This window comes from Mustela erminea, chromosome 17 (assembly GCF_009829155.1).
Source record: "Mustela erminea isolate mMusErm1 chromosome 17, mMusErm1.Pri, whole genome shotgun sequence".
NCBI lineage: Eukaryota > Metazoa > Chordata > Mammalia > Carnivora > Mustelidae > Mustela > Mustela erminea.
The window spans coordinates 61,289,498-61,432,274 of NC_045630.1; the positions used below are offsets into that span (position 1 = coordinate 61,289,498).

The 142,777-nt window shown below is 51.3% G+C and overlaps 2 protein-coding genes across 2 annotated transcripts; both read left to right on the forward strand.

Annotated features, from left to right (window-relative positions):
* The first annotated feature begins 18,988 nt into the window (after window positions 1–18,988).
* Window positions 18,989–19,979, forward strand: LOC116575946 (proline-rich protein HaeIII subfamily 1-like). The gene is made up of 2 exons (XM_032317564.1): window positions 18,989–19,520; window positions 19,780–19,979. The coding sequence occupies exons 1-2, from the start codon at window positions 18,989–18,991 to the stop codon at window positions 19,977–19,979; spliced, it is 732 nt and encodes a 243-aa protein (XP_032173455.1).
* Window positions 19,980–20,031: 52 nt separating this feature from the next.
* On the forward strand, window positions 20,032–97,103 carry FAM78B (family with sequence similarity 78 member B). The gene is made up of 2 exons (XM_032317225.1): window positions 20,032–20,314; window positions 96,357–97,103. The coding sequence occupies exons 1-2, from the start codon at window positions 20,052–20,054 to the stop codon at window positions 96,877–96,879; spliced, it is 786 nt and encodes a 261-aa protein (XP_032173116.1). The 5' UTR covers window positions 20,032–20,051; the 3' UTR covers window positions 96,880–97,103.
* Window positions 97,104–142,777: the final 45,674 nt, after the last annotated feature.

Genomic DNA, 142,777 nt, shown 5'->3' on the forward strand with positions numbered 1-142,777 from the left:
GGGCCAGACTCTGTTAATATCGGCTGGGCACGCATGCGTCTGTCTTCAGCTGCAGAGTGGTGCTGCAGCTGGCAAGTCCGTCGTGGCTTGGGCAAAATGGCTTACCTCTCCTCCATGCAGTGTCTCTTCCTCCAGCAGGCTAACCTGAGCTCGACGAGGTGGTGGCAGCAGCCAAGGTCACAAGAGCAGCAAGAGGAGAAACCTCAGCACACAGGTATTTCCAGTCATATCAGGACACGTGGCTATGCCAACAGTGGCGTGGGAGGGCATTAGCTAATGCTTGGATACAGGAAGTGGGAGCTAATGTGGTCATCGTCACCACTGATCTACCCCAAGAGCCAAGGATCACTGTTTGGGGACCAGAGCACAAAACAACTGTGTCACCGACTCTCCAGCCCTGACCTCCAAACCTCCACCAATAGTAATACAATCTGGGTGAGGGGGTGGGGGCAGGCAACAACATCAGTTGGCTTTTTTTTTGGAGTTTACTGGAAACCAAGCTTGGGAGGAAATGACCAAGTCATTGTTCCTGTGGTTGGTTTGGCAGAATTCTGGAAGCAGAGAGTCGTCTCCATCTGACAGAAGGATGGTTCCACTGGGTGTGAGATATCTTCTTCCTGTAAAAAGTGAGTCATGATAAGAATAGAGTGCCAGACCTCCCTCGTACTCGTCAGCGTGGCAAAGGAGAATGTGACCAAATCCATGACGAGTGCGCTCCCTTTCCTGGGAGGCAAGGAATACAAGAACCTGGCAGGAGAAAGAAGTGCTCCTGGGGCGGCTGCCCCAATCTGCTCTCTGCTAGCGTTTCCTTTTGTCTTGATTTCTATGTTCCAAATCTTCTCCTTGTGCCTTGCTGTTGTTTCTCTAAAAATGTCTTTTACTTGGCAACATCCTAACCAAGAAAAGGAAAATATCTAACAAGAAAAAAACACAGCTTGCCTGTCATTTCAGGGACTTAGGGACAGAACAATAATTTGTTATTGAGTTATTACGGGTTGAATTGTGGCCCCTCAAAATTCACGTGTTCAAGTTCAAACTCCCAGGACCTCAGAATGTGACCAATTTGCAAATAGGGTCATTGCAAATGCCATTACTGAAGATGGGGTCATGCACACAGAAAGAACAGACTTGAGATGATGAAGCAGAGATCGTGGTGATGCAGCAGGAGCTAAGGACCCCAACGATTGCCAGGCCACCATCAGTAGTTAGAAGAGGGGCATGGAACAGCCTTCTGAAGAGCAAACTCCACCAATGCCTTGATCTCAGACTTCTGACCTCCAGAACCCAGACGATACATTTCTGTTGCCTAAGCCACTCAGTCTGTGCTAATTTTTGTTACAGTAGCCCTAGCAAAACAACACAGGTGTGAGTAACTACCTATGTCATGGGCCATTTCCACTCATTTTCTGTCCCACTTCCTTGCCCCCAAGACTGTTGGCTCCACTTCCAGATGAGAACACTGAGGCTGAGCCAGCATGGTCAAAAGCCAGGCTCAAGCCCGGGGGTCCTGACCCTGTCCATGCATTTTCTTTTACACAATGTTGCTGCCTACTGGTTGCTGGCAAAAGGCCGATGGCAAGCAATTCTAAAGGTAGCTAACACCCCCATTGTGCCATAGAATGGTTGCTGAAAAAATTAGTTCTTAATTGATTCTTCATAAACTTGATGATATTTTAAGTATTTCCAGGAGTTCCCTATTGAAAGGAGCCCTATGGGAGAACCTTTTGTATTGCAAAGGGTCCTTCTGGGTTGTGAATGATAACTTTGCTTCCCTCTTGATTCATTTGCTTTGCAAGTGTAATTCGTTCTCATAAGAGAGGTTTTTGAGAAAGCAAGACTGCCTTCAGTTTTGCACCTCTGCCTTGGCTGGCGGGGGCTCAGTACATGCTTGCATTTGCCATTGTGGTGATAGCAGTGACGGGCGTCCACCGGTGGCACTGCCTTTTAAATACAGGGCCTGTCTGCAGTGATTTCCTCCCATTTCAAGCCGTTTTCAGCATCCTCAACTTAAAATCATTGCTTGGGTAGAAAAAGGAAAAAACATCATTTTGCTAAATGCCAACATTTACCTATTAATTACTCCCTAACTATTAGTGAGCTTTGTGTTAATTACTATTCCAAATTCCTAGGTGCTGGTAAATTAGCAGGTGCTTCATTTCCTTTCCTGGGTCTGTCTTTAGGCTGCCAGGGCAGAAAGATTCCCCTCAGGAGATGCATATGGCCCATCGGAGAGGGGCTGGTGGTCGCTAGAGTGGCTACAATCCTCCTACTTTAATGACAACCTCTATTTGGGAAATATAGTTTGCCAATGTTTTAGATAACTTTCAAGGTTCTTTCCTGCAATCACTTTCATTATTAGTTAGTTAATTCACAAGCATCAAGGGAGTATCTACTAAGTGCCAGGCACTGTCCTTGGCTCTGAAGATGCAGAGTTGAGCAGAGGAACTCCAGCCCTGCTGCTCACTCCTCGCCATCTAGCAGGAAGCCACATGGGTAAGTCAGAACCACAGCAATGTGGTGAGTGCTCTGTCAGGAGGCTAGAGAGCACAGAAAAGAAGCGCTACACGTTGCTGGAAATGGCAAAAACCATTTCCCAAAGTTGGCGGCATCCTCACTAAATCCGAAGGCTCAGTAGGAGTATGCCCAACGCATAATGTGACAAAGGACATTTCAAGAAGAGAGAGGAGCGCGTGTCAGAGGCAGCTCTGAGCACCTGGTGTTTGGAGACTGGTGGGTGGCTAGACACAGGAGCTGATGAGGGAGGAGCAGGAAGTGAGTTTAAACCAGTTTCCCAGGGGGCAAGATCGCAAGGGAGCTTGGACGTTAGTCCACTAGTCATAAGGAGCCACCGAAGGGTTTTATCCTAGAAGGGGGGACTTGATTAAATTTGGTGGCATGGAAGGTGGTCTGCAAAGTGAAGGGGCTGGAGGCAGGGAACTGAATGGGGAGACAAATACAGTAGACAAAGGTCCAATCCAGGGGAGCAGCGGGACAGACGGAAAGAAGCGCCTTTGAAGGTCTAATTAGCCTTATTAAGCAATTCATCAACAGGGCAGCATCCCACCCAAAAGGCAGAGAGATACTCCAAGGAGTTGTATGAAATGGAAGGTGTTAATAGGCAGGAAGGTGGGGCAGGGAAGTTATTAGGGAAAAAAAAGACAAAACAAAATGAGAGAGAGAGAGAGAAAGGTTTGTTTCAGAACATGACATCTTCTTTTCAGGGAAGGAAACAGTTTCCTTTTTTTCTTTTTCTTTCTTTTTTTTTTTTTTTTTTTTTTTGCTATGGATAAAAATACAATTTTTAAAATATGTATTTTTTTATTGAAGTATAGTTGACACACAACAGTGGGAGTTCTCTATTTTTTTTTTTTTATGCAGGTTACCTCACGAGTGCTGATTGGGAAATTTCTGATCAACTTTTTTAAAAGGTCACAATTAAAACTGTAATTAAGTCTTAGTTTGCTACTATCGGGGCAAACAACACCATTCTGAGCTTGTTTCTTTTTCTTTCTTTCCATCCTTCATCCCTCTCTTCCTCTTTCTCTTTCTTTCTTTTCTTTCCATCATATGTACTCAGCTGCATTTTGTTTTTAACAGTATGTTTAGAGTGCAGATGTCACAAGGAAGCTTCCAGAAATGACATTTGTGCTCACTGCTTGCAGGGCGGGTTAGGGTCTGCTCACTCGTTCTGACCCAGCCACCGTGAGGAAGTCACACCTGAGTCACAGAACAAGTGAGTCCCGTTGGCGTTCGCATGAGCAGGAAACGCTGGCCCGAGGTTTTTCAGTCAGGTTTCCAGGTACACATCACGGAACCCCCTTGGGCCACCATAAGCAGGAAACGAATTTATTAAAGGATACTGGGTAACTCAGAAAATGTCCAGGAGGGCGGGAGGGTTAGGCCTGGGAGCCACAAGACTGGGGTGGGCCTAGGACCACACTCCGGATGGCTTCTGAGGAGACCCCATTGGGCGGAGGGGAGTGGGGGGGTGACAGCACACAGTTCACACTCCTGACCCTGGAAGCCCCAAATTCTCCTGCCTCCAGCAGCCCAGTGCTCCCTAGTTTCCCTCAGCAGAATGCAGTTTCCAGCGCCTGCTTCCTCAGTCCATTGTTTTCCTAATCGAAGTCTCCAGGCAGCATATCTGACCATCGGAACTTGGTTCTGTGAGTAAACCCCAGCTACAAGGAAGGCTGGAAGCCTTTCTCCTTGAGGAGGGGAGGCTTGTGTTGCAGAAAATACCCCAAACATAAGAGGGGTTTTAGAGCACGTGATTAGGAAACAGACAAATATTAGCTCCAGGAGGCAGCATGTGAAGAAGACGCTGGAATTAAGTGGTCTCTTCCTCCTGGGCTTCGTGAATCACTGCTTTTGTAGACATTGCAACTTTTTACTTTGTAGGATAGTTCTTTTCCCCAAACTGGGAAACTCCCCGTGGCAGGTGCGGTGTCATTTTCGGCTTTGTGTGCCACTTTGCTGATGCCGTATACCCAGGAGCAGCTCCTAAATGCGTGTCTCCAAGCCCACGACGACCACCGAGCCTCAGGGCTTGCTCATTCAGGGAGGCCCCGCCACGTACCTGCCGTGTCCTGACCTGTGTGGGGCACCGCAGCTGACTCAGCACCTGGACGGGGCACAGGTGGGCTCGCACCCTGCAGTCACCTTCTGAGCAAGTGCACAGGGATGGCACCCGGCATGGGTCATCACGGTGATCACCCGTCATCCTTATAGGAATAATGAGTTTGCCCTGGGAGAGCGGCCTTCCTTCATCATTCAGGGAGGTCAGAGACACCTTTGGCAGGCCACCCCAGCAGCCCTTACTTGGCACTAGTTTCCAAGGATGCTGTCTCAATAAAAAGAAACCCAGAGGAAGAAGTACTGAGTTCCAAGGCCATGTAAGGAAAGGACCTCGTAGGCCATCTTGTCTTTGAAATGAGGACTCTAGGCCTGGGGGAGAGGCTTAACCCACTGGTAACTCTGTTCCCATCTGTCTTTCTGAGAGGGAATGCTCAGGGATGCTCAGCGTCCATGCTACTGATTCTCCTGCAGCCCAGGGTGTTGCCCAACTCTTACTCCTCCTCCCAGCAGAGCTGCTGCCCCCGGGAGATTGGAGTCACTGCAGGGAAAGAAAGCCATTCATCACAACTCTGCCACAGACTTAATCATGATCCCAGAGGGGAGAAGTGAGGCCTTGGGCAGATGGCTTCACTTCTCAGTCTTGAGTTTTAGTGTTGAGGGTTAGGACTCCCCATGGGGTTCTGACCAGTTTCCCTGGAAACACAGGCAGAAAGAGTCTTCGAGGAAGCCAAGCAAATCTACTGTGACCAGGAGCCCATGCCCAACACCACCCGCAGACTTCAGCAACTTCCAGCGGATTGAGGTAAGTGGGTTCACTAGAATTCAGGGTGAGTCAATGCCCCAGATCCCAGTGATAATGGGGGCTTCTATGTCTTGCTTTAGTTAAGCTTTCAGAAGAGTACAGTGTGGACTTCTGATCTGCCTCGGTGTAGAACCGAAGACACGGATTTTAGGCATATTGAGATTAGTCTCTTGCTCCTTACCACACTCCCGGTGTCCGTGCTCTAGGTTTTCCTGATCATGGCCCCATTCTTTAGAATCTGAGGTTTCTTAAAAACCAAGCCTTTAAGCAATCTCATTTTAAGTTATTTTATGTCTACTTCCACCCAAACAAGATGAGGTCCACTTTACTGAAGTTACTCTCCCTCCTTAAGCAGCTGAAAAGCTGGACAAAAGGTATGGAACAATGGGTTTCAGACACTGGACAACAGGCAGTAAAGGACAAATTTCCCTGAGAAAGGAAGAACAGGGAAGCCCAGCGGTGTCCCAAAATGATGTCAGGGAAGAGTTTCTAGGGCACAGAACAGGGAGGAGGAGACCCAGGCAAAGTCTCCCAGAGTTGGGAGATGCCGTTGGAAGATTAAGGAACCCAAGGCAGCTCCAGTTCACAGAGCCAGATGTCAGTGAACACAGACCTGTGCAGAGAGAAAACTGCAGACGTCTTCAGAGGGTTCCCTTGGAATCTTTGGCCAAATACCGATTAGTGATTGCGTGTGAGGAAACTAGCTGAGACAAGAGAAAGACCCACCAGAAAAGAGCAGGAGAAACAACTTCCAAAGCCCACACAGAACTGGGTATCATTTGCAACAGTTAGAGTGGAGAAACCTGAAGTATGTAGGATATCAGAAAGACATCTGAAAGACTACTGTGGGATGAGATTATCTGGTATCACTCAACAAAGGTCAATAGCAAGCCTCAAAAGGGCCCCACTGTTTTTTTTCTTAACTGCATCCCAGGACAAAGCACAAAAGCATGTAAAGGAGTGCCAAACATTCAGCACCCAAAAACATAGAATGTAAAGTGCTTAGCATCCAATGAAAAATGGTCAGGCATACGAACAAGAAAATATGTATGATCTCTCATGAGGAGTCATACATATGTGTAATTGGTGGTCCTTGTGTAAGAAGAAGGAAATAATGCTAACAGTTGAAATCAATAAAATCTTAGAAAGAATAGCAGTAGAAAAAGGAAACCAAAAGCCAATTCTTTGAGAATGTTGATGAAATCTATAAACTACACATACTGATCATGAATAAAAAAGAGAGAACCCAAATGACCCACATCAGAATGAGAAAGTGGACATCACAATAGATCCTATAGAATTAAAAGGATAACAAGGGGTATGATAAACAACTTTATGACAGTAAGTTCAGTGATTTCGATGACATGGTACAAATTTCTTAAAAGGCATAATCTACAATGCTCTAACAAAAAGAAGTAGATAACCTGAATTGTCTTAAAGCTATGAAAGACATTTTTTTTTTTTTACTAAAAATTTTTGGATGAAGAAATTGCAGGCCCAGAAAACTTCTCTGGCAAGTTCTACCAAACATTTAAGGAAGAAATGATACCAAATCTACACAAACTCTCCCCACAAATTGAAGAAGAGTATGGTAGGCAGAATAGTGGTTTCTACAGATGTCCATGTCCTAATCCCTGAAACCAATGGATGAGTTGCCTCACATGCCAAAAGGGGCTTTATAGATGTGACCAAGCTATGGATCTTGAGATGGAGAGATTATCCTGCATTATCCTGGTGGGCCCAGGGTAAGCACAGGAGCACTTGCAAGTGAAAGACAGAGGCAGGAGAATTGAAATTAGAGATCAGATGATGCTACACTGTTAGCTTTGAAGAAGGAAGACAGGGCTGTGAGCCAAGGAATGCAACAGTCTCTGGAAGCCAGAAAAGGCAAGGAAATTGACTCTCCTAGAGCCCCACGAAGGAAGTCAGCCCTGCCAACACCTTGATTTTAGCCCAGTAAGATTCACTGTGGACTTCTGACCTCCAGGACTGTGAGATAATAAATTTTGTTGTTTCAAGCCACTAAATCTGTGTTCATTAGTTCAGCAGCAATAGAAAAATAATACAAACAGGGAACACTTCCAACTCTTCCTATGAAGCCTGCATTATCTTGATACCAAAACCAGACAATGGCATTACAATAAACCACAGAAGAACAACATTAGATGTCATCAGCAAATTTAAGCAAATCTACTCTACCAATATATAACAAAGATAATTCCTCATGCCCAGATAGGGTGTAACCCAGGAAAGCTATTATGATTCAATATTCCATCGCTTTTCCAACCTGCTCCAAATCCCTTTAATAGACCTGGCCTCCAGCAACCCACCCTATCCCATCTTCCACCTTTCCCCATTCCACTCTTCACTCAATTTATCTGCCTCAGCCTTCTCAGCATTTCCTAAATATATAACATATCTCTGTATGCTCATGCCTTTGCTCATGCTCTTCCCCCGCAAACAGTGTCCTCTCTAGCTTTCTCACTAGGGACACTTATTCACTCTTCATATCCTAGAACAGATCTCTTCTGGTGCTCTGAGAAGCCTTCTGCTTTTAGTCTCAGGCTCTTCCTCCCCATCTTCTGTCTCTCTCCACAGCACTCCAATGGGACCCATCTTATAGGACTTCACCTTCTGATACAATTCTTACTTTCTTCCCAGATTGTGAGTTCCATCAGGGCAAGAATGGGGTCGAATTCATCTCGGAATCCTCAATGCCTAGTACAGTGCCTGTCACGTGGGAGACTCTTCATAAATTACTGATCAATAGATACTGAACTAGAGAATAGTTGACAGTCACTTGAGATAGAGTCTAGTGTTCTGTGGCACAGAGGGAACTAATCCACAAGGAAGAAATGAGCCTCAGAGACTGGAAGGGTTCCAAAAAGAAACACATCATCTTTCCACTCAAAATTACATCATCTAATTGACACGTGTTTGAAGCCCCACCACGTTGAACCATTTATACATATGATATTTCTTTTGAGGGTAATAAGGAGGATGTAATTAATACCATTTTTTAAGGAGGAAACTGGAGCTGAGGAAGGATAAAGTGTTCACCCAAGATTGTGGAATGAGATAATGGCAGAGCAGTGATATCCACTCCCAGGTGGCTCACGGTACCCTCTGCTGCCTGTTCCTCTCAGCATATGCCACAACTTCCCACCTCGACCTGAAGGAAGTGAAAATCAGATGCAGGCATCCCCTTTGCAGTTCTGAACCACATGCCCTCTCGATGATTTTCACTGTAGGCTAAGGTACTGGAGGTCTCCCCAGCCTGGTAGAAACCCTGGCTGCCCTTTGACCGCTACATCTTCTGGCTAGCAGAAGGTCTTATCTCTAGCAAAGCACTTAGAACACTAATAAAAATGAAAAAGAGAACATGTTTGAATGGAAGACAAGTAGGTACAGCCAATAGCCCAGTGAGCCTTCCCATTTTACATCTTAGAAATCATGGAATCACCCAGACACAGTCAGCCATCTCCACAGCCATGGCATCTTCACCTTGGGGTGTTGGGGGTCACTGGCCAGTCTGACACACCTGAGATTGGTCCCTTTATTCTTGTTTGACAGGTATCTTCTCACACTAATCTCTCTAGTTGGTCTTTTGGTTTTTACCATGTCTGCTCATCTATCTTCAACTTCACCTATTCTGCTCAGTTGTGTCCCCATCCCTGTGAAACTTGGGTAACGTAGATAAAATCTCTTACTTTTGTCTCTACTCCTTCCTCACCTTGGGAATTTCTTTTCCATTCCCCCTTTTCAGATCCCATCACTCTTTATGTAGAAAAGGAGCTGAATTCTTTCCCCTTGATTATTTTTTTCATCTGTATAATGTAGTATTTTAATCTCTTCCTGTATGAGAAGAACATGCTTAGTCTCCTTTTACATCTCCAGAATTATTTCGTTTGCATTCATTTTATTTTTTTAAGATTTTATTTATTTATTTATTTATTTATTTATTTATGGGAGAGAGGGAGTGCAAATACAAGCATGAGCTGGGGGAGAAGGAAGAGAAGAAGAGAAGTAGATTCCCCACTGAGTTGGGAACCCAATGCAGGACTCAATCCCAGGACCTTAAGACCATGACCTGAGCCGAAGGCAGATGCTTAACCAACTGAGCCACCCAGGTGCCCCTGTTTTGCATTCATTTTAGCTACTACCATAGCATGCTTAGAAAGATGTTCTTCCTAAGGGGGTGGCTCTTGATCTTTGACAACCAAGAAGAACAGACAATAATCCTTGTGTAATGCTTTCCAGATTGAACACTGAGGTACAAAGTTTAGGGACACAAGCAGAGACAGATTTAGGTCCCTAAGACAGTAGTAGTGGTAACAATACCTGACATTGGTAAAGCTTTTCACCTGATGAAAAATGAAAAAGCATTTCCCTGATGACATTCCCCAACCCTTAACAACCATTTAAGGTGAGCAGGGCAGGGCAGTTTCCATGAGTAATAAAAACAGTTGCTTATTCCAGGGGTAAATACTCACAAAGACTTCTGCCCTTGTGTTGTGTTTTTGCATGTGACCTGGCTTTCTCAGGTCCTCCTTCTTGAGAAAGAAAGACTGGATTAGCTCAAATGCTTAACCCATACCCTCAGAAAGTTCATTTGCTTTTGCAAGATTTCTGCAGTTCCAAGAGGCTGATGTCCTCAAAGCATCCTCTAACTCTGACTTCATGCCACTTTTCAGCTCCTGCTCTCATCCAGCTGTCTTACGGAACTCAGCATTACTTTTTAATTTACATAGACACCACACACACACACACACAGAGAGAGAGAGAGAGAGAGAGAGTCTTCATAAATAAGAAAGACTCTGTTAAAGGTTTGGGGACAAGAAGAGTGAGTCTTTTACATGAAAAAAAATTAATACAAACCTTTTAAAACTGGACATCAGATTTCCCTGGTCTAATGGGTGGATCTCCCTACCCATCTTAGCAGGCCAGCCACTCTTTCCTTCCCTGTCTTCTCTTTCCATCCCTCAAATTCACGTTCATTTCGGGGGGAGAACCAAGAACCCACCAACATCTTTCTACCAGGTCTCAAGTTCCTTGTCATGGAATTCTCACCTTCTGCCCCAAACATTTTATCAAGGTGTTTCCCAGAGCAAATAGGAAATCTGGAGATATCCACGAAGATCATCTTTTTGAATTCCTAATATAAGCAAGGAAACTGAGTCTCAAAGGCTTTATGTGACCTGCCCATGGTCAGGGAGTTGGTATCACTTCTAATCTTCCATTAACTGCAGGACACAAAGCCTGAGACATAACTTTCCAATAAAACTCCCTGTGCAAGGCTGTGAGCTTATTTTAAGATACAGTCAATTGTACTTTGAACATTTTAAGTTAACAGTATGGTCCTCTTCTCCCAGCTCCATGGAGCAGGGGCGGGGGGCTGTGAAATGAAATTGTGATGTGTGGCCTGCTGGATGCTCGTCTCGTGTTGCTACAGTATTGTGGGTGTTGCCAACTGCCTCAGGAAGTGTAAACACTAATGTTACTTCTTCCACTGCCTGTGGTACTAACTGAGTGATACAGATAGAGTTAGTTTCTATTCCAGTAAACACAATGTCCAATTTAAAGAGATTCTCAGGTTTTCTCCTTCCTTTCTGTATTGTTTTCCTCCTATATTGCTCATTCCCTTTATTATAATGTGATCTGGATACTCGCTTCCATTCATAAATCAATATGTTCCAGCAGTAGTAAATGTAAGTACTCATTCCAGGGGTAAATGCTCTGAGAGATTTGTACCCTCGTGTGTGTGTGTGTTTATTTAGCCTGGACTGAGGCTCAGGCTGAATTTTCCGAGTAAAGACCACACACACTAGAGTTCCTTCCACAATCAGTCCCTGGGGACCCTCACACCAGCGCCTCACGTCCTCCTGCTTTATCTCAGACACATGCCCGCACCACAGATCGGATGCGGCAATCCAGGAAGGGTAGGACATGGAGCTTGACAGGAAAATCCCAAAGCAGGTACTGAGAGAAATGCGCCTGGTCCCCCAGGTACAGCATGGTGTCAGGAAAGCCAGACCTCGGCGCCAGAGCTGCTTCTGGAGTGACACATGCGTCCTGGCAGGGGAAAAAAAAGCCAGGGCAACTCCAGGAGCAGTGACGAGGTGGGCAGCAAGATGGAAGTCAGTGAACGAGGGTCGGATCCATTCTCTCTCCCACCGCGGGACTGAGGGACTGCTCAGGGGAGAGAGGGCAGAACTCTAGAAGGACGGGGAGAGTGGGCAGCTTAGCAAGATGAGACCCCCACTCACTCCACAGAGATCTGTGTACAAACATATATGTATGGGACATTGCTCTGACGCCTAGGGAAACAGCCATAAAAAAATTAAACATAGTTCCCACACTTGTGCAGCTTATTATGCAAAGGAAGAGAGATCATAATTCAATAATCACAGAAGTGGTTAAGTAATTCCTATGGTGATAAGGGCTGTGAGGAAGAGGTAGAGGGGCTGTGTAAATGCGCGCTAGTGAACCCGCGCTGGGCCCGGGTGGTCAAAAGCACTGCCAAGGGGGTTGAACAAGTAGGTGGAGCCCCAAGGGATGAGTTGCCTACATGAATGGCACCCATGAGAGAGAAAAGGTAAGTGCTGAGCACTTATGCATTCGATAAATATTTATTAGGTGCCTACTGTATACCGGGCACACGCAAAAGCATTTGGGATGCATTAGTGAACAAAAAGGCAAAGCTCCCCGCCCTCACGGAGCCGGCGTGCCTGTGGAATGAGAAGATGAAAAGCCAAAATTGTGCGGGCCTCAGTGTGGCTTCTGCGAGTGAGGGGGAGAGCCGGAGATGATGCTAGGCAGTAGGAAAGGGCCAGATGACAAAGTCGTCTTCATCGCCGGGAGGGGCATAAGATCCTGGTACTTTGTATCTCCCGCGTATATATGTGACCACCATGATATGGGAACATTCATTAATACCAGATACATCAAAATAGAAATTTGGGGGCACCTGGGTGGCTCACTGGTTTGAGCGTCCAACCTTTGACTTCAGCTCAGGTCTTGACCTCAGGGTCGTGAGATCGATCCCCACATCTGCTCTGCACCCAGAGCAGAGTCTGCTTGTCCCTTTCTCTCTGCTCCTCCCCCACTCATACTTTCTCTTTCTCAAATAAACGAATAAATAAGATCTTTTTGAAATATAGAAAGGGATCATCCCACTTGGGGATGCTATGAAGCCAATACACAGCCTATCCCCTCCAGTAATGACACCAAAACAGAAACTGGAGAGGCTATGGCCAGGAGCCCATCCACACCGATGACCCTTCCACTCTGGAAGCTCCCGCAGGCAGGGATCGAGATTTACCCTGTGCCCAGGTTGACGCTGGCATCCTCTAGAATGGGGCAAATGCTCACCAGCATTTACTGAATGCCTACCATGCCCTAGGCATTGCAGGAGGAGAGGTACATTTAATGAATGGTTGCGGCAGCCCCACAAAGTAGACGTCGTGTTCTTCCTATTCCTCTTTGATAGACAGAGAAAAGGAAGCTAAGGACCACCGAAATTACACAGCTCGTTCTTGTCTAAACTGAGATCAGAAGCCAGGTATGTCCGAATTCAACAGCGTTAATGTTTCACTCTGCCTCCCTCTGCCTCATGGAGACCCAGGGAGCTGCAGGCCCTGGTCCCAGCTCCTTGTTTTGGCTTCCTCAATCCCCACGCCTCCTTCCCCACATGCTATGTCCAGCCGCCTCCTACACACCAACCTCTCCACCAGGCATCGTGAACTTGGATCCAATGCTGAGGGTCCTCAGATCCCATTTTGAGGACAGATCTCACAAGGACTTAGAGACTCACCACAGAAGCAGAGTCTCAGGCCCACCCAGACCTACAGAATCAGAATCTGCATTATATCAAGCTCATCAGGGGTTCTATATGTATAATTTGAGGAGCACAGGTCTCAGCCCCAAATGCCCTTTCTCCTGCTCCTTACCAGGCTATGCTTGACTCAACATCACCTGAGTATTCACAGCACACAAGACTGTGCTTACAACTGAGGACACAAAGTTGAATTAAATATGAGACACAAACTCAAGATGATGATCATGTAGTCCTGAGAGAGACATGTAAATAAATAATATTTTTTAAAGTGTGAGTGCTAGGAACAAAGTAAGAACAGGAGAGAGTATTTCATACGCCTCACTGTCTCTAAGCAGCATCATAATACCAGGCACGAAGAAAAGGCTTGGTGATATTTCTGGAAGAAAGTGGAGAGAAGGTAATGCAGAGAAAGGGCAGGAGGGAGAAATGAGAGGAGGAAGGAATAGCACTAAGCTGTCGTTTCTAAAATGACAGCTCAAGCAAGATGGGTCCATCAGTGATTTCCCCAGTCAAACGCTTGGATGCCCTGATATCAAGGTCACTATAGTCCCTAACCCACCAGCCTCTCCCTTTCACCTCTGCTCATGTGATTTACTTGGAAAGAGGCCTTATCATTCTCAGCAATTAGTTTAAAATCTTAGATTTGTCTTTGAATCTTCCTTCTCCTTTGGTCTTTCTCAAAGCTATTATAAACTCTTCCTCTTCTGTTCATTCATGTGTGAGTTACTCAGCGTCCAGTGTGTGTTCTGTGCAAGAGTTCAGGGGTAAAAAAGATCATTTCTGGCTGAAATGCTCGCAGTTTCTATGAGTCAGAGGGTCACAGTGTGGGGGCAGACAGGGAACTGAATCTTGGCCCAGCCACTCACCAGTTTGACCTGGGGCAGTCCCTTCCTTGCTTCGCGCCGTTATCCATAACGGAGGAGAACTGTACCACCTCACGGACTCACGTAAAGACTCAGTGAGACACACACGGTCGCCATCATCATCATCGTCAGGGAGCAGGGTGGGCTTTGAACATGCAGCCGGGGACTGAGCTTACAGAAGGACAGAGAAGTGGAAAGGCTGGAGCCCTGTGGAGGGCATGGCGGGTCATCTGCTCAGGGTGAGGCCCAGGGTATGCCGGAAGCAGAGGCTAAGAAGGCTCAAAAGCCTGCTTGGGGCCCCGTCCTGGAGCACTGCAACAACCCATGAGCTCTGTGGCGAATCTGCGACAAGAAGACACTGCAAGTTTCTACAAAAAGAAGGATCGTGACCAAAACTTGTTTTCACTGGATGTGTTGGCTGACAGTGGCAAAGATGGGGAGGGAAGAGCCTCCGGCCAGAAGTGGGGTAGTCAGGAGGAGACACTGCCTTGCAGCGAGAGAGGTGTCAGTTCACTGACATGAATAAGATGGCAGGACCTCTGAATGGAAACATCTAGAAGGCAGGTGAACGTGCTAGCCTTGAACTGAGGAAATGTTTGGGCTGGAGGGACCAACTTGGAAGACATCCATGGAAAATAATAATTAAAACCAGTAGCACGGGGACATGCCCTGAAGGAGTTCAGGTAGGGAGGAGAGATCCTTGGGCACACTCTGCGGGAGACAGGGAAGCAAAAGGAGTCAGAGAAGCCAGGAGGAGAATCGTGATTTGCAGAATCATGGGTTTAAAAGAAGAGAATTAAACCCTATGGAGAAGGACCTAGAAAAGGACTCGAATATGGCAGAGACAGGCATGAGTGACCTTCAACAGGACAGCTGAGCAACTAGGGCATCCTTTTTCACAGTCTCTGCAGCCTAAGGTAATATGAGGCTGGTGGGAAAGGCTTGATACATACAGGCTACGTGAAGAAGCTGTCACATCTTGGGCCAAATGCCTTCTGCGAAGAGTCCATGGCCACGGTCCACTTCCTATTGAGCTTAGCCTGATTACTCTGACTTGACGTGGTGGGAGGGGAGTTCACACCAAAAAGTCAAGTTGTTTCTTTAACCCTGAACTCTTGGACCTTGAGGATTCATTTGCTCTCTTGCTTGTCTTCAGGACATCCAAGCGAGGTAGAAATCCATCTCCGTTTTTAACAGCTCCAGAGGCAAAAACTCATGGTAATCTGTTCTCCAGTTTCTGAATACCCTTGCCAAGGTTAACTAGAAAATAGGCCCTTGTAACCGAGAGTTTCTAAAAAGCACACTTGACAAATTGAGTAATGAGTCAACCAGTAGGAAAAATAAAGTCAGAGATCACCCTGCTTCTGGAAAGACTGAGCATGGGGTCATCGGAGGCTGAGGGAGTGGACTGTAAAGGAGATGCAAAGGCCAGAATCCCGGAGAGTGTGCTCTGGGGCTCTACTTGGGGAACTGAGGGTCTCTGTCATGCCCAAGACCATCAAAAGCACGACATACAAAGGAACATTTGTGCTGTGCCCTGAGAATAAACTCGAATGAGGTTATTCACAAGGAATGATTGTCATCAATGTCTCGTCATTGAAGTCTTTCCCTTTCTTGGTGCCTAGAGTGGATGACCCTTGAGATGGCATATGGTGCTCAGAGACAAAGGGCATCACTTACCATCAAGAAGGCATGTCGTGAGGGAAGAGTGGGAGGACAAAGAAGTACCGTGCAGAAAGAACTAGAATAAAAATATAGTCTTGCTGTAGGTAAGGAGACAAAGCTTCTAGTGAGATTATGGGAAATAATATTTTATCATATTAAAAAATAACTTTAATCATTTTAACATTTACTGAGCAGCTCCTAGGCGGGGAGCCCAGCTCAGGGCAACAAGACACGATGCCACATTCCCTGGAGGTGTGAACAGCTCACTGAAGGAGACCCGCGTGAGCATTCTACGGTGACACAGCACGAAAGGCGCTAAGAGAGGCGAGTAGGTGAGGCTCACGGGGCAGGGACACTTACTACTCCAAGAGAGAAAGAGGAGCTTATAGAAGAACAGCACAGAGAGATCGTGGCACGTCTGAGGACTTTCATGCGTGCTACATGGATTTAGCGGTCCACTGGCATTTGCAGACTGAATATTCATGGGTGAACACCGTCTCCATTGCATGATCTGAAAGGTCTCCGCCATGAGGTAATTGCTGAGACACAAATCTGAATGGCTTGCCAGGATGCCAGAGCGGACTCACCAGCTACTTAGCTGGTGAATGGACCACACCCGATGGCGGGCATTCATGTCCCCCCACGGCTCAGCTCTTCTCTTTGACATCTATGAAGTCACGCTCCTACTGTAGCTAAGATTTTTTTTTTATTTGATTTGCAGAGCCAGGGAAACATGGCGTTAATAAGGTACAGATGTCATGAAGTAAGGAGTTTATTTTAGTGGAAAAATTTATTTAAGTCACTTTAGAAATCACCTTGGTCCCCTCTTTATAGAACCATTAAGAGTTTAAAAGGATCCCTTACATTTTTCACACTTTACTGCTTTTTATAGTGGAAATGATATGTCATGGTGACATTCATGATTTTGGAGGCTCATGAAGGTCATGGATGAACCCTCTGAGAATGTCAAGGGTCCAGGTCTGTGAATAATGAGTTATATTTCATTGGTACTCTACTGGATATAACAAGGCCTCATTTTAAATTTGGAAAGTAGGTATATTCTCCTTTATAGGCTTTATCTACCACTTGGAGGAGGCTGCCATTGCTCTGCCCGGTTTACCAAGGCTTAATATGTGCTACCAGAAGCTCAAGGATGATATTTATCCCTGACACTGCAGCCTGACAACAATTAACTACATTCCGCCCATTGAGTGCTTTTCTCTCTGTCTACTTCCTGAAGCCTCATAACCGCTGGGACTCAAACTCTGGCCCCGCCCCCCAAATACCCTCCCCGTACTTCAAACTTAGCATGACAACCCACAATCTCAATCTGCTTCCAATTCTGTCTCTTTGTTTTGACTATTACTAAATCAAATGTATTTATTGCTGAAGCCAGGAAATTCAGAGTTGGCCAGACTCTTTCCCCAACATCTAATCAGTTACCAAGTAAATCGATTTTACCTCTTAAATGACTCTCAAATGCAGCCAGGCCTCTCCAGCTCCATGGCACTGCCCTAGCTTTGGGCCAAATCATCTATCATCACAATACCCTGACCCCCTGCATTGAAACCATTCTTGCTCTCTCCTCCAAAAGGATACTGGGTAATTTTTCTCAAACTGCAAACCTTGCACTCATTGGCTTCCAGTGAAGATCAAGATAGCGTCCTATCGATAACTGGTTCCTGGCCAGTGACTCAGATGCCCTCGGTCTGCATCCAACACTGAGGAGCACCTTGGCTGTGAGCTCTTTATCTCCCTGAGTACGCTGTATTCTTGCAGACCTCCATGCACTCTGCATTTGCCCAGCTCTTGTCCTACACTGCCTGAAAACTCTCGTGTTCTCCGAGAGCCTCTCACAGTACCTTCAGGATCCAATTCAAATGTCACTACTCCAAGAGAGCCACGGTTCTATCTCGTAGGGGCTGGCCCATCTGGCCCCCCACAGTACTGGACACACACCACTATTGTGTATGTGTCACAGCACACGCTAACATCTTGTTAACAGGTCTATCTCCAGTGATCCGTGAGCTCCCGTTCATCTCTGAATCCTAGCGTGTAGCACAATGCTCGGCCCCTGCCAGGAAGTCCGTGAGCATCTCCTGAATGAAAGGACTGAATGATTGAGATCTGGAGCAAGGCGGTAAAATGACCGAAGCGTGTTATCAAAAGGCAAAAACGGCTTTTTTGTTAACTACAAAGTGAATCAAGGTGCCAGAAAAGTTAAAACAAGGATGAAGAATGCTTTTATCTCAACCAACTTTTAAATTACTCATCACATCTGTCCTAGCTAAAGACTAACCGTAGTCAACCCCCTGCCGCCTGGGAGTCACTGTTTCACACTTGAGCACCACACTTGAGCACCAGATCCTGCAACATGTTCAACGATCAGAGAAGAAATACTTAAAGAAATGCTATTGGGCTTTTAAATGTAAAAAGATGCCCAGAAAGAGCCTTTGCTAAATATCATTTCCCATCTGGTACCTCGGACCACAATATCCCAGGCATGGCTTGGGTCATACTGCACACAACGTCCAACACCTACAGCGGCAGTTACCGTAGGGCCATGACAGTGAGGTTGCTCTTTCTTTAGTCCCTCATTCATTCACAGACGACAAGCGGGTCAGCCCCTACGTGCTGTGCTCTGGAGAAGCTAGGACAAGGGTGGGCCCCTGAGATTCCAGCCTTACTACAGACCCGTGTCCTGGGCTCCTATCATTAAGCCGTTGCTATTTAAATCCAGCCTGGTTCCAAAAATGTTCTCAAGTTCCCCTTGTTCTTAGCAGGTCACAGGCTACCCTGGGTAACCTCAAGAAGGCTGCTCAGCGTTCTAATCCAGCTAGATGGCCCTGCGGGGCACGACCCGGCTCCAGGACACAGGGCCGATCAAAACGCCGCCGTGTTTAGGGTGAGTCCACCGCTGTTCTAAAGCCCCAGTGTGGAGGGGTTTGTTGAAAGAGCATTTTCGGAGAAAGAAAAGATTTCGATGAAGGCAGGAGATGAGTAAAAGCTGAGCTCATGCTAGAACCCAAACTCTTGGCATTTGGGTGACGCGGTGTTAGGGCTCGGGGGTGGGGGAGGCGGATCCCTGGGTGCCCTCCCCACGTCTGGTGGCGGAGAGAAAAGCTTCCAGAGCAAATCCAGTCGGAGAAAGACGTAAACCCACCGCAGTCGGAGCCGCTCCCGGAGGCTTCCTCAAGGTAGGGTACTGGGGAGCTCAAGCCCAACTCCAACCTAACAAACCACATGACAATAACCCACCCGCCGAAGACGGCCGCTCCCCCAGCCCCCGCGGCCCCAGACGGGCTCCCACCGGACTCGGGAGCGCCGCGCCCACCGCGGCCCCACCCGGGCCCGGCCGGGGACCCCCCCCCAACCCGCACGCCCACCCCGGCACCACCTACCGCAGCCCCGCCCCGCGCCGGCCCCACGTGCAGGGCCCCACCCCGGCGCCCGCGGCCCTTTAAACACCCCCCCCCGTACACACCACCACCCCCCGCCTGCCACCCGGACGGCAGCCGGAGAGGGACAAAACTCATGGCGTACAGCCAGGCTCCTCCGCGGATCACGTCCCGGGCAGCCCGGCCCGAGGGGCCCTCCACCCCCGGCCGCAGCCCCCCGGCGCCCCCCAGCCCCCAGCGGCCGGGCAGGGGAGTGCGGGGCGGGGCCGGCGGCCGCGCGGGTCTCCGCCGCCGCCCTCGCCGCCGCCGCCTCCGCCTGCCGCTCGGGCCGCCCGCTCGCCCGCCGCTGGGTGCGCTGCACGCGGGGGGCAGCCGCGGTGCAGAGGTTCATGCAGCGGCGGCGGCGGCGGCGGCTGCTGCTGCTGCTGCTGCTGCCGCCGCGGAGGCAGACAGACCGGGCGCTGCCGCCGCCGCCGCCCATCCCCCGGCTCCATGCCGCCGCCGCCGCCGCCTCCTCCTCCTCCTCCTCCTCCTCCTCTCCGGCGAGGGGCGGGGGGCTCCGGCCCCGGGTGGGCACCGCTCCGCGCAGCGCCGCTCCCCCCTCTGCCCTCGGCGGGGGCGCCCGCCGCCTCCTAGGAGCGCACGCTCCGCGCGCCCTGCCGGAGAGAGGGGGCGGGCGTGGGCGGGGGCCGGCGGGCGGGCGTCGGGGCGGCGGGGACCCCGCGCGGCGGCCGGAGGAGGGGGCTTCCCCGGAGGATGCCCGGCGGCGGCTACCCGCTCCCGGGCGCGAGCTGAGCCGGACCCGGAGCGGGCGGCGCGTCGCCATGCCGGCGTGACGGGCGCCCCCGGCTGCCCGCGCGGGCCCCCGCGCTGCCCCACGCCGCGCCGCGCCGGCGCCGGGCGGCAGGATGGGCTGTATCCAAAGCATCACCTGCAAGGCGCGGATCCGGCGCGAGAACATCGTGGTGTACGATGTGTGCGCCACCATCGACCAGTGCCCCACGCGCATCGAGGAGACCTCGCCCATCGTCCTGCGCTACAAGACCCCCTACTTCAAAGCCTCGGCCCGCGTGGTCATGCCCCCCATCCCCCGCCACGAGACCTGGGTGGTGGGCTGGATCCAGGCGTGCAACCAGATGGAGTTCTTCAACACCTACAGCGACCTGGGCATGTAAGCGACCGGCGGCGCGGAGCCGGAGCGGGGTCCCTGGCCCCGTCTCTGCTCCCCACCCCGACCCTCCTCCTCAGCTCCTTCTTAACGCTCTCCCCATCCTCTTTCTAAACCTTCCTCCCGCCTCCTCTTCCACCTCCCTCCTCCCTGCGCTTTTGTTTCAGTGACAGGGCGGGTGTAGGGAGGCTCCTCGCGAAGGCATTTTCTCGTGGTTTGCTTCTGACTCCCCGTGAACGCCAGGAGGACGGTGCGGGGTGGCGAGAACGCGACAAGGAGGGTTCGAGAGACGGGCGTGGGGGTGGCTGGCCAGTGCCCTGGGAGTTTCGGGGCGCCGTCTCGGCTTGATGGGGCTTCCCGGGAAGAGTTTGGGGGGACCTGTGGAGAGAGGAGTGGCGTGGAGTGCCGGGGGCGCACGGGCTGTGCCGCGCGTCCTTTGGAAAAGCCCGAGAGGGCTTGGAGGAGAAGGTCCCGGGCGTCCGAACCGGACTCGCTGGTTGTGCCCTTGTTCCCTCGGCTGTTGAAGTCGAGCCCTTGTGGCCCAGGCCGGGAAGCCTGCAGGCGTCTCCCTTCGGAGCCGCAAACCCGGCAGAGCCGCCTGTCTGGCTCGGCGCCCTCAGGACGAGTTGTGCGGCGGTGGGGAGCGGGAAGGCACCTTGTGCGAGCAGCCTGGGGCTGGCGCGGCGCAGGGTTTTCCTTGGGCTCCGGAAAGTACACGTCTGCTGGCTGTCCAGGGTCCTTACTTGCTCCAGAACTTTGCTAATTGCGGCGCCGGGAAGGATTTCCCAGCGCCTACCGGCGAATCCAGTCGGCGAGCTGGGAGCTCTCCAACTTCGTTCAGCAGCGCCGCTCGGTGCGCGCCGAGGTGGGCGGCTGCGGGCAGACCCCGCACGGCGGCGACTCCGCGGCCGTCGCCGGGAGCCCGCAGCCTGCCCCAGAACCGCAGGCTGCGGGCTGTCGCATCCAGGACTTGTTAGTTACTCACTTGCTGAACTCCCTGCCGGTCTCTTTGCAGAAGCCGGCTCTGAGCAGTTGGCGACCACAGTGGCTAAAAGCTTTGGGGCCTGCATTGTACCTGTGTTAATGGTGTTGGTCTAGAGCACGCTAATTAGCCTGCAGCCTCTAGAGAAACCCTTTTCTGGAAACCCAGCCTCATTTCATGTATTAGCCGAAGACTCCGGAGCTCCCAAGGTTCATGCGTTGAATATATGTGGGGCAAGAGAGTTTCTATTTTGAAACACCAAACTATCTTTTGTAATGGTATTTTGCAGGCTTTGTACTGCACTCTGAGAGCCTGGAAGTTAACACTAGTCATAGGTGCTGAAAGAAATTTTGGCGGGTTGTTTTGTTCCCCCTGCCTTCCCCAAAAAGAGTTTGAACTTTTCTCTTTAAGCATAAAAACTCAGTGCTGGAGGAAGCTCATTCCCTGTGAAGATGGGCGAGAGCCTAGTTTCTTCCTATATGCCTCTGTTCACTCTGTTCTTATCTTTCTGGAAGACAGCCGGATGTAAGCAATGGGGGACATATTATTTTGGGTGATTCATGCCATTTAAAAACAGACACACCCTCCAAAGGATGATTATATCAAAACACAGGGGTCTCTTAAAGCTGTTCTTTTAGAAACCCATTATTTCCAGCCAAGCCAGGGAAAGGCCTTCCCTTTTGTCCTGGCCCTGATGGCAGTGTGCACCTTGCGGGGGCGGGGGGGGGGGGAGCAGTCAGTAATTGCAGTCTGGGGCCCCTGCAGAGAAGGCCAGGAAGGACTGAGCCAAAACAGCCTCACTTTTCCCCAGACGGCACAGCGAGGCCTCTCTGCTGCTTTGTATCTGTTGTGAATCAGTAAAGCAAAAGCAAACAAATAAATAATTTCTTTCCATAAAAGAAAATATATTCTACCTCAGGAAAAGCAAAGCTGAGTTATAAACACAGTAGTTGAACTTCTTGAATCTGGGGGAGCATGTGTCCACAGGGGAACCAGCTTTATCGGGGATGAACCGGTGTTAGGTCTGAGGGGCACTTACTCCCTGACCTTCCCTTGCTGAATTCTTGCCTCTGGGGCTAGGAAAAGAGCTTTGCTTTTAAACTGCCACTGCCAGTATTTTAAGAATCTTGGTGTTCATATCGATGGAAGCAAAACAAAACCCAAGAAATTGTGAAGCATATTATTGGAGATCCGGATCCAGAGCCCACCTATTTTCACACTTGCAATAATTGCTCTGCTTAAGCATACTTCGCAGGCCAAATTTGACTGAACCCACAAAATATTTATGCCCTGAAAACTTAGCCAGTGCAGACTCTTTCATGGGACCTCATACTGCAGGAAAGTCTGCACAGTCTGTTATTACACACTTTAGCCGGTATCTTGAGTGGGGGAAAAAAAAACACGAGAGGCTGAATTTTCACCCCATGCAATGCTCTTGTTACATGAAGCATGATATGATCAGAGGGTATAGGTTAGAAAGCTGCCTTTTCAACATTTTAAAAGGGATTGCCAGAGGAAATCCAAAATTTAAAATGGCAAGAAACTTCTGGGGACAGACTTAAAAGAAAACATGAGCTTTTGTGGTTTAAAGTTTCTGCATTTCCAAGAAAGAGTAGGTTTCTGAAGGAGCATTTGAAATAGTTGATGGTCATGATGCTGGAGCTTAATTTGAACTTGAACTCAAGTGATTTGGAACTTCCTCACATGATTGCATAGAAGCCAGGCAGGTGAATACTCACGTCCTTTTATCTAGCTCTCCTTTGGCCCTGGTGAACCCCGCAAGTGCAGCCCTGATCCAAGGCTTCATCTTTTGGGAAGGAAAGGCTCTGGTTTTTTGTCAGTCGTCCCATCAATAAACAAATATCCATCAGGCACCTCTCAGAAAGCAAAGGACCGAGGAGGCAGCTTCATAGTTCCTCATGCAGGAGGGAGGGAGGGGCACGTGCAGAACAAGGCTTTGCTCCCAAGTGCTGTAGCAGAAATGCTGGAAGAGGGGCAGGAGGCCAGGCAAGGTCTTCTAGAGGCAGAAGGACTGGAGCTGGATGTGCGCAATGGTTAAGATTCAGCTGGACAAGGAGGGGCTCGTTCTAGAAGGGAGGAACAGCAAATACATGGGGACAGGAAAGTCTCAGGTGTCTTAGGAGAGCATAAGGAGGCCAGGGTGGGGCTTTCGAGTAGGAGAGCAGTGGGAGGTGAGGTCCGGAGGCAGGCCAGGGTCTGCTGGGAAAGGCCAGGGTCTGCTGGGAAAGGCAGGCCAGGGTCTGCTGGGAATGACCTGGAAGAGAGAAGGCTGAGGTCCCGTCTTCTGAACCAGTGCAGAGAGGCTCTTCATACTTTCTTCCTACCTCCACAGCATGCAGGGACTTTCAACAGAGACGTAAAACCTTTGTGATGAAACAATTTAGAAAGCTAAAGTATGCCACCTAAGAGGTTTCCAGAGTGAGGTGTGGACAGAGAATGGGGTTCATGTGTCAAGGATGAATGAGGTGAATCTGAGGTCAAGGGGAGGACAGACAATGGCTAAAGGCGCTCCCCACTCTGAGCCCGTGTGCGTCGTCTTCTAGAGCGGTAAAGGAATTGTGGTCAGCCTGGGGCTGGGAGACCCTTGGCCTGGGTGAAACCTGCAGAGCTCGTAACTCACTCCTGCCCATCTCTACTCCTTCGCCAATGTTGATGAGACTTGGACTTGACCTGCCCATCTTTGCTGCCAAACCAGTCCAAACCAAGCTGGTTTCTATCCATTCCAGAATCGTTTGGGTGCAGTTTGTGATTTCTGTGTTACCAAGCCAGCAGGTGGTTTTGAGAGACTCACTTTTTCAGCAATATTCTGCATAGTTGACAGATCCCTCCATCTTGAATCACTGCCATCTGTTAGCTTTATGCTGTTCTTCTAGCATTTTCTCTGTCTTACCTCAGAGTACAACTCATGAGGATATTCCCCATCTGATCCTTTCCCAGGGGAATTGTATCCATCCCAATGGCGGTAGATGGCCTGTGTGATACGCGGTCACCTGCAGTACAGGTGTGTGTGTCCATGGACCTTTTCCACTTGTCTGTCTCCAAGGCATCTCAGGCTTCATGTATCCAAACCCGAACTCTTGATTGCCGCCATAGCTCCCTCCCCAGATCTGCCTCTCCACCGATCTACCCCCATCTTGGTATAAAGAACACCTCCAGCCCCTGAGCTGCTCAGGCTAAAACCTCTGTGTGTCATCCTAGAATATTTTCCCACACATCCAGTCCGTCATCAAAGCCCGCTGGTCCCGTCTGTGGCGTAGCTCTGTAATCCGGGCCACCGCTCAAATATCCTCACAGGGCAGGTCACCTGCTTCCGTAGACGATTTCTGGCCGAACTTCCCACCTTCATTCTTGCCCTCCCTCCAAGTGAGATTTTCAAAATGTAAATGTCATCACTTTCCTGCTTTAACTCATTTACTGACTTTCTTTTTTTTTTTTTTTAAAGATGTTATTTATTTATTTGTCAGAGAGAGATTACAAGTAGGCAGAGAGGCAGGCAGAGAGAGAGAGGAGGAAGCAGGCTCCCTGCTGAGCAGAGAGCCCGATGCGGGACTCGATCCCAGGACCCTGAGATCATGACCTGAGCCGAAGGCAGCGGCTTAACCCACTGAGCCACCCAGGCGCCCCTACTGACTTTCCATTGTAATCGGGAGGCTCTGTGAAGGCCTCTTCCCAGTCCCTGAATTTCTGTTCTTAAGCTATGTCAGCCTGCTTCCGTTTCCAAAATAAATCACTACTTCATCCCAATTCAGAACTTCTCCTTGTGTTGATCTCTGTCTGAAATGCTCTTCTTGCCCACCTTTTTCGAGCACATTCCTACTTCTCATTCAGGTCTGAAACCTGACCTCGTCAGAGGCCACCCAGATTTCACAGTTTAAATTAAGATTCTTCTGTTCTCTTGAATGAGACACTCTTCTTTTACTTGTTACAGTTTGTAAGAACGTAACTGTACGTTTACTTAACACCTGACCCTTCTGCTAGAATATAAGCCCCGTGAGAGCAAGTATCACATCCGTTTTATGCTCTCTGAATGGTGTTGAGCTCCTAGCAGATACTCCATAAACATTTGAAAAATAAATGAGCCATTTTTTCCCACCTCAAGTACTCTGTGTCATCTTCAACAAATTGTCTCTCTTTTCAAAATCAGTTTTTTTTTTAAGCCTTATTATTTTTTTTAATTAGAGAGAGCGAGAACACAGCAGGGAGGGGCGGGCCAGAGGGAGAACCCGGAGCAAACTCGGCGCTGAGCACAGAGCCCAACGCTGGGCTCGATCTCATGACCCTGAGATCACAACCTGAGCTGAAACCAAGAGTCAGATGCTTAACTGAGGCCCCTAGGCCCCCCTCAGAATCAGCTTTTCCGGTCACACCCAAGGCTAACCCAATCAAGCTCTTGAACTCTAGACACCCCAGCCGTGGCTTAGCGTACACACAGTTTCACGCCGCTCTGCTTTCGTGTCGTTGCGTTCTGCGTCGTCCCCAGCAGGTCCGCTGCTGCTCAGCATGGGCTTCCCTCTGTCACGTCCTCTGCCTCCATGCAGATCTGTGCACCAGGAGTGGGGGTCACCAAACACCGAAGCCTCACTTTCACGTCACCTGTGATCAAGTGGCATTCGGTGTCTGCCTGCAGAGACGTAACCTGGAGATGGTGTCATAGCACCGTTTGCCCGCGTCACTGCCTCGTGGCCGGAATCGCAGGACTGTGGGTGCTTTAGTACCTCACCCCTTCGGGTCATTTCCCTCAAAGCTAGCACTTCCCTTCTTGTCCGTGGCTGCACGCGGCCTGCGCGTGCGGTGTGGCTTTGAGTGTGGCCCGCGCCAGTCATAGAGATGGCTCCTTCAGGCATCTGATGAGCCCCCCAGGCCACTTGCACCAATACCCACCCTGTCCCATTCCTGTTGCATCTGCAGAGGGCAGGGCTCATGACCTGGAAGGGGCTAGAGCTGCTCTTCCCCAGAAATGTCGGGGACTCCCAGTCTAGAGCATCAGATGGGAAACAGGATCCCGTTCCCTTCTGAGAGTCCTGAGTGCCCTTGAAGGGGAGCTGGCCTCACCCTTTGCCTCTAATCTTCTCCATCTCGCAGAAGAGGAGCAGGGAGGATTAGCAGGTCTGATGAGGAAGCATTAAGCTCACTGGAGATAAAGCAGGACTCCGGGGCTGGAGGGGGTGGGAGGGACCGGAGGAGACATCGGACTTGGGTTAGGAGGGGAGGTGAAAATAAAATATGGCTGGTGTCACCCAGATGCTACAACGCAGCCAGGCACTGGGTGGGCAGGGACAGCAGGGCGTCGGTGATCTTCTGCCGGGCAGCAAAGGCAAGGGCTGTCTTTGGGGCCATGTCTGCAGATGCTCCATGCTCCAGGCGAAGAGAAAGGTGGGCGATACGATAGGGAACTGCAGATGCCGGTGTGGGGCACAAGATGCCAAATACCCCTTACCCCCCGATTTGTACAGTGCTCTGACCTTGGCTGCCCCTCCTGGAGCTCGATGCTGTCAGTGTGCCCATCTTTCTGAGGGGAAGACTGAGGCTCAGGGAGGTTGGAGGACTCAAGGGCACAAGCCTAGCAAGTGGCGGCACGGCAACTGACTTCTGACCCTGTACCCTGCCTATCTGTATGCTGCCATGCTTGGCCCGGCGAGGCGGGGACCAGCCAGCACCCCGTCCCCGTCAGCGCTAGGAAGCCTGGCGGTTACGGCTGCTAAGGCCTGGGGCCTCGCTCCTGCTTCATCGCTCCTCGAGGAGAGGCTCTGGTTTCCCAGAGGCCCCGGTTGGGTGATTCTGTAGTTCCCTTTTCATGCGGCCACTTGAGTCACGGATTCCAGAGGCGCCGCCGTTTCTGACGTGTTCACACTACCCAGGCCATGGGAAGTGGCCACCGTTTATGAATGGCTGTCCTGAGAAGAGCCAGAACAGGAAGTGAGCAGCAACAGGGCATTCTGGTGGCCACTCCCAGACAGGCAGGGCCCGCGTGGTGCCGGGGTCCCTGGGAGGGGTTGGGGCGCACACACCAGCCGCAGAGAAACCCCCACAAGGTATTGGGGGAGCTGCCTGCTATTCTCACTGGGTCTCCCAAATCAGCGAGATACCCTGGAGTTGTTGCAGTGGGTTTTAGAAAGAAGGGCGCGTGTGTCCAGGTGGCGGGAGACTCGTTTGCACCCAGGAAAGCCTCCCGAGAATGGGAGATGCACTACTGAAAGGCCACGAAGGGAGAGGGAGAAGCCACAGAAGGTCTCTGTGCTGAGCGCTTTCCATGCACGGCCCCCACCCGGGAAATCTCAGCAGCCAGGGGTCCCTCCTGTGGCAGCAAGGTTCAGTAGCTGATCCAAGCAGCCCTGCCAGGAGCCCAGGCCCCAGCCACCACCGGCCCCCCTCTCTTTCTAACTCACTGCCTTCACTGCTACGAAGGAGGCGCTCAGAGCTCGCTCTGCAAAATATCGTTGGCCTGCTACAGTTCCCTAGTCTCTTCCAAAAGCATCCTGCTGTAGTACATTTCTCTGAATTGTGGGTTTCCTCACCTTTGGAAAAGGAGAGAATTGTTCCGAGGTCAGGGGTGCGGACATCTCAGAGCTCCCGCTGAGGGGGGCAGTAGATATTAGGAGTGAGAGCCAGTGCTTTCTGGGGGTGCAGGGGGCACAGAAGGCAGCCCCTAGCTCTCAGGGACCCTAAGCCGGCTAGTCTGGGCTGCAGATTGTGGCTCTGGGCTGCCTTCTCAGGACCTTCCTTGACAGTCCCGTGTCAGCCCCGATGGGCAGCATGGCAGTCACCAGCCGACGACTGTCTCCCAGACCACTCAGTTCCTGGGCTTCAGAGTCTGCTTGTCCCCTAGACTCTCCAGATCATCGCTGTTTGGACAGATGATCAGGAAGAGAAAGAAGACCCCTTTCTAGTGGCAAAAGGACCCTTGGCTCACCGGACCGGCATCCCCCTGGCTCCTGGGAATTGTGGTACTACTGTTCCCCTCCCAAGGCCCCCTCAGGCTGCCATGTTAGCCCTGGGGTCCCTTCTCCCTCATTAGGTTCCAGGATGCTAGCCGGGGGGAACCAACAGCTCCCTGTACCCGCTGAGGATGGCGGCTCCCCAGTGCCAGGGTTCGGGTCAGAAGGCCTGAGTTCGAGTGCCCGTCACATGACCTATGGCAGATGCCTTAACAATTCAGTGTCTGCTCTGCACACGTGTCACTGGGCGATAAGATCTGCCCTGTCGCCGTCACTGGGGGGTAAAGACCATGAAAGAGCTCTCCAAACTGAAATGGGCTGTGCTTGCTTTACTGTTATCATTATGGAGCGTGACCCTTGTCACTAGAGGATGACTCTCAATCAGCCTCAAGGACCAGGGAGGTTGTGGCTGTGGCCCTTTGGCTTCCGGGCAGGAAAGCGTCCTGACTCTGAAGATGGGGGGGTCCCAGACAGCTCAGTGACTACTCCCGGGCCCCACTCAGAGCCGGGGATTGGGGGAGGCTGCTGGCTTTGCTGGCTCCCCCTCGTCCCACCCAGAAGTCACCCGCTCAGATCTACTCTGATCTGTGGGCTCTGGGCAACATCCAGGACCCTGAGCCCCTCCAGTTCCTGGACGGGTTGCCTGCAAGTCAGCCACATCCTGGTGGAGACTGCCCACCCCATCCCGGCCCTCCTGAGGTAACCGTGTCAGTCAGATGAGGAACCTAGGACTTGGGGACAATTCTAGAGTGTGTGAGCCATGCTGTTGCAGCTCTGGAACGAGCTGTCACTGCAGATGTCCTAGCCCAGGTGGGCAGGTAGGACCAACACCTGAAATGATTTGCATCCAAATTATTGTTAGTGTGTCTGCTGTCATTAATACACTTTATTCTCTCCATATAAAATGACTTTGTCTCTTTGTAAGAAGACCTCCCATAATTAACCTGATGATAAACACGAAACATATTTAGGGCAACCATAATTCCCATTTCACACGTGGAAGAGGAAGCCCAGAAATGACAGAGTGCACTCAAGGTCACCCTGGCAGACATTGGGTGGGGCAGGCCCGGGGCCCAGGCCTCTCAGCTCCAGCCCTAGTGCCTCCCGGTGCCAAGTGCACAGTCAGCCAACCCTGGACAGGAGCTGGGAACAAAAGAAGTCACCCTTAGAGCCATGCACATTGGGCACCTCTGGGCCAGTCTGCATTTGTGGCCTCTGAAGACAAGAGGGCAGAGAGAACACTTCAATGTATTCAACAGAAGGAAAGAGAAACGTGCGGGCTGTCAGATTAAAGTGAAATAAATTTAAGACCGTGGTGTCTGATGGCACCTTACTGGGGTTTCTGGGACAGGCCTGCCTCAGAAAGCCTCTGGCTGGTGCTCTCCTGGGGCCTGACCTTTCCAAGCTGGCTTTGGGCCTGTGTCAGGCGGGGGCACTCAGAAGCTGTCAGAGGCCCGGCGAATGGGAAGTAATAAACCAGCATCCGAGGTCAGCGTCTTGAAGGGCAGGTGGGCTGAGGAGGTCCGGGCTTCCAGGCATGAGTGGGGGCCTAGACAAACCTTGGCCAGTTAGGAATGGCCAGAAATAGGCCAATGAGATGTCGCTTTGCTCTAGCCATGGGTAGGGGACCGGGGTCGGGCGCTGGGGTATGTGGGGACCATGAGGCTGGAAGGGACTCAGGCTGGTCTGGGACAGGATGCTGCCTTACTTCCTCCTCCTAAGGGCCACCAGCCAGGCCTCCATTCCCAATGGCAGCCTTCACACCAGAGGCTGGGGGGACTCAATCCAAGACCAGATTTTTCTTTGTCTTTTTTTTTTTTACGGATTTTATTTATTTATTTGAGAGAGAGAGAGGGAGAAGCAGACCCCCCCACCGAGCAGACAGTCCAACGTGGGACTCGATCCCAGGACCCTCTGTCCACGACCCAAACCGAAGGCAGGCGCCCAATTGACTGAGCCACCCAGGAACCCCTCAAGACCAGATTTTTTTAAAGCAACTCAGATAATTGAGACTCTGTTTCAAACGTTCATAAATAACCTTCACATTTTTTTAAGTAATTTGTCAGAAAACTAAGCCCACACTCCCAAAATTTCTTCGTGGCCTTTAGAGCCAGGGAGCCTGTCTGGTGCTGGGCCACACGTGGACTTTAAGGAAGGAGCCGGCGTTTGCCTATTGTCCGTCTCCCCACGAGGCCATAAGCAGCTTACTCAACGACAGTCAGCCGCTTGTTGAAGACGTGTCTCTCACTCAGGGCACCACGTGCGCTTCTGTGAGTGAGGCTGTTACTTTCCCTGTATCAGAGATGAAGAAACTGAGGCCCAGAGAGGTTGACTAACTTGCCTGGCGTTGCGCAGCTAATCAGTGACAGCCGGCATTAGAAACCAGATTTCCAGAGACTCTGTGACAAGAGGCTGCCTCTATGAAGAACGAACTAATGAACGGATCGGGGGTGTTCCGGAGACTGCCTGAGTGCTTGCCTTGGTCCTTCCTGAGCAAACCTGGGGAACAAAGGGTTTCATCATATCGGAAATAGCCAGCCTCCTCGCCTCCCAGCTGGCCTGCTCAGCTGGTCAGGACATGACGTTAATGAGGCTGGGGTCTGGGGGTTGGACCCAAGGGACCCGCTCAGCACCTGAGTTCGCATTCTTTACCCTGCCAGCCACCTGGCAGGTGACAGCAACCTCCTACCAGTCAGAGCAGAGTCTAGATTCAAGGGAAACACCTCGAAGACTGCAGGTAGCAGGCCAGCAGAATCAGCCACGAGTCGGGAGTGTTAGGGCAACGTGGGGACTCCTCTCGCCCCCGGCTCATCTTCACAAATGGGGACCCTGAAGCCCAGAGACGGGTCGTGACACAGCCAGTGACCCGAGTCCTTCTGACCCTGGGCACCCCTAGTCCGTGAAGGAGGAACTGGGTCCCCACCCCCTATGATTTCATCCCTGCCCTCATCACCCCGCTCCCTGTTTGCTGAGGGTCCAAGTTTCTGGGCAGAGATCGCCAAGGGAGGAAGCAGCCCAGAGTTCAGGAAGGGCCTGGCCCTCGGCAGCCCAGGGAGGAACCCTCATCAGCCCAAGGGATGTGTGCACAGTTGCCGGAGTGGACAGACCAGCCGACTCCCACACTCCATAGACGGTCATTAGCAAGCAGGAAAGGAGAGGGTCTCCCCAGAGATGCCCATCACAGATGGCAGGAAGGAGGAGGGTCTGGCAGCCTGAGGGGGGAGGGGTGTGTGGAGCATGCGAGATTCTGCCTGGGCGCCCAGCGACTCAGAATCCCTTTCCCCAACCTCCCACCCCCTCGCGCCCAGGGGCCGATGCCGTACATGGGCCCCCCGGCCCGCTGCCCACACGCAGGCAAGGTAGCTTCATGGCCCCTGGCAGGTCCAGAAGAAACAAGATCCAAGTGGTGTCAAAGGTGACAGATTTGGGGGGGGGGGGGCTCTCCCCTGACATCAGGGCTCAGCTGGGAGGCTCCTGGGGGTCAGAACAGCTGGGGCAGATTTGAGAGGAAAATCCTAGCAGCCGGGAGACTCTGTTCCTGTTGTGGCTCTTAGCTGGGTTTCTCTCCCCCTTTTTTTCCTCTTATTTTTGATCACTTGAGGCCTTTTAGCACGGGGGCATGATCTAAGCATGCAGCCGCTTACTCTCAAGAAGGGAAGGGTGGAGGGGAACGGAAGCCAGCCGGTCAAGGTCAACACACCTTGCCCTTGGTGGGATCTAAGGGGGCATCTAGAGGAAGGCCGGCAGAGGGGGCCGCGGGTGCCTCCAAGCAGCCTACCCCCTCGGCCCGCCTGGTGGCTCCAAAGTTCTGTCTTCGTGCCACCGCAGCCTGGCCCTCATGATGCCTCGGGAAGGTCTGAGCCGCCATCACGCGGTCTGCCTCCCCCTGGCACGCTCCTGTCCAGCCTGGACTTCCCTCTCAAAACTTGCACGGGGACCTACTTCTGGCCCTCCCTGGAGGATGAGGCAACCTCAGATCTCCTGGCCTCGTTGGGCCCCTCACGGTGGTCCTGTTGGCCTGCATGGCCTTTTCAAGTCCCGGTCCCTGTCCACCTCGTGCACCGTCTCTGTGTCCACGTCAGCATCTCTCTGCCTGGTTTCTGGCCCTCTTCTCCTCTCGGGCCAGTCACCCTGTCAGCCGGGCCTTAGCCAGGTGCCTGCCCCGGACCCCTGTCCTCCTGGGCCCTCTCTGTCAGACTCCCTCTTTCTCTCTCTGAGGTAGGACAGCTCAGAGGAGCCATGCTGTCCTCTGCCCTGGGAAGCCGAGAGCCACCCTGTCCCCCTCCACGTGCCCTCTAAGCCTGTACTCTTCCTCTCTCGAGGATGGGTGTCAGGGTTTCAAAAGCCACGGAACAATCTTTATGAAGAAAATTGTTTGTGACCTACAGGGGCCAGGCCCCGCACAGAAATCTGCTGCAGAGGGAGGGGGTATGAAGGAAGTTGAAGAACATGGTTCACTGCCCTTGTCCTCTTAGTGGCCATCAGAAAGGCCTGGGTGTCAGGAGTAGACCCTAAGATGTGGGAAAGAGGACAACGGATGGGTGCGGACGGGGCCGAGGGCAGCCAGAGCCCGCCTGCTCCTGCCCAGTGAGGCCCAGCTCCTGACCTTTTGTCCGGCCCTGCCTTCCTGGGGGTGAACTTGGGAGACCCAGGCCAGGCTGCCACTGATCTCAACCCACCCCAAGGCCGAAGACCAGCCCCCCACACTCTTCTCTGCTGAAAGGCCCTAGGGTAACTGTCTCCGGTCAGGTAGCTGAGCCGACCCTCCCCGACTAAGGGGTGCGTGAGATGAATGGGAAGGTTGGGGCTGGGCACCCCGAGAGGCGCCTCCCTCCACAGCAAAGGTGCGTTCCTCCTGCACCGGCTGCCGTCTCTTTCAAATGACCCTAAGAGAGGACATCTTGTCAGAGCCCTGGTCCCCCAGAGCATCGCAACACCAGGGGACCCCCATGGGGTTGCAGAAGACTCAGAGAGGGAACTGTTGCATGGAGAAACCAAGGGTCAGACCTGAAGGTTGCCAAGAAGGGGTCACTGTGCAGATTTGGAGCTAAGGGCCCCTTTCTCCTGCAGGAGCCTCCAGGCCCTCAGCCTAGAATGGAAGGGGAGATGCGGCGTGGATCCATCGGATAAGGTTTTTGCAGAAGCCTTAGCTGTCAGCTTTTGACCTTGGGATTTGTGCAGACTGTTCCATTTAGCAGCCAGTTCTCTTTAGCCAAATGGTCGAAGGGTCGCACAGGCCCAGGACCTGAAGCCCGGACGCTTGGGCACAGCACCCTCGGGAATGGATGTGAGCACTTGGGACCTCAGATGGTTTTCTCTCCACTCACATCGCACCACTGTTTCTGTCGTGTGTGGTGGTGGCTTCAGACTCAGGATGGAGGAGTCCCAGGCCAGGGACCCCCACCCTGGAGAAACCACCACCCCTGAGCCGAGAAGACCAGGGATGCTTCTGGATCAGCGGACAGGTGTGCTTAGGTCTTCACAAGGGAAATCCATCCTCCCTTGGTTGCCGAGAGGGGTTATTCTAAGATTTACTCTCAGCATCTGGTGCTTCCTGAAACGTCTGGGCATCAGAATTAGGATCTAGAATGTCACCTTAGTGTTTATGACTTGCCACACACAAAAAAAGGAGAAGCATCTTGGAATGCTTTCATGCTATTCCAAAAGAACAAAGACATTGAAAAAATATTCTATTAGAAACATCTCTGATTAAATGGAAGCAGAGTGGCCGGAGAGACGGAAGTGGGTAGATGGTGAGGCTGTCTTCACTGAGACAGGTCAAGCACTAAGTAGAGCCAGAGTTCAAGAGCGCGGACCTGTTTACAGGGACTCATCGAACTCCTGAGCTGTTACGGCTCTCCCTGCAACCATTTCCAGTCTCAGTGGTTCGGTTTCTTCTGTCCTGCCATCCCTGATTGTCAACATTTTGATGTATGCATGACCCAGAACGGAACTGAGATGGAGCGTCCTGACCCTGAGCTCCTTGGCGAAAATCAGCTTCCAGACAAGCTCAGAACCTCGGCTCTGGGTCCCTCCAACTGGCTTCTGAATATGCACTGTTTATGCCCCTGACATCAGACTTGTTCGTTGTGTTGTGCAGATGTTCTGTGTTCCCGCCGAGTTTTATCTGCTCCCTCGGTTCGCTACCGAGAAGGTCCGTTGAAACTCCTCTCCAGGCGTGTTCACCCTGCGGGCTGCCCAAGTTTGCTTCATAAACTTCAAGGCTGAGCCTGCTTGTTTCTTTGCTTTTGCTTCCTCTTCGTGTTGGAGCTTCGGGGAATCAGTTTTGCAAGTTCAACCACAGATTCCATGAGAGATTTGCGATGGCGGGGTTTTCGAGATATTTACTTAACTACATTAGGACTTCCCCACTAGGCTCTTCTGTTCCTCAACTATAGGCAAAAGTAAGGCAAAAAAAAATACACTTTTAGAGGCTCCTTTTTCTGGTGGGAAGGAATATCTTTCGGAGCAAGCTGGTAGTCGAGGTGAGGCCCTTCAGTAAGAAGAGCTGAGGTTTCTCAGCTCCCCCAGCATTGGGAGCAGAGAAAGGAACCACAGCACGGTGAGGATCTTGGACTGAGGGAGTCTGGCAAGACCCGTACTGGGCACCGGCCTCAGCCGCCGGAGGCATACTGCTGCCTCAGTGACTCAGTTTCTCTGCGGTGCTGAGGTGACTCTGCTCAGTGGCTGTGGCATTGGTCCCCATCTGTACACACTTCAGGGTCCTAAGTCTACCTTGATGAGCCAGAATGTTCTTCTGGAGAGGAAGCTCTCAAGGCCCTGTCTGAGCACAGCCATCCCCAGGGTCCCTCCAGGGGATCAGAGACTCAGAGGGTTTGCTGCCGCTTTCTTTGCTCTTCTTCCCTGGGCCTGACCCCGAGGCTCATTGTGCTCTGGCATTCGGCCCTTGGCAGGTGGTGAGCTTGTGTGCCTCCTTCTCTTCCAGATGGCTCCGAGAAGGACCAGCAGGAGGAGGGAGGGGGTAGGGAGGCAACGCTCTCTGCTCTTTGGAAGGCGTAACCAGGGGACCCCGAGAAGGCACCCGTGTCTGGTGCAGCCCAGGCACTCCTCGGGCTGACTCGCCCGGACGTGGGGACAGAGGTGTGGACTCCTGCACCGAGCTGCTCTGGGGTTGGGGGATCCCAAGGCAGTTGGGGGTCACATAAAACTAGAATCTGGTGACGCAAGGCGAGGCTGGAACTTTAGCATCTACCGAAGTGCTTTTCTCTAGGTACTTCCGCTGAGGCTCAGACTTACTCTTCGAGCTTGTGCTGTCATTGTCTCCCTATAACAAGGGAGAACACCCAGGCTCAGGAAACCTGAGCGATCTGGCAGGTTCACGCGGTTAGGAAGGGGCCACACTTGCCACCTGATTCAAAATTGGTTGCTCCCTCTCAGTAGCTGATGGTAGAAAAAGAAAAGGCAATAGAACTTGAGAAGCTGGAAAGGAATCCCCAACCCGGAACTCCCCAACCTGACTGCCTTCTCTCGCAGGCCCAGCAACAGCACAGGTGCAAGAAGAGGTCAAGGCGATCATCCCAGGTTGTACAAACGGCTGAGCGGCAGATCGGCTGAGATCCTCCAAGGATGCAGTTTCTTGTAAAACATGTTGGTTTTTTTATAACAATTCAGTGAGTTTAATTTTTTTTAATATTTTATTTATTTATTTGACAGAGATCACAAGTAGGCAGAGGCAGGCAGAGAGAGAGGAGGAAGCAGGCTCCTTGCTGAGCAGAGAGCCTGATGTAGGACTCGATCCCAGGACCCTGAGATCACGACCTGAGCCAAAGACAGAGGCTTAACCCACTGAAGCACCCAAGTGCCCCGAGTTTAATTTTTTATGCGGGCCTTGACCCTCCTCTGAGAAACACACAACAGTCTGCAGGAATGACCTCGCCCGGGTGGGCGCTGCACCGGGAACGCAGGGATGGCGCCTCCCCTCTTAGCTGGGTCTCCCGGCAGCTCCAAGGGGCAGAATGAGTCACCTCCTCCCTCAGGTGCAGGTGGTGCCCGTCGGAGAGCTGAGCTGCACCTCCCCCATCTGACTGGCATGCTGGCATCCGTTCATCGCTGCCCGATAGACACCGGACGAACAGGGTATGCCAGAAGTTTCACCCAAATGTGTCTCATTAATACTAGCTGAATTTCACATTGCCTCCGTTACCCACACAAAGAAACCGAAGTTCTTCAAAGATCATCTGATTCGCCCAAACTTGTGGTGCCAGAGCCAGAATGCAGAGGACTCCAGGTTCGAAGGACTCGAAGCTGTGCCTTTGACCAGCAGGACCCGTACAGCATCTCCAGTGCTGCTGCCTCGCCCGGGACACGGCAAGCAACTCAAGATGACCAGCAGGGCTTGTGAAGGCTGGGCACAGCAAATGATGAGAACCCCCGAACACAGGACGATGCGAACGTTCCTACCAAACTGCACATGCGCGAGAGGGAGTTCGTGATTTTTCTGCAAGCCCATAGAGCAGTCTGTAAACAAAAATGATGGAAGATTCTGCTCTTCGTGTTAACGGCCCTTTGCACCTTGCATTCAGGTGGTGTTGGTGCGTGGTAGAGTGGGGTAGAGCCGGAAGTCGTTGTCACTGTTGTCACTGTGCAGGTGAAGCATTCACTGCTTGGGCAGAGGGTGCCCCAGGGGAGAAGGGCACAGGGTTCAGGGCCACCTGGCTCCTGAAACTCATGGCCCTTAACTCCCCTTTCACTGGAGGCCACAGAGCATGAAAGAGCATGGACTCGGAGCCCTCGTCCACGGGCTATGTGCGCAGCTCCATACGTAGCTGTTATTAGCTGTGTGACTTCAGGCAGTTCAGGGACCTCTCTGTGCCTCTGCTTTCCCATCCATAAAAGGGGGTACCTAATTCATAAAGTTGTTAGGGAAATGACACGAGTTAACATTTACAACATGCTTAGAACAGTGCCTGATGCATTGCAGGCGCCCTGTGTTTTGTTAAATGGTTTAAAAAATGGGTGAGGGGTGCCTGGGGGGCTCATTCAGTTAAGCGTCTGATTCTTGACTTCCGCTCAGGTCATGATCACAGGGTCAGGGGATGGAGCCCTGCATCAGTTTCCACACTCAGTAAGGAGTGTGCTCGAGATATTCTCTCTCTCTCTCTCAAAGGAAATAAGTAAATCTTTAAAAAAATAAATGAAAAATTGGTGAACAAATAACTAAATGGACAAGTACGCATTGAATACCCAGTATGTGCCAGAAGCTATGCTAGGAAATCTTTCATCCCGTGCAGAAAATCCTGTGGTTGTGTACAAGCCCTTCAGACAGCTAAATCAGCCAGCTGCTGTTCTTAAGCACCTGGGTGCTTGGCACTATGTGGGGTCCACTGTGGGCTTTGTAATCAGGGAGGCCTGCCTGGAGGAGGCAGAACCCGATAGACCGGTAGAGACCACTGAAAGACTGCCATAAGTTGCCTTTTCTCCAGGCAGAATTATACCAGTTCCTAAAGGGTCCTTACCAGGTTCTAACTTGCTCATCCTTGGGACTCTGTTCCCAGAGAAGGTCTTCACGAACGAGCAGCAGCCACAGGAGGACTTTCCATGTGGACCTTGTTATCCTGGCCTGTGCCTGCTTTGAGTCTCCAGAACCCCAGCATTCCAGTAAAAGAAGTTAGGTGTTACCTTCAATGGCCCCTAGGACTTTTCCGGCCATCCTCACTTCATACTAAGACCGTCTTCCCCATCCCGGCTGTCAGCAAATTTCCCTTACCTGTGTCCATTGCTGTACTGACTAGGCTGCACTCGGTTCTTTCCTGACCGCCTCTCCCAGGACTGATTTCCCTCTGCTCATCGCCTCCTGGATCTGCTCTCTCCTGAACCCCAGACCCAGAGTCCAAAGCCCCTGGATTTAATTATGAGCTCAGAATTTTTAGGAACCTTGATGGTTTTGTGCACGTGCTTGGCTGGGGACGAGACCCACAAAGACAGAGTCGAGGGTCCTTATCCAAAGTCATCAGCTGAGCCTGAGCACTGAATACAGAGGAAGGCAAAGGACCTACAGCTTCCAAGGGGAGGCTGAGGGTAACTGCAGGCCCTGTGAGCCAGAATGAAACACATGCTAACACTCACGAGCCTGTTTACCTGTGCCCAGGTAGACGGAGATGCCCCGAGCCTCATTCTCCATCATTTGTCCACTTTTCCATCCTCCTGGCTTTCTGGGTTCTGAACTAAAATATCAGTTTAATGTGCCACCCTGACCCAACAATCAGTAAGTTTAATTCAGACATAAAAAAGTGATTCAGACAGGATCCTAAATAAACATAATGCTCTGTGGCCCCAGATGTCATAAAACCCACAGTGGAGAAGGTAGACATTGGCCCTTGAGGCCTCTTTAACAAAGTGGCCGTTGCAGTAGCTGTGAAATATCCGTCCGTTGAGCTCAAGGCCCAGAGCACTCCCATGAATTGTCCTCAGGGAAGATTCTGGACCTTCCAGGCCGTGTTAATAATAACCATCCTTCATCTCGGTAACAGAAATTTACAAAGAGCTTTGGCTCGTAACATTACCGTAGCTGTGTGAGGAAGGCGGGGAGGTATCATCTCTTTTTTGCAAATGAAGAAACTAAGACTCAGCAGAGTTATGTGATATGTCCAAGGCCTGAAGGCAAGGGATACGACTAACAAGCTTCTTCTAACCCATGATGCAACCTTCGTCCACTCTGCACCCCCTTCCAGCCCTCAGGTTCTGCCTTTGCACGTCAGCTTGGTGGGCAGCCAACCAAGGAGAGCCAGTCACCTTTCATTTGGAACACTTGCAGAGATGGGCTCATTTTGGTGCCAGGAATGTGTCTGACTTGTGCTTGTCTTTGACAATATGCAGATCCATGGCGGGCATTTCGCTGACTTCTGCTAAGATAATGCTTTGTGGCCTCTCTGGAAGTCACAAAGCAGCTGAAAGGGAATTTGAGAAAACATCAGACTCATCCATCCCTCTCCCCCGGGAAACCCCGCAGCAGATGGGTGTCCGGTACAACATGGGCCCCTCTACACACACCCCACCACCACCCCCCTTTGCCCATTGAAAACCCTCCTTTCCCTTTGAAAACCTGAGCGAAGTGCTGATGGCGTGATGGCCTCTGGACCCGACCTGCAGAACGCCCTGGAAGGCAGAACGCCACACGCACTCGGGGACAGTTGTTTGCCGTTCAGACAGGTTAGTGAGACAGATGGAAACACATCCAAAATGTCAAGTCTCACCTCGGTTTAGTAGGAAGCGACCCCGATTTGGAAAAAAGAACGTGCTGGAAACAGTCTTGATCCAAAATTTGAGAGTCTGAGGCAGGAATGGCAATTGCTGTGGTCCTTGGCCTCCTGAGTCTGGGGCCGTCAGACAGGGGTCACCTGTCCCTTTGTCGCAGGGACCTCCAGGTGTCACCTCCTTTACCTCGATTAACAGATTTCCCCCCGGAGGGCCGCCTTCCACCGTCTTCTCTGGCATCACTTGAGAATTGAGGAGCCGAAGTCTGCCGGGGGCCTTGGAAATGACAGTCCAGTGTCGCAGGTGGTTTTGAGTCCCCCCACTGCTCTCCCCATGTCTGGCCTTTTCAAAGAAACTCAGAACTACTCCTTTTCATAGGTAGGGGGTTGGAAGAGAGGGTTGTTTTTTTGGCGGGGGGCAGATGAATGAGTCACAGAGCAGCCCCTGGTTGAGGCCCCGTGGGGGAGAACAGAGAGGAAGTTTCTTCCGTAAGGAAATGGCAGACCCCGCCTTCGCCTGTGGGCTCTCTATCGTTGATAGATACCTTCAAGGGGTCTCTCCCCTTGAAGCTGAAGATTCCGCCTGGAGGAAAGTTAGTTTACACCCTGTTACTGAAGAAAATAGCTGAGGTTTGAGAGATAAACCTTTGCCCACTCCTTGTCTGTCAAGAGCCTACACGATGGGGCGCCTGGGTGGCTCAGTGGGTTAAGCCTCTGCCTTAGGCTCAGGTCATGATTCCACGGTCCTGGGATTGAGCCCGGCATCAGGCTCTCTGCTCAGCAGGGAGCCTACTTCCCTCTCTCTCTCTGCCTGCCTCTCTGTCTACTTGTGATCTCTCTCTCTCTGTTAAATAAATAAATAAAATCAAAATTAAAAAAAAAAAAAAGAGCCTGCACGAGCTCCGAGGAACGGGAGACCTCTCTCTGCTCCCCTCTTCTTGCCACTTCTGCTTGGTGCTGAGGACAGCCAGCTTCCTCCTCCCCAGGCCTGCCTCCCCGCTCTGGGGAGGAGGAATATCTCCTTTAGGAGATATTTAATGTTCATAGGCCTCTCTTGCCTAGAAGCAGTTGAAGGGTTCTTGGGATCCCAAATTTAAATCCATCTCTTTCGTTTGCTACAAATTTATTGCCATCTGTTGATTTCATTCCTGTGACACCCACATCACGATCATTCATAAAGAGGAGCAGAACCATTCCTAGACCCTTTCCTTACTCAGCACATTCCCGCATCGAAATGCCTGAGCCTGCCTGGGTCCGTGAAAACACCTTCACGCCCCGCCTTGGTGTCTGGGTCGCTCTCTCCATGCACGCACACACGCACACACACACACAGCGTGCACACCACACATCTGAGGGACTGTCAGGCACTTCTGAGTTTTGGTATTCGTTCCCTGAGTAAGGAGAAGTTGGCACTCGCCTGTCCCTTTACCCCTCGGGAAGCCTGGTTGCCGGCCCCGCTAATTTGGGTTCAGGAGGTCTCTGCTGCCTTTTGCCAGCTGTTTTGCCTCGTCCTTACTCGTTCCTTCATAAAGGCCCTGACCGTCCTTACTCTCATCCAAGGTAAATTAGCAGATTGTGTCTTAGCTGTCCCGCAGCCCCTCCTCCCACCCACCGCACCCGTGGGAGGCTTGGAGGGTTTGGGGAGAGACGAATGAGGTGGCCCGAGCCCAGGGCTCAGCCCAGGGCCTGACTCCGGTTAAGGGCTCCCCACGAACTATCGTGGGTGTTGTTTTAGCGTCTGCCAGTCCTGTCCTTTAGCCTAAGCTCTGTCAGATCGGCTCCCCCTCTTCTCCCCCTCCTTGACCCCTCGGGCCACTACCACCCACCTCCTCTGCCCTGCACCGCTGCCTCCCATCTGGCCTGCCTGTGTTCTGTCCCCACGCCTTTCCCTCTGCCCCCATCCTTGCGCCCCGTCCGAGTGGGCCTTTCGGCACATACGTCTGATGGTGTCATCCTCCGACTTAAGCCTCCCGAGGTGCTCCATGCCCTCCAAAGCAAGGGTCAGACTCCTTACCAAGTAAGCCGACCGTCTGCAGGGGGTAGGGGTGGAGGGCATGTCACTCACTTCCTCTGCCGGCCCCAGCCGGGGTCCCCCTCCCTTCCGGAAGACACCTGTGCGTCTCCCCGGAGAGCTTCTCTGGCATCCCCCCCACCCCAAGTTGGGATGAGCTCCCCTCCCTCCCTCCCCCCGCCCCAGCCTCTACCACAGGCTCACAGCCCGATTCCTTTGAGTGACTGCTGTCCTCTGTCACAGCAGTCCCGTGAGCTGTTCTCATGGCAGCCACCTCTGCGTGAGGAGCTCAGGGTGGAGAGAAATGAGATGACTAGTTCAAGATCACACAACTTTAGCGTTAGGACTGGAACCCGGGATCCCGCTCGAGTCTGCATTCGTCTCGAGTCTGCCGCCAGGCTCTGGGGCCTCCTCTACTGTTGACCGAACCATGGACTTTTCTGGATTGAGGTCCTTGACCGAAGAAGCCGTGGGCTACACATGTCTGGTCCTGGAAGCGGCCACACTGCCCGGCGCCAGGCCAGAGCACCTCTCCTTCCCGTTAACCCTTCTGCCAGTCCATCCTCGTAGGCCTGTGGATTTAAAGACAAACCCTCCTGATGCGGCCGGTTGCCCGCCCATCGCTCCAGGGTAGGCCAGAATGCCTTCTAGGTGTTAGAACCATGGGGTCAGAGACTTAGGAGACAAAACCTCGCCATCGGAGAACTTGTAACTTGGTTGAGGAAATAAACAAGATCATACATAAACCTAGAGCCTTGATAACGAGTCCTCAAATCACAAACAAAGCCAGTTTCTTTGATTTATGGTCAGTCCTGACATAGAGTCTCCCTGTTGTCCAGCTGGACCGCAGACCCCCTGAAGAGAGGGACCAAGGGCCTCTCCGTGGGCTCAAGGCTTCTGCGGCCGCCCTGTGTCTTGGCCTCGGTTGCGCACTCTTCCCAGGTCTCGATGATAGTCTTCGCTCAAAGGAATCGGGCATCTGGGAGATCCCAGGGTGGAAGAGGTTCTCTGGAGGCAGAGCCCCAGACTGCAATAGACCCGAGTTGTTCAGGACTCTAGAACCTTCTTTAAGCATAGTATGACACCCCCTCCGGCAATTACTTTCCGTTGCCCCATGTCCCCTAGTGAGCTACCTTCCTAGAGATCTCTGCAAGGGCATGGTCCCTTTGATGCCAGGGCGCCTCGGGTCAGAGCAGAACAAGCTGCCACTGCACCCCTCACCCTCACAACCAGCCTGATCATGGAACTGTGCCCAGAGCAAGGAAGCCAGGACCTCTGACAGGACGCCCTGCTGGGGTGCAGAGTAGCGGAGTTTTGCACGACCAGCCCAGCCCCCGGAAGCCTGCCACTCCCCTGCAATGACCACGCTCTCCAGCCCAGAGCAGTCTCCCTCCAGAGTCCAGGACACGCGCAGACCGCGCTTGGCACATGCAGCTCTGTATCCAGCAGCACATGCAAGACACACGCAAGACAAGGCGAGCTGTCATGGCCATGAATCCCGTAGCTGCCCCGATCTGTGGCCACCCTTTGCCGGGTCCCACGTACATAGGTACCTCTCATCACCTCCAAGCAGGAGCACACTTGCCTCTTCTGTAAAATGGGGATAATCACGCTCACCGTGTAGAGTTTTTGTGAAGATTCTGCATCGACTCATCTAACCAGCGGCTCTTGAGGAGCTCTCCTGGGCCTAGCTCCCAACACCTAGTAAATATGCAGTTACAACAGCTGTCAGGAAATCTGTCTTAGGGAGTTTCAAAATGACGTCCAAAATGTCCAGGTAGAAATATTCCACTGTCTTCCCTTCAGCTGTTTCATGCTCTGAGGATGTTCAGAGAGAGGAATGTCGGGGCGCCTGGGTGGCTCAGTCCTTAAGTGTCTGCCTTCGGCTCAGGTCATGATCCCAGAGTCCTGGGATCGAGCCCCGCATCGGGCTCCCTGCTCGGCCCCATCTACCATTTGTCTGGCTAGGATGTAATTGCGTGTGGACTTATCTGTGTGGACACCTTGAGGGCAGAGACCCCGTCTCCATGCATCCCATGCGTCCCTGCCCCAGAAGACACCTGTTGGGCCACCACAGGTGAGCCCTTTATGAGCGCTCCGCCCACGCGCTGGCCCACCCTTGAAGAGGGTGTCCACTCTGGGAACCCTGTGCTCGTCTAACAGAGCTACTTTGCTTACAAGGCAGTGAGGTACTCTGGGCTTTTGTGTCCAGAGACCAGAGAGTAACAAAAGAGCCTGGACGAGCTGGGAAAATTTTGTTTGTCCTGCTTGCTTTGTGATTCTGGAGCACCTTCAGAGGACATCCCGAGGTGGCAAAGGGTCTGGATATTCTTTAGGTAGTGTTCAAGGGACTGTAAAAGTTCAGTCACAGGCAGAAGAGGGCACAGGTGTCTTGGATTATTTGAGGCACCATCCTACAGAAGGCAAAGTTGTAAACTCTTTTGAAAGACCTCAGAGGCTAGAAATAAAGCCAATTATTAATTCATTCAACAAGCATTTGTTGAGCACGGCCAGATAGCAAGAACTATTCTAGGCAAGGGGATGCAGTAATGAATAAAACAGACCAAAAATCCCCACCCTCACGGAGTTCATATTCTAGCAAGTGGAGACAATCGACAAATAAACGTGGTGGGTAGGTAGGAGCTTCTTGAAACCGCACAGCGGGCTGCCCGGAAGCCAGGAAGGCCTCTGCGTTCAGGGATACTTTCGGGACTTCTGTGGCTGCTGGTTAGACAAGACGACCTTGTGAGTTCCTTCCAGCCCTACAATCCTGTAAGTCTCAGGCTAGTTAAGATGAGTGGCCTCTCTCTATTCGGACACCTCCAGACCAAATGTGCCCTCCACCCTCCAGCAACTCCCACTCTATGAGCCATGTGGTAGACACAGTGACTGGTTTTACGAGTGGTACCGAAACCCACTGCTGAAACCTGTCGGGGGAGGGGCGGTGGTTGCCTTTCCTTGAGGTTGCTGTGCTATTGAGGCCGAAGAAAGAGGACCCCAGAGGGTGGGCGATGTGGTTGGACCATGAGGGTGTCGGGAGGAGGGAGAGACGGGACTGCGAGCAATAAAAGGAAGGATGGAGGCTTCGACGGGGAGCGAACAGAAGCAGGAGACAAAGGGGAGCTCCCAACTCAAAACACAGACCGTCCTCCCCCCCCCCCCAGCCTCCCTCTCTACAGCCCCTACGGCCATCATCCTCTTCTCCGAGCTGCAGCGTCCCAGGTTGCAGCGACACAGCTCATGTGTGATGACTAGGTCTGGGACAGCCACCCTGGAGAGCAGGATGCAAGGGTGGGAGGGATACGAGAGGACACGGCTTCTGCCCCCCCAGCCATGTGCTCTCTCCTGCCACAGCCCTGGAACAAGCTCCCCCTCCCCCCGCCGGGAAGGGCTGGGGCTGCCTCCGTTGCCAGCCTGGGTTGTCTTCCATTCTCATTCTTCCTGAGCTCCTGCACGTGGGCCTGAGCGAGAAAGCCGGCAGGTGCGGAGCGGATGCAAGTGAAGCAGAATCTTGGGCTTCAGATGCCTCGTTTCCGTTCCACTGCGCTGCGCTCTCTGTGTCTTCACGTCTGTTGATAGCATCACGGTGCAGCAGCAGGAACACCGGCCTGCGAGCTCCGAGTTCTAGGATTCTGACATTTCATTTGATTGCCAGTAATTCCTTGAGATAGAGAAAACAGGAATGAGCCCTTTTAACCTGCAAAGTGAAAAAACGGAATCCGGGTAGAACTCGTTCATCTGTGTTCGTGGAGCCATGACTGGTAGTAGGGCCAGGAGAGCATGACATAGTGAAAAAAGTCCTGGACTTGGGAGTTCAGAGTCCTGGATCCAAATTTCAGTTCTGCTATGGTCCGGCTGTGTCACATAGAATGAATTAATTTTCTAATAAACTTTATTAGCTACAAAATAAACAAGTACTATTATGCAAAATTAATAAGTTCTTGAAGAAGAAAATGTAGCCAATAGGTGACATCATGGTGACATCGTGGTCCCATTAGCCCTTTCTGTGCCTGGGGCAGACATAGCTAATCGATCATAGCACACTCTCCCACCGAGCAGCCCCAGGGACCTCCCGGCTCCTGGAGCCGGCAGCAGCTGCTGAAAATCGGAGCTGGCGCATAAAATGAAATTGTTTGCCATCCCTCCGCTAGATCTCCGCTAGGTTCTCTTCTCATCATCCTGGGCATAGAAATCTGTTCTCTTTTAGCCAGGTCAGCCTAGAACCTCCCTTTCCTGGACATACTAGAGTAACAGAATGAGAAGTTCCTGTTCCGGGGCCCTTCTCTTGCCCTTCGTCGCCTGTGTTGCTCTGGAGTGTAAGGGCCCCTCCCGTGTGCTGGTTGGGAGGAGTGAAGGGGAGAGAGTAAGCAAACACTTTTCTAAACCGTGGAATGCAGGACTAGTGCGTTCAAGGAGCTGACTCTCGGAGCATCTGCTCTGCGCCAGGCACTTCATTAACACGCAGGCGCGAGCCGTGTCTGTATTGGGGTAGGTAAGCATTGCGAGCCCTCCACCACCAGACGTCCAGGTTCTCTTCCCATGTGGAAGCCGAGGGGGGAGCCAGGCCTCCGGATCTGGGGCAGACGTACTGCCCCAATTATGGGCAGGGTAGCCTGGAGCCCGGGATAGATGCTCCCTGACCTCATTCTTTTCTTCTTTTCAGCAGATCTGCCAGTGGCCCCTTTCCTCGCTTATTTGCTCTTTGAGACTTTTATGTGGGATTATTGCTTATCAGTAAAGCTAGGCTGCTGGGAAGAGAGAGAAGGAAGGGTCACGGTTGGTAGTAACACTGGCAGGGAGAGTTGACAACAAGGGCGGCGGCAGCCAGAGCAGAAGGACGAGGCGCCTGGATGCAGCTGTCCTGTCCCCCGCACCAGGATCAGCACAGGGGGAGACGTCTGCCTCCTAGCCCCATGCCCGGCCCCACCTGGGCCTCGGCTTCCCACTCCTGGGCTCTGGCAGATTAACATGCCCTCTGGAAAGCACGTGGGGCTTCTAGGAAAAGGCCACGCTGTGAACTCCCAACAGTGGTAGAAGATTGAAGTTTCCTCATATCTCTGCCTCCTTCCGAGCCTTAGGATCCTCACAGCCTCGTTCTGTTACACCCTCCCTGTTCTTTGCTAGTTCCCAGTGGGTCCCGTAGACAAAAGCCCATCAGTGGCAGAGTTTGTCGAAGACACGGTACTTATCCTACCTAAAAATACTGGTGAATGGCATGTCTCCCTCGGAGGGGCTGTTTGAGAAGATTGAGTGCTGATGCTTGCCCTGTTGCTGCGTTTTTCCTGCTCCGTCTTGTGAATGCAGGAACCCCTGCAGATTTCCATGGTGTGGGGGAGATGACATCTCTCCCTAAAGTATCAAAACCAACTTTTAGAAAATGAGTTTCGTATGTATTGAGTCTAAAATACCCTGGATGACTAACCTTTGCATTACCTTTGCAGAAGGCACACAGAATGGGACCCTTCAGGGGAAAGAGAAACTCATTTAAGCACTGACCCCTCCCAGCCCCTAAGTGACAGCTGGCACGGCGTTAAGCGCCGTGTCAGGGCCTTGCTAGAGCTGATCCCAGAAGCCTGGGACCGTGATGGAAATTGTTCCCTGGCTTGGGTGCCTCTCCATCTCTCTCCTCGCCTGCCACAGGAGACTCCGTGCCATCCATCTGCCCTTTCTTTGAATCTTCAAGGAGAAAGGCCTCACCCAGCATGTCTCGTACGATTGGACTGAATAGGAAAGCAATGAAAGCTTATCCCTTATTGAGAGTGAAACAGACAAGGGCTGATGCAGGCTTTCATTATAAATGGGGATCCAGAAGGATTCAGATATTGTAACCCGAATCTCCATCAGGATGGTGTTTCCTGCTAGCCCATCTCCCAGCCTGAGCTGCTAGGGTCATTCCCAAGATACCCTTTGTTCAGAAAGGAATTGTCCTCAGAGTTTTGGACTTTGAGAACAAAAGAATGTATTTTGGAGATTTCATTGCTGTTACGCTGTCATTTAGAGATGATACATTCCTGCCCCACAAGGGACTTTTTTTGTGTGTTTCTTCTGGGGCAGCCCTCAATCGTGTCCACACGGGTGTCGAAAGAAAAATCCTACAACAAGTAGGTTCTACCTGGAAATCTTCTGGAAAGATAAGCCCCTGCACGTGGACTGAACTCCTCCTTCAGGGCACTTGTAGGAACCTCAAAATTGGCCTAATTAATGTTTTTGCATAGTAATATACCTGTTTTCATTGTAGACTTAATTAGCTTCTTTAAAAATAATTCTTCAGGTGAAAGATGTTAATGACTTCTCGTCCTGCCCTGCTGAGCCAAGCCGGAGAGCTTGATAGTTTTAGGCCAAATAAAAGGAAGTAGTACTTTGCGCTGTAGGTAGTAAATGTGCAAAAATCGTTACTCCGAGAAACAGTATGGGCTGAAATTATAAATAGATTCCAGGAATGAACTCTCAGAGAGTCGTGGATGACAGATATAAATGGGGTTATTAAATGGAAGTTAGGGGACATTTCCAAAATACTTAAAGTTAACATTCTAGATGCATCTCCCATATTCTCCCATGACCCTCTGGGATACCCCGGTCAGGGGTGCCTTGTAAGGTGGGGTGAATGCTGGTCTGACCTACTAAGGTGTTTTAAATTCTCAGTCTCCACTCTTGCTAAGCCCATTTCATCACTTTAATCTCTATTATTATGGTTATTTTTTTGATTTTCTGATCTCTTTCAATTGGCCGCTACTCTAGAACTCTCTGATATGATTTCGAAAACGTCGGGGGGGGGGGGGTCCTACAGCCCAACCCTAAGAGGGAAAACCCCTGAGCTCAGTTCCTGCCTCTACCAACTCAGTGCCCCACCCTGGGCTGTCCCTGAACGTCTCTTGCCTTGTTTTTTCGTATCACAAAGAGAGGGAGTTGGATGAAAGCTCCGCTGAGGTCCATGGGTGGGAAAATTCTGGGAACCTATAAATAAACACAATCTGCACACTCCTGTGGACAGCGCCTGGAGTGAAAGAATGGGAGGGGGCAGGGGACTGCTTTGTCTTGGTTTTTTTTTTTTCCACTTTTTACTTAAATTCAATTAATTAGCATATAATGTATTATTGGTTTCAGAGATGGAGGTACATTAATATAATGTAAAATAATACAGTATATTCTTATGTATTAATAATACATAATGTTTCAATGAATACATGATTACAATATATTGATTAGTATTATTAATATATTAATACATACTTATTATTATTAATACATAATAATATAATGTAGTATTGGTTTCAGTGATTCACCAGTCATATCACACCCGGTGCTGGTGCCCTCCCCAGTGTCCATCACCCACGTACCCCTTCCTCCATCTCCCTCTCCTCTAACAACCCTGTTTGTTTTCTGTCATTAAGTCTCTTATGGTTTTTCTCCCTTTCTGTATTCGTCTTGTTTTATTTTTTTCCTCTCTTCCCCTATGAACCTCTGTTTCATTTCTTAAATTCCGTAGGTCAATGAGATCATATAAATTGTCTTTCTCTGATGGACTTATTTTGCTCAGCATAATACCGTCTGGTTCCATCCAGGTCATTGCAAACGGCATGATTTCAGTTATTTGGTGTCTGAGTAATACTCCATTGTATATAAACACCACATTTTCTCTATCCAGTCATCTGTCGATGGACATCTGGGCTCTTTCCATAGTTTGGCTGTTGTGGACGTTGCTGCTATAAACACTGGGGTGCACGTGCCCCTTCGGATCACTACATTGGTATCTTTGGGGTAAACACCCAGTAGTGCGATTCCTGGGTCGTAGGGTAGCTCTATTTTCAACTTTCTGAGGAACCTCCATGCTGTTTTCCAGAGTGGGTGCACGAACTTGCACTCCCACCAACAGTGTAGGAGGGTTCCCCTTCCTCCGCATCCTCGCCAACATCTGTCGTTTCCTGACTTGTTAATTTTAGCCATTCTGACTGGTGTGAGGTGGATCTCGTTGCGGTTTTGATTTGTATTTCCCTGATGCCGAGTGACGCTGAGCACTTTTTCATGTGTCCATTGGCCATTTGTGTATCTTGTTTGGAGAAATGTCTGTTCAAGTCTTCTGCCCATTTCTTAATTGATATATGTGTTCTTTTGCTTTGCCTTATTTTTTCAGGAAGGATAAAGTAGAGGACTTCTCCCTTCAGACAGGAAATGAACATTGTAGGGACATGTCAGGAAAGAACTGTCAGCATCAGGGGAAACCCCGGTATCTTCCTTTTCTTCTAACCTGGTAAAGGCAGTGAGGGACATGCCGGGTAGAGCCCATGTGTAGGGGTCTGGCAAGTCTGGGTTTGGAGGTGGCTCTGTCACCAGCTGAGTCTGTCCCTCATTGGTAAGACAGGGATGATGACGCGGTGGCAGTGAGCGGCGGGAAGTTTTGTCTGGTTCCTGGTATAAAGTGAGTGCTCAGTACATCATAGTGTTCACAGGAGGGAGGCAGCGGTTCCAAACCAGCGTGATTACGGTGGCAAGTTTCTCCTCGCCAGTGGCCGGCAGAGAAAGAGCCACCTGCAGCTGTACAAAACCCACTCCAGCTAGATAGGCGTGAGGTTTGCATCGGGAACCATCTCTAACCAGTAAAAATCAGATTCGGTGTTCCTTGTTACACCCAGGGTTCTTTTTGTTTGTTTGTTTGTTTAAGATTTCTCAGTTTGGCAGATTCATATTGCTTTCAAGTTATATTCTACTAAATCTACGTTCTACTAAATCCGCGGAAATGGTCGCACACCTGCGGAGTTTGGGGAACAATCCAGCAGGAGGAGGAAGGCGTCTGGGTCACATGGCTGCCACCTGCTGTCAGAACACACAAATTGCAGGTTCTTTTGTTTCATTAACAAAGTTCCTCTAAGGTGCATCTTTGGGAAAGTTCAGAATTCTCTAAACCTAGAATTCCGAAATAACAGGCATTCTCTCCCTAGAGTTCTCATAACCTGCCCTTGTGGAAAACCAAAGGGGGCCTTATTAGGGGTTTCAGGCACTGTGTGCAGCTTCTGGATCAGCAGAACTCTGCCCTTGCTCCCCGTGCATGAAGCCAAGAGAAGAGCACAGGTGCAGCCTCTAGCAGCTATCTACTCCCAAAGAGAAGAAGAGGGCCACTTGGCCATCCCCAGAGTCAGCAAGGCCTCCTGTCCTGCCAAGATCCCACCAGTTTAGCAAACGAACCGTCTGTACCTTCCCTCCTTGTTGCAAGTGCAAGATCTCCAACAAATTCCTGGCAACGCTGGTGACCTGACCTGGCCCCAGAGATCGTTTCCATATCCCAGAAGGCTCAAGGAGTACTGTGGACACCCTACGAACTGCTCTTACAGCTTTCATCGTGGGTCGTGTTGGGAAGCCGGCAGATACCACGACGCACTGTTTGATCACACTAATGAGCTGGCGTTGTGACTCAGGCCACTGCTTATCTCATGACACTTCTGGGCAGTTAGCAACAAAGCTGACGTTACGGGGTCATGTCGTTGATGCAATACGTGTGTGTGTGTGTGTGTGTGTGTGTGTGTGTGTGTGTGTATGCACACATATGTGTATATATATAATATGGATAATATGTAATATGATATATATTGATATGTATATCTATATATTGATATACATATCAATATATATCAATATATATCCATATATTGGATGCTGATGTTACGGAGTCATGTCGTTGATGCACACGTGTGTGTGTGTGTGTATATATATAATATGTACAATAGGTAATATAATATATATTGATATGTATATCAATATGTATATCAATATTGATATGTATATCTATATATATTATATTACCTATTATTGATATGTATATCTATATATTGATATACATATCAATATATATCCATATATTATAGTGGTTCTTTTATGGAAAGCGACTGGAAGCAAGACCTTGATGCCTTGATCCTAACAGGAGAGTCTCTGCCTAATTAGGGAGAATGGTTTGGCAAGGGGGCACAACGGTTGGGTGCAGAACCAGGCATGGAGGGGTGGGGGAGCCTCCCTTGGCTGCACCTTATGCTGGTATGAGGGGAAAAGAGATGACATGGGGGAAAGCCCTTGTCATGAGGGCTGGCGTCCACCAGCCACTCACCGTGCACATTCCCTGTTCCGTGCGCATTACAGATACCTCATTTCATCCGCAACGATTACCCTGTGACGGTAAGTAGTGGTGGTGGTAGTACTAGTAGTAGTAGTAGTAGTAGTAGTAGTAGTTATCCCCATTTGACCAATAAGGGAGCCGCAATGTTCGATTTCAATGACTTGGCCAAGGTCACACTTCAGTGGCAGTGCAAGATTTTGAATGTCGGTCAATGCCGGTGTCCCTGTCCTCACCCTGTGAGTGTTGGGGGCAGAGGAGAGGTCTGGAATCCCCCCTCTAAGTAGCAAAGTGGGAACAGAAAAGCCAGGCCCTCCCCAGTTCGGTGTGTGAACTGCGCCCACCCCGCCATGTAACGTAGGAACCGTACCACCCAACGTACCATATTCGTTTTGTGAGTTTTGTTTCCTGGCGACCGCTACTCCGTGCCCCGTCTTCATGGCCTGTTGCTCTCGCTGTAGAGACATCTGCTAACAAATTTTTAAAAACTGGAGAAACCCATACTTAGAGGAGTTTTTTGGGCCTTCCTGACTTTCAGCCTCGGATCGAGCAGAAACCTTCTAAACTGCAGGCAACGGCTCTGATCCAAGCAAAAGCGATGCCTGTGTGTCCCTGTCTCTGTTGAGACGGAGGTCTTCTGCATCCCGCTGAGCATCTCTTGCTATGCAGGGCTGGGCTTTTTCAGGTCACGTCTCCCGCCCGGGGCAGCTGTGCTGCCGAGGCCCCGGGCTCAGAACCTACAGTTAACACCTAGCCGCCCCCCTGCGTTCTCCTTCAGCAAACATTCAGGATTTGGGGTGCATCCCGTTCGGAGCTCCCTCAACACGCCTGGAGACCACGCCGCTTACCCTGGGTCCCGGTGACTTGGAACTTTATGTTATTTTATACAGTTGTCCCTTTTCTTCCTCACAATGTGCCCAAATCTGCCAACTGTCGCCTTCTCCATGAATCTCAGTTCCACCCCAGAGCCTCCAAGAGCATCTTTTCGCGTGGCCGCCCCGTAGACACTAGCGGAAGTGCTCGCGCCCCCCCGAATGCCCTCTGCCCGTCCGTCTTCTTCAGGCTTTTTCTCTCCCACAGATGGCAGGTTCCAGGACATGGGCCCAGATACTCCAAAGTGGCCTCTGCGTCTCTCGGGCCCCTCCCCACTCTGTGCCAGCCAGCTGCCCTCCTGCTCTCTGGAGTCCAGGAATCCAGTAACCGAGGCGCCGTGTCGGGTTTCCCAGCGCAGCTCACCTTGGGCTGCTTCCCAGGCTGCTTCAGGGCACTTGGAACTGAGAAAACCAGCCTTGTGCTCTGGGGCCTCAGTAGAGCCACCATGTCCCCGAGGGCTTAGTTATCCATGGATGGGAGGGGGACGGGTTTTCCTTTCCCTGTCGCGCTTCCCAGCATGGCCCCGGGGCATTGCTGGACCCGCCAAAGGGGATGAGGGTTCCCTGGTTTTGCTTCCCACTGGCTTGTTTAATTTGGAGGGACTCTAGGAAAGCATCCCAGCTCAGGAGAGGGGCCGGAAGACCAAATTATTTTACCTTGGCCCACGCCCTTTTGGTCACGTGAACGTCCACCAGGCTTGTTAACAGCGATCTTGGCCGGTCTGCTGTTTTGAATTTCTGCCATGCTGGGCGTCGATACAGGTGGACAGGCACGCTAGGAGAAGGGACGCAGCTGGGAACCAGGGAACCTGGGGGTTGGCCTGTTCCTGCCACAGACGTAGCTGTGCTGTCTGGGGAGAGTCACCTGACTTGTCGGTGCCTTGGTTTTCTCTGACTCAGTCACAGGGTTAATTGTGCCGATTTTACAGTAATTCGGGGCTTCTCTGCAGGAGAATTATTGACACTTTGGCTTGAACAATTCTTTGTGGTGGGGGTTATCCTGTGAATTGTAAGACGATTAGCAGCACCCCAGGCCTCTACCCACTAAGAGCTAGCAGCACCTCCCCATCACAACTGAAAGTGTCTCCAAACATTGCCAAGTGTTCCCTGGGGGGCAAAATTGCCCCCCAGCTGGGAGCCACAGCATCAATCCCCAGGATGACAAGGAAACACAGGATTACCATGTGAGCCCCTGCAGGACACGCCGTGGGTGCCACCATCAGCATCCTTCAGCATTTTGGTCTTCTCCAGTCTGACCAGAATTATGCCGAAGCAGAAAGAAGAAACAGCATATTCTAAGCCAGAGCCCTCTGAGATACAGCAGGAACCGTGATATGTCTGTGCTTTCCTTTCGCGCCTTTCAAGTGTCTTTCTTCTAAGGTTTAATATCTACTATGTGTAAGGGAGAGCCAGAAAGATGAGTAGCAGTACCTGTTTTCATGGGTGATAACCTCTAGTGGGAGGAATTTTCCAGCACAGAAAGGACTGGAATGCAGAGCGTGCATGCCTGAGACTGCCAGGAGGTGGTCAGATGGCCGATGGCCAGGAGGAAACTTCCTGGAAGAGCAGATGTTGGGGAGGGGCTCTAGGGGTTGAGGAGAGTTTCGGCCACGGGAGCTAGACAGCAGGGCCTGCAGGAGGTCTGAGCAGAGGGAGCAGTGTGACGGCGGGCAGGGATACCCACAGCTTGAGAGGACAAGGTAGCCGGACATAAGACCCAATGGCCAGTCTCTGAAAGGCTGGGCCAGTCGTTCTCAAGGTTGGCAATGGGCAGCCATGGGAGGTGTGTGAGCTGTAGAGTGCGTGGTCAGAGCTGTGTTTAAAGGGTTGTTTGGTGGCAGTGTCTGGAGTGGACTGGAGTGAGGGACACAAGGTGTGTGGGCGCCTGAAGGAGAGTGGTGGCCGCGGGACCGGGGAGCACCGGGGAGCACAGGGCGAATGAAGGAAGAGGGGCCCAGAGGCAGCAGGACTGGTGAGGGGCGAGGGGGGCGGGGAGGAGGCAGAGGGACAAAAATGTGGAATCTGGATTCCTGAAAAAGACGCGGCCATTAATGGAACAGGAGGAGCCGAGGAGAGTCTGGGAATCAGAAACCCTGGGCCCTGGAGGGGGGCCCGGGAAAAGCATTAAACGTGCGGGTTTCCCAGAGGCGGCCGCGCCCATGCCTGGACAGGCCTCCCACACTTCCTGTGGGAAAAGCCACCCGCGTGTTTGCTCAATGCTTTGTTTTTCCAGAGCGGACGGGCTTCTCAGATCTATTTACAATTTTTTTTAGGCACGATGTATGTGACCCTCAAAAAATAACATTCAGTGAGAAAAGAGAGAAGCAGCTCAGTCTGGGGCCTTGGTCCCTGGGCAAAGCACTTTTTTATAAGCAGAGAGAATCCGAGTTTGGAATTAACTAAGTTAACAGCAGGAGCAGAACCGCACACGGCGCATAGGCCATATGCTATTTTTTCTGAATATTCTAACAATACACCAGGACGCTTTGAGTCTATGTACACTGGCGTGTATGCGCGGCGGGAGCTCTGAGCCTGCTCTGGTACCGCTGGGCTTCCTGCCATGGCTCACACCCCCAGCAGGAAAACAGAGCCGGGACGCTGGGAGAGGGAGCCGGTATCCCCTCCAAAGGCTTCTGCCCTCCCAGGGCCACCAGTCACATTGGCCTCGTGTCCTCTCAGCAGGCGACCCAGTGGCTTTCTTTTTCCTCCTTGGACCTTGCTTTACCTCCCCCCAGGCTTTTTATTCTTTCGCTCCAGCTCTCTGCAATTATCACGTTGAGATCCTTAAATGCATCCAAGAAGGGACAATGGAAGCAATGGCTCCCGGGACACCCATCCATCTTCCGTCCTACGTACATATTGAGTCATCAGTATTTATCTGCTAACCAGCCAGAGGGATGCTGCGTGCCTCTGTGGGGCCACCGCAGGACAAAGGAGGCGGTCCTGCCTCGGCCACTCTGGCTGACAGCCCCGTGCCTGGTTTGCTCCCGGTGGAACAGTGGGAGGAGAGGCCCAGGGACCAGGCCCCCCAGGCTCTGGCTTGTGGGTGTGGACAGTGAGATCCAGCTTGAAACCTTGTCCACTCTCTTCTCCAGCTGATGCCTGAAAATAGCGGCTTCCGGGTATAGAGCTTTTCACAAACGATCCGGCGTAGTAGCCCCGGCAGTGGCCATGACTGGAAACTACGTGTTTCTATAGAAGTAGGAAGTTTCCAGTAGGAATATTAAGCCCATATTACAGGGAAGATTGGGCTGCACAGCAGGGCATGACTTGTCCAATACATTCTTGGTGGCAGCAAATGCCATTGTACTGTTAGTCACAACAGGGCTAACCGTTTATCGAGCTTCTAACGTGTGTCTAATGCTTTAAGTGGGGCTCTGAGCCCCTCCAGTGGGGCCCCAGCCATTGAAAGAGGAACCGTAGAGCCTCAAGGTTGGGGATGCCCGGGGTACCAGATCCTGGCCCCCTGCGTGGAAAGTGGACTTGCCGTGTGTGGGGACAGATGAGGGAGTGATGCTCTACAGTCCCGGGAAAATCCCCAGTCTCCCCCAGATTGGTGGTGATCAGGGGCAACGTACTGATCCGCATCCGGTGCCCATCGCGGGGCAGGACTGAGCTCAGAGAGACTTGTCAGTGACTGTGGCTCCAAGAAGCTGGGGAAGGAGGCAGGACAGGAAAGAGGAACTGTCAGTACTCGTCGGGAATTTCTGAGTCTTGGGTCCCATCAGATCTAACTTGGTTGACATGGGCGGATATCAGGAAGCTTTGGTATGGAGCTCCTGGGGGGCTCAGTCGGTTAAGTGTCCGACTCTTGATTTCAGCTCAGTCATGATCTCAGGGTCGTCAGGCTGCTTGCTCAGGAAGGAGACAGCTGAGGATTCTCTCCCTCCGCCCCACCCCCCACTCAAGTGCCCACTCACGCACTCTCTTTCTCAAATAAATAAATCTTTAAAAAAAAAAAAAAAGAAAAAAAGGTGGCAGCTTTGGTTTGCGGTTTGTAGGGGGAGGGGCATCCAACCTCAGGATGTACACCTGGGCTCTGCTGTAGACCCCCTGGGCTCAGTCCCGGCTCTGATACTTCCTACCTGCAGGTCACGTCACCGTGGGTATCACCTTGCTCTGCCTCAGTTTCCTCTTCTGTAAAGTGATTTGTATCGTGACCTGCAAGGGCCTGTGAGATATTAGCCCCTCGCTGCCTCTCCCGCTCGTCTTCTCTGACCTCACACCTCCCCGCCTCTCGTGCCTCCTCACCGTTCCCCGAGCACCCCTGGCACGGTCCCACCTTGAGGCCGGTCCCACTGGCCATTCCCTCTGCCTAGAATGATCTTCTCCTGGATATCCCGAGGGCCAACTCCCTCATTTCTGACACATTTTTGCTCGAATAGCATCTTCTCGACGGGGCCCACCTAGACCATGCCCCCAGCGCTTGCAGCCACTCTCCCCTGCTCTACTGTTCGGTCCGTCTTGTCCCTAGCCTGCTCTGTAGTTAACCTCGTGGTGTGCTTGTGTGTTACGTCTTGCTGTCTGTAGACAAGTCAAAGATCTCTGTCTTTGACTCTATCCACTGCTGCGTCCCAGGGACCACTCCAGAAAGAGTCTGCCGTAAACAGGTGCTCGTCACATCGTCAAAAGGATTGGCACAGATTTATGAGGATTAAATTAGATAGGAGTTGTTAATAGTGTAGCTCAAAGGCTGACCCATAGGAAGGACTCAGTAAAAGGCTGTCTCATCGTATCTGAGTTTAACATTGATTAATTCGCTGCTGGGGTGTAATTTGGGTTCAGGTCCCTACTGGAAGGAAACGTGGGCCATGTTTAACTTGCCTTCCTTCTAGAAACAAGTAGTCCCTTCTGTTGAGCTCCGTGGCCCACTGAGGCCGGTTGTTGAAGTCAGCTTCAATACACAGCGAGAGAAATCAAGTCAGGGGACGTGTGATAGCTTCTTTAGGAAAGCCGCTGGGTCAGAGGCCTGCCCGTTGCTGGGCCAGCAGCCGAGGGAAAGCAAAGCTAGACCGAGGAATGCCACAACTCTAGGTGAAATGCGTCCCAGCGCTGCACACCCCAACGCTGGCTGTATCACGTTATGCTGACAAAAACTGCGTCTCAGCTCAGTGTAGAAGCCTCCTCTTGTGCCACGAGGCAAGACGTCGTTACCCACAGAGAAAGCCAAGTGCACTTCAAGGATACGGAGACAAGTTGCAGAAGAAAAAGTGTGGCTGAGTCAGCCAGAGGCATTTCGCAGAAAGGGCTGGTGGGCAGCAGAGCTCTGGCCGGCTCGTGTGGTCTGCCAGGGCCCCGGCAGCTCGGCCTCGGACCCACAGGTCTGCAAAGTCCAGCTCAAGGAGCCTTTTCTCCTGCCCTCTCCTCCTGCCGCCCCTGGAGAAAGTTCGATTCGATTCTGTCAGACAGTATTTGGTGAGTGTGGGCTCTGTCAGTGCCTGGAGTGTGAGGGTGACTGTCACTGTCCCCGCCATTGACGGCTCACAGCCCAGCAGGGCAGACTGCGGCCCTTCGAGCCGGCTCTAGACACAGGGGTTAGGACCACAGACTCAGAGCCGTGGGTGCAGGGTTTGAACGCGGCTCTGCTGATTGCTAGCTCTGGGGTCTGGTTTCTGTACCTCGGCTTCTTTGCTTCGTAAAATGGGGACTAGTAATACACCTACACTAGTAATACACCTGGTAATACACCTAGGGTCGGGGTGAGGGGCAAATGACTTCAGGTGGGGCTGCTGCCTAGAACAGTGCCTGGCACACGGTAAACGTTATATGTGTTTGTCTTCATTGCCGTCATTACGACTGGGGGGGGACGTCGTTCCTGGGAAGTACTGTAAAGATGCCCAGGCGGGCTGGGTGCCAGAAAGGGACATCCGATCTGATCCAAAGCTCTAGGAAGCGTTCCTGGAAGAGGGAACAAGAACTGAATCTAGCAGGATGGGCAGGCCTGACCCAAGCAACCAAGGTATAGACGTCCCCGGAAACGGGTATTGAAGACATGAGCAAGACAGAATGGCATGTGCTGGGAAGTGCAAGGGGACTGGGGCTCCTGGGAGGGAAGGTTCCAGGCAGGACACCGAGTAGTGAGGTGCTAAGTGGACTATGAAATCAGATCATGGGGGGCTTTTGTGTTTACCCTTCTGACTTTAACCCCAATCCCACTTGTCTCCCCACTTTGGTATGCCCCGGGGTGGAGCTCAAGGACCAGTCACCTCCCCCCGTTCCACGGGCCACAGAGTGAGCGAGGAGTGGGCATGTGACCCACGCCGGCCAATCACATGAGCCCTGGGATCCCCACTGAGCTGGGAGAAGCCAGCTCACCAACCCCCCCACCCCCCCACCCCCCCACCCTCCCCACCCGTGCTTTGTGTGGTTCCGGGAGCCTGAAGGACCCACCCTGTGGAGGGGTCCTCAGTCCTGGCCCGAGATCCCAGGAACTGCCCAGGTTACTGTAGTTCCTGCTTCTGCGTTGTGAACTTCCCAGGGTGCTGCCAGTAAGCCCTTAAAACAACAACAACAACAACAACAACAAGCTTTCTCAAGCTGGTCTGTGACATTTGCAAATGAAACAGGCCTAATAGGCCCTGCTAAAGAGCTGGGATTTCAGCGAGGGAGCCATTGGAGGTGTTAAAGTGGGGTCGGCTATGCATTTGAGACACACAGACACGCTGTGGAAGACAGCTTAGAGAGAGTAGAGAGAGGACACCCGTTAGGAGCCGCCAGAGTCCGGGAGAGAAGCCCGGGGCCTGGCTGGCTCAGTCAGAAGAGCACGTGGCTCTTGACCTTGGGGTCATGAGTTCGAGTCCCACACTGGACATAGAGATGTCTTGAAGTAGGAACAGAGAAGGCAGACTGATCCCAGAAACACTGAGGTGACCGAGAGCAGCCTGTCCATTGTGTCTCTGCACGGAGAGACAGAGGTCTCCTGGGGTCCCTGGACCAGCCTGGGTTATGTGAGAGGCCGGGCCTCGAATGTCAAGGCCTTAAAGTAGGAAGTGGGCAGCCAGCAGAGACAGTGAGAGGCCCTGTGTCCCGCCCCTCCCCCTCCCTGTGCAGCAGACCCTTTGGGCTGTGCTCGCTGTCCCCGTGGTGCTGGGCACCATCCCCGCGGCTCTGCGGTCATGGCCATGGAGGGATTTCTTTTCAGAGTGTCTGTCTGGTCTCCAACCTTCCTTTAGAGCGGCTCCTGTGGAAAGCAGACCCGGGCCTCTGCTACTTCTGTCTGTGCCCCAGAATCCTGCACGTAGCAGGGGACAGAGGCACCCAGGATGGCCTCAAGGGGGAAATGGCATTTTGCCCAAGTACCTTCTGTGTCCCAGAGGCCTTACCCGTCCGTGTTAGTTCACTGAGTTCTCGCAGCGATCCCGGAAAGTCCTTTGTCACCATTTTACAGAGGGGAGAATGCCAGGGTTCAGGCAGACGACACACACGACAGCACATAGCCACTAAGGGAGAGAAGGAGGATTTGAGCCCAGATCCGTGATGATTCTCTCTTCTGGACTGATATTTTGACCATCCGTCAGTGGGTCCCAGCTGTGTCTGTTCTGCTGTCCGTTACCGCCTCAGACAGGAGCGTGCCGACATCATGCGGGACAACACGCTCTACAAACATCTGTAAATACCACACTCCTGGGTTTTTCCTTCCCCTTCATTAACCGACTCGGGTAGAGGTGAGTTGGGCTTCTAAGATGCAGTACAGCAGCTTCCTCTCTGGACCTCCCCCAGTACAAGGGCAGCTGCCGTCACCGCGCGCCAACCTCGCTCATGCACGAGCCTCCCGTCTCTGGCGCTTCAGGTAGATCTGGGTCCCCGGCCCAGCGGCCTTCTGCCAGTTATCAGCTACGGCATCAGCCCACACGTGCCCTCGGACTGGGCTTCTCCTCTCCCTCAGGGAGGATTTCTTTCCTTCTTCCTGGCTGAGGCGCACACACAAACCCAGCCCCTAACTCACTTCCCGTGTTTCGCAATGGCGCCTCAGCAAACCTACCCCCCAGGTCTGGGGATGAATCTGTGATTCAGCAAAGCGGTCAGAGAGAAGAGGTTGCGGTAGAGTCATCCCAAATATTGTGGCTGGGAGCATATAGCAGGCTCTCTATCGTGCCCGACTAGGAGTTGCCTTGAGGGCTCTGGGTCTCTCTAGGGGGCTGCCGTGTGAGCCTTACGTGTGCCACAGGTGAACTCGGCCACGCGAGGGCAGCCATACAGCCTGGCTCCATCCATCACTTGTCACCTCGGGCCCGTGGCTTCCGGCCCTGGGTCGCAGGTTCCTCAGTTGTGGAATGATGACAAGAAGCGTACCTACCTCTCGGAGTCGTGAGGATTAAATAAATTAGCCCGTGCAAAATGCTTGGGACACATGTTAGGAGATGGCACTCAGGGAGGGTCAGTGGAGATCATTACCACTCTTGGGCCCTGGGCCCCATGCTTTAAGAGGGCCCCGCGCGCCATGAAGCAGGAGTTCTGAATGGCCAAAGAGACATCTATGTCCGAACTCCTCCTTCTAGGCCATACTTCAGGGACCCAGGACCCCCGAATTCCCTGCTGAAACAGCCTCGAAAGGCTCCCAGGGCCCATGGGGAGCTTTTCGCCCCAGGTCAGCCTCCTGGGGGGGGGCTCCACAGCCTTGGGAATCCTCAGAGGCCGCCGGTGCATCAAGGCAGAGCCTGGACCGTGCACTTCACTGTCCCACCACGTGGGTCTGGCCCCTCCCTGACCTTGAGGTCCATGTCCATGGGTGTGTCACCCTTCGCCACCACGGGCCAACACAGAGCTCTGTGGAGTCTGAAAATTCTGAGTTGGAGTCTAATCTTCCAGACGGGAAGATGTCCGGTAGCCGCGGTAGCAGAACAGCATCCTTCTTACCTAGCAGCTGGAAGGCTTGATTTGTAACTTTCAAATATTTACTCCTGTGGCGTGTGGGCTTTTTTTAATTCTTGTCCAGATCCTGAACGTTTTTGCGGTGGGCCTCGTGGTGATGATTGTGGTGAGGCGTGAGACTGAGAGCAGTTACTCTGAGCTAAAGCTCTGGGATGTGTCTGTCTCGCTGTATTGATTTCTGTCCACGATCGCTCCCTCCGCTAACTGTGCCCAAATGAATGGAAGGTAGAGGTACTGGGGACTTAGTTGTAAGGAACAAGATCAGAGATGTTTGCCGATGCGACCGGGGGGTCCAGAGCCAGGCTGGCCCCTCTGCCTGGAGCGGGCATCCAGGTTACCTACTTGCTCCTGGGGGAGGCCCTCCACTCACCGCCCACCCCTCCTCTTGGAAACAGCCATCAGCCCCTGTTTTCACCCGCCCGCCTCACTCCAGGGGCCGCTGGAGTGTTAGTTTTCGCTGTCTTCAGCCACCCTTGCTGTGGCCCTCGGGGACGTCCCCTATTCGTCCGGAGCCCCTGGGGCCTGAGCGAGCACAGTTGTCAGTATGTCAGGCACTTGGGCCAGCCAAGATCAATCGCAATAATTCACACCAACATACACAATTGGATTTCCACCCAAATCCCGTTAGTTCCCTCATTCCCCTCATCTGCCTCTCCTCTCCCAGTGACCTTCGCCAGTCCAGCCTGTCCTTGCTTCCACTCGATATGCCCCCACCCAAGGCACCTGCGGGTTCCTGCAGCCGCTGGGCTCAGTTGAGGCACCGTGGGCCAGCAGCCGCCGTGAAAGGCAGCCCCCAGACTGGGGAGGTGGCTCGGTGTGATGGAGGGCACCGGGACGCACGTGAGTTCAGAGCCCAGCTCTCTCACTTCCTTCCCGTGCGTGTCTGGACCAGTTGCTTAGCTTCCCGGAGCTGGGGATGCTGCGTGTGTACAACGCAGATAAGAATGCTGACCTTTTCATTTGGGTGAGGATTTAAATAGGCGGCACAGGCAAAGCCCCAGCACAGTTCTCAAAACATGTAGAGACGAGGACCTTCTCCGTCTCTGATTGCCAGCCCCACCCCCGCTGTCTGACATGGTACATGTCAGCTGTGGTCTTCGGTAAGCCGGGAGGAGCTGAGGCCACGGAGAAGGGCAGGCAGAGCTCGGAGCCAGGAGTAACAGGGTTAGCCCCACGCAAAGCTGCCTCTGGTGACTGGCTTCTCTCCGGTCCTGGGCTTTCCTCCCTTGGCTGGGAAAAGTCACCCTTGAAATTCAAGCTTGTGTCTGCCGTAGCCAGGAGCTCTTGGGTCCAGGGAACCATGCCCGTGTGAAATGTATGGCCTTGGCCAGGCCTGGGAGGGGGGGGGGGGCGGGGAGGGTCTCTCAGGGACCCAGCATGCACTTTAGTCTCTTGACCACTTACGTTGGGAATGCTGATGCTCTTTAATCTCTCCCGTGAATATTCATCGCTCTCTGTCCGGGAGAGATGTGTGATAGAAGCGGCAATGCAGAAACCGTAAAGGCTCGTACATGGTAGGAAGAAGGAAAACAGCCCTCTGAGGGGCCGCAGTGGGGAGAAGGGAGATGCGGAGGGTCTGCTTCCAGCGGATACTCTCCTATACTAACGTAGATCCTTTGGGCCATCGACTGATCTCGTAGGTCTGAGAAATCTCCCGCGCAGAACACAGAGGCCCAACGTGAGCCTCCGGCTGGCTGTCTGTTCTTTTAAATATGATTGTGGGCAGATAGGGTGGTTTTCCCCCGTGCATTCTCTCGTTTGGAATCTCTTATTTCAAAAGAAGGTAAATATCAGGTACTCGTGTGTTTTGCTATTCGTAGCCAATGCCACGGAAGGAACTGAAGGCAACTGGGTGTGTTAAAATCATTTGAACCCATCAGGGCCTCTTGGAGTAATTTCCCTGGAAACCTGAGGAAAGGGTTTTCAAGTTGAACTCGAGACAGTTGTAAATGTGTCCTTTTGTTGGCTAACGGAAGGTGAATGCTAATGCTGAGAGGGAATCCAGGAGCCAGAGGAGTTCTTGTCTTAGAAGCTCTCTCTGCCCGCCAAGGCCTCTGCCTTCTTGGAACAGCCCCGTGGGATCAGAACTCAGGGTGTCAGCCCCGTCCCGCAGCCGGCTGGTGGGAGTGGCCCTGGGCCCATCAGCTCACCTCCGCCCTCGGCCTTGTGTCTGTGAAGCGAGCACATGGCTCGATGTCATGGTTCTTGTCCCCTCTCAGCCACCAGTGCGTTCAGCCTGAAGGAAGTCCCCAGACTCTGTCAGCCTCCGTCTTCCTACCTCTCAACTGGGGGATGGCACTAGAGAGAAGGGTAGCAAACTTCTTCTCTAACGAGCCACATCATAAATACGTTGGGCTCCACGGGCCATATGGTTGCCGTCATAACTAGTCAAGTCGACCGCTGCGGCACGACAACAGCCAAAGACGATGTGTAAGTAAATAGGTGTGGCTGTTCCAATAAAACTTTATTTGTAAAAACAGGCCACAGGCCCTAGGTCTCCTGGATGAGAGAACTAATAAGGTTCTTCTTTTTCTTTTTTTCAATTCACAATTTTTTTTTCTTAAACTAACAGCTTTATTGAGATATAACTGATAATGTGAATAACTGCACACGTTCAGTCTTTCATTCGACGAGTCTGGGCATCGGCAGGCCCTCATGAAAACAAACCACCGCCACAGTCAAGGCAGTACACAGATCCAATAAGCTTTTTCCTAACTTAATAAAGTTATGTGTTTTATCTAATGAAGGCATAAAACCCATTAGGAGATGAAATTGTTGCTTCTTTTACTTGCTGTGTGATTAACTGAAATTATATATTAGATGACTATCTTGGGATATACTTGATAAAAATTTCATAGAATGTCAGACTCCTAGAGCTCCAAGGGATGTTCGGGATTACGGAGGGCCCCGCCCCGCATGCTGGAAGCACCTCTCCCCGTCCCTGAAGCCCTGGTGATCCGCAGCCTGCCAAGGGCCTGTCACCGCAGACAGCAGCCCCCTCTACCCAGGCCCCTCCAGTGGTGAAGGCAGACCACCCACTGGTCCCACTGGTGTGCACTCCCTCCTTCTGCCTCCTCTTTCTCCCCTCCTCCCCAAGATGAGCTGCAGAGCCCAGCACACTTACCTCGGAGAACCCAGTCAGCTCTGCCTCCTTCCCTCCAGTGCATTCCTGGCCTGGCATCCCTGGGCCCCACAGCCCTCCCTAGCTGCCTCGGTCCAGTCTGCTCAGCCCGGCCAACCTTTGGGAGTGAGTGCTCCCCAGCCTTTGGGAGTGGGTGCTCCCCAGCTTTTGGGAGTGGGTGCTCCCCAGCCTTTGGGAGTGGGTGCTCCCCAGCTTTTGGGAGTGAGTGCTCCCCAGCTTTTGGGAGTGGGTGCTCCCCAGCTTTTGGGAGTGGGTGCTCCCCAGCCTTTGGGAGTGGGTGCTCCCCAGCTTTTGGGAGTGAGTGCTCCTCAGCCTTTGGGAGTGAGTGCTCCTAGCTTTCTAAGCCGGCTGCAGTCCCGACTCTCTCAACCCCTGTGCCCTTCCCAGACATCCAGAAACTCTGCCCCCATCCAGCCCTTAGGCCCCCATTCATTGAGGAAGAAGCTTTAGAACATAGGAGAACCCCTGAGGTATTTAAAATTCTTTTCCAGACCAGTCAGACCCCCAGAGCCTTCGACCTACCTATTTCCCTACAGTTCAGCCATAAAACCGCTAACCACCTTCTCAACAGAAATCTGGGCTCACGAAAGCAGGTATCCACAGAAAAATCAGTGCCATTAAGACTGGGAGGAAACAGGCCCTCGGAACTACGCTTCTCAGGTGGGAGTAAATGGCCACCTCTGTTACTAGTACACGGGACAAGCCCCCACTTGACCGACCAGGACATGTGGTGCCGGGGGTGCTGAGACCACAGGGGCCGACCATCTAAAGGAACGAGGGCCAACTTGAGGTTCAGAGTCTGTCATTGTGCTTGTACTAGGGGCCCCAGGTGCAAGCTGCAGGCTTCAGAAATTGCAAAATTAGGCAGTAATCCTACCCAGGGACATGCGTCTTCCCCTAAACTGGAGAGGGAAGCAGAAGGAGACATGGAAAGGCAGAAGTCAAGATACAATCCAAGGGACACAGTAGAGCCTCAGCCAGGAGCGATGACAGGGCGAGTCCCTTAGAAACGAAGGGTCATGGGACCTTGGGGTCCACTGTTCTCACCCCCCCTTCCTCGAGATAGTCTTAAGGCCCAAGGGGGGCTCAGGGTAATAGAACAAAAGCAGTACTGGACTCCGAAGTCAGGTGTGAGTGAGCCGGGGAGGAGGGAGCTTCCCGGAGGACAACTCGGCAGAAACACACACCGGGGATGACGTACATCCAGCTGTGGGCTTAGTGAAAGGACACTCCTCTTCCTCAAGGGACCTGGACACGAGGAGCTCTTTAACTGGGGAACAGGGCATGTGGCATGCACTTCATTCTGCCTTCATTGACGGTTTCCCAAGCACGTCCGCAGTTGGGACCGTGTTTTCTCTGTAGAGGAGGGCTATTGTTTCCGCTTTCTGCCTGAGGGAGTGGAGGCTCGGAGAGGTCAGGGGACCTGACTGAGGTGGGGCCGGGACACAGCTGCTCCCGCTATAGCTCTGGCGTCCTCTCCTCTGGAAGGCGTCCGTGTCCCCACTGCCCCCCTCTCCCCAGCACTGTCCGCAGGGTCCTGGGCTCCTCTCTCTCTCTCTCTTTCTCTCTCATCACTCACTGGATCCTAAACTGTGTGAAATCAAGGGCCACAACCTGTTCACCTTATCATCCCCGGGTCCGAGGACTTGCCTGGCACGGAGAAGATGCATAATAAACACCCAGAGTTCATTGAGCGTGGCCTTCAGGGCCCGTGGGATCTGTCCCCCCACCCCGCCCCGCCCCGTGGTGTCTATACCCTCTTGGGCCTCACTTCCACCCACCTCCCCTAAGCCCACCTGAAGTACATAAAGTGCTTTCCCACCCCAGGGCCTTTGCCCATGCTGGCCTCTCGGCCTCCACGTACCCACGTGGTTCTTTGCCTCACTTCATGCGGGTATTTGCTTAGGATGACAAAGTGACAGCATTCTCAAAGAGGCCTTCCCTGCACCTGTCTTACAAGGCAGCTCCCACCCCTCATTCCCTCTGTCCTGGGTGTTTGCTGGCTGTTTCCCCAGCCATGCAAGCTGCCTGAGGGCAGGAGCCTTGTTTGCCCCCTTCTGTGAGCCCAGAGCTTAGAACAGTCTCGGCCACTCAGTAGACCTTTGCAGGGATAAATGAACAAGCCACGTGCGTCACGTCAAGGCACCAAAAGCTGCTTTCGGCTACATCTTGAGAGGACATAGTACCATGTGTCCTTCCTAAACCTCTCACTCCTCATCCTTCCTCCCAGAATTTAAAAATTACCATCTCTGCGCTACCAAGCGAAGAAGGCTGAGGGGAACCATTGGTGCAAAACCGGACTCCCTCCCTGGGAGTCAGGAGCCCTTGGTATAGACGTGGGTCAGACACGCAGTCTTTTCTGTCAAGATGGTGGTCGACGTGGAGGTTGGGGAACGGAACACAAAGAAGCTGCCCTCTACTCAGGAAAGAAGAATGAATCACCATTGTTCTATTCTCCTGGGCAGGCTCCGTGTCCCCTCTTCTGTGTCCTCGGAGGCGACCAGCACAGAGCACAGAGCTGGGGAACGGAAGAGCAAAGGTCACCTCCCCACCCGCACCCTGTTGTAATGCAGGATGGACTAGGTTTTTTTCAAGTCCTGCTGGAAATCTCCTGGCTGGACAGCTTCCCAGATACCCAATTTTCTTGCTTGAAGTGCATTTCTTTTCTCCTTGAAAATTAGTGCAGGAGAATTTGTCTCTGTTAGAAACCCCATCCTGGTGGGAAGTGCAGAGGGCTCCCGCTGCACACAGAGACTGGCCGAGGCTTGGTGTGTGCAGAGCACCGGCTGGGGCTGGGGGGAGGGGCACTTCACAGAGAACTTTCCGGGGACGCTGCACTCAGAGGACACATGAACTGACTCCTGTCTGTCAAGAGGTTCTCCTCAGGGAACAGAGGGGCCGGAGCTGCCTCCCATTCCGTGATACCCTCCTCTTCTCCCCTCACTGACCAAGATTACAGGGAGCTCGGGCCCTTCCTGCCGTGAGACCCAAGGGATAGCAGAATGGGCCCTCTCTCTGGGGACAGTGACTCAGATCTCAGAAATGATTCTTTCTGTTATAATAAATTCCTCAGGCACCTCTTACAGGCCATGGATTTGAAGAACTGAGCTGGACACAGGCCCGCCTTCTGGGTGCTTCCATCATGGAGGAGACAGGTGTATATGCAGGCAGAGTGGGAGAACTTTGTGGGCCTCCCGAGGAGCCCGTGCTTCCTTCTGTCAGTGATAGGAGCCGCCGAAAGGTTTGGGGAAGAGGAGTGGTTTGGCTGCGTTTCCATCTTCAAAAGGGGGTCATTAGGACGTCGCTTGGCTTGAACTCGTCACGGAGGGCCCGAGCCTCCCTCGACCCCCGTGCACCACGGCCCCCTCCTCCCCCAGCTGGGCCAGGTGCGTCTCCCATGCGCTCACGCGTGTGAGGGGCTCACACCCTGCGGGGTGGGGAGGCCCGCCCTCCTGTCCTGGTCCTCCCCTGCATGCCAGGCTCTGTGTCACACTTGTCATTCTTCCCCAGGGCCCAGCGCAGAGCCCGGGCCACTGCTGGTGCCCATGAAATAGACACATGGACGCATGTATTTTTAACAAATGTCGAACGGAATGACGGCCGTATTGCATGAGAGAGAAAACTGGGGTCTCGGTGAGCCAGAGCATTGCCAGCAGGAACGTGAGCAGGAGGCAGAGGCTGGACGGTGGGCGGCCCCCGGAGATGGTGGGCAGAGCAATGGACACAGCAGGACCCAGCAGCCTCCTGTTCCTCTTCTGCTTTTGCCTTCCGTGAGGTGGGAGGTGTCGGTGCCTATATGAGACTATAACATGGCAGCTCGCTGCCAGGGGGACTGACAGCTGCCAGGCTGCCTCAGTTTCCCCGGGGCCCATGTGATCAGGCCCCAGACTACTAGCTGCAGAGCAGAAGGGAGCAGAACCATTGGAAGGAGGTAGAAGTTCCCTTTTCTACCTTCTGCATCTCCTCCTGTCGAAGGAGCCACTTTCCTGGGGGGCCCACATCTCTCTCAGGCCCTGGACCCTCTGGCCTCAAGGGCCAGACTTTTCTGAAAGGTGGCAGATCTATACCAAAATCAGTTCCAAAAAGTCCCAACCACTCTGTGACTGACTGACCGACGGACCGACGGACCAGCGGCTCGTCACCCTCGCTGTGCCGTCGACACCTTTCCTCCCCGAACTTCACGTTCCCGAGCACTGGTGGGCACGAGACGATGTTTGGTACAGGTCCGCTTCACGAATCCGGTTCCATCGTGCTGCTGGGAGCGCCTCTCAAATTCTGCTGTGCAACAGAAATGCCCTTTTGTCAGCATACGTGGTCCCCCCAAAGATGCCCAGTGTAGAATGTGCACAGAGGAGGCCTGTGGCTAACGTGGAAAGGATGAAAGGGGTCTGTCTGATTTCGTCATTGTCCCATAGCTTGTTCTAGAAAGAATTCGTGTGCCAGCAGGTACCCATGGGTTGGTGGATCCCATCGTGGGCACCGTGTTGCCAGCTCTGCTCATGACCCCCTTTTGGCCACCATTTGGCCTTCGTGGCTTCACCCCAGTTTGGATCCAGACGCTGCTTCTGCTGGAGATGGTGCGTTCCTCCAGCTTCCCCAGCTCGCGTGGCAAAGCTGACAGAGGCCTGGCGTGAGGTTTCAGATCTGTGCCCACCTGTACACCGGCCCATCTCCATATCCCCCATGCAGCAGCCCCCTGTGCCAGGAAACAGCCCCTTCCCGTGTCAGGCTATCGAGGGGAAAGCGCCCAAGCGAGCATGCCAGGGAGACCAGCTAGAAAGGCAAGACAGGGCCAGGGCCTCTGGGGGTCGGGGTGGGGGCTGAGTCCAGTCCCCCACCTGCTGGAAGGAGTTTCTGATGCCACATCAACAAGCCACTCATTTGAGTGCCATTTGTTTTGATCAAATTCCTCTTTTATAAAATGCAGGAGGTGGGGCACCTGCGTGGCTCAGTGGGTTAAAGCCTCTGCCTTCAGCTCAGGTCATGATCCCAGGGTCCTGGGATCGAGCCCCGCATCGGGCTCTGCTCAGAAGGGAGCCTGCTTCCTCCTCACTCTCTGCCTGCCTCTCTGCCTCCTTGTGATCCCTGTCTGTCAAATAAATAAATAAAATCTAAAAAAAAAAAAAAGAAAGAAAGAAAATGCAGGAGGGTAGGGACGCCTGGGTGGCTTAGTCGGTTAGGTGTCTGACTCTTTGGCTCAGGTCATGATCTCAGGGTCTCGGGATGGAGCCCGGCCCACACTCATCGGGGCGTCTGAGACTCCCTCTCCCTCTCCCCTGGCCCCCATTCAAGCTTTCACTGTCTCTTTCTCAGATAAATATGTAATTTTTTTTTTTTAATGCAGAAGAGTAAATCCTAATGGTCCTTCACACCCTGATGAAAATAAATTTAGTTACATACTTAATTGCCAGTGTGTATAAAGCTTGAACACAGCTTTTGTCATCACACATTTAATTTCATCTTCCTAACTCTGCGATGTGGTTTCTAGGCCTGTCTCACACTGTGTCGTCATTGGACGTACAGTGACAATATGGAGGTCTGTTCCCCTGAAGACATGGTCTCCCGGGAAGGCTGTGGGGGCAGGACCCCGCTGGGGGAGGGCTGTGAACTCAGGGCCCATGGTGGGGGCATCCCGCAGCCAAGAGCAAAGCAGGGGGAGGGCCACGGTGACAGCCAGCCTGCTCACCGTGGCTCCCACGCCTGCACCTTCCTCCCGACCGTGGCGGGGACAAGGCACGCAGGTCTGGGGCCGCAGACTGGGCACAGCTGAGCCTGGTTCACTACAGGTCGTTTCTGTAGTGTTACTTTTTTAACTAGGAAACATTTTTTTTAAATCTCTCATCTCTGTAACTTAGCCAGTTTAACAATGCACTTTAAATGGATTTCCTAGGGGCACCTAGGTGACTCCGTCGGTTGAGTGTCTGACTTTTGGTTTCAGCTCAGGTCAGGATCTCAGGGTCCTGGGATCGAGCCCCGCATCGGGCTCCCTGCTCAGTGGGGAGTCTGCTTGAGATTCTCTCCCCCTTCTTCTGCCCCTCCCCACGCTTGCATGCACTCTTTCTCTTTTTCAAATAAATAAATCTTCAAGTAAATAAATGAGTGATTAAATAAATAAATGGATTTCCCAAGAATACAGACGTGGAGTGCAGTGACTTGGGTTCGTATCTGAGCTCTGGCGCCTCCTAGTGATAGGACTGTGGATCAACAACAGAGCCTCTCTGGGCCTCATCTGTGAAGTGGGAGTAACCCCAGTACTTCGTGATAGGGTCGCTGCGAAGGGAAGCGAGCGTGGCGCCTGGCGTGCGGAAAGCACTCGCGGAACCGAGGGCAGGCCAGGGCCTCCGTGCCGCATCCCTATCCTACTGGGTTTGAGGGCAGGAGCTGGGGGACGCCCACCTCTTCGGGGACAGGGAAGCTGGTCTCTTGTAGCCACCCTTGAGGAGGGGGGCATCTGCGGCAGGCAGTGCAGACTAGGGGGTTAGCCGGCACCCTGCTCTGCATCAGTGAGCTCCAGGGCGTACGGTCCCCCTCACAGTCTTTTCTCAGCTCCCTCAGAGGAGGCGATGCCATGAGGGCCCCGAGATGGGTCCCGCAGCAGCGGGAGGGTTCTCAGGGGAAAGGGCCCCTTCCAGCTCCATAGTTTCTCTCCTCGGCTAATTCAGACCCTGGGCCAGGAAAACCAGATTCGTGCTTTTTTAAAAACCGGGTGAAGTGAGGTGAGGAGGAGAAGCCGAGCCAGAACGCGGCTCTGGGCTCTCGCCTGTATTTTCCCTCGTCCTGCCTCTGTTTTGTGTCTGTCTGGGGCCCAGGGTTGTCAATGCCATTATAATAGAAACGTGATCCGTGACTAAGAAAACCAGTCCCTTGTAAATGCATTCTGAAGATGGGAATGACTCAGCTCAAAGGGGACTGCAGAGGCAGTGGAGAGAGTCACCCAAGAAGTGAGACAGAAGGAACAGAGCCAGGACGGCCCGGCCACCTCCAGAGACGGAACGGCAGACTTACAGCCGGGGAAGGCCAGGCCGCTGAGCCCTGTCTCTCGATGTTAATCAAGTCCATGAGAACCTGGATTGTGCAACTTCCCGAGCTCAATTTATATTCTCTTAGGCAAGATCTCTAGAACCTGAGTGGAAATTTAGCCAGAGAGCAATAAAGAACGGTAAGCCACAGGTAATGAACCAGCCTCTGGCGGGCCAGGAGCCCTACTCTCTCGGTTCTATTTTAAATATAAGAGGAAATTAGATAATATTGAACATCCACCGAGTACAGATTAGGTGGGCTCCAAACTTGAACGACGTGCATTCACAGGGCACACCCCAAAGTCTGTGCAGGAGGTTTCCCAGACCAGTGCAGACCAGTACAGGCATCATCCTAGACCTTGTGAATATGAATTTTCCCCCAACGTAGGTGGCCAAAAAGAAGTGAGAGTCCCCGTTACCCGTAAGGAAAGCAAGAGACTTTGTACTTTTCCAGAACAGACGATGGGTACCGCAGGCACCCTGCACATGACTCATGAACCTCCCAGTCAGCCGTCCTTGCTGGTCACCAGCCATTCGGGCCTCTGTCGCAGGGAGCCCTGGACACGTCTGAGACTTCTGGCCTTCTCGCTGCATGGGTGAGACCATTCTCATCAGTGTCTTGACGACAGCCAATGTCTAAAAGCAGATGCCCATGTATTGGGGTGCAGAGAGCAAATGTGAGCCTATTATAAACCTCTCCTTCCTATCCCTGCCCATCCGTCTTAGAGAGAGTCCTACTTCTGACAGCTTTATAAATGTGCGACCTTCTTGGTGCAGAGAACAGCAGGTGCCCCAAGCAGGGCCCTCCTTGGACAGATCCCAGCCACCTGGACCTCGCAGTTGCTTGATCCAAGGGACGTATGAAAGAGAAGGCTCAGGTCCAGGCCAGCGTCCTGTGGATGGTCAGGAGAACCCTGTCAACAACAACCTGTAACAGGTCTTCCCACCTTTAACCTTCTGCCCTCCAGGTGTGGTCGTCAAAGAGCTCATGCTGGTCACTTTGTTTCTCTCCACTGCCAGAGAGACCTCTCCCTTGCTCAGGGGGGTCCTTGCGGGTTTCTCTGTCATTCCTCACGTTTCAGGGGCACCGGACCTCCCAAAGCATGACTGCGTGGTGTCAGCGACACTCACCTTACAACCAACGCCCAGTGCGCGCACAGAGGCCCTCCGACCTTGCGCCTGTCCCAGGATTGTGTCCCCCCGGCGGGTCGTCTCCGTGTTCCCGAGCCCTGCTCCGAGAGGTGCCCGAAGCCATGTCTCCCATAGTTGGGTCCCCAAACTGGGGACTCCCTCCTTGCTTTTCCTGTGGGACTCGGTTCCAAGTACCACGGAGTCTGCGGTGACCGAGGCCCAGCCAGCCAGCGGCCGATGTGCTTGTGACATCTGCTGACGGCGTGAGTGACAGGCCACCCACAAGGGTGGGGACGTTAATGCTGGCCCGACCTGCGAGTGCTCGGCACTCGCCCCGGCCTCGGCCACAGGAAGAGAGACAATGTGCAGAGTCCGGAGCAGCAGCAGGAAGAGAGCAGATACAGTCCCGACCCCCCCCCACACCCGACTCTTCAGAGAGGCCCCGCGGTGCCGAAGGAGGAGGCGCAGTCAGGATTTCACAACCCCCGGGACCGGGGCCGGTGACCGAGCCCCGCTCGCTTCCTCTTGAAGACCTCGCTCTTCGTCTCCTCTGGATCCCAGGACGCTGGCCCGGTTTCCCCGGCAACTGGGCTGACCTCCCGTGGCACAGGTCGGCGTGCAGTGGGGTGCAGGCAGACCGCACACGGTGGTCCTGGGGGGCCCCGGGGCGAGGACAGGAGCGGGAGAACATGAAGGCGGGCCTCTCGGGCGGCGTCAGGCCGGTCGGAAATATTCTCCTGAGTCCCCATCAGAGATGAGGGAACGGGCCTAAAGCAGGGAAGTGAGCGCCCTGGGTCACGTGGTGCGGACACCTTAGAACCAGGACTTAGGTCTGTGGTGGGGCGGGTCTCCTTCCTTCCAGAAACACTGCTGCCACCGACCAAGCATGGGGAAAGGTAGTGCTTGGATCTCTTTTCCCTGGAGAGGGGACAGGTGCGCCGTGACCCGCGCGCAGGCCGTTGGGGCCTCTGGCCCACAGGTGGGAGCAGGTGCCCACCACCCCTTCCAGAGACGCTGCCCGTGTTCCGATGGTGGCCACCTGTCCCCAGCAGCGGCTCCGGGGTCACCTCGGAGACTCAGAGGCCCAAAGGGCAGCTGGAAGTCCGCACATGTGCTCCTTCCTACCGGGCGGAGCAACTCGGGAGGAAACCTTGCTGAGAGCAGCAGAGGCTCCCAGGACGACTGGCAATTTGAGCTTCTTAAGAGACAGACAATATGTTGGTACCAGATGTCATCTCAAGCTAAAAACCTATGGTTATGTTACTTAGATGATCTTCTTTATTTACTCTAACCCACAATCCAGAAGCCAGTCTCGGCTGAACGTGGGCCGCTGAGCATTCTGGAGAGAAGCGCGGCTCCGTATTTTTGGGTGTTGCCATTCGCAGCGGGGGACTCCCGTTCCGGTCTGCAGCCTCCTGCACTGAGGGTCTGACCATCTCTGTGGTTACTCTGTCACTGGTCCTCAGGAGTTCGTATCTTACTCCTCCCTGCTGGGGGAGTGTCACCCCCGAAAACGGTTCCTAACGTGCTCCCCTGCTCCGTCCCCAGAAACCGTCTCTTACCTGGGAGAGTCTGTGCGTCACTGACTGGGTCCCTCACTTGGGCACTTCCCTGCTCATTTCCCCATGCCGCCTTCTCAGCAGGAGTGAGGAGAGGCATGACTGAGGTGGGCGGGGCCGGGGGGGTTGTCCCTGGGGGTTCAGGAGTACGGGGCCAGGGGCAGGGCAGCCGAGACTGGGTGCCTGGGAGTCCAAGCTGTAGAGCTCTGCTGGAAGGCTGTGCAGTCCCTCTTCCTGGTGCAGCCCCTCCCACCCCTCCCCTGCTGGCTCCGGCAGCCCAGGCCATAGCCCTAGGAAGCTAAGAAGAGTGCCCACACCCCCAGATGTGCCCACATCGCAGGCCAGCACCAGCCCCTGTGATGTCTGGGCGTGCCTCTACCCATGTCCTTCCTGCTTGGTCACCCCAGCTGCCCTGGTCTGCCACCTCTTGTGGGACTGGGATAGTCACAGTGCCTATCATGGAGTTGTTTGTGATCAAAGGAAAGGAAGCTGTCCCCGCCCCGGGGAGCCTCCCTGCCCACAGGGCCCGGGCAAGCACTTTGGGAAGGGGGCAGCGTGGCCGTCTTCGGCAGTGCGGGCCTGCCAGCTAGCTCCTGCAGGCTCCCAACGGCAGGTGCGTGAGGATGGAGCGTGCCGTGCCTAATGAGGATGGAGAGGAGGGTCTGGGGGGTCCAAGTGGCCTACCAGTGTGACCTCCTCTGAGCCGTCACGTCAGACAGGTAGTTTTAGCACTCACGTTCTTATATATTAAACGGTTCTAATAATATCCACTGTGCAGAAGGGTGACTGTGGGATTAAGAGTATCCAATGCCCTATACCCTAGGGCACATCCCAGCAGCTAGTACTGCTGCAGTCACTGCAACAGAAGCTTTGTCTCTCCCTGCACCCGCCGGCCTCTGCTGGCCTCGCCTGGCCTCTGCAGCCCTCAGGGTTCCCTCCAGAACACGGAGCCATTTTGATTCACAGCAGCTTCCGTATGGAGCCAACACGTTCCGGGCACATTCTGTCCCCACGTCTACAGGACACGCCTGCACTGTCAGCCTTCTAAGGAAGGTACGGGCTGGAGCAGAGGGACATATGTCCCAAGTGAACGGGCCAGTGTGGGGCCAGGCTCTAGCCCGGTACAGCAGCTCCAAGGGCTCCGCTGGGTCCACCTTGCCCAGAAGATGCCCAGGGCCACACTCTGCAAGGGAGCAGAAGCCCACAGCCACACGATCCTCCAGGTGGAGAGGCTCCCTCCGCCAAGAGCAGGGTGGGGGACTTCTGCTTCTGTCCCCCAGCTCCTGGCTCCCATCGGGGCCCACATAACTCTAATTCCCAGCACTCCTGTTTCTGGCCTTCAGCGGCCACTGTTCTTCTCTTGCCTATGACCACAGGCAGCATCTTGGCACCGTCCCCCACTCCCAAAAGCAACCTCTCTGGGGCTGCATTCAGAGCCTTCTATGTGAGGTCAGCCCTGATCCCAACCTGCTCCTGTTCCCCAACCTCCAGCTCCGTGAAGTGTGGCCTCAAGACACACACACACACACACACACACACACACACCCCAAGGACCTCTCTTCCCAGGTCCCCTGCGCCCCCTCCTCTGTTCCCTGCCCCCCCCCCCAGAGCTGCCATTGTCCTCAGGACCAGGTGGTTTCCCTTCCCAGCAGCCCTGTCCTGGTAGCATCCCAGCCAATCAGGATGCACCCATTCTTCCCCAACAATCAATGCCCACCTCACCTCCAGCACCTCATCTAGTCAGCTAATTTCGTTGCTTTCTTTAACAAAATAATAAAGAACACTTTCCTTGTGATCCTCTTGCCTGCCGACTCCCGGCCCCTGCAAAGTTTCTGCTGAGCATGAGCAGGATCGCTCATTTCGCAAAGAATTGCTCTGACGCACTCTCCTCTCCTCCTTGTCCTCCGCTCATTCAGCACAGGCTGGAGGTCTTAGAGCCTTTGCAAGTGACAAGGGACAGAAAGACATTTTATATAAAAGGAAGCAAGCCCTTTGCTTGAAAGTGGGGGGGTCTCATAGGGCCTGGCATCTCGTGATATTTTGGTCCCGAACAAAAGGGAACAATTGCACCACTTTTTTCCTAGGTAAAAGGAAAGGGAAGGGCGGGTGCTTGGAATCAATGCATGAAAATTAGAATTTGCGACCACCCGCATGTTTGCGCAGCCGTGCATGACTACCATGTACAACTAGACTTGAGCCGCCACCTGGCTGTGTGTTCCTACCAACCCTGTCCCACCCAATACCTCTTCCCACCACCCTGTGTGTTCCTACCAACCCTGTCCCACCCAATACCTCTTCTGGATCTTTCCTTATAAACTGACATGTCCCACTTTAAAAAAAACAGAGTATCTATTTTTTTTTAAGATTTTATTTATTTATTTTTTTGTCAGAGAGATGGAGAGAGAGAACACACAAACAGGCAGAGAGGCAGAGAAAGAAGCAGGCTCCCTGCTGAGCAAGGAGCCCAATGCGGGACTCGATCCTAGGACTCTGGGATCATCACCTGAGCCGAAAGCAGTGGCTTAACCCACTGAGCCACCCAAGCATCCCTTTGGAGTATCTATTTTTAAAGAAACTTGTAAAATAGGAAAAATGCATTGGTCCTCATGTATATGTCACGGCAAGAGTTTTTGGTTCCAAAATGCTTCTCTGCAAGACTCCTTTAGTGAGTATCTGCCCCCGTGTATTTGTTCCTCGTCATACCCTTAACTCAGGCTGAAGTTTGCAAGTGGACTTGAAGGAGGATAGGTTTGAGGCTCGGAGAGGCCTGGCTTTAATCCTAGCCTGGATGCTTAGCGGCAGGTCTGAGATCCAGTGTACTCCTCCGTGACCTGGGCATCGTTGGAAGATTAAAGTTACTTGTTCCTTCATTAGTCAAAACGACGGATTAGAATGACATTTCTTGGGGCCTCTTCACTCTCACCTTAGCACACAAGTCATCAGACAGATGCACCACATTTACGGGAGCATGTTCGGGACCGTTGAGCCTATCATCAAAGCTAGTCTGCAGACACAAATCTCCCTTTGGGGAGCCCGCTCCCCAGGGGCTCCAAGGGCCAGGACCGGATGTCTAGAGGGGCAAGGCTGGCTTGCAGCCGAGGAGCACGGAGTAAAGGAACACTGAGGTCCGTGTCCTGGATGAGAGGCTTAAGGAAGCTTGAAGCTCGAAGACCAGCAGGAAGCAAATGGGCAGAGAACCGCACCTGAATCCATGACGGGCGGCCTCCGGGAGGGCCAGAGCAGGACTCCCTGGGTGCAAGGACAAGGAGGAGGGTGGTGGAGGGCACAGGCGACCCCAAGGGTCCCAGCCAGCCTGGGGTCCCCTCCTGGAGGAGAAGCGAGGCCGTGCCCACAGTCAGAGGGACAATTTCCCAAAGCTCTGTGTTCTCCACACCAGTGCTCGCCTCCACTGGCACAGATAATTAGCACTGATGGCAGCTTATTACCCAATTATTTCTGGCTCATGTTTACTAAGTGTATTACAGGCAGTTTGGACAGAGAGTCTCCCCGAGAGCCAGTTCTGGAAAATTCATCAGAAAAATAGAATCTTGGTACAGAGGCTCCCACCCTCTTTGCATTTCAGAAAAAAAAAAATGGCAGCTCAGCCAGTGGACCCCAGTGTCTGGGCTCTCCGGCTATCCTGCCTCCGTGAGAGCAGGGGGAGCGTGGCAGACGACACACACAGACGGCAGGTGGGGGTCCAAGACCGGTCTCCGTGACCTCCTCACTGCTAGACCTTAAGAAAAATCACCTGACCTTTCTGGGCTTTGGCTTCCTTGGCTCTCACATGGAGGACATACCATCAACCCGAGGGGGTTACTGTGAGAGTTAAGTGGGGTCGTTGAGGAGTACCTTGTGGAGTGTGACGTGCTAAGCCGGTCTTGGGCGCTGCTGATTTTCCCACTGGCTCGGTCAGCGAACGTTTGCAGAGCATCTCTGTGGCAGCGAGACGTGGGGGATCCACGAGGAACCGTGTCTGGGAGCCCACCCCCTTGCATCGACCTGACCCCACCGTCATGGGGGCATGGACGAGGCCACCGCTCCCCTCCCCCCGTGTCTGCTCTCACTCTTTTCTTTTATGGTTGATTTATTTTCTTTTATAGAGAGCGAGAGTGCAAGTTGGTGAAGGGGCAGAGGAAGAGGGAAAGAGAGAATCCCAGGCAGACTCCCCGCTGAAGGCAGAGCCTAGCTCGGGCCTCCATCCCAGGACCCTGAGATCATGATCTGAGCTAAAAGCAAGAGTCCAACGCTTAACCGACTGAGCCACCCAGGCGCCCCGGTCTTCCCTCACTCTTGGCCCAACCCTACGTTCAAGTCATTCAGAAGCTATCCTGTGGCCTCCCTGCCCGGGGCCACGCGGCTCCCTCCTCCGCCACTCAGTCTTCATCCGGGATTCCGCATGGGACATGTTCAGACCCCACATTACCCCAGGCTAGGTCATTCACCCCTGCACCGCTGTCCCCTTTAAAGCAGCCTCCCTGGGCAGTTGTGAGATTAACCAGTGAATGTGTGCGAAGCGCGCGGGGGAGGATGCCCGTGCAGGGCGGGGCCTCGATCCGCGCTGTCGTCACCACCTGTTCCTCTCCCCAGCTGGCCTCCAGCTTCTCCTGCCTCCCCTAGGATGACACGGCTTTGTCCCCGGATATCCCACACTGCAGTGAAGTGATCTGCCACGAAGCCCGTCCTCCCCAAATACCGTCAACATTGCCTGGGATGTCAACAGCCCTGTCTCGAGTCTTGGTGTCCCCTACACCGAGGACAGTGCCAGGCACAGGGCAAGGGCTTGAGACATCATGGAGTTAAATTTAAAATGAGCCGTATCTATGATGCACTTTTTCTTTATTATTGATTTTGATAAGGGTGACGTTCCCTTCGGTGAGGCTAGGTGGAGCCATAGAAGGATGGACTTGACCTATGGTGTCGGGAGGTTCTTCTCCTGTTGTCTTCATCGCCACGGCCGCCTCCTTTGGCTCATGGCACTTCCTTCCCGGAGACTTACTTTTCAGCCCATTCTTCCTGTTGAATGGGGCCCATTTCTGCGACTGGGCACTGATGTGGGGGGCTGGGCTGGTTCCTGTATCCGTGAATGGGTTGTGGGGTCCTGGCCTGGAAAACGGAGTGTCCTCTCCTGGGCTGTGTGCTCAGGAGCCCCGGCGCAGTGGCACATGCAGGATAGGATTTTCGGTGCCTCGGGTTTGCACAGGGACATCTTCCAACCCACAGGAATGCACAGGGTCAGAAGGGAGGCACTGGGAATGGGAGGGTCTGGAAGGGACAGGAGGAGCCTTGGATAACTGACCTTGGTAGGAACCTTTGTATTTAAAATGAGCACCTTCTGCAAGGCTGCTAGCAGCTTCCTCTTTGGCTTCCCACCACAGCCTCTCCTGTTTGGCTTTATACTTGCTGCCCCAGGGACCCAGAGCCCCAGTGTGACTCAGGACCATGTGGGCCAAGCCTTGCTAAGTCCACGCAGTGCTGCTGACCACAGGGCTCCAGCCCAGGAGGAAAAGCTGCTGTTCAATCCCCACCAAAGTTATGGGCAAGAGCCCCGTGCCTCCCAGGGAGCTCCCTCCCACAGAATTCAAGGGATCCCGGTGAAATTCCGAGTACCCCTCAGACGCCTGCAGGGCAGGGCCACCCCCACCACAGGGACGTGCGCAACACGGGCCCCTCCACAGAGCCCTGTCCTCCTGCTGGGTCCATTTCCTAGCTCCCTGGTCACTTGGATACCCAGGAGGCAGCCCCTACCCCTTCCGGGAGCCCTAAAACAGACCACCCTTCCCACCGCTCTTCTAAAATCTTACATTCCACCAGCCACTCTCAGGGCTTCCTTCATGTCTTGAGCCCTCAGCCTTCCCCCTGCCCGCCCCACCAGGCTCCTCCTCCACCCCTGCACAGGCCAGCAGCCCGATCACCTCCCCAAGACTCTCCACCCTCTCGCCTCCCGCAGACGCTCACTACCCCACCTCACGTGCTTCTGCAACCACCACGGGCCCGCCTGTGGTGCTTGGTACTTGGTACTTGGTCTGTGGGGGTAACCAGAGTCCGCGTGTTCTAGCCCGCACGAAGACACGGACATTAAAGCACAAACACACTCGCGCCTATGTAATTGCCAACGGTGATACAGTGAACGGTGATATGTTCTGTGAATCAGAAAAGGCACAGGTTCTGGAAGAGAAACCTAGTTTAGTTCAGCGTGGCGGGAGGGAGGGCGTGGGCAGTTCGGGGAAGGTTCCAGAGAAAGCACCACTGGCACTTGGAGCTAAGGGTTATTCCGAGTTACCCACATCAATAGCAGGGCACAGTGCTTTCCGGATGGCATGTGACAAGGTCCTGGTGCAGGGCAGAGACTGGCATGTTTCAGGACTACAAGGGGAGAGGGTGGGGGCGGAACACTGAGCGCACCGGGCAGCGTGGTCTAAGATGAGGCCAGGGCCAGGGTCCCAGAGGCCGGATTGGGCAGGGTGAGTGAGTGGAGAAAGTGAGGGGTTTGGGATCTGTTCTACCTGCAGTAGGAACCGTCGCAAGCTGGGGAGGAGCTGGGGAGGCTGCTCCTCCATCTGGGTGGCTGGGTGCTGTGGGCAAAGGCGACACAGCCTTCCAGAAGTCAGGGGAGCTGGGATGGCCAAGAAGCTCTTCCCAGAGGACCACGGGGTGGAAATGGCTTGGCCACAGCTGGATGTCACTCAGCGAACCCAGGAAATTCTAATGGGCACAAAACCTAGCGTTCCGCAGACTTCCCATGTAAACTGCACGGTGGCTCCTGGCTCTGAGGGGGCGTTATTGTCTGCATTTTACAGCTCAGCAGCTCAGGCCGAGGGGAGCCGGGGCGCAGCACGGGGGCTTGTGCGGCTGAGGGACAGGCCGGGATGCAGGCCCAGATCTTCTGACGTCGAGACCGACGCATCTGCTCGCTGCCAAGGGGCCTGCGGAGGAGAGGGAAGCTCCCCCGGGAAGAGAGAGCGGCCAGAGAGGAGCCCGGAGTGCAGAGGGCTCCATGGCTCCTTCCGGTCACACAGCTGGGACAGGCTCCCAAAGACAGAAGAAGCATGAAGCTCCGGATTTCAGCTTAACATCTGAAGAGAGAGAGGTGCCGGAGGGTTCCGTCGTGAGCCAGCACCCCAGCCAGCCGCTCTCAGGCGGGTGCTGGCATCTTCAGAGCAGAGATGATCCATCCAGGGGCAAAAGCCAGTCCTCCGGGGGCTGGACGAGATGCCCCACAGCTTGAGCGCCATTGGCTCAAAGCGTCTGCAGCCTGGACCCCGCGCTGGGGGAGGCGGACTGCAGAGCCGCCTTCCCCAGAGCGCAGGACACAACGGCAGACACACTTTCCCTGTCAGCTGCGTTTCTTTGTACACAGGAGTATCGAATGCTCTCGAAAGGAAATTAGGAAAACGGTCCATTTTACAAGAGCATCCAAAAGACCGAAGTACGGAGGAGCGGGTGCCCTCCCGCATCCCCGCGCCCCGGAACGTTCTCTGGCCTGAGCGCGCTCCTCACCTTCTTCCTTGCACTGAGGTCATGGTCTACAGCTGACACCCGCCAGGAGCCAGACCACAGCCAGCGGTGTGTCCCCCCCCACACACACACACATGGCCATGGATGCAGAAGAACTTCACAAATTAGGCATTAAAGGACTTAGTCGATTAACAAGGAAAGCAGATGCGGGGGCAGTGGGGGGGACAGATAAATAACGTAACTTTTTATTTATTTTTTTTCTTTTTTTTTTTTTTTTTTGTTAATAACGTAACTTTTTAAAATCGAAAACACAACATGGTCAAGTGGGAGGCACCCAGGGCAGGGGAAAGAGTGTGGGGTCTCTCCTGGGTTTAAACCCCGGCTCTGCCACTTCCCAACTGGGAGAATCCACAGAAGCTTCTTCTCTGTCTGGGTTGCAGCCTTGGTGAGCCAGGGCTTATCGACGCCTCCTTCATGAGGACGTTATGAGGATTGAATGAGCTGACCCGTAGAGAGTACCGGGCACGGTAGACAGAGTAGGAGCTTGAGAAATGGTAGCTTCCTCCCATCTCTGGAGAGCAGAGTGCTTTAATATGTGCCTTCGAGGTGACCAGGGTGTGAATCCTGGCTCCACGGTTTACCAGCTGCCTTATCCCAGCGTGACTCCCTCTCCCTGTGGCTCAGTTTCCTTCTTTGCAAAATGGGGTGGTGATAACAGAAGCCCTCTGGGAGCATTGTTCCAGATTAAGTGAGAGCAGTTGTGCAGCACCTCCCTCACCGAGAGCTCCGGGCCATCCTGCCTGGACCGAGTGCCGGGGGAATGCGTTTTTGGAATCTCTCTGCCCCTCTAGGTCGGTGATACCTCTGCAAATTCCTCTCTGCTCACACATGTGTCCGCCTCCACTTCCCTGCAACAGGCAGCCCTTCTGTGTGCTAAGCAGGACCTGTCTAGAAATCCATTTTCATGGCCCTATCGCCAGGACACACAAGGAGCCGTCCGCAGCCACATATCGTCTGCCCCGAGCGTCACTGGTGCTGGTGACCCCCTCATCTGCCGCCCGGCTCAGCGTGCCGCGAAATGCGGTGTGTGAAGAACGTACAGTGGAAAGTTAATGAAAACGATAAACTCTGATTTGAAGAGTCGGTGCCACTAGCCCACACCGCTTCCGTCCTCAGCCTCGTCCCTTCTGTGTCCCTCTGTCTGCCCTGCCCGGTGCCGGTGCTGGGGAGAGATGCGTGCTCCCAGCAGCCAGCCGGTGGCACCCGGCAGAGCCAAGTCCCTCGGCCACCATGCCTCCCCTGGGGACACGCCTGCACTGGAGTGTCACCCGTACAGAGAACCAGGACTTTGGGAGGGTGGGGGTGAGGGGAGCAGGGTAGGGCGCTCAGGTCAGCACTGGCTGCCAACAGCCTCTGGTTCTGAGCCACAAGTGGGCACAGCTGCTGGGGAGTCAGTCTCATATCAGGTCAGCTGCCTACTTGCTTTGTGACTTTACCAAATGATTTAACCTGAGCCTCAGTGCCCTATTTGGGGGGGGGGGGGCGGATATGGAAGGGAGTACCGTGTGCATACTTTGGGGCTGCTGTATCAAGTATCCAGTAGAATGTTCAGCATCCAGGAGGCCCCCAGTTAACATCAGTCTTTCTTGTGGGCAACAGCGGTATTACTAACACTGGACTTTTTGGAGTCCCCTCTGTCTGCCTTGATTTCTACTTTGTCACCATAGACACTGTGCTCAGTCTGGTTCCTCTGGTCTTGTTCTTGCTCCAATAAATAGATCTTTGATTTCATTTTCTAGTTTCTACCCTGTAAGCCCCACTAACCACTGAGGCCAAGGAGCCCATGCCCCAGACCCTGCCTGGACACTCCCCATCCCTGGTACGCAGACCCTCAGGTCACTCCTGAGTCCCATCCTTGGCTTGGTGGCCCAGAGCAGGTTTTTCAGCCTCTCCCCTGGTCTGTTGGCCTTTCTATATACCTCCCCAGTTCTGGTTCCCCAAAGCAGTCTGAGCCCTGTGGGCTGTTCTGTTGGACTGGCTGATAAGGTGGGCAGGAGGGGGAAGAGGCAACTTCTCCTCTCCAGGCTGGGATCAGAGAGGCTCAGGCACCTCTGGATGCCTCTCAGACACCTGGGCCTGGAAGCCCTGCTCTGGTTGGTTCATTCATTCACTCATTCAGTTGTAAAGATCTAGTGACTTCCTGTTCATCTTGGAGAAGATTTAGCAATCACGTCATTACCAGTATGTCCTTGACCTTGAGGAACTGTCCCCCCAAATGATTCCCGAACCAGATGGGAAGAAACCACAACTACGATCTAGGCCAACAAATACTAAGACTTCGGAGTTCTGGCCCCAGCCTCCGTCGGCAGCGGGTCCAGATGTCAGCGTGGGATGGCCGAGAGGCGGCCTGCTCTGGGGGCTGCCTGGGGCCCCCCACCAGCCATCCTCAGGATTCCCCGTCTCTGTCTGCATGTGTCATCATCAGATTCAGCCCCCAGAAAACCAGTTGTGTCTTTGTAAACAACAGTAAAAGCTGCAGATGTTCTGTGCTAAGAGTCAATGAGACCGCAGGGCATGCGGGGCCAAGTTGGCAGCTCCCCGGACTGGGGAAGTGGGAGGGCTCCAAGGTATCCTCCTGCAGGGACCCACCTGGAGCACCCAGAAGATTCCACACTAGGAATCTCACTTGACTAACACAAAAAGAAGTAAGCCTCCTCCCAGTCAGTGACGGAACGAGAGGAAAAAATGCAAAGAAAAGGTTTGGGTGCTGCAAGGGTCAGAGGCCTGTCATCATCACAGGAGCTGGATTCTGGGGTGTAGGAGCTCCCAGGAAGGCTGGCTTGGGGCTGGGACCAGGTGGAGTGATGGAAGCCATGTCTCCTTCCGCCCCAAATGCACAGGCTGGAAAGCATGACAAGCAGGGGCTTAGAACCACTCATCGGGAGCCGCACTGGCTCCCCAGCGGCAGGTGGTACCGGAGACTCAATCAGGAGGCTGCCAGGGTCCTAGAGAGGAGACCAAATGAGGGTCCTAGAGGGGAGATATCAGGCCCAGCTGAGATCCAGGGCAGCAGCCAGAGTTCCCAGTGTCCTTGGAGTCCTGGGAAGACCAGGTGGGTGGGGTCCTGTGTCCTGGGAGGAGCAGCTCATCCCAAGAGAACGTCCACAGCGTTTCTTTCCTCTAAAATCAGATTTCTTCCCCTTGAGGCCCTGACAACCCCATCGGCCATCGGCACGTGTGCCTCCATGTGCCAGCACCACCCTTGAGCGCCGCTCCAAGGCGCTGGAAGAGCCTGGAGGGGCTGGGTGGGGCGGTGGGGGAGGCTGCCCACTGTGGCCATGGCAGTCAGCTGGACTGTCTGTTTTCATCCCTAGACGCCCGGCAAATGATGGACGAGAGGAGAGGGAAGGCGGACCTGTGTTTTCTTCCTCTCATTTTGGGATTTTACTACTACAGATAGATGCTTTGTTAAAACCGAGAAATTCTGTCCATCCATATTGCATGGATACACCAGGATGTTAAAAGTAGTTACCTATGATCATAAGATTATGGGTCTTTCCTTTTATTTTTATTTTGTTCTTGTTTTTAAAAATAAGTAATTTGGGGGCACCTGGCTGGCTCAGTTGGAAAAGCATGCAATTCTTGACCTCAGGGCATGAGTTCAAACCCACTCTATACCCACACAGGGTGTAGAGACGACTTTAAAAAAAAAAATGTCTTTATTCTGTAATAGGAAGCGATGGATGACCTAACAGGATTGCAGATCTTGAGTGTGAAGCATTTGGGACCAGAGCTGAGCAGGCTGAGGGGTGACTGGCGTTGACCTGGGGAGGCAGTGCAAGGGTCCGGGGCTCACACTGACCTTTGTGCAGCTCTGGACATTGGCACCTGTGAACCAGCCAGATGGTCTTAGCGCCACAGCACAACTCAGGGCTGTGTCCTTGGAGCCACCTTTGGGTGGGGGAGGTGGAACCCTCATTCCAAGGACAGGAGCAGGGGAGGAGTCTCTGAGTGCAGGCTGAGCCCCTGGAGGTTGGGCATGGACCCCCGCCATGCCCAGCACAGCGCCTGTGCCAGGACAGCAGACACTGTGCTCCCTCGGGACACGGCCTGGGCCCGCATACCTGCCCCACAAGCATGAGTGAGGACACTCGCTCTTTCAGCTGCCCTGGCCTGCAGCTGTCTGTAGGGAAGGGTGCTTTGCTCCAAGAAGCTCAGAATTGGAGGCAGAGGTGAACCATCCTCAGACATGACCCAGAAAACTGGCCACTGACCCGAAACCTCAGGCATGTCAAATATAAACAAGCCAGCAGAGGCCTCTGAGAAACCTACTGGGCAAGGGGGTCTGCTGGAGAAATTAGTGAAGGATAAATGTGTAATAAGAAGGTGTCTCTCATGCTAGTGAAACCCAGTCTAGACAGAACATGAGTGTGGCTGCAAGGGAAGCCTTTCAGTGAAACATGGAGCCTCTCCCAACATGGAGGGCTCTTTAAAAACACTGGAAATTGTTTTTTCTGCTGTGGGAAAAAATACCTCCCTGTGTGCCAAGAAAAAAGGATGTGGTCAGAAAGGAAGGGGCGGAGGAGGAGGTGGGAGGCTTCTTGGCGTCTGACATAAACAGTGCAGAATGAGGAAAAACCTAATTTTAAAAACTTACTCTGTAATCATGGTGCAAACCATCTGAGAACCGGGAGCCCTGCCAGGGCCGGGCTGGGGACTGGTGTCTGAACAGGCTGAGAGGCTGCCTAGAGGTGGTGGGCGTCTGGACTCACCAGGTGACACAGGGCAGCGGCCTTGAACTCCTGCTTCCCCCACCTCCCACCGCAGCCCTCTCCCCGGCCCTGAGCCCTGCCCCCACATGCTCCTTGAAAGAGGCTTCTCTTCCTCCTCTCTTCTCCCTCTTCACCCACCAGCCATGGGCTGTTACTTCCAGCAACTCATGTTGGTGGGGGGGCGGATTCAGGGACACAAAGGTGCTGGCCCCTGCCTTTGCCAAGTCAGAAGTGATCCTGAGCCACGGACTCTCTGGGATGTGGCACTGACTGCTTGTCCCTGCAGTAGATGGAGAAAAGCCTGAATCCTCAGAAAACATGACGTTCTCTTTAATTTTCCACACTCCTGAGTGGTAATGCCATAGGTCTGAGCCCTGAAGATGAAGAGAGAAGCCAGGAGCCCCTTCCCACCATCAGAGTGCAGTGAAGTTAACACAGCAGCCAAATTCCTGTAGGAGCGGGTCAGAGGGTGGATGGACCACAGACTCTCAGAGCAGTGCCTGTGGTATGATCAGGCCTAATATCGGCCTTGGAGCTGGAGCGGGGTTTCCGAGGTCCCCTGTCCTGCCTGCATTAACTCTTCGGTTGGTAGACTTTGGAGAGATCTGGGGCCCTGGGAGCATTTGGGGAGAGTGGAAAGTGTCTGTTTAGCAGTTGTTTTTAAAAAAAGTTTCAATATTTTAACAACTGATATGGCGATAGCAAGTGTCTATTGGCTAATATCACCCATGACTATTATCATTATTTTTTCAGAGCCTTTGGACCACTAATTTAGTACCAGGGAGTCACTGCGAGGAAAGCATGTGATTTTGAATCAGATCCTAGATTCGCAACTCAGCTCTGCCCATCACTAGCCGTATGACCTTGAGCAAGTTCCCTATTGTGTAATGGAAAGTAGAATGATACCCACTTCATGAGATTGATCTAAGAAGTGTGTGCAAAGCTATTTCTGAGAGTACTCTGTAAATGTTAAGACTGAACAGATGTGAGTGAGTAAAAGCACACAAAGCAAAAGGAAATAGTGATTTGGAGCTGTCCATGGTTCTGAAGCTATGGGGCTTGAGATCTCCACCTGTCCCCAACATTTGTAGGGCCCAAGGAAAGAACACAAATGAAGGCCCACATATTAATTTTAATTATTTTCTAAATTTTCTAAATACTAAATTTAATTCTGAGTCAACTAATGGAAAGCTACGGTTGTAAGTCACACTAAGTGCTAAATCGCATCAGTTCTGTCCTCCTACCCCGATAGACACAACTTTATAACAACCTAGGAAACAAGGTTAGATTTAGAATCCTTGGACTCCTCAGAATTCTGTGCTAGAGTGTAGCGGCGCAGGAAGAGCCGACCCCAACTGGCCCCACTCGTCTTCCCACCCTGGCTCATGACCATATTGAGAGATGTGGACCATCACACATATGCATGTGGATGTCCAACACACGTGTCCAAACTCCATGTGCACCCCCCAACAAACAGCCAAGCTTTGGCACCTACAGGTAAAGTAGGCTGCCCTTAGGAAGACAGAACGGGAAAAAGGCCTGCATTGACCATGGAGGCACATTTGGAGCCCTAAGGGCTGGGAATACTGAGATCCCAGATACCCAGACTGTGGTCTAGAAGGAGGGCAACAGGCTTCATGTGGGCATGTCTTCTTAGCCCCACAGGCCTCTTGCTCAGTGTGGACTGGCAAAGCTACAAGATACCAGAGTGGGTCCCTTACAGCGTAAGACCAGGCAGGGACTCCTCTCACCTGGGCTGAGGGGCCATGTCATCTTGGATCCCAAAGCCTCCCTTGGAGCTTGAAACAGGCTTGAAACTACACATCCATCAGGGGACATCAGTGTCAGCAGTGCTGCTTCTCCCTGCCCTTGAGAATGCTGCTGCTGGCAGAACTGGCTGGAACCTGGACCTCAACCCAGGGACCCCTTATTTGAATGAAATGTTTCACATGAGCTTGTTTAAATGAGATTTGCCTTTTTCTTCTAAAAATGGGATGCAAAAAGCATGAAGGTTGCAATAATCGATGTTTTCATTATTAGCTCCATTGGTGAGTCCATTAGCTGTGAGCTTTGAGTCAATGACTGGTTGTCTAAAATGAAAACTCCATGTTTATCACCATGAGGAGAGGGTTGTAGGAGGAGGGGAAACAGATACTAAGGTCTACCCAGAATGTTACAGTTTACGAAGTGCTCACGTTCCGTCACTCCAGCTGATCCTTGTAATAGCTCTGAGACGTAAGGAGCCTGTGAGGAGTTAGTCTCCTTCCATTTTACACACGAGGAGCCTGAGGCTGACAGGAGCAGCATGTCTGAGACCACCCCGCTGTTACCTTGGGACTGACACCCAAACCACCAAACCACTCAGCACAGCGAAGACTTCAAAGAGAAAAAATGAGATGAAGAACTCATTTACAGTTAAGGTTAAGATTAAGGCACTTTCCCACAAGTGTGGTAAAGGAGAGAGAGCAGGGCTTGGGGTCAGAGAGACCTGACTTCAGATCCTGGTGCTGCCCTTCCCATTGGAAGGACTTTGCACAGTTCGTTCTGAGCTTCTTTTCCTTGTGTGACCAGCATACCAGCATCCCTGCCTCACACGGCTGCTGTCAGCTGCTGGCCCATGGAAGGATCCGTGGCTGTTAGTTTCCTTCCTTCCCAGCCCTCCCCCCATCGCTCTTCTCAATACTGACTAATACCTCAAGTCAGATCTCACTTGTACCACATGCAGTGCTACATACTTTGCATTCATTACCTCATTTAATGCTCACACCAAGTACATCAAGTAAATCCTATTACGGTGTCCTATTTTGTAGGTGGGGAAGCTGGCACAGAGAGGGCAAGTGACTTGCCTAACTGACACAGCCAGTAGGTGGTAGCACTTGGTTCACAACCCGAGGCACCTGGGCTCCAAATATCCTGCTCTCGGTCCCTCTGCTCAACCTTCTCCCCACCTCGCTCTCCCGTTTCCTTTGCTGCCCAACTTCTTAAAGGAATTACCTGAACTCCAAGTGTTTTCTTGCGCTTTCTCATTCTCTCTGTAACCCCTTACAGGACGGCCTCTACCACATATCCTGACTGCTGTCTTGATAGTTAATAATTCTCATGGTCTTTTTCTTAACCCCACTCTCTTCGGTTCATGTGGCTTTTGGCAATAATGGCTTCCTGAAATTCTCTTGACTTTGGAAGTGAGTTGTTCCCGTTTGCTGACTCTTCTGCTTCTGAGGCTCCTCTTGTCTCCTGGCCATCTGAGCAAACCTCCTAAGGTGTCTCTTTTATCCCGTCATCTCACCATCACCAATCAGCCAATCCTCTCCATGCAGACAGTTGACAAATTTACACCTCTAGCCCTGACTTTCTCCTAAGCTCTCTCTCCAGCTGCGCAATTCCACAAAAGCAGGTAGTTCTGAACTCCTTCTATGTGCCAGGCACTGTTCTAGGTACTGGAGATTTGGCAGTGAATAAAACAGGGAATCCCTACCTTCTTTAGGGTTAGCTTTGAGGACCCGGGTGAGGGGAGAGAGACCATAAACAAAGTAAGTGATACAGAGTATTAGACAGTGGAGAAAAGTAATGGAGAGTCAGGAGATGGGAAGCGCGGGGGCAGGAAGCTGTGGTTTTAACTACAGTTGGCAAGAAAATTTGCACGGAGAACACGATACTTGAGCCAGCAATAATGGAACCAAGAGAGCAAGCCTTGAAGATCCTGAGGGAAGAATGCTTACGATAAAATGAAGAGTCTGTGCAAAGGCCATAAGGTGGGAGTCTTCCTGGCATGCTCAGCTGAATGGGCAAGAAGGAAAGAAAAGTTGATAATGGCCAAAAGGAAATGGGGAGCCAGATCCTGTGGGGCCACATAGGTTCTTTCAAGAACTTGGGCTTTTCCTGAGTGGCTTAGGAGCCATGGAATCATTTTGGGTAGAGGAATAACATAATTTCACATTTGTTTCACAAGATCACTGTGACTACCATGTTGAAAATAGACCAGGGCAGCAGAGCAGAGGTTTTAGCAAGGAGGAGACTGGTCAGGAGGCTAGAGCAGCAGTCCAGGAGGAACAGCTCTAGCGTGGATCAGGGTAGGGCAATGGATTTGATAGATGGACAGGAGTTAAATTCTGGATAGATTTTATTGACATCAACAGGATTTGCTGATAGTACATGGAATGTGAGAGTGTGGTCGAGAGTGACTCCTAAGTTGTTGGCAGGTGGGCAGTTGGGTCTTTGGATCTAGAGCTCAGGGAAGCAATCCAGATTGGAGATAGACGTTTGGAAGTTGTCAGGATGTAGATGGTACTTAGCTGTGGGGCTGGATTCACCAAGGGAATGTGAGTAGATAGAAAGGAGAAGAGAACCAAAAACTGAGACCTGGCACTTTCCAAGGGTAAAAGGTTGAGAGATGAAGCAGAATCAGCAAGAGATGGCGAGGAAGAGCTCATGAGACACACAGGGAAACAGGAGTCATGCGTGTGCTCGATGTGCCGACCACTGTGTTCCGGGCAAAGATGCAAAGACAAACATGACTCCATCCTCACTCCCTCATGGAGGAGTCAGGACTTTGTGCCCTGAAATACCACTGTGGGTTGGTCCAGGGATGGGTGTGGGATATCAGAGGCAGTGAGACCACACCTTGTTACTTCTGAGAATGACTTCACACACACACACACACACACACACACACACACACACACACACACACGTGTCAACTGTGTGTGGCTCCTCTGAGTGTTTTACTTTATCCCTTCTTTTTGTCTGTGACAAGCAATCAGTTACCAAGCCATAGAGTATCTGCCCCTCCCCTCCGTTCCTTCCAGCCTAGATGGAAGGCTCATTAAAGATCACCTACAATGTTGCAAAAGCTCCTAAACATCCAGGTTCCCTCCTGTTGGCCCTCTAATTCTCCTTCTTACATCACCCTACTTCCTGGCACATTATCCCCTGCTCAAAAATCCTACCACCTCTGGAATGAAGCCCAGTGCCTAAGCCCATTACTAAAGGCTACTTCATAGACTGACTCTGCACTGTCCACTCAGCGTTGTCTCTACTCTTCCTAGATGGTCCTTCTGTTTCCTGGACACTCCATGTTCATGCTTAAGGCCACATGTTTGCCCAGGGTGGAACCTCCCACTGGGGTGTGCCTTTCTTTGATCCCATATTTCATACCCATTTCCTCTGCAAAGCTCTCCCCCTATAGCCTGCATGGATGTCCATGTCTCCAACATCCTGTATCACTCTGAGTCTATGTCGTTCACTTTTGTGTGTAGGTATATAATGGCCATTATATACCATTATACATATAATGGTATATAATTTTACCATTTATATGGTATACATATGGTATAATTATATGCCATATTATATGGTGTGTGTATATATATATATGGCATATATATGATACACAATTTAGTATATATATGTATATAATTTAGTGACTGTCACTAAATACATTTATATTCACCAGTTCATTTTTTTTAAGATTTTATCTATTTATTTGACAGACAGAGATCACAAGTAGGCAGAGAGGCAGGCAGAGAGAGAGGAGGAAGGAGGCTCCCCGCTGAGCAGAGAGCCCGATGCGGGGCTCGATTCCAGGACCCTGGGATCATGACCTGAGCCAAAGGCAGAGGCCTTAACCCACTGAGCCACCCAGGTGCCCCAAGTTCATTCATTTTTATTTGTGTGTGTGCCTTGTCTGCCTCCCCCTCAAGGATAAATAACTTAGTGCTAAGCATGGTGCTAATTCTAATAATAGAATACATGAATAGTAGATCTTAGTCTTTTTTTAAAAGGTAAAGGAATATATAAAGGGTAAAACTGTGATAAAGCATTTTGTTGTATACAAGCTCTACCAAGCTCCAGGTAGATAGGCATGAAAGTGATTCAAATAAGATATATATTCCTTCAACAAAAATGTATTAAGATCTACTATAAGCCAACAATGTGCTTGATACTAATGATTCAAAAATAAATCACAATCCCAGGTCTCAAGGAAATCAAAATTGAAATAAATCACAATCCCAGGTCTCAAGGAAAACAGACACATAAACAAATAATTATAATACAACCTGAGACCTGTAAAGAACTACGTACATCCATGAGAGCATGGAAGAAAAGGCTTCCTGGAGGAGGTGATGAAGGTGATGGTTCTCAAAGGATGAGTGATTAGATCCAGTGAGACCTTAGCGGGGGAGAGAGTAATGTAGGCAGCAGGCATGGCATGAGGAAAAAGGAAGAGGTGAAACAGCATGGTGTGTGGAGGTGGGGAGGCCAGACCACGGAGGGCCATATATTAAGAAACTTGATTCTTATCATGTGGGTGATGCCAGTATTGTCTTTGAAGGGCTCAAGGTATAGAAAGGACAGACTCATGTCTGTGTGTTTGAACACCAGTGCAGCTAAAAGATCGGTTTGGAAGAGATCGGGATTAGATGCAGAGGGGCTGGTTATGGACCATTACCTGTAGCCCAGGTGGAAGATGCTAAGGGCTTGGATTTAAATGAGGGCAGTGATAGTTGGATGGAGAAAAGGAAATAAATTCAAACATCACTCATGGAGCAAAATTCAGGGGCACAGTGGTGCAACAGCTGAGACAGTCTAGGGGAGGGCATAGGAAGAGCCAAAGAGGACCCTTACTTCCAGTCTAGAAGACGGGGTGAGCAGTGGATCACCCCTCGCAGAGACGGGGGCAAGGGCCAAGTGCATGCTGGAGGCGGCATGTTCACTTTGGGCAACGTGGAATTTTAAGTGGGCCAAGTGCATGCTGGAGGCGGCATGTTCACTTTGGGCAACGTGGAATTTGAAGTGCCTCCAGCACTTCAAAGCAGTCCTCTTAAATGGTCAGAGAGTGACTCCAGGGTCCTATCACCCTTGGAGTTTATCAGGGACTTCTTTGAAAACCATTACCAGGGCACCTGGGTGGCTCAGTGTTTAAGCATCTGCCTTCATCACAGATCATAATCCCAGGGTCTTGGGATTGAGTTCCACATCAGGCTTCCCCTGCTCTGTGGGGAGCCTGCTTCTCCCTCTCCCTCTGCCTGCCTTCCCCCTGCTTATGCTCTCTCGCTCTCTCTCTGTCTCTTTCTCTGTCAGATAAATAAATCTAGAAAAGAAAAGAATACTATTACCAAAGCCAGCTTATCAGCTACATAAACCAGTCATGTACTGTATAGGCATAACTCTTTTGGAGGAAAAAATAAAGCACCACCACTACCTTAGAATGTATATTAGTACCTATTTTTCATAAAAGAAATAAAAATATGATATTTTTGCAAAAAGGAAACCTATTCACTAGACTTACATCATAATGAATTTTGGCTACTTCCAAAATCAAACTTTCCCTTAATGATGGAGCCCTTCAGTCCCTGGGGCTGTGGGAGAGAACATGCCTCAGACCCAAAGGATTTCCGATAGAGCAGTGTCAGAAGTCACAGCAATGTGAATGGACTGAAAACACAGCCTCCCAAGGTCACCTTGCCCACTGGCTACTCTCAGCCAGGTACCTTTGTTTTGATGTGATGAATAAGAAACTTGTTTTATTTCTCTATTCCACAGAATCGTCTAAGAAAAGGGTATCTTCCTCCTCCCCCAAGACAGGCATAAGAGTGCAACTTTACTGTATTATCTCTGTTTGCAGAAAATCTGGACCCAAACTAAGCTTTGTAAATTTCCCACATGACTGACGTCTAGAACCCTGGGCTTAAGTCTGCTCACATAGCTCTAGGCAGGAAGGTAAGGCCAAAAATAGGAACTGTAAAGACTCAATAGACAAAGTTTTTTAATCGACCAGCAAGATAGCCATTCCTGAGAAGGACAGTGTTATACCAGAATCAAAAACCAAGAACACACCAGAATGAAAAATTCCCCAACCAATATGCCACAGTTGGCACAGTGTCCAAGACGGAAGAACAAGTACAATTTGGTACTGCTAAGAATGCTTGTCCCCCCCCCCCCCGTCCCCGTCCCACAAAGGAACCAAAGGAACCCAAAGCAGGCCTGGTTACTGCCACCTAAATGGAGAACAGAGTTGAGGCAACACAGAAAGTAAATGCCTGGTGACTTAATTAACATCCCCACACTTCAGCTGGGGGCAAGAAGCTGATTTCATAAACCCTCCAAGCAGATTGGGTCTCACCTGACCTCTGACGCGTATATGGTCTCATCCCACTCAAACAACAGTGACGTCCCTCTGTACAGTGAGACACAGCTGTAGTGTTATTGGGGAGCTATTCATCGGCGCAGCTACAGTGAGCGTGTACAGCAAAGTGGGCTCCCTCTGACTTTCTACTTGAGGTCATTTCCTCTTCTTCATTTCTGCCAGTCATGACATACTGCAGCTATTCCCAGCAGTTACCAGGGGCATGGAGACAAGAGAAAAAGTTCTTGCAATGGTGGGCCCACCGCCTCCCCAGGCAGCCCTGCCTTCCCTTCTCTTCAGATTGGGGCTGACTAGTACAGGGGTGCTGTGGGGACCAGCCAGTGGCAGCAATTAGTGTCGCTCAGTCTCGGTGTGACGGTAAAGGATGCTGAGGCATTTTAGCCTCAACTTGACAAGGGAACTCTCTCTTAAGCCATTAGTATAAAGCCCTGTAGGATCTTCTGTCACTTCATAAGAGGAAGAACTTTCTTTCAAACAAGGCAGCCACGTCTTAGCTGATGAGTGGAGCATCTCATTTTTTTTTTAATTATTAAATTCTTCTGCAATGTCACTGAGAATCACTCCCAGTGCCAGCAGTGGGTATATGGAGAATGCATAGGCAGCCTCTGCTGACTAAACTTCTGCTTGTATTTGGGTTCAGTCCAGCTCCCTGGGGCTGTTCTGGGACCTGCAATCACACGAGACAGCCTGGGTCCTCTCCACTCTGGCTCTCTCCAGAGGAGGTGGTAAAATGGAGTGGTCAAAAGCATGGACTCTGGAGACAGATAATTCCCAGCCCCACCTTTTACAATCTGTAGAACCCTTGGTGTGGACTTTAACATATTTAAACCTCCATCCTCTTGTGTACAAGATAGAAATAGAAATTCATGTATCTTTTGGGATATTTTGAATGTACTTAGCACAGTGGTTGGAATAGAGCAAGTGTTCAATGAGTATCAGCTGTGATGATGATGATGATGATGATGATGATGATGATGGCGGCAATGATGACAATGGTAGTGATGATGAAAAGAGGGGAGAGACATGGGTAAGATCAGGAGCAGCCAGGAGGAGTAGCGAAGTATCCAGAATGACAAGTTTGCTAAGCTAAAAAATTGGACTTCCAGGCTGGACCTGAAGTCAGTGGGATAACATAGTCAGAGATTATGTATGCCAGCCTAAGGCACAACATTTGCATTGAGGTGGTTTTCAAGGTGACCATGATTTCCTTTTGGTATCAGTTTCTACATCTGTTTGCCAAGTGCTAGATTGGCCAACGACTAGAATTTTAGCAACCTTCTTTGTTGAGTAGAAATTCTACTACTGTGATTTCTTGGGAAATTGGTGTAACCCTTAACTCTGCTCCTTTTGCCCTCCTTTCCACCTGATACTTCCTTCCAAGTACATCAGATTTCACCACCTCTTCCCAACAAACAAACCTTACACACACGCACACTTCCCAAGAAAGTGGTTCTTGCAATGGAATACCTCTAATCAGCTGATGACAGTTCCACCATCTGATTACAATTCCACCATCCCAACGAGTTGATGCCTCCACGGGGCTCACAAATGCCTCTCTGAGCTTTCTATTTCCAGTTGGACCAGCTATGACTTTATTTAACTTGTTTAGTATAGCTTTTTAATCTTTGTGTTGTTCTGATTTGTCCCTATTTAATACCAAAGCATCACAGCATAGAATTTTTCTGACCAGAATTCCCCTCTGAACTTCCCATTTTGCCCAAGTTGACCATGTTAGTAAGTGGTGAACATTTCCTCAGTTTTTAAAAAATTCATTCAGCCTCTTCTTTTCTTGTGCATCTCTTCTGCTTTGCCAGGTCAAGCTGGGAACTACCTGACTTGAGGGAAGGGAGAGTAAAAGCCATCAGTGACTCAGATGGGGTGAGCTACCCTTGGTACGGGAACACCACGGAAACTGTGACCCTGGTTGGTCCCACGAACAAGATCTCCAGGTTCTCCGTCAGCATGAATGACAACTTCTACCCAAGTGTGACGTGGGCAGTACCAGTGAGTGACAGCAATGTACCACTGCTCACAAGGATCAAGAGGGACCAAAGTTTCACTACCTGGCTGGTGGCCATGAATACCACCACGAAGGAGAAGATCATTCTACAGACCATCAAGTGGAGGATGAGGGTGGACATTGAGGTGGACCCTCTTCAGCTCTTGGGGCAACGGGCTCGGCTGGTGGGCAGGACTCAGCAGGAGCAGCCCCGGATCCTGAGCCGGATGGAACCCATCCCCCCTAATGCACTAGTGAAACCCAATGCCAACGATGCCCAGGTCCTCATGTGGAGGCCCAAGCGAGGACCACCTCTGGTTGTGATCCCTCCTAAGTAGACACAGACTGGCCTGACTGTGTGTGGAACACATGGCGCTATGACACGCAGTGAGGTTGCCAGGGGTGGCAGGAGCCAAACTGAGTTTCTGAGCCAAAGCAGACCTCTTGGTTTGCCAGCCTTTGCAGCCACTTACGAAGAGCAGGCCTGCTTCTGGGGCGGCAGAACCATAATCCTTAGGAAAAGTCCCTTCCTTTTAGGAATAAAGAAATCACTGATTTGACAGACTTGCTGTGATTACCATGCAAGTAGCCATATTTCGGAGCTGACCAGGATGATTCTTTTACCTGAACTATTGACCATTTCTTTCCTGTGAGATGCAGGGGATGGAAACAAAATTAAACAGTGCCTGTGGCAAATGCTGCTTTCCAACCAATTAGAAGTGGGAGTGAAAACATCCACACCAGGTGTTTGTAAGACAGACAGTCCCGCTGTCTGACTAGAGGGTACTTGGGGAAGGGGGTGGGATGGAAGTCGGGCGGTGAAGAGAATGGGGAGAAGGAGGAACGAGTTGCTACTACAAAGTAATACCTATGAATTCATTAGTAGACAATCAGATCTTCAACATACTCAGTGGAATGAAAGATGCACCTAGAGAATTAGAGATACATTGATATTCACTCCATTCTGAAGGGGAGGAGGGCACCTCCTGGGAACTGTCCAGAGTTCTGATATGAATAGACAGATGGTGCCTCGATGGTTCCATCTACCTACCTCTTTCCAAAATTTGATTTTTCCGAATATCTTTTTTTTTTTTAAGATTTTAGTTCCGAATATCCTTAATCACAGTATTTGGATAGACAGTTCCTGTATTCTGCACAAGCTATGATAATTGGGGACTTCACCATGTTCTTTGGTGAAACGTTAATTGTGATTTTGTTTACAGCTGCTTATCCTGTTCCCATTACCAACTCTAAATTTACAAAAAGATAATTGCTTATAAACCATGGAATCCACGTAGGATTTTGAGAACATTTTAACAAATAAGAAGACTATTTTCATTCTTTCAGGGTCTTTTTAGCTTCTGGATGATGTGAACATACAGAATGCATATGCCTATGTACATGCCCACATGCAAGCATACACGCCAGGATGCTGATAGCCTGACCAACACAGGTGCCAGCAGTCCCTACACATGACCTTGTAGCCTAGGACATACACTTTATATATGTTTATTTTAGCTCGAGTTCACAGAAGCTCAACTTTAACTGCATGAGCTTTTGTGAGGAAGTGCCTCATAATGCTTAACTTCAAAGCTCTTTAATGAAAATCTGAGCTTCTCACGTTGTACAATGGCTGAGATCCAACTAACAAGGATGAGAGACCATATTTCCTTTAGTTAGGCCACCAGCAAACATTTTAAGAGTTTCTAGTCTTTTTTTTTATCTTTTTTTTTCTTAGATTTTATTTATTTATTTGACAGACAGAGATCACAAGTAGGCAGAGAGGCAGGCAGAGAGAAAGAGAGAAAGAAGCAGGCTCCATGCTGACCAGAGAGCCCGATGTGGGGCTCAATCCCAGGACCCTGGGATCATGACCTGAGCCAAAGGCAGAGGCTTTAACACACTAAGCCACCCAGGTGCCCCAAAGAGTTTCCAGTCTTTGCCATTAGGATTCTTTCAGCTGTTCTAGTGTACGTCACCCAGAAAAGAGCCTTTCTTTTTATTCTCAGTCATGCAAATTGTGGTACACACACACACGCATACTCATACACACACAAGGTTTCTTCATTTAAAATCCCCCAAGGAAAATAATTGTAAAACTGTCACAATGTCATTGTAGATTTTATGGATAGATACTGGCAGCCTAATTTCAGAGGTGAAAGAGTTGAAGTTCAGAGTAATTATTACAGTCCTATGGTTGGCTCCAATGATATCTTCTACCAGAGTTTCAGAATGAAGAGGAAAAAACAGGAGGACTTTTTCATTACTTTTCTTAAAAATACAACCAAATCTAATTTCTTTCAGGTTCTAGTCCCAGGGAATGGTGCTTATTTGCAAGAGAGGGTTAACAGATCCACTCGAAATCCTGTAGTGTTAACCTCACACCCCAACCACCAACCACTCTCTTATAGATGAGTTATTGATGGCAAGCTGAGCTGTTTGTAACAGCACATTAATGACACATCAGTGACTCACAGAAGACCTAGAGACATTCCATTTAAAAATAATTCAGTTGTTACATTTGGATTCCACTGTCCTTCCCATACTTCCTTGTTTTTTATGGGTGCTCCAAAGAGCTCCATGGCTGAAATAAACTGCCTATTTTACACGCTGATGTCTGAAACAACAAACTGTCTCTCTGATTGAATTAGACGCCACCTTTATAGAATGCCTGGACACCAATCCTGGAATCCAACCCATGCGGCCCTATGCTAAGAAAACCTGGTATTTAAAAATCCAGAATTGCAACAAACTGGTTAATGAGAAATGACCATTGTACAAAATCCTGTACAAGATTTCTCTTTTTAAATTCCCCTTGCCCCTCCATTAAAACAAGACATGACTTCCACAATCACATTTACATTTAGTGTAACTTTTTCAAGGGCAGATCTGTAGAACACAAGGGGCAGCATACACGGCTAGACTTATTCCTGCTGAAAATTTGCACTTTGCAGAGTTTGAAAAGAAATGACCTGGCCAGTTTTCTGGAAAATTATATAATAACAAAATGAGAAAAATAGAGAGGAGAGTGCTTATCAAAGTTAAAAGCCCTTGGGCAAATATACATTATGATTATTGTTGTGATACTATTGTGAGCTATGCAGTGGGTCTCTTGGTCTGGGAATGCGCCGGCAGAATGCTCTATTGCCCTGCAGCCAATAGTGTTCAAGTTGAAGTCGCTTTGCATGGAGACAATCCTTTTTCTTTTCTGAGATCCTTCCATCATTACCTTTCAGCTTAGTCAAGGTACTGCCAAATGAAAGCTTTCCAGCAAGAGAGAAGTCACCTTGAAATCTCTATTGGGGTCACCCCATCATCCCATCAGGCATTTCTTCCCCTGAGAGTCCCTTGAGGTCTGATGCCAGGGGCCATCAGGCCATCATCAAGGCACTGAATGGCCATCAGGCCATTCAGTACCTTGATCAGGTTTTAGTTGGGTGGTCTCAGGGCTATTCTTGGATTCTGAACACACACATAATTGACTGGTGGTACAAGAGCTTTTAATTCCATGTAGGAAACAGCATTTTGTCAGGTAATAGATCTTAAATGTAGTCGCCTTTGAGATCTTTTCTTCCACAATCTCAAGGAAATTGAGGTCCAGTTGAAATAGCTCATCTATTCAGGGTCACAGACCTAATTAGCAACAGAGCCAAGAGAGAAGAGCCTGGGTCTCCCAAATTTCATTCCACAGCATGCGCACACTTACATGAGACCCAGAGTCCCCTCCAGTGTCTGCCCCTGGGCAATTTACCCTCCCAGCACTAGAGACAACTGAATTCCCCCTTTAAAAAATAGGGTGAAATCTTCATTACCATTATGTCAAAAAAAAAAAAAAGAATATTCCAGACTCCCTCTTATCCATGACAGCTGTTTTGAGATTGAACTCTTAATCTGGACCTTTTGCAGCATGGATTTTAATTCCCGGCTCAGTGCTTTGGTCCACAGTGCACGGGAAGGTTGGAGGCTAGTCCTCTTGCCACCTCCCATACCATGGGCTTTTTACAACCCCTTGTCTCCTGGTGCTAGGGATGATAGCTCATAGGGCAAAATCACATTCTAAGCAGCAATTCTGTGCAGTAAAGTAAGAGAACTGTGATTTATAGAGTATTTTACTAAAGGCTTATTCTATATGCCTCTTCTCGTCCCCAGACAGTCTTGCAGGGAGTAATTTTGTTGTTGATATTACTGTCCCCATTTTAGAGACAATAAATTGAGATCCAGAGGGGCTAAGTGACTTACCACGGGCGCACAAATGGGAAATGTCAGGAGCTAGAATTCACACTGGGCCATTTGGCTCCAAATCCCACGTTAAGACACTGTACTGCACGCCCCCTCCCCCCAGGCATTCCCTGCCTGGAGGGCACCAAAGAGGAGGAAGCAAGGGAGAAAGCAAGTCACTTTCCTCTCCACAGCCATGTAGTCCCTACCAGCTACTGAGTGGACATATTAAAATTAAGAGGACAAACCCTGTTTTCTTAGGCAGAGAACCTTGCAATCCCCAGGGAGACTGTCCCCAAAAATGCCTCTTAAGGACTGCAGGCTGGGGGACCTGCTGTCACTTGGCAGCTCTCAGCACAGTCCTGGTCATTAGTAGAGGAGGAAATCTGCTCTCCTGGTCTCAGAGCCCCTTCAATAGCCCATAAGCATGAAAAGAAAAGGAAAGTGTGCATCCCACAGCTGGGGTCCCAGCTGAGCAAGACCCTGCCAGCCACCATCCCTCCATGTGGCAGAAGCAGCCCCCGGGGCAGAGGCAGTGCACACACAATGGCTCTCTGAGCTCCGGGTGGCACCTCGAACATTCTTGTTAGAACGGAGGGCACAATTAGGCATTACCAGAGCCAGCTCCCAACTGAGCTGCAAAGAAAGATGTAAACACACACACACACACACACACACACACAGACCCACTACACTCTCACACTCCTCAAACTGAAAAGAAAATTAATCAAAAACCCAATGAACGCCTGAACTCTGTAATTAAGCCTAAATGATCCTCAGATAGAAGGGAGCTGAGTGAGCAAGCTCAGTGCACACGGATATTTTTACCCCAGAGTCTTGTTGCCATTAATTTCTTTTGAGATCTTGAGTACATCTGGTTCCAGTTTCCCAGTAGGACATCTGCCTCTAGAAGGCCTGCAGGGGACTTGCCAGCTCAGAGGCCAGAGGACAGCCAAGGTTATCTGGCCATCCTCAAACACTTTTATGGGAATGCGTCTGGGTTGCTGAGGACCATGGCCGTGCTCTCCCACCACACTTCACCCCTACCCATGGATCCCACCGCTAACCTCAGCCCTGCTAACCATTCCCTCCGGCCGTACCATGCTTCACAGTTAATAAGAGGTTTTTACTGTCCTTTATGTAGAGCTCTGTGGAAGACAGGAAATCTTAGTTCTGGCCTAATCTTTCTATCCTTCGTATGAACAACAACTCCCCTTTGGTTAGTATGTTATACTTGACACTGCACAGTTACAGAGATTCTGTCATTTTGTTCTCAATGATCCTGGAAGAGCTGCCCCCTATGTCCCCATTTTACTGATGAAGGATTGGAGGAGAAAGGTCAAGTGACCTGTCCAAGGTCACCCTAATGTTAGTCGTGTGCGGAGGATTTGAGCTTCCGTCGTCTGGCTGCATGCCTGCACTCCATTCTCACGGAACATTCTCTCCTTGTTCAGTGAGAGTATTGCTGTCTGTCCGTCCCACCACTGCTCTTCCCCGGGTGGGGCTGACTGACTAGGAGAGGGCATCTGCAGGAATGCAGGCTTTCATCCTTTGTGATTGGTCCCTGGATGCGTTTTGACAAGACAGAGCTCTCCTGAAGAGTTTGGGTTCAACTGTCCCAGGCTCCACGCCTTCAGGTGATTTCTCTCCTACTCCTCACTGGAAGGGAGGCCCATTTGGGGGCTCTGAAGTTGCAGGCCAGAGCCAAGGCCCTCAGCGTGACTCGAGATCCAGCTGGTGAACTAGACCTTCAGCAGATCATTTAATTCACCCGGCCTTCCATTTCCTCTGTTGTTAACTGAGCCACTAATACAACCCAGCCAACATCACAGTCGTTCTGAGGCACTGTCACATTGGTAGAATCACAGGGCCCAGAGCTAAATGCACGATCTCAAGTTCCACCTCCTGGGAAGCCCAAAACCATTTCAGGGAAACCGACTCTGCCTGCCAAGCCTGCCGGCCTTCAGTGGAGGGTGGTGGGCTTTTACCACCCCCACCCCACCCACAAACACCTTGCTGGAGAGGCCTGCACCCTGGCAGTCAGGAAAAGAAAGGAGACTTCTATGTAGCCCTATAGAAAGCAACAGTGAGCAGAAGTCGTAGCTGCAACTCCAACAAGCCTTTTGGAAAGGAAAGGGGGCTGAACATCAGATCTGGGCCAGACTTGAAATCCCAGCACACTTTGCCTGGGTTAAGCCACCTAGAAGAGCCAACCAGGGACAGAGGCACTTTTCCTGTTGTGAGCTCAGGCAAGAGATATAGAGGTGGAAAATTATGATAATAATAATTTTACACACACACACACCCCTACCTTTTTGTGGGTTTCCACTGATACAGAGGTAGAAAATAATTATATATATACTGTTGGGAGTGAGGCTTTCCCACCGCCCTGTCTCTACACAGTTTCCGATGCCCCAGATCTTGGCTAGGACTCCACAGTTTGGAGGTCGCACTACAGATCGGGTTCTGAGGGTACACATGAAAGAGGATATACTTCTTCAAATGTTCCACCCCTCAGGCTGCCCCACTGCATGGCAGCCATGTTTGGTTATGGCCCCTCTCTCTGCCCACCGTGCCCGCGGTGGCACCATTCCACATGGCCCCACCTGGGCCGGCCACACAGCTTGCCTCAGGACAGCTTCCCAAGGCCCCCTGGCCCCACCGGGAGCCAGGACCACAGGCCCTCTGAGGAGAGAGGTACTCTTGCCCAACTGGGGAGTGGTCCTGAAGAGAACCGACCCGCTTTTCTCACCAGGATAAGTGTGAAGCCAGGCCTCTGGGCAGCAGGCCACAGGGCCACACGCAGGAGCCTGTCCTCCGCCTCCAGGCTCTGAGGGGTCCTCAGCTAACCCAGAACATGTGGCGCAGTCCTTCACGCGACTGAGTGTGGGTCAGAAATGCCTGAGAGAAGGGAAAATAGACGCTAGCATGACAGCCCTGAGGGGAGAAGGCCGAGACCCAGAGCAGTGGCCCAGCTGCTCTCGGACATCCCCGGGGACCATGGGCGGCTCGGGCCGTGCATGCGAAGCATTCGAACAGCAAGACGGCTGCATGGGCAGCTGGTCTGAGGCTGGCCCAGGAGCCCCCAGGGCTCTGGGAACAGGGAGGAGACAGGAAGGAAGACAGAGTAGTTGGCCTCAGGCCGGGCCCAGGAAGAGGCTGAGTCAACCAAGGCACTCAGGGTGCAAAATCTTCAGAAGGCCCTAGATGCGGTGTTTGTGCAAACACCGACTCTGCCTTGCTGAGAGGGAGGACCCCCCGGTGTCTGCCCGGGACGCCTGGCTTCCCTCAGCCCACTCCCAGCCCTGCGCTGGCGTCGTCTACGCGCTGCCTTCTTCTCAGGAAGGGAGGCTGGGGGGCGGCTGCCGTGAGATCCCCCGGGATACTCATTCTTCCAGCAAGTGTTTATTCGGAGCCGCTACTATGTGCCAGACTAAACAGAGGCCTTGCCCAGTGGGAGACACGGGGCTCACAGGAAGCTCTGGGCACCACTCGCCCGCTCTGGCGCCACGCATCACGAGTCACCCCCGTTTAGCGAGCGCTCCCTCGGTCTGCCTGGAAGACGCCTGTCCGGCCCCAGGACTTGCCGAGGACAGGTGAGGTGACAAGCTGCATTCTGTCGTCACACTGTGTGATCTCTTCCAAGGAAAGGCACCAGGGACAGCCGACAGCCGCATCCATACCTCCCGGGCTCTGGCGGCGGGAGAAACAGCTGGTTCTCTCTCCGGCTGCTCCTGTCCCTCACCCCACCCTCCAAACCAATTAGAATATTCCACACAGACATGATCCAATGAAATGTTAATTGGAAAAATAACAGGAAAGATAATACATGCACTTCAGGCTGAGAACTATTTCATTAAACTGAGCTTTGAAAGCAAGACAGCCAATTAAATTATTTCCCACTTCACTCCCTCACGTACCAGAAACTATAGAAAGCGATTACTTCTAATTAATTAGGAAAGAAAGAAGGGCCCTGCGTAGGCATATCAGATGAACGGGGACCGAGGCTCTACGCCACCCCGCCCTCCCTGTGCAGTGCGCGTATGCATACACACGCACACGTAGGTGCACACGCATGCACACACACACACGCCTCCGGGAGGAAGACTCGTCTGCTGTCTGGCCTGAAGAATTTCATGGGTCTTCCGAAAACAGCACAAAAAACACCTGCTCCCAAGAGTCACTCACAAAATCAAACAAAGGAAAACGCCTTCTTTGGGCACATTCATCAGAAGGGAGAGAGGGCCTTTGTTGTGAGAGAACACACAGCTCGAAACTCAGCTGGAGTCCAGACTTTTCGCAGCACAGAACGATCTTGTCTCTGGGAAAGAAGTAGGCACTTCCCAAGCCAGCTCCCTCTTTCTAATGCTCAGGAAGGTGCCAGGCACCGGGAGACCGCTCCTTTTGAACGGACGGTAACGTGCAGTCTCATGCGAGGCATCTTCATGTTCCCACCTGTGAAGCGGGAAGAAGGCCTGTTCTCAGGGCCGCAGTCACCACCCCTCTCAAAGTTTTTAAGGCTGTGAGAACATACTGGCAGAGTTTCCTTGGGGAAACCATGCAGTTCGAATATTTCCTGTACGAAAATTACACGAACCCAAAGTCACCCTTATTGTAGAGCAAGTCGAACATGTTAACACATGTTAACATAACATGAACATTGTAATAATGAATGGAATGGTCCTATAAAGCAGTCGTCACCAGGATGTGACTTTTGCACACAGGCTTCGCTCCAGTATGGTCTATGAGCAGCCACAGCTCTGAGGTTGTCTCAAGGCTTCTGCCCACCTGTGCCTGCCTCATGTCCCATCATCGGCCATCATCTCTCACGTCTGTCATTGTGCGCCGTGCAAGATACCAAGGGCCGGCGGAGCCTAGCCCCATCGGTGCCCCTCACTTACTGCAGGACGAGGAACGGGCATTGTAGACGGTAGAGCACAGCAGCTAGTCTAGAGTCTAGGAACAGTTTCTAGAATGGCTTATCGGCTATTAATGGCTTATAGGCTATTGTACATATAATGAGGTTGTTTGCAAACTTCAAACAACTACAAGTAGATTTGACAACAACCTCTGTAAGAACTGGGGTTTTGTTTTCTTCCTAAAATTGAAACCATGCATACATTCTGAAAATGCAGCCGTGTTCATTTGTTCTCAGAAAAACTTGCTCTGCCGTTACAGCTTCGCATCCCTGTGAGCAAAGGCAGTGTATCAAAAACCCAAAGACACAAAGCAGAAGAAATGATCAGGGAAGAAAGAGGAGGAGGCCTGGTGCTTGGATTTGCCTCGGGGCAACTCCTCTTTCCATGCATTCAAAAATATTCTTTTTATTTGAAAGATTCAGCTCGCCCCCTTCTTCAGGACCACAGTGATTATATAGAGGGTTACATACAAATACCCTCCCCCACACAAAGACAGTGGTAGCCAATTGTCTTCAAAAGGAAAACGGACTGACAACTTCAACTGAGTAGTGTAGGCCTACACTCAACAAATTTTAGTGCATTTGGAGCGTGCATCCAGGCACAGGAATATGGGGTAAGCCACAGGGCTTTGGTAAGTCAGCAAGTCTTGCAAATCTCCTTGTGCCTTGATGCTGAGAATCAAGGCCATGGGGCTGGGTTGGGGATGGGGGTTCTGGAATCCCCACCCATTTCTTTATCCCTTTGTGGCTTGCTGGTGGGTTATACCTAGGTGTCATCTGGAATCCCTTAATATTCTTTTAGTTTTTAATCATTTTTTAAGACCCACATAGAAGCTATAGACCATCTTTACTGAGAAATGCATATGTAAAGAAGTTCCAATAACTTTGCATAAAATCGCAGGGTCTTCGTCCTCTTGACATCTATTTATAAAGCCCAGATTATAAACACCTGCTTTTAAGGAATGACACTCTTTGGTCACTGTCTTAATGCCCATCTTATTTACATGTTTCCATGTCCACATACAGGTCCCCTGGTAGGACAAGGCACGTCCAGCAAGCAGAACCACATGGCAGAGACTAAAGAGGAGGAAGGAGCCATGGCTGGTGGTTCTAGAAGCGGAAGACCTGGACAGCTGATTTCCCATGAAAACGAGTGCCATTCTGTCTCCTCGCCGTCCTGCCACCCCATGACCTGTAGCCCCTCCTACCCCACGACGGGTCATGCAGCACTCCCCATGGACTGGCTGGGCTGGCTGCTCGGCCCTCGGTGGGCTGCGCTGAAGTGGGAGCTGTGCCTGCCGTATCTTTGTGTGTGAAAAGATTGGGTCCATCCAGATCTCAAGTCCGTCCCTGACCCTCTAAGTGAAGCTGCCCAGGGAGAAAGAGCTGGTCAACCTGGACTTCAGACACCTAACATGGCCCAGCCCTGGTTTCCAGACTCGTGCCTTCCTTCCCTACGCTTTTGGGTGGGAAACAGCGGGAAGGCGTGTCTCCCCTTTTCCTACCTTCTCTACGTCGGGGGGCCAATGTGGATACTCTTCTCGAGATTTCTCTGATCCGTGGAGCCAGGGCCAAAGCAGTCCTGTTCCCCTGGCATGACCAGGCTGGGTGTCTTCAGGGGACCAAGGGCAAAGTGCATGTCAGCAGGACTGATGGGGAAAGGGGAGAGCCACCCTAAGAGGGCAAAAACGGTGTGCATTATTTTATTTATTGGGTTATTGATTGGCTTGCTTTCTGGTTGATTCGTTTAGGAAACCTGTATTTATTATACAGCAGAAAACCCACTTCCATCTTTGAGGGATTCAGCCCCAGAATCTGTCTTCTTGGCCCCGTAGAGCACAGTGAGTGACTCCTCTCTGAAGCCACAGATAAAAGGGGGGGGGGGATTCTCTCTCTGTACCCAAACACTTCCACCCCAACCTGATTTTCAGCCAGAAGTAGGGTTAGAAACCACCAGTTCTAGTCATGATAAAGCCACACAAATCAGCAAATAGAGGGTCAGCTGTCCAAGTAGAAGCTCCCAGCAGCCCGTCCCCTCTCCCCGGCCCTCTATGCATTGTGGGGGGGCATCTCGGACCTAGACTTCTCCTTCTGCTCTGGGGCTGCCTTCCAAAGGCCACAGGCACATGAGAGATGCCTGAGGAGTTTAAAAACCATTCATACCCGGTCCTCTCCCCAAACTCATTACAGCAGAATCTGGGGCTACAGCCTGGACGTGGGCGTTTTTAAAAGTTCCCGTATGATCCCAATGTGAGGCTAGGCTTGGGAAGCGCTTCTAGTGTTTTCCCCTCCATCCCTCCCGTCCGTTCACATCCTTTATCCTCTACTTCCGAAGCTTTCTGCCTCGCCAAGAATGGGAGCGGCCACTGGGGAATGAGAACTCTCTTCCCACTTCTCCAGCCCCTCCTCCTCACTCTACCCATCCGGTCATCCAGCCTGGGTAGATCCCCAGAGAGTTGGCAGGTCCCAGCATTTTGCAACCCCAAGGCTGGTGCCTGCACCCAGCCCAGGGGCTCTCAAACCGGGTCCAGCTTTCCTAGGAACAGAAACCTACTCCCCGCCAGATTCTCTCTCCGCCTGCCCTGGACTCCCCAACTCCAGAGGTTTAAAGGGCACTTTGGTGACTCCGAATCCCAATCCTGATGGGAAGGCCTGTGCTGAGTGCTGTTGACGCCGGCCGTTTCTGCAGAGCCGCCTGAAGTGAATGAGGGTGACCGTGACAGAGGAAGGAGTCTCACCCCCCCCAAGCCAATCCTTCCCCCAACAACTGCGCGGCATCCAAATCCCAAAGGGCTGAGAAGCGACATCTCCCCCTTTGCACTTACAAGCTCTCCATTGCTGAGTGTGAGTGAATGCGTGTGTGAATGTGTGCATGTGTGTGATGTTCATGTGCTGCACAAAACCATCGAGATCATCTATAGAGATATTCCATGCTCACAGTGGGCCCAGGTGAATTCTGTATTAGATATATACACCAGAATTCTGTATTAGGTATAAACAAACTGTTTTACACACACACACACACACACACACACACACACACACACACAGAGCCTAGGGAAACCTGGGATGTAGGAAGAGGTGTTTTTTAGTACTCCATCTCCCTCATCGGGTAATTTCCTGGGGCGAGTACTAGGCCACACACACCCTCCGCTGCCCAGCCTGTCCCCTCCTGCGTCCCACCAAGCCTTCGTTCCCCCGTTCCCCATTAGACAGAATGTCCCTGCCCTACGTCCCATCTCTCAGGGTCCTCCTCTCTGACAGGTGACAGACGGTTCAGTCGGTGGGTGCTGAAGAGTTGAGTGTTATCCCTTCCAGGTGACATGTATGTTTTAATTGGGGCTACAGATAATGCCTTAATCCGAAGGAGAGGCTCTCACGGTGAGCATCTCAGGCATAGCAGTGGGCCAGTAAGGGAGATTATTTTTTATCAGGGGAGCTTTTTAGAGCACCCCCCAACCCTACCTATCTCTAAGATCAACCCTTCATAAGTACATGAGCACAAGAAAGGACACGGACCTAAGTACAATATCCAGAATGTTGACACACCTCCCTTGTGTTGGCCCGAACTTTGCAAATGAAAAAATTAGAAGAAGGAACAGCTAAATTAATTGAAACCTCACTGGGAAATGTAGCCTGTATTTCACCGGCCGCCAGCCCCCTGGCCCACCCCCACCTTTGTTCCCTCTCCCTTCTGCTCCTTCTCTTTTCTACGACCACCCCCATCCGTTAATTTACTCGAAAGTTTCCTCTCTGTGTCCCCCTCCCCTTCCCCCTCCAACAAATGTATTTCCTTCCCTCACTGTTTCCCGTTTGGAATTGTGCTGTTTTTCGGTGTTGTCTGGACAAAGAGCAGGTGAAAAGCATGAGCATGTGTGTATCGCTTGGAAGAAAGAGAAACCAGGTATTCTGCTGCAGTTTGGAGAAAAAGCCACCGGAGGAAGAGACGAAAGTTGGCTCTGCAGAGTGCCTTAAAAATGACTTTAATTAGGAAATTCTGAATCGTCAGTCTTTGGATGTTACATAAACTCAAACAGATGTTGCATTTCACTTCTCTGGGATTAAAAAAAGTTAAATACAGTATGTATTCAACAACAAAGTATCTTCTCTCTTTAATTTGGTCATTAAAGATGCAGCGGCTGGGTTTTTTTTTAAAAGCCTCAGGGAGGCCCCAGAACAAGTAGCTCTGGGACGTAGGGAGGACAGATGCAAGGGTCCTGCCCACTAGGACGACTGGTGGGCTAAGGCCAACTGAGTGCTGCGAAACTGGGGAAAGAACATTCTAGAAATCCAGAGGGAAACCTTGCCTTTCATCCACTCCGCACCACTACTCCTCTCTGGGGCACCCTTTGGCCAGTTTCTGCTTTGCCTTTGCTAAATGATTTTCCCTTAGTTCAACACTTGCCTCCTAGGATTCTACTAAAACAAGGTAACGTGAAGAGTCTGAGCTCCCAAAGGCAGTTAAGTCTTCTGGGGTATTGCCTTCTCTCCCTCGAGTCGCATTTTTTAATAGTCAGACCTAGCTCAGCGACAGTGGGAAGTGTCGTTGGGATGGAGATCGTGGCGTGCATGTGGGCTCAGAATACTCTGCCGGCAGGAAGGAACAGAGGAGCATAGCTCTCCGGCCCGGGCCGGCCACTCCACCTCCCCAGACCGCTTCCCCCGCCTCCTCCTTGCCCTGCTCTTCTGCCAGAAGCCAGCACCTGGCTGGCAAGTGCTTGGTGTCACCGGGCTGACAGCCGTTCTTTCTACTGGACCTTTTACTCAGAGCTATCATGGCTGTTTGCCACAAAAGATGGGACCCTTCTGGGGGTGCCTGGGTGGCGCAGTCGTTAAGCCTCTGCCTTCAGCTCTGGTCATGATCCCAGGGTCCTGGGATTGAGGCTGTCTACTCAGCGGGAAGCCTGCTTCTCCTTCTCCCGCTCCCCCTGCTTGTGTTCCCTCTCTCGCTGTATGTCTCTCTGTGTCAAATAAATAATTACTTTAAAAAAGAGAGAGAGAGATGGGATCCTCCTGAGGGACCAGCAGTTTTGAGAGGGCTAGGAGACGAAATTCTTATTTGTTCTCTCTTTCATTCTCTCTCTCTCTCTCTCTCTCTCTCTCTCACACATACACACACACACACATATTCAAAAGAGGAAAAGCAAGGAGACCTGGATACTCAAAGAATGGTAAATAGTAGTTTCCACTAGTGAAAAAAAAATTTTGTCTATCATGCATCTCCTGGGGCAATGGGGGGGGTACATTTTTAAACATAGGTATTTATAACTAGGACACTCCCCCCAAGTGAGCCACACAGGACATGAGCGATTCCATGGGAAGCAACCTTAAAGGCACATTTCAGAAAAGGGATTCCTGCATCTTATCCATTAAGAAGCATAATCCCCCAGAATAAATAAATAAATAAATAGTAAATAAATAAATAAATAAATAATAGCAGAGTCTGAAGTACATCCTGTGAGAAAGGGCAATTAGCATATTTTTCCTAATTCATTTAAGAAATAAACAATGCCTGGCAATGGCTGAACACACTGTGTGTGTGTGTGTGTGTGTGTGTGTGTGTGTGTGTACACGTATAAAGCTCCAATATACGAATGAGGGTTGGGAACATAGTGACAGTTGAGGCAAACTTGAAAATAAGTGGCATTTCTTTTTCACTAAAAGAAACTGTAAAATTCTATATTAAAATATAATGGTTTAGGGAGGCCTGGGTGGCTCAGTGGGTTAAGCCGCTGCCTTCAGCTCAGGTCATGATCCCAAGGTCCTGGGATCAAGTCCCACATCGGGCTCCTTGCTCAATAGGGAGCCTGCTTCTCCCTCTGCCTCTGCTGGCTTGTGCTTTCTCTCTCTCTCTCTCTCTCTCTCTCTCTCTGACAAATAAATAAATAAATAAAAATATTTTTAAAAAAAATAAAAATAATAAAAAATATATATATAATGGTTTAGAAAAGGAAACAACGATGTATCTGGTTTAACACACACAGAGACAGACACACACTTAGAGAAGAAATGTGGAAGAACAGACAGTATTCCAACAATATTTATTGTCAACTATGTGAAGAAATGGTACAACCTGCCTAATCAACTTATGGTACAAATAGGGTCACATTTCTTTTATTTTTCAAATTAATTCCCTAAATTATCTTTGGCCCTGTTAGCAGAGGGTTCAATGACCCCTTCTTGAGGCTCCTCAGCCCCCCCACTCCTAATTTCTCAGGAACCCTCTGTCCCAAACTCATCCCAAAGAGCCGAAACTCCAAACAGGAAGAACACGGCCATGTTGACCCATTCCTGCCTTCCCTTGCCACCCCACTAGCTGACGGAAGGTGCCCAGGACACAAGTTCTCACCCCGGTACGGCTTTGGACACCATACTTTGCTCACTGTTCTCAAAGAAAAGCGATGCCAAGAGTGCTGGGACCAGAGGCCCTTCTAAAATCCATCTCATGGGACGCCTGGGTGGCTCAGTTGGTTAAGCGGCTGCCTTTGGCTCAGGTCATGATCCCAGCGTCCTGGGATCGAGTCCCACATTGGGCTCCTTGTTCAGCAGGAAGCCTGCTTCTCCCTCTGCCTCTGCCTGCCTCTCTGTCTGCCTGTGCTCACTCTCTCTGACAAAAAATAAAAAATAAAATAAAATAAAAAATAAAATCCATCTCATGTTGAGCTGAAACCAGCTTCCTTGCAAATTTCTCAGCCTCTATGTTGCACCCAGTTCAACAACCTAATGTCCTGCCCCACCCCCGCCAAGCACTCTTTCTGCTCTGAGCCCAGGTATGGGTCCCTTGGAGATCCCCACGAGTGTCCCAACTTCAAACCTGGGGAAGGGGAATTGGCTCTCATTCCCTGTCTTACAGAAAGGCCCGGGTTTCCTCGGCCGGCCGATCAACTTCAGGCCATGCCCCCTCCCTGAAGCCCCTACTTGCGTAAGTAAGGAGACCACCAGCACGATCTGAAGAGCAAGAGATTTATTATTTCAGCCAATATTCATTAAGTGGCCAGCACAATCCAGACACTATTCTAGATGCTGAGAAATCCTCAGGATCACACAGACAGAAACCCATCCCTCCCGGAACTGCCATCCTAGACGAGGGAGAGAGACCCAATAGACATAATGAATAAGGAAATTACATGTTATGGGGTGCAAGGTTCAATGGGAGGGGAAAAGAACAGAGAAGGGGGATCAAGAGCTCAGGAAGAGCAGCCTCCGGGTGCTTTTCTGTCTGGGCCACGTGCCACGAAGCAGCTGCCAATCACATTTACTAATAACAATAGTAATTATGACCTCTCCCACTTAACCTATGCATCAGGAGGCGTCCCAGGCCAGGGAAGGCTTGAGATCTACACTTCACACGTTCCAGCGCAGTCTCAGGTTGACTGTCTCCTATCTCAGCAACTCATGGGGCCTTCACTGACTGCTGCTGAGAAAGCTGAAGTGGCCCCTGAGGGTCACATGGGTTCTAAGCGTCAGGGTGAAGATTCCAAGGACACTGTCCTCATGCCTTGTGTGATGTTCCCGACGCACGCAGAAACAGCACAAGACATGAAGCTGGAAGATTCAAAACTGAGACCCAGCATTGCCTCTTACTAGGTGTACGGAACCTCGGAATGTTCCCTGCAAACAGAAGATAAGACTGGATGTGAAATTACATCATAAATCAGAAGGCCTGGGACAAATGACGCTTTTGGGCAACTCCGCGGGCTGCCTCAACACTCCATGTACCTACTCTCGGTGTGATTCATTAAGTAAATAAATATAATTAAAAGGAGTTATTTTTACAGCATGCTGTGCACAGCTCCCAAAGCAATCCTTACTCAAGTTGGAAAAATTAAAACAGTATATATTTTCTGTCTGTAAACTAATTATCTGATTCCAGTTGGGTTCAGAGCAAGCCCACCTGTAGGTGTTCCGTGAAAGCACGCGAGTGACCACACGGAATGTGCTGAAGCAGCGCCAGGACACGGTCCCTGCCGGGAGCTTCTGAGTACCCTGTGTGGAGGAAAGGACATTCGTGTGACAGATCCCAGGGGTGTGTGTGTGGCGATGAACAGCCAGTTGGATGTACTTCCCCATCGCAGGCCTCTGGCTTCCCTCTGTTATCTCAGCCACCGGAGAATGTCCACCACAGAGATGAAAGCAAAGGTCACACTGGCCTGAAAGGCAGCTGGTCCTGGGCCCATCACTCTGAGCTAGGAAGGAAGACTGAATTCACCTTCTGGGAAAGCACAGAAGATAAAAACCATTGGCAGGAAGGTGTCCCCCAGAATGCATATGTTGAAGGCGTATCACCCAAAGAGATGGTATTTGGAGACTGGGAGGTAAGTAGGTTGGGGGGGGTATTTTAGTCTTGGAGACGAGATCAGGTCATGGATGAGGTCATGGGGAAGGAGCTTCCATGGCGGGCGTGGTGCCCTTATAAAGGGACGGAAAGACCCCAGCTCACTCTCTTGTACATGCTCTCTTGCGTGCTCTCTCTCTCTCTTCCTCGCCCATATGAGGAAACCAGGAAGAACTCCCTCACTAGAATCACACCATCCGACCTCCCTGATCTTGGACTTCCAGCCTCTAGAACTGTGAGAAGGAAATGCGTGTTGGTGAAGCAAGCCAGTTTATGGTGTTCCCCTAGCGGTCCAAACTAACTAAGACAAGAGGCATACTCTCTTTTCTGAAATGGTTCATAGAGCTGCCAGATGTCGCCTGCTCTCCTCTCCCCTCAGTCAGGGTCAGAGACTTTAGAACAATGAGGGAAGACAGCAGGTGGCCTTTTCAGCCATCCTTCAGCCATACCTCCCAGCAGAAGTATCCCTTCCCTGCTTCTGCAGTTCCTCACTGTCAAGATTCGAGGAAGTGGGACAAAACCACCCAAAGCACAAAGATGCTCGATAAGCCCAGGGTCAACATGAAGGAAGCCGCAAGTCTCATTCTCACGAGGAAGGACAGAGAATGAACTGAGATGGAAGACAAAAGAAACTCCAAAAGAAGCAAGAAGCGGGTGGGAGATGCTAGAATCTCAAAGCTCGTAGTTTCTAAACGAAAAAATCAAGTGCACAGCCTGGCAAAGACACAAAACAGTTTAACAGACTCTAACCGCAAATCCTGGAGCTTGTCTGTGTCTGCACCCGACAGCGTGGTCTGAACGCAGCAACTGCTCAGTCCGGCGAGATTATCTACATTGAGGATGATGGGAACCAATTATTTTCCTATCACCAAGCAAAGACAGAGAGAAATGGGTTCCAGCCGAAGCTGTAGGGATCTTTTGTTAAGATTCTGAGAGAGTGAAAAATGGTCTTCAGCGGGGGCTGTTCCTCCCTTCCTAACACCACCCCCCCACCACCACCAAACAGAGGGGTCCGCAAGGCAGCAGCAAACACAGCAGGCAGGAGAATCTGTCCCTGGGCACTTCTGAGTTGACCTGGGCTATTTCTTCTGACTCTCCATGTGGTAAACAGTTGGTTATAAGGACCCCCCAAGTCCCATGGAGGAGCAGTGTCCCTTAGTAGGAAACAGAACTTGGGGGAGGTAGGTCTGAGGTGGTGAGTCACTCAGCAACCACACAGCCTGGGACCCCAGGGCAGGGAGGCCGCTGCCAAAGCAGCGGGAGAAAGCAACCAAGCTGACTGGAGACCACGACCCCGCACCGCCTCCTTCCCTTGAAGGAGAGATCTCCCTGCTGGTGTGTGCGCAGAGACAGAATGCAGGGCCTGAGAACAAGGACATTCTTATATTCCATTTAACACCCTGTTGCCAAGTCATGCTAGGGAAATGCTGCCTGTGATGAGCAGGCCCCTCACAGAACAGGGCATGGGGGGCCCACTCAGTTGGACACACCTCCCAGGAGCACCTACTATGTGGGAGATGGGAAGAGGAATAGAACACTGCCCGTTAGTACCAAGCCCCCAGAGGAGCCCCAGAGGAAGCCTGTGACCGGAGCCTGGTAGCGGGGTGTGAATCCTCCATGAACGAGGACAGGGGCCCCAGAGTCAACGGAGCAGAGGAGCTGCCCAGCGATTTCTTCTGCAGCCCCCAACCACTATGCAGAGTCCCTCAGTGGAGGTATAAGAGGAACCTCCCTTCGGCCCCAATTTTCAGCCCCCAGAAATACCCAATCCTTCATTATTTATTCAACGTACACGTTGGGCACACCTGCTTTGTGCCAGGCACTGTTTTAGGGGTAGGAGACCCAGTGGTGAACAAGGCAGGCAAAACTCTGCCTTCGGGAGCTGATGTTCTAGTTGGAGGTTGTGAGTGATAGATAATAAAGAAAAATCGGTAAGCAAAACAGAGGCTATGTTAGAGAAAAGTGCTTTGGGGAAGAATAAGCAGGAAATGGAAATAAAGACTGATGGGTTTCAAATAGGATGGTCAGGGAAGGTTCACGGAGAAGGTAGCATTTATTTTTTTTAAAAAGATTTTAGTTATTTATTTATTTATTTGACAGACAGAGATCACAAGTAGGCAGAGAAGCAGGCAAAGAGAGAGGGGGAAGTAGGCTCCCTGCTGAGCAGAGAGCCCAATGTGGGGCTCAATCCCAGGACCCTGGGATCATGACCTGGGCCAAAGGCAGAGGCTTAACCCACAGAGCCACCCAGGCACCCTGAAGGTAGCATTTAAATACAGACTTGAAAGAAGCAGGTGTCGAGCCAATACCTGGAGAAGGAGCTTATCAGGAAGAGGAACCTGGCAGTGCAAAGGCCCTGAGGCCAGAGCCAGCCGGAAGTGGACATGGTTGAGGAACTACAGAAGCCCAGTGGGTTAGAGTAGAATGAGCCTTGTCTTTCAGACCCAACTTGCCAGGAGCTCATCTGAGTGCCTTACTGAGTTTAAACTGGCCCTGCCCACTGGTCTTCATCAGAGGTGAAGATACCCTGGCTGGGCAGCCATTTTCCCATGAAAATTCTTCAGGAGTTCCTCGGTCTTTGATGGAGGTGAGTTCATAATGGGAAAAAGAAGGAAGGAAATAGTAAGGAGAAGCAGGTATAGGACACGTGGGGTTGTGCATGACCATGGACAGAACTGTGAACAGGTCCTGCTAATTTCTCGGTGACTGCATGAGCTGCCCCTAGGCAAATGCTGACCCTCCCTTGCCCCAGTCCTGCTACAGGGCGTAGTCGTTCCAGCGGCTGGCACACACCTCTACACTCACGTCGGCAGCTCGGCAGTTCACTTATTATGAGTTTCTTGAGGTCAGGAAGCAATACCATAGCTCTGGGACCTCAGAATAGAGGGTCATGGGCCGAACGGATAGGAGATTCTAGGATCACTGCCTCCCTTAGAACTGAGTGCTCTGGCGCACTTACTGCAGCCTGGTGGAGGGAGGCTCCAACCAAGCAAAGCCGATCTTCCTCCTTGGAGTGAGTTTCCCACTGCATCTGGGAGCTGGGCCTGCTGCACAGGCCTGCAGAGCCCATTCCCCATGGACCTGGGACATGAGCTCCTTGGGGCGGGGCAGAGTCTCCCCGGAGCTCGAATCCTCGGGACAGAGCCCAGCGCCCAGTTTTCGTGAGGACCCAGCAGGAGTCCCAGGGCTTGGCCTTTCCTGGTGGGGGAGGGGAAGGGGGAGGGGTGGGGAGGCTGGAGGGGTCTCGTAACTGGAGCTCAGTGCCTGCGGATAAACCCAGGCAGCAATCGACACCGATGGCATCTTTAGGGGCCCAGAGGGTGAGAGGTCATTTTCGCGGCTTTGCTCGCCTATCTTTTGCCAGAGTGAGACTTCAGCCATGGTAGTTGCTGCCTCAAAAGCCCAGGGTTTACTCATAAACATCCCCATTGCAACAGGTTGCTTCGCAGGGGCCAATGGAGTGAGAAGGGGTAGTGGCCAGGGGTGCAGACACAGCCTCCTGCCAGCCCCCTGCCTCCACGGGGCATTCGTCCACGCCTCGTGCACTGGCTCCTGCCTCTTGGCCATCACAGAGAAACACGCCAGCAGCCATTCAAGGGGCCAGCAAGGCGGAGGTATTTGTCTGGGGCACCAGGGTGTGAGAAAACAAATCCTTTGTCGAACAAATGTGGGGAACGCTTATTTCTGTGTTAGATATTTCAAATCCTGTGTTCTGCAAAACTGGCTCCCGGGCAAGCGAAGCTGCCTTGATCTTGGAGGCTGCGATGGTTGGCCCACAAGGGGGGATCCAGGGCTCTGAAACATAGCCCTCTCGGCAAGAGGGTGAGCCCTGATCATCCCTTGGGAGAAGGAACCTGGGAACTAAGAAGAGGGAAAGAGGGAAACCTCTTTTGAGCAACATATCCTTCTGCCCTATTTTGTTTCTATGCATGTGTAATAGCCTTTCAGAAAGTTTTTAATTCATCATATTTAGTATATAGAGACTTTCCCACAATTTACAGTGATATTCATCCCGTCGCTATGTATTTGGTTTTCAAGAAGCACTGAAAATTACACTCACCGGACTCACCACGTGCGGAGTGCTGAAACAGCCCTCATTTCGCCTTCACGACAACCACGCCAAGTAATGGAATGACTGCTTTACCGGCGAGGAAGCTGGGGCTTGCTGGCCCAGGGACAGCACCCCAGACTCCCAGCCACCTGACCACGGGGCTGGGCTGGGCCACCTTCCTGCCTATTGTCCACGTCCTGAAGGACGGCGGAGAAGGCTCCAGAGGAAGGGTGCTCTGTTGAACCCTGGCTGAGAGGCACGATGAGGAAATGGACCATCTCCTCCGTCCTCTGGCCTGGAAACATGTTTTCTTTCCCCACTTGCCTTTTCTGGGGTGTTGGCCTCTCCTGAGTCTCAGCAATAGCTAGCTCAGGTCCCAGACTGCGTGGGCAAGACGGCAATGAGCTGTTCTCACCTCCTATGAACCCTTTGGTGCTCAAGTGTCTCTCAATTCACACAACAGCCACAATTCCTCTCTCTCTCTCTCTCTCTCTCTCTCTCTCACACACACACACACACACACACACACAGTTCTATACCCCCTTTGAAATCAACACTCTCACACCTGAATATTGGCTCTAAACGGAGATGTAGAGACTGGCATTGGCCCTTGGTCCAATAAGCAGCATGAAGGAACTCAACCACCAGTAAAGCCCTCTATCCCCTCAGCTGTGTCCTTGTGTTGGAGGGACACCTGGTGACACTCATGGTCTTCTTTAGGGGCCTCAGGGAACCCCACTGTTAGCATATACACCCACCACAACCCCCCAATTCCTCCTCTATAGATTGAATGTATCTCCCCAAAATTCCTATGCAGAAACTATAACTCCCAGTTGGATGGTATTAAGAGGGAGAGCCAGGGCACCTGGGTGGCCCAGTTGGTTCAGCGTCTAACTTTTGGTTTAGGCTCAGGTGGTGATCTCAGGGTCATGAGATCGAATCCCAAGTGGGGCTCTGTGCTCAGCAGGGAGTCTGCTTGAGATTCTCTCTCTCTCCCTCTGGCCCTCCCACTTGTGCTCTCTCTCTCTAAAATTAATAAATAAAAAAATCTTAAAAAAAAAAAAAGAGGTGAGGCCTTTGGGAGGTCATTAGGTCATGAGGGTGGTCATGTTGTCTTATGAAAGAGCCCCGCAGAGCTCCTTGGTCCCTTCCACCAAGGGAGGACACAGCAAGATGGCTGTCTGTAAAGTAGGAATCAGCCCTCATCAGATGCCGAGTCTGCCAGCGCCCTGATCTGGGACTTTTCAGTGAAACAAAAGCAAAAATGGGACTTTTCGGCTGCCTGTGAGAAATGAATCCCGTCGTTTGTAAGCCACCCAGTCTGCGGCAATCTGTCAGAGCAACCCAAACAGACTAAGAGACCCCCTAAAAAAATACTTAGTCCCTACTCCCAGCACGGAAAAACCATGATGTCCTTTTGCAGGAGGCTGTGATCCTATTCAAACACACTTTCCCCTGGAAGGGCAGCCTGTGGCAGAAGCCAGGAGCCCCCTGCCCACAGCCCCCCAGGCCGCTGCACACTCTATGCTACAGAGCCCTAGGGCTGCGATTTACATCATAATACTCAGGGATCCTTCATATTTTTGTGACAGCTGGCCAGCAGATAGCAGTCAGATGTCTAGTACTAATGTTTCCCACCTCCCCGCACCAGGATAGAACCCACTTTATCCAGACCACCTTGCTGCTTTGAGTCATGGGAGGGGGCGGGGCGCAGGCTCATGGACCTGTCTGCCCCGGTCTCTTCTTCCCACCAAGGCTTGTGCTCTCTCATCATTTCAGTCTGCCTCCACACCACGACCTCTTCCTGCATCTTTTTTATTTTCTATTTTCTTTGAGAAAGAGAGAACACGTGCGTACACACACATGTGTGCATTGGGGGAGGGGCAGAGGGACAGGGAGAGAGAGAATCTCAAGCAGGCTCCATGCCCAGTGTGGAGCCCAGTGTGGGGCTCGATCCCATGACCCTGAGACCATGACCTGAGCTGAAATCAAGTGTCAGATGCTTACCTGACCGAGCCACCCAGACGCCCCTCTTTCTGCATCTTGGTGGGAACCAGTGTCCTACCCTCCGTGGGAGACTAGCCTGGAGACTCTAACCCGGGACTCCGCGGTCAGTCACAGAATGCAGAAGGGGGAGAGGAGCGCGGCCGGATCTGGAGCTCGCCACGGAGAGCTCATGCCACCTCTGTGTTGACCACGGTGGTCTCCAGCCCTCAAGGTGCTCCCACTCTCCGGCCTGAATGCCTTCAACTGCTTCTGCCATGTCCCCAGTGTCCCTTGGCTCTTCTCATCACCACCAGACCCGGACCCGTAGTTGGATGACTGCAGCTGTCCACTCTGACAGGGCTGAGATTCTGAAGGGCTCTGTCCCCACCCATTACAACTCCCTCCACTGTTCCGGTGATCTCTCTCAGCAAACTGGGGACATGGCCCAAGCCCTAAGTCAAAGACATTGGCAGGGTCTCCCCATTCCCACCCCAAAACCGTCCCTCCTCCAACAGTCACTCTATCCCAGGACAGACCGAAAGCGCCTCAGCTCCCTGTTGTCCCAGGGTGAATTCCCAGTCCATCCAGCTCAACCTCGAGGAGGGAAGCTGGGGGCTCCCCTAAATCAGGACACCCAGTGCCTGGAACTTCACGACCAGCATCCTCTTCATCCATGCAATTTCTTCTCCTTATAAGGTTGGTTTGTTTCTTTTTACTTTAAAAGCCATGAAGTTGCCCTCTTCCGCTCTCCCCCAGTTTTTCCTGTGCCTGTGTAGACAGCGACGTATTCAGGCAGTCCTTTGGACTTGCCGGAAGATAGGGTACCTGGCAGGTGCCTAGACTCCCTAGGTAGGATGCTAAGCCAAGCCCCACCTCCAGCTCCTTCTCTGGGGCTTCCACCTTTGTTTCACACACGCATACACCCCTCCCCTGGGAAGGCAGAGCCCCTGGCACACGGGGCACATGCCTCCAGGGTACCTCTTCATGCAGGCTCCAAGGGATAATTATTTATAGCTCCTTAATGTCTGCTTTCCACGCCTGGCTTCCCAGGAAGCAATAAAATGAGACACACTTGCACCTGCTCTAGACTCTCACCTTGCTACCAACAATGGCTTCTGGTGATTTAGGTCTTAGCCTCTCTGCGGCCAGGGCAGGGGTTGCCACAGTCCTGTAATCATGCTTCTTGTTCCAAACGGATCTGAGGTGGCCCTTTCCAACCGCCTAAAACAACGTGGTATATTTACGTGTAAGCAAGCCAGCCAGCAAGCAAGGGCAGACCCCCCAGCCTGGGAGGGTCGTGGGCCCAAGCGCAGGAGCTAATCCCAGAGACTGGCAGCACTCAGGGCCGGGGAGCCATCAATAAAACATCAAAGGCCAGTGCCATTAGAGGAGGCAAAGCGGGATATTTTATTCATGACCGTATTTTGAAGGGGCTTGCTCACGACTCACAAATTATTCATGAGCTTCTTTCTATTTTTAAATGCAAATTACAAACGTGTTTAAAGGGGCAGAAATGCCAGGCTCTCCCCCTAGTACCCCTCTAGGCTATTTTGGGGGAAAGACTGTCCCACTTCAGGCGGGGCCCCTTTCGTTTCCGGGTCATCACGGCTTCCCGCGGAGGGTCTCTCCCAGCCAGCTGGAAGGCTGCCAGAGCACCCGCCCCCCAGGCCCACCTGCTGCCTCTCATTGCACCAACAGCTCCCAGCCAGCCAGCGCCAGAGGCCAGCCGCTCCAGCGGGGACCTCGGCGATCAGCTCCTGCCCCAGGGATGAACCGAACACATGATCCGGAGCGGGGTCCCCAGTCTCCCAGGGTGCACACGCCTGGGCTTCTCTGACTTCCTGCATCACAGCTTCTGCGATGGGGCCCAGGGATCTTCATCCTAGGTAAGTTCCCAAGTGATACTTTTTTTTTTTTTAAAGATTTTATTTACTTGACAAAGAGAGATCACAAGTGGGCAGAGAGGCAGGCAGAGAGAGAGACAGAGAGGAGGAAGCCAGCTCCCTGCCAAGCAGAGAGCCCGATGTGGGACTCGATCCCAGGACCCCGAGATCATGACCTGAGCCGAAGGCAGAGGCCTAAGCCACTGAGCCACCCAGGTGCCCCCCTCCCCAAGTGATTCTTATACGGAATGCAGTTTAAGGAACACTGGGCTAGGCCAGAGGTTTTCAGACTTCAGCACATCTCAGCCACCCAGACGACTTGTTAAAACACGAATGGCTGAGCCCCTGCCCCAGTGTTTCTGACCCAGTAGCTCTGGCGTAGGGCTGAGAATCTGCATTTCCAAGCAGTTGCCGGGTGATACTAATGGAGTCTGGGGACTCCACTTGGAGAACCACTGATCTCCTGAAGACTATCAAGGCCGTGCATCTGGGTAAGAGTCTCACCCGGAAGGTCTCCCAGCAGCCAGGTCCACAGGCCACATAGGACACCACCTCCCGTCGCATCCCATAAGCTTTTCCCACTTCTGAGTCCAGTTCCTGGTCTTCGTGGCTTGCCAGAATACGGCCACAGCAGAGATATAATTTCAATATCATGACAGCTTTAGGAAAAATGGGCAAAGACCTTTTCTTCAATCCCCATTTATTGTAGAGGCATCTGCTTTACAGAGTCTGCATTTCTTGATCCAACAAACACCAGTTAAGCACTTACTATGTTGGCACTGGTGATGGAAACACAGAGTTCCTGACCGCAGAGAACCAACTGTACCAGATTCAAATACAGACCTTCTGAGCAACGGTGGCATTGATGGGAATGCCAAGAGAGACACATAACACATCCCGGTGGAGGGGAAGGGGTCCCGAGGGAGAGGCAGCACTGGAGCTGAGTCTAGACGGTCGTAAGGAGTCAGCCCTGGGAGGAGGGAGAAGGAGGGGCCATCAGCCTAAGCCAAGGAACAAAGGGGAGGAAGTTATCCGGGAGTGGCGGGTCTGGGAACAGGTGTGTTTCTCAGGCCTCCAGTCTGTGGGGGCAGCATCTCTGACACTTAGAGTGATTCATCCACACCCTGGAGAGGGCCCAGTGGGGAGCACGGAGGTTGCAGAAGTTGGGAGTGGGGAAGTTCCTCAGCTTCCGTGAGATGGGCCAGAAAGAAGACTGTGGAGCCATAAGCCTATGACATTTCATGAACATGACCTTGAACCTCATTCTGCAGAGGATCACTGCTCTGGTTGGGAGGGAGTGAGGATGGGGGGCCAGCAAGGTTTCTGTAGAGACTTTGCTGCTGGCCTCGAGGAAGCTGGGGTCCCCTGATGGGCCTCCAGGAGAAAGTCCTACAGACTCACCCACACAATGGGCTGCTTCTAGTCTCTGCCTCCCAAGAGCCAAATTAAACTCATCTTCTAAGTCCAGCTTAAACATATCCTTTCCCAGACGACCTCCCTGTCCCCTCATTTAAAGTGCGTTTCCCCTCTGTCATGTGAACTCCTGTGGTATTCGATCTGCGCCTCCCCGGCACATACAAGACTCTCCTATGTGCTTGTCATCTCCTTGACTAGACCAAGTTTCTTGAAAGCAAAGGCCATGTCTTATTCATTCACCAGATACAGAGCACCCGGCATAATGTCTACCATGTCGTAGGGTCTCAAAAGATGTTGAATAGATGAAGGAATGAACTAAGTAATTGAATGAAATGATTTCCCATGGTGGCCTCATTCCCAGAAAGCGGGCTGGCCACCATGTGGTCGGAATGAATATCCAGGCAAAGCGTCCTCTTGATTACTGGGTGTGACTCACTGCCAGCCAGCCCCCGGAAGGAATGGGGCCCTTACTGAACCTCCCACATGCCAAAAACCTGAATGGGAAGTTCAAAGCTGTCCAGCCAAAGCGCCCAGTACTCAACCAACAGGCGAGGGCTGCAGAGCCCCAGACCCCTCAGAAGCTGAGAGATCACTCGGCGCGTGTTCTGCAGATCATTAGCTCTGTGCACTGGGGACTGCAGGCACTTTGGGAAAATAATTACAATAGGTCAAGGGCTCAGCCAAAGCCAAATCAAAATGCAATCATACGGACGGCTGAGGTCAGGAAAGAGATGCTCTAGGCTTTGAAACTCATCAGAGTCATTACAAAAGGAAGGTGGCAGTGAGGAGGGGGAAGGATGAGAGAAGGCCAGCAGAAGCAGGACTCCTGCCCGATCAGAGCAGAGGATTCTGGGTGGACGCAGACCAGCGGGGCCAGAGCGCATCCCAGTTCCGCCTTCTCCCACAGCCGGGGTGGGGGGCGTGAAGGGTTCTCAACCCTTGTGCTTCCCTCTTCCTACACACACACACACACACACACACACGCCTGCTCACTCCAGTCTCTCTCCTCCTGGAGGCTGCTCAGAAGGGATGGTTCCAAGGGAGATGAGAACCACAGTGCACCGCTGTGGGTGCTGGGAATGGGGAACCTCTCCTGTTATTCACTCAAGAAACTGGGCTACTTCTTTTCTTTTTTTAAGATTTTATTTATTTATTTGACAGAGATCACAAGTAGGCAGAGAGGCAGGCGGGGTCAGGGGCAGGGGTGGTAGGGAGCAGGCTCCCCGCTGAGCAGAGAGCTGGAGGTGGGGCTCGATCCCAGGACCTTGAGATCTGGACCTGAGCGGAAAGCCGAGGCCCAACCCACTGAGCCACCACCCAGGTGCCCTCAGGCAGTTACTTCTTAAGCCGCAAGTATGCACCCAGGTTCAGAAGGGCCAAAGGCTAAAGATTAGTGAGACTCACCCCAGCCATCAGCGGCTTATGCCTGGGTTGGGGAAGAAAACTAAGGTTCAGGCAACAGAGAAACCATCCAGCAAGCCGCGAGTCACCGTCAAGCAGTGGCTTACCAAAGCGGGCAGTGCTGAGGCGTCCGTCCCCACGCAGGCAATGAGGAGGGGAGTTCTGCACTGAACATTTACAAACAACAGACGGACTAAAAGAAGGTCTGCTTCCTGTGGTCCCCACTGCTGCAACTCCAAACAACACCCACCATCAAATATTCCTTCCCATGGGCAAAGATGGCGCCAACCTGTACGCCACTGCTGTTACGATGAAGATTCCCAAGAAAGAGGAGGTTAGCACAGTGGGAAGACCTCACAGAGGAGGAAGGTCCGGGGGTGAACCTTGCTGTGTGGGAAGAACTGGCATAGTGAGGGGTAAGTGTAGGGATTCCTGACGTCGCCATACCCAGGAGCGTGCCCACCTCCCCTGCCAGAGACTTCCTACTGGTAATCTGCCAGCGAGTCAGCGCAGGAGCCTCCTGACCGAGGCTCGGGGCCCTGGACCTCCCTGTGGGACTCCAACAGGGGAAGGAAGAGCAAGAGGGTCCTGCCCACAGCGTGCCCTGGGTCCGCGCGGCGGTATAGGCAAGACAAGTGGGGTGTACTAGAGAGCTGTGGCTGGGGTCCCAGGACACTGAAGTGAAAAGAAAATGCATTTTTAAGAAGCAGAACATGGGAGCAGCAGCAGAGTTGACTTCCAGGCATCCACTAGAATAAGCAACAGAAATTGAGCTATCCAGAGAATCTGGTCCTCCAAGCTTTGGGGTGAGGCTGCCATTCTGGGGACAGCTCTGCTTCCTGACGTTCAGAAGCAGTGTCACTTCTCAGCAGGGGGCCCTGGGAGGGAGCTCCCAGTCACTGAAAGGCTGTCAAGAAGAAGGGAGATGAGTCTCACTGTACAGCTCCGGAGGCAGAATTAGACTCAGTGGGTAGAAATTATACAGAGGCAGGTTTCAACCCCGCATTAGCCTGATGTTTTCTTGCCATTAGGGATGTCCCACAGTAGGGGACCCTGCTTGAGAGGTGGGGAGCGCCCAGTCACTGCACGTGAGCATACAGTGGCTGAGGGGGGCCTGGCTGGCTCCCGCAGTTAAGCATCTGACTCTCGCTTTCGGCGCAGGTCATGATCTCAAGGTTGTGAGATTGAGCCCCATGTCGGGATCCTCGCCGAGCATGGAGCCTGCTTAAGTCTCTCTCTCTCTCTCTCTCTCCCTCTGCCTCTGTCCCTCCTCCCTCTCACATTCACTTTCTCTTTTTCTCAAAAAAAAAAAAAAAGAAAGAAAGAAAGAAAAAAGAAAAAGAAAAAGAAAGCGGTTGAACAATGACTTGCTGGAGGATTATAAGGGGCTCTGAGGGATATCTTAGCAATGAGCATGGATCTTGGGAGCACCTAGAGGTGCCTCCTTAAGTATGAAATTCTGTAATTTTGAGTCTCCTCCTTGACCAAACACTTGGATTTAAATCATTCAACCCAGGGGCGCCTGGGGGGCTCAGTCGGTTAAGCATCTGCCTTCAGCTCAGGTCATGATCCTGGGACCCTGGGATGAAGCCCCCACATCAGGCTCTTCTTCTTTTGTCCTTTGCCCCTTCCTCCCCGCCCCCGCTTGTGCTTGCTCTCTCTCCCTCTTTCTCTCTAACAAATAAATAAAATCTCTAAATTAAACAAATCAATCAATCATGCCCCCCCAATATCCAGACACACCAAAGCCACTGTGGAAGTTCCAGTAACAGTCCCCAGGGACACAGCTCCCTGGTAGCTCACCAGAGTCTAGCCAACCGCCTCTATAGGGAAACCAGAGACATCTCCTCCTGCTGATTGACAGGGAGTAGGAAGAACACAGGGCTCAGAACCCGGAGATCTAGGTTCTAAGCTTAAGCCGGTTATGAACTGTCCAGGGAAATTTAGGCAAATCTCTTCTCTGGGTCTTGCTTTCCTTACCTATCAAATGAAGAAGATTGTCCAGAGCGGTGCTCAGATTCTCCCCAGCCCAAAGCAATTTGCCTATTTCCATATTTGATTGAGAAAATAGAAGCGACCAGATAAGCATCCCCTCACCTTCCTACTGCCGACTCTGAGACCACACACATCCTTGGATCTCTGCGCCTCTTCAAAGTCAACTCCTCCACGTGTGCTCTGGACCTTGCGTGCTACTGGAGCATGTTAGTCCTGAAATCACTCTCTCCCTTTCCTGCATAAATCATTTCTCCCTCCCTTCTAGGGGAGCACACACCTGCGCCAAAATGGCAGCATGTGGTGTGCATCTTGTTCAGATCCTGATCTGAAGACATCTACCCCATGAAAACATTTGTGGGACCATCGGGGAAAAGTGAACTCCAACTAAATGTTTGATGATATTAAGAAACAATCTTTAAATTTTCAGGTGTGATAGTGGTATTGTGTTCTGTGTGTGTGTGTGTGTGTGCGCGCGCGCGCGCATGTATATGTGTGTGCGTGTGCGTGTGTGTGTGTGTTAAGTGTTTTCCTTTATAATAATCCAGAGGACTAGAGGTGTAGGTGGCGTTATGAAGGAAACGAGACAGGATACGTATTGATAATTATTGGTCTTGAGGACTGAGTACTTAGGGTTCATTACACTATTTTCTTTACTTTTGTATGTGTTTGAGATATTCCAGAATAAAACTTAAAAATCATAAACAAATAAATAAGGGGCAAAGCTTTCGGCAAATATCACACCACGTCTTGGTAGCAACCCTCCCCACCCCCCAGGGTTCCAGAAGCCTGGCAGGGAGGAGAGGTGGATGAGCACTACAGATCCGAGGACTCCTCCCCGGCAAAGGCCGAGAGGGTGCGGAGTGCTGAGAGGGCAGAATCCCGAGGCGCTCCAGCTGGGGAAGCAGTCAGGTCTTGTGGACAGAGGACCAAGGGACCCCAAGTGTACCCATTCCAACCCACCCAGTGACTCAGAGCGGCTCCCATTTAATGCTTTACTGTTTCCTGAAAACCCTCTTCACATGCCTGTCTCATTTCCATCGGCCTCCCCATCGCTTTGAGGCGGTCCTCAGCTTCCTTCATTTTGTTGAAGAGGAAGCAGAGGCTCGGTGTGGGAAAGTGTCTTGCCAGAGCCAAGACTGACCAGAGCTAACCTGTCCTCTCTCTACAAAAGTTGTATTTTTCCATGTCTACTCATTGTGATTTCCTCCAAGACAGAAATACTTTTTAGGCTTCGACTCTCAAGCATAATAAGCGTTCTGGAGCATGGTAAGAGCTCAGTGTTCGCTGAACGAAGGTACGAACTGCGCCCTGCACTGTAGAGGCCTTTTCTGGTCCGCGGCTGTCCTCACAGCCTGTGTTACGGGGATGAGGACTGGTCTGCTATCTCTCCTAGTGGGTTGTGAGGTCCCCAGCGGCCAGGAGAGGCCTTCCACATTCCACATTTCTGTGGCCCCAACCTGGCCCTAGACATGAGCCAAGAGGCAGTCTGAGTAGAATGGCTTGGGGGAGAGGGGCAGAGCTCCTGGGGCACAGTGGCGGTAAGTATCTTCACAAGAAGACACTCTGTCCATTTGTTGTACTCTCTCCCAATGAGAGATTACAGTTTATTGTCATAAGATAAAGAGAACTGTATTTATTATTCACATGCTGGTTTCTTAAACTGTTGACATGTATGGCTTTTCTGACCTTTGTAAATTGTTTCCTCTCCATCATCGAAAAGCCAAATTAGGATGTTGGCTACCAGCCCCCCATCTCCGCATAGGCTATACCCACCTCAGGGTCAGACACTGGGCAGACGAGGACCCTTCTCTGGAATAACATTAGAATCCTCGGAGCCCGTCAGGGGCTTGGCAGGGGCTAAATGAATGTCTGAACTCACTGAGAAATCCAAGCGCCATGGTCTTGGCACACGGCGAGAGCTGGCACTCCCGGGCACACTCTGAACAGAATCGATGGGTTAGTAGGAAGTGGGGAGGGAGGGCTAGGGAGATGCAAAGTTTAATTTCCTTCCCTGGCGCCCTGCCAGCTGGATATAACAGCAGCTGCTAATATATTTCAAACAGCCAGTTTCATGCAACACTGGTCGTGGAAAAGCTGGGTTTTCGTCAAAAAAAGAGGGAAAAAAAAAAGAGTGAACCGTGGGCTAGAAGCCTCGGGCGGCGTGGTTCGGGTGGGCGCGCTCCCAGGCCATGACCCCGGGGTCCGGCGCTCGCAGCTCTTCGCCAGCCCTGGCCGAGGTCCTCCCGCCAGGACGGAGGTGTCACCGACGCTGCCAGGCATTTCGTGTCAGGCCTGAAAACTCCCACGGATTTCAGAAACAGAAGGACATGGGGAGGGCTCAGGCCCAAAGAGGCACGGAGCAATCAGGGATCAGGGTTTCTAATGAACGCTGCCACGTCTGTGCACCTCTGGCACGCCTGCGGGACCTGTCTGGGAAGAGGCGTGGGCCAGTCCCGGCTCCAGGGTCGGGGTTGCCCCGGATGCAACTGACCGGCTGGGCTGCCACGGAACCACACGGTCCTAAGGCACTCCTTGTCCACCGGGACCTCAGAGAAATGTGTCCCCAAGCCCCCGGATGCCACTGAGAAGGAAGCTGGGGTGACACGGAGTCACCTGTGAGCTTCTAACTCAGCCGCTCAAGGAAACTGTGCCCAGCTTCTTGGGAGAGAAGCATCCCGACTCACAGAGACACAAAGATCTCTGTCGACAATGATGGGAGGATGCTGTCCTCCTGCCTCTCCCTGGAGCAAGGAGCAAGACGGTCACAGGAGAGAGACCGCAGAGAGAACACACGGCGAAGCCGTGGCTGTTGGTCTCCCCCAGCCCACCCCCTACCCAGGGGCCCCGCATTGCCAGCCCGAACCGAACAACCGGGATCCACCTGAAAGCCCATGAAAAGGCCTCTCTGGGTTTAGCTCTGGGTCTGGGCACTCCCACAGAGAAGGCCGGCTTGCAGTGTAGTGAACACAGGGAGAAAGTTTTCCTTCGCGATGCCTGCGTCCCGCGCTGCGGCCCTGTCCTGAGGTGCTCCTAAGGTGCTCCAGGAACTGCAGCTAACAGATGCCCCAACACGCCCAGAGCATTCCTTCCATTTCTGAAGTCCCTCATACCACCCAAGTTCCAGCTCCAAAGGAATGAAAACAAGCCTCGGGGAACCACTTTTGGAACCAGACATGTGACTCCACTCCAAAGACCTCGACCCTGACTCTGGGCCCCCAGGGATGCGTTCCCTCGACCTGAATGCCGAGCACACTGGGCCTACCTCTTCTTGGGGAGAGAGTTCATTGCTTTCAGCAGATTCTCCAAAGGGAATGTGTCCCCACGAAGGTTAACAATCCCTGACCCGCAGCAGGTGTGTTGGTTTACAAACAAGGCCAGCGGTCTGGCAGTCCTGCCCGGGTACAGATGGATGCCTTGACTCAGACATGGATGATACACAAATTAGAAGCAGTTTTCACTGCCTTTGTAATTCATTAAAACTGCTAAACCTGATCTTCTCACCAGAAGCTCTCGGGGGTTTGTGTCATCAGCCAGTTTATTACAGGGGCTGGCGGCTCATCTGCATTGCAAATAGCTCTTCTGTGTTGACATCGCATTTGGTCTTGAAAGGCCCTTAATATTTTGGGTGGGGTTAATGGCTCCCATCCAGAAATGAGCATATATTCGCACGCTGAAAATATAATAGAGGGGCGCCAGGGTGGCTCAGTAGCTTGAGTGTCTGCAGTTAAATGCTCTACCACTGAGCTATACCCCCAGTTGCTGGAGTGTCTGATTCTTGGTCTCGACTCAGGTCATGATCTCAGAGTCCAAGATGGAGCCACACACGGGGCTCGGCGCTCAGTCCCTCTGCTCCTCCTCTCTCTCTATCTCACTCTTTAGCTCGCTCTCTCTCCATTAATAAGATCTTCTAAAAATATATAATAGATGCTCAATAACTATAGTTTGAATGAATAAATAAAATGAATTTACAGATAGGTTTCTCATTGCATGGTAGCCACACATGCCAGTGCTCCAAGCAATTATAAAGTTTAATGGCTTTTCTTTTTTTTTGAAGATTTTATTTATTTATTTGAGAGGGAGAGAGAGAACGAGCAGGTGGGGGGGCAGAAGAAGAGGGAGAAGGAGACTCCCCGCTAAGCAGGGAGCCCCATGTGATGGGGCCTTGATCCCAGGACCCTGGGATCATGACCTGAGTGGAAGGCAGATGCTCAATCAACTGAGCCACCCAGGTGCCCCTAAAAGCTTTGCTTTTTTAAATGAAATACTCATATTCCTTATTTATTCATCCACCCAACAATGTTTTTTCAACACCTTATTTAACTCCAGACTGGAAACTCCATGATAACTGGAAGCCTGGGACCATGTCATATTCACCTCTGCACCTCCAGCATCTCGTACATATGAAATGCTCAATAAATATTTGTTGGATGAAAACAGGAATTCTGTTTTTTGTTTTTGTTTTTTCCCAAAGAAGCGCCAAACGTATTCAAGCTAAGGATCTGACTTCTGCACCCGCTTCTGGAAATAAGAGTGAACTGTGAGCAAAGAGGAAGCTTTGGAGGCCGTGCGGATACTCTGAGCATGCAATACCTGAAAACCGTAGCCGCCACTCATACGGTAATCCAACACGTCCTGGTTAAGCACCCAGCCCTCCACAGGCACCAAGGGTTCAGAGGGGAGCTCGGTCTCTGCCCAGTGGCATGTACTTTCAACAAAGTCTAATCCACGGAGGGAGAAGGGGAGGGAAGATTAGCCCGTGTCACCGAGGGAGGAGGCCAAGGGAGGCTGGCCCAGGCCGGATCTGCCAACAGTTTCCCAGCGGAGTGATGGATCTCTGGATTAAAGGATGAGAGAGACCGGGGCCAGGCAACAGGGGGCAACTGGAGGTGTCACGGGACACACCTGGGGACACTGGAAAGTTTCCATCCATAGCTCTTCAAACAGCTGCCACCTGGGAGGCCAACATCGCCTACATCCTTGGGTCTATTGAAGGCCTAGGAGTACTTTGAGAGGAAGAGATAAAACACCCTGATCTGATTCACCTCTACCTGCCTCTTCCTTTCTTTTTCAACAATAAGATCCACGGTGAATGCGGAGAAGGGGCTCGACAGGGAATTTTTTCTTTGAAGAGGGAAAAACCTGCGTGAGGCCTCTAGGTAAGAGACAGTGGGGTCCATCAGAGGGACTGAAAGCATTTCAGCAACAGGCAGAGGAGATGTGGCTGAAGAGGCAGGCAGAGCAAAACCTGCATAACCTTCCACCCATGGAAGGAATCTGCCCCAGATCCTAAGAATAAAGGGGTCCTGCTTAACCAGGGACATGATGTCACTCACATTTGTACTTTTGAAATATCTCTCTGGCAGCAGAGATCACATCAGGAAGCCCTCGTTCAGCTGAGCAATGATGGTGACCCAGGCTGGGGGGCAGCGAATGGGAAGATGTTGATGATTTCAGGAAGTATTTAGGAAAGGGAATGTGAAGAGCTTAAGAATTCTTGGAGCACTTACTGAGCTCTTGCTGTATGCCGGGCAGGGATTATCTTATTTACTTCCCCCAACAGTCCTCCTGGATTGTTTCTGTTATTATCTCCAGGTTTCAAGAAGAAACGGGGACATAGCAAGTGGACTTGGTTGCCCATGGCCACCGAGCTTGTAAACGGCAGATCCGAGTGTCGGCCCCAGGGCCGAATCTTGATTATTGCACCATAGCATTCCGGTGTCTGGCTCCGGGGACAGGGAGAATGGCGGTGCCTTGTACTAAGGTAGAAAACAGGAGGGCTCATGAGTCTGTGTGGGAAGGAAGTTATGAGTTCAGTTTTCCACATGCTTGTGGAACATCCAATGAAAATGAGCAGCAGGTGTTCTTGGAGCTCAGGAAATAGGTTTGGTAGGGGGCAGGGCAAATAGATTTGAGAGCGATCAACAAGAAAGCAGCAATCACACTTCACGGGCTTCCTCCCTGAGCGTGATGCTGAGTTGGGGAGCAGATGCAATGTGTTCAAAGTGCAGAGGAAGCGGGAAGATGTCAGTTGTAATGAGCCCAGCTGGCCATGCCCACTATCCGCTCACAGGGGATCATGTCAGGGCCCAGGGTTCTGCAACCTCAGCCTTCCCAGGCAGCCTTTTGATACCTGCTTCATGCCTCTGCCAGGGGAGCTGCTTTTTAAATACTGATTAACTCCTCCTTAAAAAAGTCACGCTTCCACGCTGCCTGCCAAAACGGTAACAGACAGATAATGTACTGTGTCATTAACACATCCCTGTCTATTTAAAAACCTCCAGAGAAGCAAGCAGATGAGCCTTGGAGTTAGCTCAGCGGTGGGGATTATTGCTTGGCTAATTATAAACAGCATTCGCAGAACTCCAGAAGACACGAAGGGGGCATAGCCCCTGTCTGCCCTGAGAAGCCAGGAGGAATTACTGAACTGTATCAAGTCCACACTCAGGACACAGGAAGGTAAGATGAGACGTGACACTTTGGCACAATTGTGGACCTCAAAATAGTACCTCATCCAGGAGACAGTGGGCCAGCCCCTAGTGGTCCTTACCTCCTCAGACTTGTGCCCTTCTGTGGCTCCCTCCCTGAGGGAATCAGGGCTAGCCCTCCGTGGCCAATAGAACACAACAGAAGGGTATGACTTTCAAAGCTAGATGATAAATAACAGTGCAGATTCCACTTTGGTCTTTTGGATTGCTCACTCAGATACCATGTTGTAAGGACACCCGAACAGCCCTGTGGAGAGGCCTGTGTAGTCTGGAATGGAGACCGCCAGCCACCAGCCAGCCATGTAAGTGAAACACCTCCACGTTGAATAGCCCAGCCTCAGTCAAGCCTTCAGATGATGCAGCCTAGCTGACACCTAATGGGAAACTGACGAGACCTCAGAGCCACCCAGGGAAGTGGCTGCCAAGTTCCTGCCTGACAGTAACTGTTAGTGGTAATCAATGATTATTGTTGTCCAAAGCTACTGAGATTCGGTGTAATTTGTTACGTTAACTAAATACAGCAGATAAAACCTGGGTTCAGGCAGGGAAAGGAAGTAGAGTAACTGAGCCCCTACTACTATCGCTCAGACTACTACACCTCAGGGACTCACATATATTATCTCATTTAATCCCCACAACACCTCTATGAGGTAGACATCAGCTCCGTTTTACAGATCAGAAAACCAAGGCACCAAGTATGCAAGACTGCAAAACTGCCTAGTCCACAGCTAGGGAATGCAGAGTAGGGTTTGAACTGTGACCCGCCTGCTTCAAAAAGCCCCAGATTTCTATCACAATTGTTCTGCCTCTCTGGAAATAAGGCGCCTCAGACTCTGTTCTAGCTCTGCCACGACATAGCTCAGTAATTTGGGGAAATTGTTCATTCTCTCTAGGTTCATCCATATGAAATAGAAATTAGAGTCTTTAGCTCCAGTCGATACTAATATTCTTTGATCCCGGGACCCCATCTCACTGTATCTACCTTCCTTCTAGGACAGGTTATTCTCAAAGACTGCCCTTTGGCTCTAGTTGCTCCCCATCTCCTCATAAAAAATCAGCTTCAACTGTAGCAAGAGGGTCTTAGTTTAGCCTTAAGAGATCCTTGGAAATTCTGGGAAACTTCACTTACCCAGAGAACATAAGAAACTTTCTTCCCTGGAGGCTTTTCAAAATAACGTTAATACCTATCTGTCTAGGAGCTCTTAGGCTAGCTGAACAAATTAGAAAGAAATGAAGCTAAGTCTGAAAGAAAGCAGGTGATGAGCTTTTGGTAATTTCTGTCTTGCACACAGTAAGTATCTCAAGGAGAATTTGTGGAATAAATAAATGAATAATGGGCTTTTTCTTTTGTGTCAAGTAGAAATGAGCTGTGTGACAGTGGCCAGGTTATTTAACCATGCTGAGCCTCAGTTTCCTTATCTGTAAATAGTAATTAGCCCCAAAAGATCATAATAATTATAAAACACAATAATATTTGTCAAGTCTTTAGCATAAAGTCTGGAAGAGAGACTGTACCCAAGAAAAGAAGAATCACTACACTGATTCAACAGAAGGACACATCATCAGTATCCTTGATGGCTGGAATGCAGGTTCTTTCTCAAAAGCATTGGCATCTGCGGAAGGTGAATTTTGGAAGGAGAAGGCCATATGGTAGATTCAACAATCCCCTCCACCACCCTCCAGCTGCTTAATATTTGCCTTGCAGCCCCTCCCCATCAGGGCTCTCCATCTCCAAGCCTCATTTTTGCCATGTCCATCCCCAGAATCTACCTGTAGCCTCCACCACCCAGTGCAGTGCAATACCACCATTCCTAGCCCAAAGTTAGAATAGTGATTCACTTTTTCCAGCCCTATTAGGAAACTGGCTTCTGATTGGTGGGCCCTTTAGGACCTTCCCTTAACAAAAGGACTTTTAGCCCCACCAACTCTACAGTGTAGCAGCTGCCTTCATACCTCTCCCAGGGGAACCTCAAGAAGATAGGGCTCAGCTCCCTCCCTCCTGCCTGTCTCCAGATCAAACCCCAACACCACCCACTCAGAAGGCTGAATCCTGCAGCTCCATCCACACAACCAATTGTCTAAGTCTATTAGATCCAGTATGGGTCTCTAGAAGGCAGAGCCATAAGTGGCACTGATCTCCATTCTGTCTGAGGATGTCACAAAGGCTTTGTTATCACTCACTCAGCACAGGAAAGTGAGTATAAGGGAAGGAAAGGTCCTGGAATTACTGTTACCAAGTGCCTGTCATCCAGAAAGAGATCTGTCAGGCTTCAGAAGGGGCTGTTGATGGGCTAACTCAGTTAAATCCTTTCATTTCATTAGGGGGAGGAGACCATAATTATATCTTGAAGCCCATAAGTAAAGGGTCATAATGCTTAAATAAGTGAGGAGGGCTCCAGAACATTCAATAATTTAAAAAGGTTAGGACCAGAGAGAAAATACGATCATTGAGTCAGAGATGACCCTTGGTTTTCATTAGTCCTAACTAAGATTGCTGGTGGAGATGGTTTGTTTTCCATTCATTTCAACAGGGCTCTAAAGAGTACACCACACTTCCTTCAATATCCACTCCATCGAAAAATACCATGAACCTCACCCAAATTCACAAAACCAGTGACAATAACAAGACTCACTTTCATCAGAAATCTCTAAGGGATGAGGAAACCAACTCAGAGATGACATGACCGGGTATGGATTCAAGTCAACCCTTTCAAATCTGTATTGCCCTTTGCCATTTACAGAGTTTTATCCTGTGCTCTCATTTAATTTCTCTTGACAGCAGCACTTAGTCCCATGTTCCAGGTATAGAAAATGAACTTGAGATGCTTAGTTCAACATTCACTGAGGATCTGCTCCCTGTTAGGCAATATGTTACGTGTCGGTAGGGAGGATCACACAGATGACTTGCCTGTGGTCATACATACATCTAGCAAGAGGCAGGGCTAGCTAGGACTGGAGCCTTGATCTTGCAACTCTTGATCTGGGTCTGACTGTGACCTTGAAGCTGGGCCAACTGAATCATCCCCTCTGACTTGGGGAAAGACATATGGTGTGTGTCCCATAGATAGGTACCCATTTGTCTTCCTGTAACTCAGATTCTCTATTTTGAAAGATCCATCTTAAACATTTAAGTGGAATTAATTTTAAAATAAGAGATTCTCTCTCTCTCTCTCTCTCTCTCTTCTCTTAAGAAGGCTAAGAAGCCTAGAAAGATGAATGAAAGTGTTCTGAATGCAAATGAAAAAAAGTCCCAACATGTGAGCATCAGGATTTTGCAGTGTTACACATAACAAAGCTATTTGCCTTCCCTAGTAAATGGTTTTTAAAGCCTGGAATTTTCTGGTCTAGGGACCAATATTTCTCTAAAAGGAATAATTCACAACAACAAAAGCTATGTCTTGTCACTAGTCCTTCTGTTATATGTATATGGAATCATCTCATGGGAGATAGGGTTTGTCTCACTACACACAAATTCCTCAGGGCAGCAGCTGTGCCTAGCACAGTGCCTGACAAGCATGTGGAGCCCAATCAATGTTTGTTCAACTTAAGTGATCTCTACAAGACATCCGTGTACTTTAGGACTTCAGTTACAGAACACACTCAGACAATTAGGTTGTTTTTTTTTTAAGATTTTATTTATTATTTGACAGACAGAGATCACAAGTAGGCAGAGAGGCAGGCAGAGAGAGAGAGGAAAGCAGACTCCCTGCTGAGCAGAGAGCCCGATGTGGGGCTCGATCCCAGGACCCTGGGATCATGACCTGAGCTGAAGGCAGAGGCTTTAACTCACTGAGCCACCCAGGCACCCCAGACAATTAGGTTTTCTACATGTAAGAGAATTTTCCAAGTAACTCAGGAATACTCTCAACTATAGAGAACACACGGAGGGTTACCAGGGGGGATGTTGTGGAGGGAATGGATTAAACAGGTGATGGAAGTTAAGGAGTACACGTGCGGTGAGCGCTGGGTGTTGTACTGAAGCAATGCATCACTAAATTCTACACCTGATACTAATATTGCACTGTATGTTAACTAGATGGAATTTAAATAAAAACTTGGAGGAGGGGAAAAAAGGAAATTCTCCTTTATACACCAAAACTTTGCATATGGAATTTTCCTTAATGTCCTCAGGTAGAATTACCGTCCCTTCCTCTCCACTCCTACTCATTTTATTTTTGCCCTATTATTATATCTGATTACATTGATGGGTTTACACTGGAGATACCTCAAACCCAGATCTTATATGCTGACAAGGACACCCCTTCTGTGTAAAGCTCTCTCCCATTGAACTATAATGCCCTGTGTCTTTGTGTCTGCTCCTCTATCATGAGGCCCGGCATAGAGTACGTGAGGGCAACAGGTAAGGAAGGAAGGACGGACGGACTAACTGAACTGCTAAGAGAATAAACAAATCTATAAAAACAAGGGGAGATTTAAATACACCTCTCTCAGAAGTTGAAAGAAAGAGGAGGCAGAAATCAGTAAGGATATAGAAACTTTGAACAACATGTTTAACAAACCAAACCTAATTGACATATTTAGAACACTGCACCCAGCAACTGCAAATTACACATTCTTTTCAGGCACACTCAGAACACTTACAAAAATTAACCATATGCTGAGCCATAAAGCAAGTCTCAACACATTTCAAAGGACAGAAATCAAACCGAGTATCTTTAACCATAATGCAATTAAGCCAGACATCAATAACAGAAAGATTATAGGAAGTCTCCATATGTTTAGAAAGAAAGAACTATGCCATCTAAATAACCAGTGAAGAAATCACAATAAAATTTAGAATATAGTTTAAATAACAGTAAAAAAAGAAAAAAGAAAAGAAAAAAATACCACTTACCAAAACTTCTGGGATTCAACTAAACCACTTATGTATTTAAAAAGATACCAGGTGTCCCTGGGTAGCTCAGTTGGTTAAGTGTTAAGTGTTGGAGTTTTGGTTTTGGCTCAGGTCATGATCTCACGGTTGTGAGATCAAGCCCCATGTTGGGCTCTGCACTAGAGGGGAGTCTGCTTGAAGATTCTCTCCCTCTGCCCCTTCCTCCACTTGTGCCCACACATATTAGTAAATAAATCTTTATTTTTTTAAAAAAAAAAATATTTATTTACTTGACAGATAGAGATCACAAGTAGGCAGAGAGGGAGGCAGGGTGGGGAAGCAGGCTCCCTGCTGAGCAGAGAGCCCAATGTGGGGCTCGATCCCAGGACCCTGAGATCATGACCTGAGCCAAAGGCAGAGGCTTTAACCCACTGAGCCACCCAGGCGCCCATAAATCTTTATTTTTAAAAAGATATCATACCATACAAACATTCAATAGATTTGGCAACTTCCCCCTCCAGAGACCTCCCCGAGTCCAATGTCCTGAGCACACTCCAGGCCTGCTGAATGGACTCAGCCACTCTCCAGGGCTGGATGCACCATTTCCTGTCTTAGCCTAGCCCTACAGTGTGGTGCCCTCTCCAGCAACTTCCGGAGAAAACGTATGGGAGATACTATTTCCCAGTCCTTACAAGTTGAAAAATAATTCTACCTTCATGTTTGACATTAGTTTGAAAAGATAAAAGACTTTAGGTTTAAAATTCTTTTTCCCTCAGAATCTTGAGGATACGTCTCAGTGGACTACTGACATCCAAGTTATTGATGAGAAGGCGATCCCAGGCTGTTTCTTGTTTCCCTGTGGACATTCTGTTTTTGTTTGTTTCTTTCCTCTTCAGAAGCTTTTAAGGAGCTCCTTCAGTTTTGAGTTTCTTTCTTTCTTTTTTTTTTTTCTTTGACAGAGAGAGAGGGATCACAAGTAGGCAGAGAGGCAGGCAGAGAGGCGGGGGGGAAGCAGGCTTCCTGCTGAGCAGAGAGCCTGATGCGGGGCTCGATCCCAGGACCCTGAGATCATGACCTGAGCTGAAGACAGAGGCTTTAACCCACTAAGCCACCCAGGCGCCCCCAGTTTTGAGTTTCTTTGACAATGTTCTCTCCTCGATTTCATCTGCTTTCTTTTTGGGGGACTCCTAGTAATCAGATGTTGAACCTCCTGTATTGACTCATCTGCCATTCAGTTCATTTAATTTCTTTAACAATGACTCCCATTTTTTATGTTTTTGTTTGCCTGAGTTGAGGAATATGTGCCTTGATGCGAGGCACTCAGTGTAGGGAGTAAGGGAGAGGCTGACTTTCCGTATGTAGCTGCAATTTCTTCCTCCCCTTACAGACGCACAGCACCCCCCTCTGCAATGGCTGATGGCCTCCTTCCAGAGCCTGTGGGCACCTACGTTTCCCCCTCCCTTGTAGCCCTTCCTTTTCTCTCTTTCACTTGGTACCCCTTCTCCAACTATTTTCCATCTCCCAGAAGGTGTTGAAATCTTTCTCTTACTGTAGAGAGATGATAACTTTTTTGTGATTTAATATTATTTTAAGGGATCTTGAGGGAGAGGAGATAAAGCTTTGTATTCAGTCTCCTATCTTTACTTGGATGCTCAGCTTCTATTTCCTTACCTGTTTGCTGACCATAGGACAGTAAACAAAGAGCTACTACATGTTTTTTCTTCTCTAACTTGAGTGCCTAACACATGTGGCTAAACATCATTCCTTTAATGTTTGGTGGATTGGATTGCCCAGTGCACATTATGCATGCTCAGGCACCCTAAGATAATTGCCAAGTCCTTAAGGAAACCTATAAAGAGGGGCGCTTGGGTGGCTCAGTCCTTAGGCATCTGCCTTTGGCTCAGGTCATGATCCCAGGGTCATGGGATTGAGCCCCACATCAGGCTCCTGGCTCAGCAGGAAGTCTGCTTCTCCCTCTCCCACTTCCCCTGCTTGTATTCCCTGTCTCACTGTCTCTCTCTGTGTGTCAAATACATAAATAAAATCTGTAAAAAAATAAAAGGGAATCTATGAAGATATGCCTGTAATAACCTGAGTCTCCAAACTAGAGTCAGGATAAAATTTCTGACAGATGTCAATGCACTGACAAGGACCACGTAAGTGAATACTTTAAATCTGGATGATTCTGAGAAATCCAGCACTCTGGCTTAACCTGCTACTCCCCTGACTCTCCAGCACCTAACAGAGTATGTGCTACTTACAAGAATCTCTGTTAATGTGGTTTTCAGGATGATAAATGGAGTTAGAAGAAATGTCACTTATGTCAATCCTGAGAATATCAGGCATTTTCCCAGTTGAAAGCAAGAATTTCTTCTTCTCTCAAAGTGAGTAACTGCTGAGTATTGCCCCAAAGGTTACTGCTTTTATTTTATTTGCATTGATAAAACCTTGAGATTTTGATCCATGAATTGGGAGGTTTTCCATCTTATCAATGATTTAGAATTGGGCTGATAGCTGATGAAAGAGTTTAATTCACAGAGGACTGATATTCTAAGGTATTTACAAGGAAGCAGCCGTTTGATTCCCAGAAAGAATTATAGCTCATCTTTCTCCCTTTGTCTGAGCTGGCCAGTAACCTGGAAGAACCAGAGAGCAGTCCCCATTGAAAGGTCAGGCTGGCGGTGTGTACTCAACTCTGTGTGAAGAGAAAAGGTAAATCTTTGCAAGTCCTGAGATAATAAAAGCCCTGGAGATATACAAGTAGAGTCATATGGGTCAGAATCTGAATCTCCTGGCTGCCAGGGTCTCTCCTGTAGAGATGTTTCATGGTACAGTGGCAAAAGCACAGAGTCCTCCAATGCTGCTCCGAACTCTTTGATCTTAGGGAAATGTCTTGACCTCTCTGAGCTTTGCTCTCCTTATTTATAAGGCTACTGGAGGGAATTAAATGAGAGTGAATGTCATAGACCATATCCAGGGCTCCATACATGGTAGTTGCTCAATAAATGCTAATTCCACCTTTCCCTTTATGTCCATGGAGCTTGCTGCGAAGCCGCTCCTGTCGACAGACTACATTCTCACCGTCAGCCCTGCGCTCAGGGGGTCAAAACTGGTAACTCCTTGGGCAGGTATGACGCTGCTTCTTCATTTCCAGGCACCCCTCCCGCGACTCTTACTCATGTCCTTTTCCATTTTCTCCTTCTTTCTTTCCCTTTTCCCCTTGCTCTCCCCCACCAAGCCCCATGTCACGTGATAAGAAAGCACGTGGGATGTGTGCCCCGTGTGACGTCAAGAATGGGAAGTACAAAGGAAAGGGAGAGGAGAGAAAGAATATGGGGCTGCCTGTCTCCTGACAAGTTTCTTTCCCTCTCACTCCAGGCGCTCTTTCCTCTGCCTCCTATTCCATCCGCCATGATAGGCTGGTGATTTCCAATTCTGCCTCCATCCCAGACGCCTCTTCTCTAGAACGCGTATCTGACAGCCACTCACATCACTTCTATGTCCATATACTCTTCACGTTCAATACTTTTAAACTGACCCTGTCACTCCCCCACCTTCCTGCTTTGCCCACAGCCCACTTTACCTCCAAGACAGCCCATTTCGGGGAGAGGCTCTGCTGTCCATCCAACTGTCCAAACCAGAAGCCAAGGAAAGAGACATCCCTGACCTTCCGTCCCCGTCCGCTCCTGCTAGCGCTGACCACCGAACTGTCCCTAGTTTGCCTCCTCCCGGCTCCTACCATTCCTGCGTTAAGCCTCCCACATCTACTCTCCAAATCTCATTTTCCCCTCATGATTTCTGTCTCTTTGTATTTTTGATCTTGTACTAAGAGATTTCTTTCACTTGAATTTTTAGATCACTAATACTGTTTACAACAGTGATCATCATTTCCTTAATTTTTAAATTCAAAATTTTAACTATTAGTTGTTTTGGTTCTCCTTTTTTCCCAATTCTAGGAGGTCTTACTTTTTTTTTAATGTTGTACAATTCTCCTTAAGTGCTTGTATTATTTTTAAATTAAGATTGATATCTATCTCTTCTAGAAGTTTTATTCCAAAGGACCTACTTCTCTGAATGTTCTACTCACTTTTGCTTTCTGAGGCTCTTGTGAGTCCCTGGGTTCCTTGTATTTTCCTTTGTGAGCTCTGCTTGTTCTGTGTTTGAACCCAGGTCATTGCCTATCAAGGACGGCAATGAACTTGGATGCACTGGAAAGCACAGCAGCCCCTGACCCATGTGACGAATTGTCTCTCGCCCGCTGAAACCTCCGGAGAAAGCATCTCTGCAATCCATCTCCTCAGCAATAGTGACCACATCTCTCAGGGATGGAAGAGCTCAGTCCTCATTGCAGCTCTGCCTCAGCCCCTTGGAAGCAGGCACACCAGCAGGTGCTCTTAGAACCACACGGGCTGGCACTGATTTACTATGGTGTCCATGGATCAACCTCCCTGTCATAACTCTACTTTTTGCCCCATGGCTTTTCCTCTATCTCTTGATGTGCTCTCAACATAGCCAGAGATCTGAATATTATTCCTGGAACACTATATCTCTAGCTGGTGGTTGGATTGGAGCTAGGAAAGAAAGGCAGTAAGATAATTGCTCAAACCACCATCTTCCCAGAATTCCTTCTACTCATCTCCCCTCCACTGTCATGTATCTAGACAGGCACAATCATTTCTTGCCTTAGCTCCCACCTCCTGAATGTTACCACTCC

Excerpts from the sequence above, each read along its gene's own strand:
- FAM78B (XM_032317225.1), top strand. The coding sequence starts at position 20,052 with ATGGGCTGTATCCAAAGCATCACCTGCAAGGCGCGGATCCGGCGCGAG. Across the intron at positions 20,315-96,356 it reads ACCTACAGCGACCTGGGCAT|GTCAAGCTGGGAACTACCTG; the intron begins GTAAGCGACCGG and ends CTGCTTTGCCAG.
- LOC116575946 (XM_032317564.1), top strand. The coding sequence starts at position 18,989 with ATGACAATAACCCACCCGCCGAAGACGGCCGCTCCCCCAGCCCCCGCG. Across the intron at positions 19,521-19,779 it reads GCACGCGGGGGGCAGCCGCG|GAGCGCACGCTCCGCGCGCC; the intron begins GTGCAGAGGTTC and ends GCCGCCTCCTAG.